Genomic DNA, 144,179 nt, shown 5'->3' on the forward strand with positions numbered 1-144,179 from the left:
TCTGAAAGTGACTGCCAAATAAAGACAGTTAAATGCCATTTTGGAGGACTATTCATTCAATGCCACTTGGCGGAGGTAAGCATGCGACAATAGGCTTAGCACACACAAACACACAGGCAGACACACACACACTCAGAGGTTTGCGTATGCTGGTGAAATGTCACATGGGATGTAGTGGGATGGGAATTATCTGCTGTTATCTACAATGCTAAAACGGAGGTATTGACCTTTTTTTTTTATATTTCTGCTTGCATCACATTTTTCATACCTTCCCTCGGTATCGATGCACAGGATGAGCCGTCAGCCATTCAGGACTTCCCCTGCATATGTAAGGTGTTGTGATTCAAATCGATGGTAGTGACCCAGAGAGGCAAATCAATATTCACAAGGGTACTAATAACGGTAAATAAAAAGCCTCCGAGCAAAGCCAGTTCCTGTTTACCGTTTACTCCCACTCTCCAAATAAACACGCAGCTTTGCAGAGCCTCCAGCCCCAATTATTTGTATTTTTTAAAAAGGAGATCATAAAAAACTTAATTTTTTTACTGGTTGTAAAAAGCAGGAGAGTACACTGAAAAAAAAACAAAAAAAAAACTCAATTTGTTTTGTTTTAATCTTCCTGGTCCACAACATGATAAATGCAGTAATTGTTATAGGTCTAAGATTACTTAATACTCCTTTAAAGCTTCAATACTTTCACACAACACTATGCAAATGTAATCATGGTGCATGTTGTACCGAAGCTCGCTTGAGAGATTGGTTCTCCGTCACCGTGTTGTAGCAGCTGCAGCTGTTCTAATGGACGATGGAAATGTGATGAAAGATTTACACAAAGTGGTTGTTCACATCAGCCTAAAGGCTGAAATATCTTTTGTGTTTTCATTAAACCAGTAATAAAAATATTTTCTGCATACATATTTCTGCTGTGACAACTAGAGGCAATGAAGCTACAAACAATGTGCCGTCTATAAATGAGTATGTGTGGACAGGAAGCTGACGCACACTGCAGATGAGGATGTTCACTGTTCACGCGTTTATGTCCAGATTTCAGATTTGTAGCTTTCTTCTCTTAAATTAATCTTTTTTTTGTGTCATAGCAAAATGTTTTAGATGTCAGAGTGATTGGTTATAGTGCTTTAATTTCAGGCCAGCAGCCATTTTATCAAAGGACATTTTTTTTCTCATTTACAATGAATGAAGCTGATGACACCTCTGGGTCTTCATCCTGAAATCCATCCAGTGATGAGAGACACAGGTGCATCATGGCTGCTGTAATCCCTCCACCCCCCAATCCTCCTCATTCATTGGCTCTGCATCTCTGTGCCCGTCCACGAGCCGGCCGCCAGAAAACACAGCAGCAGAGCGAGACGGCAGAAATTAAACAGGAAAAATAAAATGGGGTTTAACGTGGCACCGTGCCCCGCCGTGACAGTTCAATCGGAAAGCGTTTTTGGAACGAGGCTCTGATGGGTTACACAGCCTCTGTGTTTATCTGTCCCTTTGTAAATGTCATAGACGAAGCAGAAATGCCAGGCTTTTGTGTTTTTCTGGCTGTCTGGTGTCGAGCAGCAGAACAAAAGGAGATATTTCCATAAACACGGTACCGATGTCCATCACTCATGTGACTTGGCTGGACGAAGTCTCATGCAGGAAGGACCACATGTGCCACATTACGGAAGGATCTCTTTTGATTGTAAAGGCAGATCTGTGACACTTAACAGAATAGGGAAATCTCTCTCATCACGTGTTACTCAATATGTGTTGTCTAGGTGTCAATAATACTGTAGGGCTGCACCCTCTTACTTGATTAGTCAACTAATCGGTCATTTTGTCGTAGTCGACTAAGATTTATTTTTTTAATTTTTATGCTTTTTTCATGCTGAATGACTTATGAGCACATCTCTGGTAAACACAAGATTTATGATTTATCAGACCCATTTGTGGTCTGATAAAGCATAAATTCATCAAATTCAGCGGTAGCAAACACAGAAATAGGCCACTAGTTCACCAGTCACCAAAACAAGAAAAGAAAATGTTTTATTAAACAATGAAATGACACACCATTTTTCATTTATTTTTATTTTGATCATGCATGCTGAGGAATCTGATTCTTACTTTTGACCTACATGCTACTTCAAATTTTTTAATTATTGCATTGTTGCTATTTCTGAGCCGGTGTAACCATGGAGGACAAGAAGACATGAAAGAACCATGAAGAGAATATTTAATTGAAAATTAAGCCAAACCTTCGGAAAAATTGTAGTAGACACTTGTAGATTCAAAAATGGTTGTGTAAAGTGTATAAGTTATCCCCTTTTGCCTAGAACCTTATATCATGTTCATGTCATATCACAGTTAATGTAATAAGCTGCTTCTGATCTGTAAACACCGTTGACTTTATCATCCAAGTAGTAATTATGATTGGGAAAATGTATTTGAGTTTAAAGTATTTTCAACGCAATCATACTCAACTATCTTGAGTCTGATGACGTAGATGAGTTCCTCTGGATTAGAAGTACAGAATGTTAAGGCAAAAACTGAGCCCTCTTTTTGCTTTTAAGATTTCTACTATGTAGTGGACTGAACCACTCAGTTTCAAACTAAGCAGGTTAAGACCTGGAGCTCACAGGTGGGAAGAATCAGATGATTGCACCTGGAGAGAGCAGCAACACACAGAGGAATGTGTTTGAGGTACTCTAGTGCTGGCGAGGAGGTGGTAGCTGGTATTAAGAGTTTGATTAAGAACTGGCAGCAGACTATAGTGGATAAATAAATATAAATTAGCAGCTTTCAAGTTTGAATTTAAGCCAGAAGGCCTGTGGTTTAAAGGCAGCCTAATGAATCCCTCTGGGTGCTAAAGTGTATTTAAGATTTCTACTACAGGGCTTTTCATCCTCCCCAGGTTGATGAAACCATAAACAAGTTCATATTCCCAGGAAGACACTTGAAGAGCTTGTTTTGCTTTGGAAAACAGGAGATTATGCAGCATTTTACAGGGCTGAGAGAATCAACTATCCACAGCCAACGTGGCCACCTCGGAGTAAACTGCACTTACAACGTCTCTCTACAATATTACATTTTCTTAAACAAATGAATCCTTCAGATGGTGGAACTATACAAAGTTCTATTGTGCCAGTTGAGTGAGGTGGAGAAATCATTAAATGTTGCATGGTTATTTGTAATATTGAGCAGCCTCGGTGCACTTAACAAATTGAAATCATCATTGGCACGCTTTTGAATAAAAAGTACTCATCTAAATTTTTCCAAAACCATGAAACAGGTTTAGAAAAGCTCTTTAATTCATTTGTCTCAGATAGCAGACGTCTACAAATGATAGAATCCTTTTGTTTCTGCGGTTTCCAGTTTGTATCTTTGTACAGGTTGCTGAAACCCACAAATGGAAATTAATTACGAATGCTTTCTCCTCTCTCTCTCTCAAAATACTTTTTTTTCCCATAGAAAAATAGATTTGGAAATAGATGTCTGTAAATCAGCGGATGTTTCTTTTATAGGTAAATTAACTTCCCAGTATACGAACTCTTGAATGAAAATGCACTATAGCCCCAGACCGAGGCTGGACTGAGGAATGGGAGGCGGGATCCATGGATGCGCAACATCGCCGGAAGATCTGGGTAATTTAATACTTGAGAGTCAAGCTTTTTTCCTTCATGAGCCACTGAGCAACACTCATAGGAATGAACGTAGCCCCGCCTCCAACACTGTATCCAGTTCTCTTTATACATCCATGGTTGAATCACGTTTTCTGATCTTGTCAGGCCACAAAAAAACTGACTGGGTGTCAGTCTTATTTCACAGTTTCTCACAGAAATAAATGCTAAAAGCACAGCTGTGAAACCAATATGTGTGAATGGTATTATTGGCCCCCAGATTAACAAAGGGACAGTCCATGTGTTATCTTTCCTGCTGTTACTGTGTGATGGATGTGCACTCTTGTGCAGCGGCACGTGTAAGACCTTATTGGCGATTTGCCCTCGTCGGCCCTCAGTGGGTGAGAACATGGCAAATTATAGGTATTGGCTGCCATACCACACCCCATCAAACCACTCACACATGTAATTGTGCTGTACTTGAGAGGGCCCTCATTGATTCAATGCATTATAGCCCCTAAAGACCTCCAAGGGCTTGTTGGATCAAGATCTCTTGTTTCATTCTTCACTACTCCTGTCACTCTTTGTGTGTATATCTGAGTGCTACACCATGAACGCCACTGTCCAAAAAATGTGCAGCGGTATCCCCATTTGGATGATTCGTTTATATTGGTCCTCAAATAGATAGAAGAACAAGAGCTCACAAACAGAGAAAATGAGACAAATGACAAAAAATGATAGAAGTTGGTAACTGATTAGCAAATATAGCAACTTATTCCATGAGTTTCAGTCATTGGCATGTTGTCAGTCTCATGGGAGCTGTAGATGCTGGTATCTGATGTGTTTAGTGCAGTTGAAGATAACATGAGTTACATATGGCTAGAAAACCCCCAGGAAAATGTTTCATCTTTTCAGACAGAATGAAATAACAGGTGGAACAAAGGCTGGCAGGTTTAACTCAAACTAAATACAGAGAAGAAGCAGGCATGAAAGGCTGGAAGGCTTCAGCAACAAAGACAATCACAGGGCAAATGGGAGCAGGAGAGTGGATGGCATATATATAGACTGGGGCTAGATGAGGGAATGAGGAACAGGTGTGCAGGGATGAGGAGGAGGGCCAGGTTAGAGACAAAGGAGGGAAACTCTGGGAGCAATTGGTGGACAGGTGAGAAATCACAGGGTCTGGAAAGATCCACAAGGATTACATTTTTTTTTAAAACATTTAAACATTGTTTAACAGTATGCATTTGTGTGATTGCAGCTGCGTTGAGAAGTCAAGTCAAAGAGACTATTTTGCATCTATTTATAGTCGTTTTGCATCTCTTTGTAGTAACTCTGGGTCTATGTGGTCATTTTAGGTCTCCCTGTAGATGTTTTGAATCTATTTTTAGTCGTTTTACATTCCTATGTGATGGTTTTGTGTCTCTGTAGTCATTTTGGGTCTCTTTGTGATTGTTTTGCATCTATCTTTATGTAATTTTGCACCTCTTTGTTGACATTTTATGTTGGTTCTTCAGCAACATTTTGTGAGTCAGGACCCCGACCCCTTGGGCCCGTGGACCTGTGCCCGGGAGACCCGTTCAGTAATCCATCCAGTCTACAGAAGTACCACTCAACATGCTGCTCCAGTAAATATTGACATGCAGAGCCTGAGGGGTCAACATGTAAGATGAGCACATATGTGTTGGTGTTGAGTACTCAGACTGAATCAGCTTTAGGTTGTTGAAGTGTGTTATATTAAGGAGAAGAAGCAGCTACATCGATATGCTGCATGCCAAAGGGTTACACATAGCACATATTTTCTAAGAGTGGCACACTGCTTTATTTAGGCTCAGTGTATACATACAATAATAATGCTTGAAATTGTATGGTGTGATCATGTTGCCTGCTTTTCACATTTTTTGTATAGATATGTTCATTATTTTGGTAAAAAATAAACTCCTCAAGCAAATTGCCACTTTACAGTACAGCTTCAACAGATTTTGTTGTTCCGCTGAGTGCTTCAGTTTAAATTTTATTGAGTCATGCATTACATCAAAGAAAAGTATAGCTGTACTGGAAGGAAATTTCCAGTAGCTCCTGAAGGAGGTAAAAAACATTTCAGTATAGTCAAATTAGAATTTTTCAATTTGAATCTCATTTGGAACAATCACGCTTCACCCTTCTCTCCAAATTGATTACAGTTACAGTATGTCATTTGAGATTCAACTAGATTAGGTTTATAAAACGTTTTGCCCATGTTCTTATCCTGTATTATTCTGTAGACAAAGACGCAGTGAAATGGCCTCTGTTGGCCATGCAAATAATGACAGTTGACATTGACTTCAGTTCGTATACCATCACCTCCGTCAACGTTGGTTTATTTTAACCATGACCACGATCTGTCCTTAAAGAAATATAATATTTATAACTGTGCTTTCATATAATCACCTGAAACTAAGAATCGTTGTGTTTTCATTACCTTAGAATGAGCCGTTTATATCTACATAGGGAGCGGGTCCTCTTCACGGAGTCCACCAGGTTGCTCTGCCATGTTTCTACAGAAGCCCAGAACGGAAAAATCTAACTCTGACTCTAGAGAGAGTCTTTCATGTTACCTGAAGGCCACCACTGCAGAATGCAGAACTAAATTATGTAACAGCTTCACATTAAAAGCATTTACCTGGCGAAACATGAGTTGAATTCTATTATGAAGTAGTCACAGGAAATGCAATGTGTTCTATTGTTCATCAACAATAGGTCTACAAAACAAGACAATGGTCATTTTCTGCATTTCTGTGACAGTAGATCAGTTTATTTTTATAGAAATATTGCAGTGAGTAATGGAACAAGAAGAAGTAGAAGGCTAAGGCAGCTGTTAGATGAAGAGCTGAAGGCGACAGGCTGCACACCTCCACCTTCTCAGCTCCAACGTGTCAGCGCTGTTCACAGACTCATGCCGTGTGCAGCATAAAATCAGATCAGTTGTTCACAGAATGATGGAAAACAGCCAATTATTGCCTGAGTTCTTCATTAAAATGACAATAGTTTGTTTTGCAGTTTCGGTATGAAAACTTGTTGGATGATTCGAATCATCAGCTGAATTAACTTCAACTAAAGTACTTGTGTAATGTGTCTGAATACTTACAAGTACTGTAATAATCATTTCAATGTTCCCATCGCTACCTGCAGTCTCACTTGACATGAATATTTCATAATCAGCTCCTTTATTTCCTGCTGATGAACATCACATTTCATACCGGTCTCTGTCTCAATATTGACTCTGTCTGTTCTAAGCAGAGCAATTACTCTCTTCCTCATAGACACTTGATTTGATGATAGACTGCTTGATAGCTGATGATACTTTACAAAGTTTAATCAAACTTTGTATCTTGTAGCAATGAGAATTACATCACCATTTCTTGCAGCTGAGTTTTGTGTTTAAAGAGGTGAACAAACCTCCAGTTAGTGGGGTATTCCCTCTGGTGGTTACCGTGTTTTACCTGCACAGATGTGTGCTTTATGAACTAAACCAAAAAGCTAAATTGCACAGCATTTCCTCCAGCCAATATCCCGCATGGCGAGAAAGTCAAAAGTTCAAATGCTTCGGTAAAACCCGGCGTCTCTTTCATCTCCCTCCTCTTGCTCGGTCCTTGAAGTGAAGATGGTGGGCTGTTTCTTTTGGAAAGCCCAGAAGGCAGCCAGGCTCGAGTCTTTGATGTTATTCTCTCTGTCTCTCATCTGAGAGACCTCAAGCTGCAGAGAAAATGTCTGGAGAGCTCACAGATGAGATACATGAAAAGACAAGTCAAGGGTCCTGTCAATAGGGTAAGATGGCATTAAAGAAATTTGATTTGAAACGAGTATTACACCGCAAGTAGATGCCTCGACTGGAAAATTAGTGGTCCGAATTTATTCCAGAAGATTCATCATAATTAAAATCAGTTTTATTACCAAATTCAAACATTTAAAAAAAATGGGGCACCTTTTTAGCTATACCTAGCCTTATCTGTGACCTCAGCACTCCAAATGTTACTCTGTGATTTGTTCACACAGTGATCCCTATGTAAAACTGTGGAAATATTGAATTAAAACGCTGGTTTCACCTTGGTCAAACCACCCGGTCTCACAGGAGGCGTATAAATTACATTACACGGACAATCCGCGTATCATGAGTAAGCATTTTAGCGTGTCATTTTTATGTCATGCAAACTTCCGCTGTTATGTTTAGGCAAGAAAACCACTTAAGTAGGGTAAGGGAAAATGTCAAGATTCGGCTTAGAATAAGTAAGTAAACTAAGTACAACACATACAGAAACAACTATGGAAAACAAACGCAAAAACGTCAACAAAAAACATCTGACATCAGTCATGTGACAAAGGTCGATAACGTAACTTACACAATAAAACACCAGTCATCAACGGCATCAAACACGAGTCTCTTGGTTAAAAGTTCAGTGTTTGTTGGGCCCATCCGCCTCCCCACCCGCACACCATAAGTTAACTTTTTCGTTTTTTAGTGCTGAGGTCACAAATTGGGCTAACTTCAACTATGCTCTTACAACGTTTACTCACTTTATGATATGCATTCATTCTCCCTAACCTCACTCCACAAGGTCTCTGCTGCAGTAAAATGAGAGGTTTTCTAAAGGGACTCTGGTTCTCAGAAACACTACCGCTTTTGTCCACAGGGACAACACAAAATGAAAGTTCCTCATAGGAACTTAAACAAAAACACATGACACATAACACATATACCCACCACGCATAAAACGATATCAAACCTCCTGCCATCATCATCCGTCTCATCAGTGGTTCAAATCACCTTTTCCACCCTTCATTGGAGGTGAGTCCCCACAATGTGAGGCAACACATTTTGGTCCCCACAATGCAATGAATAAAAACTACACACACAGACAGACTCTTCCTATTCATCACCATTGTTTTTGATTCCTCAGTGAATTCATAACTGCCAGCGGAAGTCTCCTGAGAAACTTGCAGCCAACAGTCGATCCTTCATCATCATCTTCTATGTGTGTGTGTGTGTGTGTGTGTGTTACTGCATTGACTCGAAGAGGTGCAGCAACATGTGCAAAATGGATGTGTTCCACTACTGCACTAAGTATGTATTCATTTAAGCATTGTGTGAGTGTCTCATTGTCCGCAGTCTTTTGTCTGTGATAATGAGCCGTTTTGTTCTCTGCGTTTTTGTCATCGCTCATCCATCAGCCGTGTCTCTGTTCATCTTCCAGCAATTCATCATTATGAAGAAACTCTACCTAATAATTCATATTTGGTGTCGTTTCCATGAAAGAAAAAACAGACAGCGATGCGTATTGATTTGTCGGTTTAACATCACACAGTCTTTGAGGTAGCTTTTTCAGACTTCATTACAAATTCTCTTTTGCAAATGTGTTTATTATTTTTTTAGGGAAAGTCTTGTTGTTTTTATTGGATCAGTGGCAGTGACTCATCTCTTACCTCATCCAGGTCTGTAATTAACGACTAGCAACTAAATAGATTACCACTTGTATTTTAAGGGGTTCATGATCAACATAATTTTCCACACACTTTTCCCTTACATGATTGATTGATTGTTGTTTGATTTGATTATTTTCTGTGTACACTGTGGAAGAAATTTGAGATTTGAGAGAAATGTTTCATACTATAAAGCCACATTTTTGTCCTGCTTCTAAACCACAACAGATTTCCTGATAAGATTCAAAAGCACCACCCTACATCTCTTCTCGGAGCCTGGTTATCGTGCAGTAAAATCAGTCCTATCTACATGTTGGCGGCAGAAGCCGGCAGCTCTGCGGTGGAGAACACTCTCAGCACGGAGGTGGCAGAAAGGGAGGACACTATTTGGCAAGAACATAACGTCTCTGGGAACGCTTCGTGTTCCTCTGCTACCAGTGGAGCAGTTTTTGGTTTAGAGGGACAGATGAGAACATTTTAAGATCTGTTTTTCCCTGCAGCCATTACGCAAATTCATTTTTTAAGGCTTCTTTCAACCACAAGGCAATTGAAAGTGCTTTACACAAGACATAAAAAGTCATTAAGACAAGATATAAAAGAAACACAAGACAATATAAAAGAACACATACTGTAGGCCTATATACACATATCCTGGAAAACTTTTCAATGCTATAAATCAATAAAATGCATTTGAAAAGCTAAGAATCTAAGTATAGGTTAATCACTGTAATTCTGTATTGGATGTCAGTGCTTTTATTACCACAATGCAACGTGATCTCATCCATACTTGTCATATTTTGCCACCTGGGCAGCCTTTTGCATAGTATCTTGATGCAGAATGTTCGAGCATGGTTATGGCAACAGAACATCACGTGAAATAACATTGTCAGTAAAAATCATTACATTTTTGGTTACCCACCAAACAAGAACGCCGGTCCTCTGAGTAATAGTCCTGCGTTTGCTCGAGCTTTGCTTTTTTCTTGTGAAGTATTTGATAGTGTTACCTCTTCAGGCCACTAAAATAATTTTAATGGAACTGTCTGGAAGGGAAAATAACTCAAGGAACTCCTTAGAAGTCATAAACATGCCACCTTTGATGAGAGTTCACAAGTACATGCGCTGTAGTAGTAAATGGTTGGGAATCATAAGTATTGAAAGTAGATCATTTACAGTATTTCATCAAAAATGTTACCTTTTTATTGTCTAATACCAACTGAGTGATTTATTGCACACTAGAAGAAATAAGACCTTTTGACAAACGGCTACCAACCGGTTTTCATTCCCAACTCGTCACATACGGATGCTTGGTCAGGACCCCTTGGTGTCACTTAGGTTTAGGCAACAAAACTGCTTGGTTAGGTTTTGTAAAAGATCGTGGTAGGTTAACATAAGTATTTATTACGTAGGCTATGCAACTTGACGTGACGTAAGTCAAGTACTTTACGTTACTTAGAATAAGTCAACGTTGACTTTTCACACGGTACACGAACAGCAGTCTCCTCAGCCCGTTCTCATTCCCAGAGCGTCAAATAGCGCTGCTTTGTCACGGCTGTCGGTGTTCGATACCGCCGCACAGGGCGCCCTTTAGTGCCTGTATGAGACGCACCGGGCTTTCTATTAACTACAATGTAAACCCATCCGCGGCAACTGTAAGTCCCGTGGGTCTCATACAGGCGCAAAAAGGTGCCTTGTGGGTTGGTATCAGACCCAGAAGACCGTGACAAAACGTCACCCTGGGAATGAGACTGGGCTGCCAGGCTACGTATGGTAGCTGTAAACTCGAAAATCACAGAAAACGTATTAGCTCAATGCAATAAATACAAATACATATTCAGATGTTGCAACACACATTCAATACAGAATAGTCAGACCTTCAGATACGTTTTAAGTTAATTCATAACATAATTGTCCTTGACATGAAGGTGGTCTACGAGTGTAAATGGATAGCACCACACTGACTGCTCCTCTGAAGCTCCCTACTGCGATCTCTTTGAAGGGGTAGACTGTTTTTCATTCAGGGTTTCTTCAATGTATAATGAATGTATTTCCCCCGAACAATCACTTTTATCTGTATACACACGATCAGCGCAGGCAGCATCCTGCTGCTCTCGCTGCTTTTTGTTGCTCCTACATTTACTCTCTCTCCTCCCACTTTGCCTCTTTTTTCTCTGCAGAGGGGAGGCTGTAAAAGCAACCGCGGCTTCAAACACCACATTCAGTCTCAGGGAAAGAGAGGAGAGAGGGTATAGGGAAAATAAGGACAAAGTGATCTTTAGTCAATGGAAAATACATCAAAAATATACGTGACTAAGTCTCAACCAAAGCCGAGGTAGCCTATCAACGTTCAACTGCGCGGTCCTGAAAAGGTTTTCTCGTCCCGAGACTGTTATCACAGTTAAAAAGGGTTCAAATAGAGGGCCTTAAATGTAAAACCATGTTTCAAAAAACTGTGCCACACAATAAAAAAGAAAAGAACCTTTGAAATAATCCTTTTTAATCAGTTGTGTGCTTAGATCTATATGCAATGGGTGAAACACTGGCAGCTCTTTGGGGCCCAAAAACTGCAACAAAGAGGTACAAATAGAGACGTATAGCAGCTCTGTCAGGGTTTGGCACGACACAACAAACATAGACGCATGCTCAAACACCAAACACCACATGGCAAGTGGTGCTAAATGACTCGAGCGTTGTGCAATAACAGCATTTGACATGCTGTAGAGCTCGGGTGCTCGACCGAGGGTAATGGCTTTGGAGGCGTGCAGAATGTGGAGGTGCTGGTAATCCCGTCGGGAATTGGGGCCATTATGGAAATGTAGTCGGCAGCGCCCTTGCCCAGATCTGCAATGTGGCGAGTGACCTCTAAGCGCAGGCAAGGCAATTAAAAGCAAATGAAATCCATGGGAGAGACCTGATTGGATTATTTTGGTCATCTCTGCACTGAGGGGTTTTTGGCAGGATGAAATGAGGAGGGAGATATATGGCACATAGCATCTTTTTTTCCGTAATTACTGCTTGCTTTTACTGCCTGTGTCTTTTACTACACAGACACAAGGGAGTGCATCTTGCTACAGCTCTCAGGGTAAGCACAGACTCGTCGTTGTCCTGGCTCAGTGAGCTTTGGACTACTGCAACATCAAACCATCCACAGACTTCAAAGCTCTGTGTCGTCATCAGAGAGAGTTCCCTACCAGACATAGTAAACAGTCTCTTTCTCATCTGTCGGCTCTCTGATGCCTTCATCCCCTTCAACACAAATCCTTCCTCAGCTGTGGCAAAGAAAATAAAGACTAAAAATGATCATATTCCATGGTTTGGGCTGAAACAAAAAGGTCTGCATGCAAACACAACCCTATATTACCAGCTCCTGTGGCATTGGCAGAACAATTGGGGTCAACACTTGCAGCCTCCCTCCTGTTCTCCATCTGTAGCCTTTGGCACACAATCCCCCTTAGTTAGTTTCAAGAGTTCATCTATTGAATATGCATGGTCTCTTTAGTTAGAGGTATGTCTGCAGGGCATTTATTCAAAGCTCCACTGTATTTCAAAGGCATGCATATATAGGATGTTCTTTACTTGGACAAACCTATTTGCATAGATCTGTATGTATTTATAAAGCATTGGATTCCTATATAACAACATGTGTTGCATTTTATTGGACTGGTAATCGTTTTCAATAAGCAGGAAGGTTGAGTGTGCAGGCAATGAATAATTTATCATTAGAAAGCTATTTGAAATGGCTGTTTGTCTTTTTTACTATGAAATTCTGCAGCACTTTAAGAGACCTGCACACATCTGTTCAAAGCTGTTGAGCCAGACTCCTGTGCAGGTCTTAATGCAGTGAATGATGTGCACCTTGAATGTCACAAGAGATGTGTTCCAGATGATGCCCGCTATATTTAAAATGGGTGCTGGCATATTGCTCGGTCATTTGCATAATGTCTGTTTAGAATGTCAATCCTGCTGCTGGAGAATGAGATCCTTATGAAGTGGTGATTGCATGATGCAACATTTGCAAGTCTAAAAGGAAGTCATGAATTAGTAATTTGGACGGTCAAGAGAATTTCTGTTTTTAAACTAAAAGCAGGTTTGGTTGATTGGTGCATCTGACCAGCTCATACAGTACCAACAGGTCCAGAGATTGAAACTGGTGTCGATCCAGTGACAAATGTCCATGTTCTTTTACCTTCAGGCTGCAGCTGACCTTTGAATCGGTCAGGAGCAGAGTAACTATTCATGTAGAGATCCCTAGAGAACCAGTAGCCATCAAGACTGGAGGAAATAGAGAATCACCCATGTGAAAGACGTATAACATAACATCCCCCTCTCGCTCCCTGCATGTCCTTTCTGTATCTTTATTTAAATATTGTATTGCAATGTATATTGTTTTAAAGGTACATAGGTAGTAATAGTTGTTTCTAGTTTTTCCTCTCCATGTGGTTATTATATATCTGGAACAGTAACATTCTCTTCTATTCACTCTTACACAGATATTTGCCATATGTTGTCATCCAGGCAAAAAAAGCAAACTTTCTTTTCATAAAAAATGTCCACCACTCACATGCCAAATTATGGCATTGAGTAGCTTAAATATCCTGATAATAATACTCGGTATGGCCATCTAAGACATGCCATAAGGAAGAGAAAACTGAACAAAAATAGCCAAGGGTTAAATCCTTGGCAGCGGTGCCTCAGGCTTTCCAATGAGCACACAACTGGGAGTGTTTGTAGGTGGAAAGCCAGTGAGGGATCGTGTCCTGACACCTGCCCAGAAGGGGGTTTTGCCCTAAGGGGGAATAATAGCATAAACCTCCCGGTCCGCCCTCCCAGTGAAGCTCCTCGCTGGCTATCTACATCCCCAGACAGCAAGAGCTGGCAGGGAAAAATATCAATTGCATTAGAGAACAGGGCATTTGTTTTTCCAGCCCAGTTGCCAGGAAAAAATGTTGGCTTCTGCAAAACACGGATATGTTGAATGTGGACGTTTTTGCTGCAAGTGACGTAGTACAACGAGCGACGCGCAGAGCGATTGACGTAGTATATGGAGCAGCAGTTTTTGAAATGTATGTGGTTTAATGACGAGAATAACAAGCAATAAAGTCCACCAAGAAAGGGTGGGAGGGGTGGTGGATGGGTCAAAGAGACCCAGGACTTTCACCCAGGAGACTGCTATTCATGTTCCGTGTGAAACCTGAAGTAAATGTTGACTTTACGCTTGTTACGTAATATTATGTAAGAATGTCTACTAGGGGCAGTTGTTATTTATGTACGCTAGTTACGTTTTTACGTTATTATCTTAACACAAACTATGATCTTTTTTTCTAACCTGAACCAAGTAGTTTTGCCTAAACCTAACCAATCATTGCAAGCGTTATACGAGGCTGATATGAAACCTATTTATCAAACATATTTTTGGTTCAGTCGATATTCGACGTATCCCGTGGTTTGCAGCAACGTACAGTGCCAACATTTTTGTGGCGACTTGTTTGTCTATTTGGGTTGACAAAGGGCAAAAATGCAAGAGAAAAAAAAGACAAGGGACAGGAGAGTAAAAGCTCAGATCAAAGATTCCCAACACAGAAAAACAGTTTATGATCTGCACAGAAAAGTTACTGTATGTAAATCGTCCCCCCAGAAGCAGTTGGCTCCTTGAATGACTGAACTTGTTAAGTCGAAGGAGGAGAGTTTAAGCGTATGCATCAGGGCTGTAATTATGTTTCTACAGCCCATCAGTGCTCTGCATATTGCCCCGAGAAGTAGATGTGAGAAACTGATGAAGGACGGTCCCTCCCCAGTCACTTGTTCGCTGCATAAATTTGAATATGGAACCTTTCTTATTCATTGTGACACCCAGATATTAAGCCTCAGACTTTGTTTTCATCTCTGATATTTATTACAATAACTGCTGCAGAAAACCATGAACCAGTCTAGAAATGGAAAAATAACACTTTGTGGATCTCCTCGGGATGGGATTTTTCAAATGAAATAAAAACAAACCACGAACAAGGAAAAAAAATTGGAGACATTGGAAAGAGGTAATATGATGGGAGCTGTGAATATAGCATCTCTGATGGCTGATGAATTAGAAAAACATTTCTTGTTTCAGTAACAGCAGCTTCTGTTGGAGTTGTGGTTGTTAAATGGCTTCATCTGAAGGTGAAGGTCTGTTATCTTGCACCCTTGTGACTTGAAAGTGAAAGTCTTAGATATTGACTTACTTTTCACTCTGAGGGATTTTGCTGTCGTTGGCATTGTTCTCTACTCCAGGCTACACGGAAAGTATTGAATCTTCCTTGTGCCTTTGTCCTTACCCAACCAATTTAGCATTGTGACTGCAGTGTGCCATGACAGTATTGTCTGGAGGCACACTCCCAGGTGGATTGATTTATGGGCCTCTGCCTCTCAATTCTCATCCAGCTGTCAAGAGGAGCGAAACAGAAATCAGTCAATGATGGAAATTAGCGTCTCTTTATCTCACTCAGTATCTTCCAATAGTTATTTTCACCCTGCAGGGGGCCGAGCAGGTCGTATGAGGGCCGACTTCACAACACAAGACAGGAAACATCCTACAAAGTGGAACTAGGAAGAAGGGCCAGGGGCCATAAGTACCATTTACCATCATAGATCTACAGTATATGATTGGGTTGGTAAAGGTTATTGATCAATAACAATGATGCAATAATTCATTTGACATTTCTGTATGTCAATACTTTCCAGACAGAACTGTAATAAATAATGGAAAAAAATAAATACAAGTAGAAAAAATATAAAATAAACTGGGTCCAGTAATAAATTAACAGTATCAATTACTGTAAATGAATTATCAGCCAATATAGAATATATCAAATATAGAAATCCAGAGTGGTTATGACAGCACACCACTCTGGCATAATGCATAACGCATAATGGACTGTAGTAAGAAACTCACTTCCTGTTGGCATTTTCCTGATGACTGATGTGCATTATGTGGTGATTTAATTGCATAATTTTAATCTCTGTCATCAATAAACCATGCAGAATGGCACTTGGCAATTGATTTGATGGAGAGCAAACAGCATCAGCACAGAGCGTATTTTTGCATCATACATTTTTACCAATAAAGTCTATTGGATTACTGAAATGGAGTGATTGAATTAATTATTTTTCTTCTGTTTGTTATCTCCATCTCCATCCCCCTTTCTCTCTCTACCTCACATCAGATGTTGTTGTTGCAATTTTGCATTCATAAACAAAATTCAATTCAGTCAATGTTGAAATGAAAATCCTAATTTACTGCAGTAATATCTTCATTTGAACCACATCATATTTCATTTCATATTTGATTGCAACCAATATTGCAAGCATGTTTTATTAGGACTCTTCCTGATGAGGCTCAAAATACAATTTACAACTTGTTTGTGTTCTTATATATATGTTAATGTTTATTGTCCCCAGAGTCCCAGCCTAACAATAAAACACACCAGTAAAATAGGGCAGTATAGCGCTCTATTTCCACATTTAAGCTTTTGTATCTGTTTACTTTGGGGTTGAGACCTAACCTCTGTCACATCTGACTTCTTCCAAATATGTTTGATCAGTGACTAGCTTGAAAAAATTGTATATTATTGGATTAGCCTGACTGGAATTTAAGTTTTGCGGTTTTTCGAAATAATCCAATGGTTTCTTTATGTTTTATTTATCTTAAGAAGTAGGAACAGCCCATAAGGAAACAATTAATCCTTTGGTTTTATACAAAATCCCCAAATTAGGTGAAACGTGTTTAAAATCGCATGTTTTCTTACACTGTGATTGCCTTGATTTAACCATTGCACATTAGGTTGTTTAAAATATTTGCAATGCAAGGATCCCCAGACTCCCCGCTTCATTTTTAAAATCCTCCTTTTCTTTAACCTCTCAAGGTTGGCAAGTATGCGTATCGTATCGCATCGCATCACATCGCATCGCATCGCATCACATCGTATCGTATCAGAACCAACTGTAACTTCTCCTGTGTGCCAAAGTTTTAAAATAAAGCTCTGTGCGTTTCACCAAGTCTTGGCTTCATATTATGAGTTTGCATGTATAGGGCTGGAGCTACAGGGGTATCTGGCAGGGCTGAAGAGGTTAATATAGATGGGTTGCTGTCTAAAGCAGCCAAGTGATTGAAGCTAATAAGCCTGCTAGTGTACTTTTACATATAAAACCTGCCAGGTGCATATATAAAGTAGGGTTAAAAATAAGTCAGAACTTCAACATTGAAGCCTCTGGCTCCGTTCCCTCTCCCACCCCTCACTTCTTATTACTCCACAGCTTTTGCCCTCACCAGGCTTTTCCGCCTTCAGGCCTCGTGATGACAGTCGCTCCGTGACCACTGACTGTGGAGCTGTCTGCCTCGCTCGTTGTTTTAAAGTGTCATGTGGAGGAGAGTGGGGTTTGACCAGCCTTCCAGAACTACTAAGGATGTTGTTGCTGCCCCTCTGAAAGCCCACGAGTCCATGCAGTACTTTGTGAAAGTTTGCGGCAGGCTGCTCAATCGGATCCCAGCATTCTTAGCTGGAACCCACGAGAGCTAATTCTGATTTATCTGTTTTCACACCTCATTACTTTTTTATACTTCCATGCTCTGAGGGAGAAAAACACTCATGTCTGCTTTCCTCTCTATTCTATTCTGATGGAAAGACAAAAAGAGGCAAAAAATAGTCCAGTTTATACTGGAGGCTATGTCTATTAGGAATTCAGGAAACTATGAAAAAGAGACATGTTGAGGTGTGAGGACAATCTACCTCAGCATTTCCAAATGTCTCCTGGAGGCATGAGCTCATATTACCCATGAAGCTTGGGAGTTCACATTGACAGTAACACATATCTAGTCAGGTGCAATTACACAGGTTGTGGTGAATTTAAGCTGAAACATAAAGGACTTGTTGTAAAACTGTTACATGAAGTTGTGGCTGTCAAATGCAACGGATTGTAACCCCAAATTATATTGATATGATCAGCGTTTGATTACAATTCATATTCAATCTTTCTTCACAAAGCTTCCTTGCATATCATATTTAATATAATTCACTATTCTTTTAAACAAAAAGATGACAAATTCATTTAAAATGTCTTTGCATATATGTGTAATGTATGTTGTTGGAGAAGAAAAGTATATTCTCAAAGTCCATGAGACAATCTTGGAGCTGTAGTAATACTGGCCTCAGTTTGTTCCCAGTGGAAGACCTAACATAGAGGATATTGATCTAAACTCCTGATATCAGAAGGCCTTCATTGCATCTTCGTATAATCTAACATGCTATGAAAACGTCTGAAACATTAAATTGAAACAGAGATGAACCACCAGATGGCCTAGATAAATCAATGGGGTCCTTTGCCATTAAAACTGTGATGAGTGATGAAGACTGAATTTCAAATCAAAGAAGTTATTTATGTGAACTGAAGAGTTGTTAATGTATGAAGGCCCATTTGTAGGTCAGCCTGCTTTGAAATAATAGATTTGCACACTTACGGGTGATCCGACCAATGCACCAACACAGTTTTGTGCTGCCACTGAACAGTACCACTGCAACAGTTGGGAACCAGAGAAACCATACTGTTTTTTGTTAATGGAGGCAAGAGCATTTCTCAAACTGCTCCATTGTTCACTAGAAAATTAAAACCCCATTGCAGAACAGGACATTGATGTTAGACAATCCTGCAAAATGCAGTTTAGATTCTTTGACTACATTTTTTTAACGTTTTAATACCAACAAGTATTTATTCCTTCAATATCTGTGCATGCCGACAAGTTAAAGGTCCTGACACACCAAGCCGACGGTTGGCCGTTGGACAGTTTGGGGCCATTGTTAAGTGTCCGTCGGCCAAGTTTTCTTGGTGTGTCCCGCACCATCTGTTCTAGTCTCCCTGTGACAGAGTTTTTTGGGCCAATTCAGCATGTTGAATCGGCGGCAGAGCTTGTCGGTGAGAGAAATCACTCTGATTAGCTGTTCAGCTTAAACGAATCAGTGCACAAGAAGATAAACGGAAGTGAGGAAAGCAAGCCAACGAGTAAAGTCAAGAGGAAAAACACAGAAAACTCTTCTCATTTTTCATCTTCATCTCATATTTTCACAGCGACATGGCCATCTGGAATGAAGCTCAGTGGTGAGTGAGAGTGGTGTGAAAATGGTCGGCAGACGCCGCTTTGTTTCACATACGTATCATAACAACGGCTTGTATATCCGCTGTCTTCGGTCTTCCGGTTTCCCTTTTTGAATGACAAATACAGACTACCGCGACCTTCTGGTGTGGACAGTTATTTCATCTCACGCAGGTGGCCGTAACCTGCGTCGTCACCGCTAGTTCTTTGATGTTGGTTTGGTGTGTCACCTGCTTTAAGCATAGATGTTGTTAGGGAACATAAACACTAAAGTTATGGAAAGATTGTGGTCAAGGCCAGCAGAGGCATCTACTGATCTTAGTTTCGATTCAAACTAACCTCAGCACCCTTTTACTTATATATTCCCTGCACGACACTCTGCATCGACATTGAACATTAGCATTGGACATAAATCGTGTCCTGCAGGATGATCCAACATGGACATAATTCCTATGAAAACTGGGCCATGGATCACTGCAGAGTAAAATGGATTTCACTTAATAACTCACAAATTCAATGGATGTTATTTCTCTGCTTCCATGGCTGATTTCAAATGGGAGTTAATGATGGTTGATGATGGTCTGGCAGTGGCAAAGAATCATTTTATTTCATGTTTTCATTGAAGGAGATCACTTAATAATACATGTCTTTCACCTCCAGATGAACTCTATGATGTATTTTTCAGGATATCCATGTCCAAGCGGGTACGTTCAGCCGGGACTATACTGACTGAAGTACTGTAGGTTGTTTGAATGCCTGACATTACTCATTCATATTGATTTTATGATCACCTTTGACCTTCCTGTGTGACTGACAGCAGCCAGGCAGGTGTGCACCTTTACTGGCAGATAAATCTACATTACACAAGTGCTTCAGTTTATTCTCTAATTTTTGTTGACTGCTCCATTACAGCTGTCAAAGACTTGATATCCACAGGAGTAACAAGCATAGACTGTATATAGGAAGTGGACGTAGTCACCGTGACATTACCCATTGGTTTGTGGACTACAGTTTTGAAGCCTTGAGTTCGGCATGTTAGCCGTCGCCAACTTGGTTTTTGGCAACCAGAAGTGACACGAAAGGGTGGAGCTAACTACAACCGAACGCTGAATAAGACATTTGTAGGCGACCAAAATGTCACAATTTACTTTCATGAACAGAAAACCCACTGTGAAAGGGTTAAAGTTCTAAGATAAAATCCCAAACAGCTCCCAGAATGGACAATACCGTGGTAGCGACCTGTCAATCACAAGGTAGCCACGCCCTAAAGCATCCCCTGCTTTATGGTCAATTTGACTGTAAATGGGACCATAATTTACTAAATTAACATCATGCTGTATTGAAGAAGTCTTGAAACTAGTGATTGAGATCATAAGCTCATGTTTACAATGTTTACTGAGGTAGTAAATCAAGTGAGAAGTAGGCTCATTTTCTCATAGACTTCTATACAATCAGACTTCTTTCTGCAACCAGAGGAGTCGCCCCCTGCTGGCTGTTAGAAAGATTGCAAGTTTAAGCCATAAAGTTAGCTAACAGGGAAAAGTTGCCAAGGTCCAGACCTCAGGGACCTCAATGTGTCAAAGTCCTCTTCTGGAAATACAGTGTCGCCTCTTACAGAGCCTCTTCTCTAAGTACATCTTCCAAATATGCAATTAACTGGGGTCGTCATCCATGGCCAGCGGTGTCAGTCAACAGTGCAGGTCGGCCACAAATAAATTAGTCCTCGAGGTATCTCTCCGCGCTCTCCACTTCAAACATCACACAACTAATTGGGCACTTGAAAGGCAATGAAAAGACAATGTAAGTTGAATGTTGTCTCTCAGAAAGTGAAAGAGCATAATTGGAATGCAAAACAGAAGCCCCAGGAGAGCCATCTCCACCTGAGTGCCCTCCTGGTACATTTATTAACCTTTATCACATCAACAGATGATGAACACCAACTTCTAAGATGACCTTTCAGCATTATCTGTTAGCTATGCAGGAGGAAGTTGGGGGTTGATAGAGTTCACCAACAGCTTTGAGAGCGGCAGTGAGAAGGTCACGAGTTGACTGTCAGGAAGTCTGAAAGTTTTCAGCCTTCTTTCTGGGTGTCAGGTGTAGATAATGACACGTCAGATGTCCTTTCGCACATCTTTTTGGTTCCCAGCTCAATTTAATGAGTCTCTGCGCGAATAAAAGGCGGGAAAAGATTGATGCACTGCCGTCCTTCATGTATCACTGCCTCCCATGCCTGAATGATAATCCTGCCCATCAAAAGCTGGGCTGGACAACAGAGCAGCTGCACACGCTTTTTAAATCAGAGCTCTTCCTCTCTTTCCGAGGCTTTGATGCCTGAACAACTTCTCAGTCAGTCGGTTGAAGCGAGTCAGACATACTTCAGTGAACTGAGGTTCTGCTGTTGTACTAATAGCTGGGCATGACTGGTTTTAGGGCAGACACATGCTATTTCAAATGTTACATGTTCAAAATACCTCTGCCACACTTTATCACAGAGAGTGAAGCATCAGAGAGGATAGAGAGGTGAGTGACAGCATTGAGATTACAGAAACATTCGCATGACTGAATCCCACTGATCAAATGTGAATGTCTGTCAGGGCAGACTGCTGAAATAAAGTCCTTTTCCAGAGTATTATCTATGTATTTAAGTGACAACGGATAAATAGCTACTTATTTTGAACGGTCAGGAAAAATGTACTGAGTCTAAAGGCAATTTTTCATGCCTTTTGCACACTTATGGTACATGAAGACAGGGGCGTTTTTGGACGCGAAGGGTTGCGTCGCGGAAGTATCCCATTTGAGACACTGGTCAGACTTTGCATACCCAACCATCCACTTTATCCTACTCCTACTAAGTGAATAATAAATAACAAGCACCATTATTCTTTGCATTTAGGGTCTACCTGACCTTACAACTTGATTTGGGTCTTCAGTTTTGAGACATAAAGCCATGACATCATCCCATCTCTGCCATTTAGTTGGCAGTGGGTCACATTTCCCCAAAGAAGAGGATGATAAAATATTATACAGGCACATGAGGAACCCTTCCACAATGAGACAACATATATTTTAAGAGCCTTGGTACATTAATTTCCTATTTTCCTCTCAATCATAGTACCCTGCCTATGTTTGGAGCCAGCGTGCTCCATAGGGAATCGATTAAATTATGCATGGGGACAAATTGATACTCTGAGCTGAAGGTGGTCCTTATCATTAATTTCCCTCCTCTTCATTATCCTGTTATGATTCAAATGAATAATTGAAAATTCAATATCGTCACTGTCACCCAAAATGTCTCTGAGCGCAATGTCAGCCCTTCATTTTTAGGCACTGTGGGGTTGTCATGGGTGAAGCCGGCTGGAAAGAATAAAGGTTTAAAGGATGGATCCACAGTTCTGCTTTTATCTGTCTCATTACTAATTCTTTCAAATCTTATTTTTTAATTGCCACTGCTGTCGCCAGTGTAGCGGAGAAGCTGATCAAATGATAGCCTCTTGATTAAAAAGTTTCACACTGATGTTTTCAAGGCTTTTTCTTTGCATGTTTGCCTTGTGAGGGGTTTTGCCAGTTTCTTAAATATGAGTATTAATTCTGTGCTTTTATGATCGGTTATTTCGTGACACTTTATTTCAAATATTCATCCACTTGTTGGACTTCATAATGTGAATTCCAATTGCTGGGAACACTGTGACAATTATAAGGAAATATATTCTATCAGAAAATGGATATGTTGTTTACGTCTGCATACAGTGTGACTTACATTTTCTTTCAAAATAACAGCTCAACCTTGCCAGATTAACTGGGAAATCATTACAGTGATGAAATTAATAATTCCTCTTAATTGTGCCCAACGCAAAAAATGGCTATTTTGCTAAAGAGCTTTGACCCAAAGATGATTTAACTCCTTAACTTGGGACACCAGCACACTCCTAACTCTATATGCTATCTATTCTTTTAACTCTGAGACCCGCAGGCCAACATTACTGTCTTTAAGAGGCTGTAGCAGACTCAGTTTTAGTGCAAGTGAAGTTACTGGTATCATATGAAACTAGACAACCTAATGCATCAATTGGCACCAACCATGTCAAGCTAGGGAGGCTAAATAACACTCCGAATTTAGACAAAATTTTGACAAGGGAAAAACTGGCATGGCCATTTTCAAAGGGGTCTTTGATCTCTGACCTAAAAATATGTGACTGAAAATGGGTTCTATGGGTACCCACGAGTCTTGTCTTTACAGATATGCCCGCTTTATGATAATCACATGCAGTTTGGGGCAAAAAACATGCAGTTTTTGCATTTTTATAAATTTTTTAGATGTCAAAAATGGTTAGATTTTGCACAAAATCTGTGTTACAAATGGTATCAACCCAAAAATTGCTGCAACAATTTATGAGACATAGAGTATCATTAACTCTCATAATGTTTTAAGCCCTTATACACTGTAAACTTTATAAATTTGAATAGGCGTCTAAACAAAACACAATGTTTTTTGCAGATTTATGACTAGAAAAACTGTTCCCAGCTCTCAGATGATGTACACCACTTCTATGTGACATAAACTCTTGACGTGCTATCTCCCCCTGATGGACTCCCATGGGTCTCTTAGGATTAATGTACGAATGCAATTTTAATTATTTTGATTAATTTAAATGAGGAAACTATCCCACAGTTATTTCCCCACTTTAACACAAAAATATTGTCAGCACACTTCAAAACAAGATATTGATCAAACCCACATGTGAGGACAGTATTGTACAGCAGATCCTGTGATACTAAAAGGTATCAGAGCAGTGGGCGTTGGTCAACAAGGGAGTCATGAGCAGCAATCCATCATTTTGGGTTTCTTTCCCACACCCACTGCATATTGACGTACTGGGTGATACATGGTCACAGGGTACTCGGGATGTTTGATTTCAGAGCAACGTGTATGGATTTTTTCTTCAGAGAGAGCAGCACACGTGCCCTTTCAACTACTCCAGTGGTTTGGTAAATAATTTATTCACCATCTTTCCTGCGGGAGCTCAAGAAGAAGTGGGCCAACATGTCTGACAGCGTAGTGAAAGACCTCCTTCTGCTGCCACTGGTAATTCCGTGCATTACTCCATAGCTTTAGATATTAACAAGCTCTCTTTCGGCGCTACAGTTGTGGCTTTGATGCCAGGTCTGTTCAGCGTTTTGATCTCACAACAGAGAAGCCTGCAAAGATCCGCCTTGTGGTTTGGCAGTAGTGTTTAGTTCAGATGGTGGATCAGGAGAAAAAATCATCCCTGATGTGAAGACCCAAAAAAAAACAACACTGATCAGAAGCTGGAAGGTAGTCTGACGCTCCCAGTCGGGGAAACTCCCCTCAGTCTGTCTGCTTGTTGTTGTGTTCTGAGGACAGCAATATCATTTACTTCAGCCTTACAGTTGTCTTTAATAAAACATACTTTTCACTCTTTTCCTTCAGGGATAATGTGAGTGTTGTTTTATCTTTTTACAAGCAACAAATCTCCAAAAAACACAAGACGATAAATGAATAGATGATACTAGTTTCAGTAAGTCTTTTCATAGTTCAAGTATAACACCATCTTAATTCATTAAATTATTGTAATGTGTCTAATTGTCTTTGGCTCATGAAACCTCGTAAAACCGCCTTATTTAATTTGCAAACTCACATGGCCAGAAAAATGTCGAAAAAAACCCAGCTTTCTCTTCAGTCCTGAAACATAATGTATAGCCTACTTTTTTCACAATATGTGGGTATCATTCAATAAGAGTAATATGGGGATTATCCTAATGGCGTTAAAAGCGTTCAACACCCACTAATGCCTTTATGGTTTCAATGCGCTTGTGATTTTAGTCAAGAATTATCCAGCATGGTATGTGTGTGTAGCACATTTCTGAAGCAACTGATGATCATAATGATTTTTCAAACGTGGCACTATCTCCACAGAGGTTTCACAGCATTTGGGTTATTAGAGAATCAACCAAACCTAAATCTCAAACTGTCAATGGAACAAAAGGTGAGCTTTGTATGACCTGAGAGATCATTTTCAATACACAGCAAAGTTATCTAATCATTTCTGTCTATTATATAGGCCAACAATTGAAACTTGATGTACTTTGAAATACTTGGAAAAACCTAATTTGCATTGGAAACAGCTTTAGATATTATCACTGCACAGTTTTTCTTGGTTTAAAGAAAATAATAGAATAAGAGGATGATTCTTTACATTGTAGTTCAAGGAACGCCTAGTGCGTTTCATACCATCACTAAAGGGTGTCATGTGCAACGGTACAGAACATCGATGGCCGTGACAAAGCCTCGATATTTAATCCCCTGGGAATGAGAAGGGGCTAAAATTTCACAGTGCTTTAAGTTTGTGAAAGAAGACAAATATCACATGATATATCTCAATATGCAACCCGATCTCATGGGAAGGCATGTAAATAGCACAACATTACAAGGACATTTCGCATGTCATGTTGCCTTTTTTCGTGTGTTTGCTATGCAACAAAACTATGGTAACGGCCACAGTTAGGTTGAGGAAACAAAATCACTTAGTTAGGTTTAGGGAAAACATCATGGTTGCGCTTGAAAATATATATATACCTAAATAACGTAACATAAGTATGGAAAACACGTCAGAAACGTAACTTCAAAATAGCTCAACAACACTTTGAGACATGAACACCGATTTCCTGGTTGAAAGTCCTGTGTTTGATGGACCCATCCACCATAAGCGTCACTAGCACTGAGCGTGGATGTGTTTACATTGCAGTCAATACAAACTACATGGCATACACAATACACACAAAGCTAGAACGGCGTTCTTATTGCACGCAAAATGACTTATTCATACGCCATTTAGTGTGACCAAGCTGAGACAATAAAACAATGAAACCAGACTAATGAAGCACACTCACACAAAATCATATAGCTCGTGAGTTAACCCTGATCACTGAAGTCAAAGCAGGAATTTCTATCAGCTTAAAATAAAGAAAATAAATTGCTATTACTGGCTTTCCAGACTGTTTATGATATAGTTAACGGAGACATTTAATAACAGATATGTCAGTTATTAAAGCAGATCCAGTCAAAATGTCCTTGCCGGACATCTAGCCAAGTTATCTCTTTGGAACCTTACAGTCCCTTTCCCACTTGGATCAATGTGTCAGCTTCCTCCATCTCTGGCACAGCGATAATTCTTCAATCAGTGTGTGACAAGATAGCAAAAAAAAATACTTGGCAGCTGTCACACATCATCAGGGAGGGGGAACCAGACATCGTAAGGGTCCATGATAGAAAATTAATGAGATCTTTCCTGAATGTCGTCACAGTTTTGTCACAGCTGGACTCTGAGTGGTTCAGTGCCCTCGTTTTTCACTATAAATCTTGTTAGTGTGCATTTATGGATAACTATGGCACACCACATGACTACAGTTAGCCATATGCTTCACTTAGCTGAAGGGAATTCACAGTGAAACAGTGAAGAGGAGCTGATACTCAAATTTTATTCCAGAACATCCACCTATACCCTTCTTATTATAACAGGATAAACAGTAAATGCGGAGCTATGACTTATTCAGCATGGCTGTGTCTCGCTCTGGCAGATTCTACTACATCGGGATTTGCTGGAGGTGACTGAGAAAATGTGCAGCACCGGGGGACGAGTACATGTGTGCTTTCCACATCAATGTTTCAGGATCTGTTCACTCCACTGGTCCCCACAGAGGCCAGCGCACCGCTCGCTCTCTGCTGCCTTTTCGCTTCAGGCCACCAGCAGACTCACTTTACTGTATAAGAATCCAAAGCTGGTGTGAAGCAGAGACCTTCGTCTTCTAGTGCACATAGAAAAAAATGCAAATAGTGACTTTGTTAATGATATCAAGAAGAGTTTATCAAAAACTTGCACAATAACAATAAAGAAAATCAACTGATTCAAGGGAGAACATTTATTTGCATGAAGTGCCGAAGCTGGAGTAAATGATTTGATCCTCATCAGCTCCTCATTTTCTGACAGTTGTTGTTGAATTTTAATTTTTTAAAGTATGTAAATGAGGTAAACCTTCTTCCATTCATCTTTTAACCACAAACAGGTTGGGTTGTTTTCTCATTTTGCAAAACTCTGAAGAATCTGTGATCAAAAGCTCTAACAGCCAATAAATGGACCTTGTGGTGAGACTGTTTTGTCAATGACTTTTTTAGATAGATAGATTTATTTGGCAATCATAAAATACACATATTACTGCTTCACCTGAAGACAGTCATCACACTGTGGAGGACTTAATTAAACAATATAGCCACAGGCTCATTTCCATTGTGATCCCCTGATGGTGGGATGAGATGCCAAGTCTGGCAAGATCGTCAGGTGCAATTACAATATCCATTTAATCACACGAAAGAAAACAACATAAAAGGACAATACTAAGTTAATTTGTGCAAGGTCCCTATTGAGAGAGACTATTTGCTAGCCTGTATACAATTTCTCTCTAATTCAATGAGATACTGGAAGTTTATTCCATTCAGTTGCAGTCGTGTATAAAAAGTTATTTTTATCTATTGAACTCTTGAATCTTAAAAGGATCAAATCTGTCGAGCTGCCTCTTGTTGTATAGTTGTGATCGTCTCTGATCAATATGTTTTTCAACTGGAAGACAATTAAGTTGTTGAAAATATGCTGAATCAAGATGGGTAGGGGAGGTAACTTTAACTAAACCCTGATTAACTTGTTTTGGGCAGTCTGGAGTTTAGTTTTGATGGATTGTAGTGTACTATTTTCAAGGTCAAGTATGAACTTTTATCTCATTCTTTTAGACAATGCGTCCTTAAAAATGTTCAGAAAAATGTAAACGAACATCTACATTTTGTTGACAACTGGGCAAACTCATTTTGTTTTGTCAATTACTAAAAATATGTTATTAAATGTATTCATTCATCTTTTAACTTTTGAGAAGTCTGATAGGATACCGTAAATACACTATAAAGAAGGATGGTTTTCTGACCCCTGCAGCATTTAATTGCACATGATTATTAAACACTTGATTATAATCAAGATAATTATGGATGAACTGAATATTTATAAGGCTTAAAAATAGGCCACCATGGAAAGATACTGGTGTTAACCAAGTATCAAATGAGATTTAAATGAGCAGGCTGATTAGATATCTAAGAGGGCTTAAAGACTGCCACAACTGTTTTATTTCATTTTTAAATTAAAGTGTATATACAGTATATGTGTCTTACACTGTAAGGTCAACTGCACTAATATTCAAGGAGACATATGCTCATTTTGAGGTTCATACTTTCTGATATTGTGGTACTGGATTTCTACTAGAACACATTTATATGCTGTAAGGTTAAAAGAACAAAATATTTTTTTCATAGTGTCTATCTGAATATATCTGTCTTCACCCTCTGTCTGAAATGCTCCGTTTTATATCGCCTGTCTCTTTAAGACCCCCTCCCGAAAAAGCCCAGTCTGCTCTGATTGGTCAGTGTTTACACTCTTCTGCATTTGCGCTGTTGCCGTCTTCACAGCTTGACTGCAGCCGGGCACATATTTGTATTTACATTTTGAAGTATTGCTTTAGAAAAGCTAAGTGGAAACAGAAAAATTTGATGGCGGAAAAAAGTTTTAACGCCTACTTGAGGTTGTTCTTTTTGCCTTTATTGAAAAAAGAGTTGATGCACTAACTGGATTATGGAAACAAGTAAATGTTGACGTCTTCTTGGATATTCCTATAATGTGCAAATGCTCGTCTTCGTCTCCAGACGACATGAAACATGGTCAGAACTAACTGACATGAAAGATAAAAAAACATGGAAATCTCACTTTCTACAATACAAAACAAAACAAAACGAAATGAGTTTGGATAATTCTTTGAAATAAAATTTTGGAACCAAGTGAAACCCAAATTTGAATCCACAGGGGACAAAAACATATTGTAAGTCTCTTCAGAACACAAAAGCAGCAGATAATGACATTTTTTAGTGCACATGATCCTGGGATGAATCTCCTGTGACCATGCAACACTTCCTGTTTTCGAAACAGGAATCAATCAAAAGCAAGTCTACACATGATGAATAGCAGCCCCGAGAAACACGGAGCAATTTAATCAGCCTCACGGAGCGGCAGGTTGAGACCGGGTGTCAGGCCACAACCAGAGGCAGAGGAGATGCCCCCTCGAGGTTAATCTGAACTTTCAAAGGAATCCAATTAAAGCAGCGGCATTAAAGAGACAAACACTTGCCCGGCATCTTCTGTGTAACACTGCTTCTGTACAAGAAAAAAATAGGTATTTTCTCACCATGACACCTGGGGAAATAGGGCCCTGATGCAGCGGCTATTAGAAAAGTCAGCGTTTCCTTTTGTGCGGTGGAAATGTGGAGTCTGCACTGACACAAAGACTCTTTGTTTATCTGCTCCCTTTGTTTCTGTGGGGTCACATTGCCTTTTTTCTCTTGAGGTATTGAAAAAAAAATAAGACCACAGTAGTATCCGCAATTGAACTGAAACTAGTTATATCTGAGATACCAAACCTCCTGTTACCGCCTCCCATTGTGGACGTTGGAAACCTTCAAAATGTTTTCTTTCATGACCTGCAACACTTTTCTTTCTGACGTCTTGTGTTTATTGAACAATACGTGTGAAGAGCTTTGTTCGAAAATGACATAGCACACTAGTTGTTGAAATGTGCTCCCAAGGTGGATGAAATTATTATCACCTATGATGTGTTTCAAATGCATTGCTGAAAAAGTGAAATATATTGACAATTGTTCTTCATGTTCCTTCTTTTGAAACTTTATGAAGGATACAATTAGTAGTCTTCTACATAACATGATATATCAAATAAAGATAGTCTATTTTGGAGACTATGTCGCTTTAGAAGTGCATGACTCGCTAACTGACAGGCAGATTTAGCAAATCAACCAGTGTTAACAAAGGCTTTGCACACCCACACAGATGTTTCCATTCATTAAGACTGATTAGACCTCAGCTGAGATTGGGCAGAGCTATGCTGAGCATTGCATGAGGTCGGCAAACTTATTGAACTAATGAGAGGTCTGTCCAACCCTCTTGGAGAGCCTTGGGATTTTGTAGGTCAAAATTTATCAGATTGAACTCTGCATGAGGTAAAGGAGGCAGAATCGACTCCTGGCTGGAAGTGAATACGTCTTCATTCTCAATGAGATGAACGAATGAGGAGCACATTGATTAAAAGTGGGATAAAACTAAAAGAGAATGAGGGAGATGTCGATCAAGCACTGTCTGGACAACCCACTCAGTCCTGACAAGAGGTCTAATCAGGAGAAATAAGTGGCAGCACCTTTATGGGTGGATCAGTGCCATGTAAGGCCTTTTAATAATAAAGCTACCACTAGCCTCTAATATATGAATCAGCTAGTCTTGTCTACACACATTTCATCCAGTCAAACACATAAAATAAGTTTAATAAATGAACCACGTCCTCCCACTTCTGTTGTAATGGACAAATTGAACGTTTAGAAATGCAGTCAGATGGTTGCTGTTGTGCGACAGCTGTGCACCCTTCAACATGGCTGCCAGACAGCATGCTGTTACATGAAAATACTCTCTTTTGCTGATTTTCTGGGAGTTAGCAGCAGACCCTCATGGTGGAAATGTTGCTGGGGCTATGTTGGTTGGTTGATTGGTTGGTTGGTCCATTGTTTCTTAATTGAACTATGTTTTTGAAGAAAATGGCATTTAAATAATTAGAAATAATTCTTCTAATTTCAAATGTTTGTTGAAATATTGCAGGAATTTGGCAACATTTTTAGGGGATTGGTTGAATTTGTGTGATCCATTTCCTGGAATCTAATGCCTGATTTATCTGTGCGCCTAGGCAAAGTCCCGCCCCTTCCAGTGGATCTTAATTTGGAAAAAAATATGACTTGAACAATTATATTTTAAATTGACAAACATGATATGTGTGATTCATGGCACAATTCAAACGGGATCAAAAACATATTTGTCTATCACCGTTGACCACCGTTCATATTTTTCCCGAAATAAAGTCCCATGGGGTCAACCGTAAGGGGAGGGACCTCGCGTCTCTATATGCACTATGCGTGGACATATGCCAGACATATATAGAGTACTGCAGCGGAGCATGTCATTTCTTTTTTATTTGGACGCGGCCTGATTTATTTGATCGCTGTGTTTCCGGATGTGTGCAGCATGTCTCTGTGGCTTTCCACAATCTCTGCACAGGCTTTTCCAAAGTATAAATTAGGCATACTATAAGTGTGACACGAGTCACGACTTCTGTGCGCTCTTTGATACTCTCTGTGCTTTTATGGGGACTGTAAGTGCCATGTCTTCCCCTTTTCCATATCCCAATTATAACCCCTCTCTCTACTTTGTGGACAGTTTAGCAAGTGGACCGTGAATGTTCTTGCCCCCCTCCCTACGCCACACATATTCAGCTCACATGTTGCATGGTAGTTCAGTGCTCACCCAGTCTACTACAACTTCTCTGTTTCTATTTTTAGGTCCAATTTGAACTGTGAGGATTTCCATTGTTGCGCATCCGCTGAGAATATTTCATGTGTTTCAGGTGCAGTTTCAAGCAATCATGCAGTTTCTGAGTCGCTGGCTTAATGAGCAGCGTTATCTGCACCTCATGTAATACTCCCGTATTTGAATGTGTTTAATGAAAAGGCTTGTCGCCACTATGCCACGGCGATATTGGGTCCTAATAAGGCACCAACCTATGGAGTGATATAAGGTTTACTGGTAGTACAGGCGGCAACCTCCGGGTCTGAAAAGTGAAGCCGATTCCTTAAACTTGCATTCTTTCTAATAGCCAGCAGGGGGCGACTCCACTGGTTGCAATAATAAGTCTGATTGTATAGAAGTCTATGAGAAAATGACCCTACTTCTCACTTGATTTATTACCTCAGTAAACATTGTAAACATGAGTTTATGGTCTCAATCACTAGTTTCAAGTCTTCTTCAATACAGCACGATGTTCATTTAATAAATTATGGTCCCATTTAGAGTCAAATAGACCATAAAGCAGGGGATGCTGTAGGATATGACTACTTTGTGATTGACAGGTCGCTACCACGGCGTTGTCCGGTCTGGGAGTTGTCGTGTTTTCATCTTAGAACTTTAACCCTTTCACAATGGGTTTTCAAAGTTGATTGTAACATTCTGGTCACCAAAAAATGTCTTCTTCAGCATTCGGTTGTACTTAGCTCCACCCTCTCGGGTCACTTCTGGTTGCAAAAACCAAGATGGCGACAACCAAAATAACATACCCAAGGCTTCAAAACAAGCCCCCCTGAAGAGCGCCGTGTGTTTTAAGCAAATTTACATAGTGGCCAAACAGTGGTACTACAATTGCTGTGTCCGCCACGTGATGCCATTTGGCTCAAACAGACTTTTTCCCATAGACTTACATTGGGAAAGAGATGTCTGTAACTCGGCGGAAACGTTTTTTGGAGGTAAATCAACTTCCCAGTACTACAGCACTTGAATAGACCTTATTTAAATCATTAGGTCATAAAAGTTGTAAAATGCACTAATAGTTCAATCCAGAGTTATTTCGCTTCCTCCGTTCATGTGAATGAGACCCAAACCGCGGCTGGACTGAGTGCTGGGAGGCAGAGTTAAAGGAAACGCTACTGCACCTGCTCTATTGGCCTAATGGATGTGGAACATCGCTGGAAGATCCGGGTACTTTATCACCCAACAGTAGAGCCATTTTGGCTTCATGCGCCACTGAGCAACTCTCATATAGGAATGTACGGGATCCCGTAAAACTGTAGTCCACAAACCAATGGGTCACTATGTCCACTTCCTATAAGCAGTCTATGGTACTACTTGCTACTACTAGCATGCTGTAGCTCTGTGAACAGTGACTGTTGAGACTTAACTGCCATATTATCTCCATTTCATCTGCTCTATCATTTCTGGGTCAGGAAATCCGCCGCAATCCCCAGAAAATCCTCCTCAATATCAGCACAGCCATTTTCCCCACCTTTGTCAGTCGAGTCTTGTCAGAGCTAAACATCCATATGGTGTCACAGATAAGGAGTGTGCCAAAAAAAGAAAAATCCTGCTCTCCCATTTTCATCTCCAAATGGAAAAGTGTTCGCTAATTGTAAGCAGACTGTCCTAGTTTATAATGAGATATCTGTCTTTCAAAAAGTAGCACAGTAAAATCTCGTGACTTTAGATTTATGTTATATTAATACTTCTGTGTTTTAACTTTTATAATGGCAATGATTTTTTTTCAAAGGATGTAGAGCTTTCTAGAGCTGTGCTGTGCATTGAAAAGGAGACTGTGGACTTTGATTTCATTGATACTGAGATGCCCCGCAGCATACAAATGAAATACCATATTTGAATGTTGAAATTCAGTATTGTTAACCATTTAAAGAAAAGCTAATGGCACATTATGCTTAATGTAATGGGGACTGGGCATTTTAAGCACATCGATCTCTTTGAATACCATGCATTGACATGGATCTCAAATTAAATGACCTTCTCTTTAAGCCACTGACTTCTGATTAAACATCATGAGATGCCTCGTGCTTCACACACAAAAGCCAGCATTTCAATTTCAAAGCTGCCCATTTGCTTGAAGCAGCACAGGGCCCCTCCGCATAAATCTTGGCCCATCTCTTGACTGTGGAACAAATGAGTGTCTTAAATTAAATTTGAGACAATTAGGCTGCCTGCTATATGTAATTGGTTTTCTGGATGGATCAAACGGTCACAACTCAGGCCTGGATGAGAGGAAATGTGGGCGGATTATAAAATGCAACAAGTGAACTCAGGCCGAGGAGTCCCAGATGTTCCATCAAACAGTTTGGTAATAAGATATCACAGTATTTCCATAGGGACCCAGTACAGACTTGCATTTCCTCCTTTTCTCTTTCCCCTCGTGTTCAATACATGGCGAAGGCCTTGATAGCCACAGAGAGTGTGATTTATTTTACACAACTCTCTGCCACGGCTGCTTCAGAGTTTGAATTCAGATGTCAGGCTCGGAGCATTACCCTTCGTTATCAAATTTCCATAGACGACTGGCGGTTCAATTTTGCAGCTGAGCAGAGCTTAATCCAAAAGGAGCACTTTCTGGGAAATAGGGCTGCAGATTTAGCTCAGCGAAATGTGCTGTAATATTTAGTGCTTTGTGTTAAAAAAGTAATAACACCATGCTGAGGAAGAGCCATGCTACAAACAGGCCTGTTTATGAACATCATGTAAAATACAGTTTTAGGAGGGGCAGTAACATTTTCTGCTCCCTGTGGAGAGCTGCAACTCGGCCCATTTTTCCTTAAAAACGGCAGGGTTGAGTCAGACCTCAAATATTTGTAATAGACATTGAGGGGACTGCATAAAATCTTAAAGTTTCTGACAGTGGAAGGCAGCTTAGGATGCTTACATTGAATGAATGACTATAATGTATACTGTTCATTTTGTCCTCTTCTTCTTTAATGAAGCTTTGCAAACCTTCCAACCTAATCTCATGGGAAGGCGTATAAATAGCAGGCCATTTTAAGGACATTCTGCATGTCATAAAAACGCATTTAAAGCTCTTTGTGTGTCATTTCACGTCACGGTGTTAACATGAAATGATTGTGGTTATGTTTAGGCAACAAAACCAGTTAGGTTTAGGAAAAACATCATGGTTGGGCTTGAAATAAGTAAGTAAACTAAGTAAAATACGTACGTAAATAATGTAACATAAGTATGGAAAACACGTCACAAACGTCACTAACGTCACTTCAAAATAGCTCAACAACACTTTGGGACACAAACAGCGGCCTCATGATTGAAAGTCCTGTGTTTGTTGGACCAACTCTCATCCAAATTCGTCACATACCGCAGCTTTGTGACGCCAATGGGCGTATTTTTGGAAATATTCATGTGGATGCATTTACACTGCAGTCAGTACAGACTATATGGCGTGAAATGACACACGAAAAACAAAAACGGCATTGTGATTGCGAGCAAAATGACTCACAAGTTGTCGTATCACTCAAACGCCATTTGGTGAGACCAGGCTGGCAAGTTCAATCACAAACTTTATATCCTAAAGCAAAGCCCCCTCACACTTTTCTCTCCAACCCAATCAGATTTTGCCACAACGTTTGTGGGCCAATCGTTTTGCTGCTGTCAAAACTGTTCCTTTCTCCGCTATAGTCGGCTGTCATTTCAGCTTCCAATCAATGTCACCCACCTCCACCTCCAAAAGAAAGTACAACTCAACAATCGCACCTGGATACATGAACACGGAAACCACCAAAAAAAGCAATGAAGCGATTAGGATTACAATATTGTATTTAACGGTTGGTGCTCTGATATGGATCACCACAAACAGCTGATATTCTGAGCCACATTCGTTGAATCCGCACCACACCTGATTTTTTTTTGCAGACAGGAGAAGTAGCACATCAGAACAGTATCGAAATGACAGCTTCCCTGAAGGAAAAGTTATTGAAGCACAGCAGTATTTATAGACAGAGCAAAACATCCTGTTTACTCCATTCAAGTCCTTACGGAGGAACATGCAGAATTCATACTCCCAGTCTACGACTTCTATTTGTGGAATAAATTTTAGATATAATGCAGGCCTCTGCACAGGATTAGACGGTTTAGAGGTTGTGTGGCAAAGATTTAACATCATCATATGCCAGCTAGAACTTCACACTCAGGGGAGAAAGGCTCACTAATTGAGGTCATGAGGGCTCCTTAACTGAACTTTTTTTTAATCCCATTTCAGCCCATTTGTCCGCTCCTTTTAACACAGCGAAATGGAGGAATGTCCCTTCGGAGTCCTGCGCCGAAATTAAATGCCTTATAATACGTCAGACCTCTTGTCACTGAGGTGGATGGAAAAGCAGCTCCCACGTCTGTCGCTGATACGGGTGGGCAAGGTCTCTGGGCTACTTTATTCATTAAACGGACCTATTATAGCTTCATCTGAGCCGCTGTGGCTACCGCGATCTCACGTCAATGAACTTGTCAATCAGAGTCTCCCCAGGATGCCGTGATACTTATCGAGGTCCCCTGGACTTACAGCTGAAAAGTGGAAGAAGAGACTTTCCCAGCAGTCAAATAGCAACCAGATGGATTTGAAACGACTCACATTTCTCAATCGTTCATTTGCATATAATCAGAATATACAAAACAGAAGAGAATCGGTGTGCATATCTGCTTGGAGCATGTGGTGTGTCCTGTGGACATAGTTTGAGGAGACAATAAACAGAGCTCATTCAGGGTAGTTGCCTGTCTCTGAGTATTAGTCTTGCAATATGGAAATTCAGCACTGCTGGTCATGCACTGTTGGTCACACTGTACATTTCCATCTACAGCTGAGATTGTGTTTCACACTGCTCTCACACACAAAGCTATGTCATCAACATACAGTACTGCATGTGGGGTGCTGATTTTGTTGTCTTTATGTGTAGTCTGTTGTTCAGAGACTCAAGACTCAAGTTTAAAGGGGACCTATTACACTTTTTTTGCTTTCCTTTCCTTCAGTGTGTTATATAGTTTTTTGTGCATGTGAAATATCTGCAAATTCCAAGTCCAGGCCACAGAAAAACTGCTGCTGAACTGCCTGAAACGCCTCGCTTGAAGTCCTGCCTTTTCTTCCGTAACGTGGTGATGTCACCAAGTAACACATTTGCATAATGATACAAGTATGCACCAAAATACAAGTATGCACCTGAAGATGAGCATAAAAGGTAATCTTTAGGAACATTGTGTTATACACATTTCTAAGACTCAGAGCTTCCTTGAAAACACTAATGATCTCATTGATAAAGGCAGATGTCCATCATGGGATAGAGCAACTTTTCAGAGAGCAAGTTAGTGAAATGATGAAGAGCAAAATAAAAACACAATCTATGCATATGCACACTCACTGATTCTTAGTTCACCTAATGGGGTTATCTGCCTCCAGAGCTGAAATATTTTGACATCAGATCAGCACTGTGGTCAATATGTCATCACTAATCAGTTTTCTGTGCCACTATTGTCTGAGAGTCCGACACAGCAGGCCTTTAGTAAATTACCATATAGTATATCAGCAGTCAAAACAGCCAAATGGTCACTGATCACAGTAATTCAGTCCACATTTTCTCATGAGGGAAAATATTTCCATCCACCCACAAGGGCAGTTAATTGACATTGACTGTTGCATGTCTACAGGACACCAATAGAGCCAAGGCTCCCCTGCAGCCTGAGTGCTGCTCAGCACAAAGGCAGCTCGATGTGAAAAGGCTACCTCAGAGCATGAATACTAATGGAATTGATTTATACCTCCATTTCCTGCAGGGAGAATTGTGAACTTTTATTGCAAAGGAGGAGCCAAGACCCTTGTGGGTGCTCAACAGCCTGAAGTGGTGGAAAAGCTAAGCAGCTGCTCAGTGCAACCCACAGAGGCTCTGCAGTTCTGTCACAAACTGAACAACTAGGTTTGGAGCCATTATGGAGCCCCACTGGAGAAGACTGGAGGAAGAGAAACCATTGAAAGATGTTGGTGGTGTGGGTACAATTTCAATTTCACCTCACACAAATGTTGGTGAATGGGCTGGTAAGGAAGATCTGTACCCAAATTTAGGTTTCTATGGCAAAGAAAACTGTCTTATCTGTAGTTTTAGTCCTATATTATGGTACTAAATGTTGTAGCTTGAGAACGGTCAGCTCTGTTATTCTGATTAGCTTGGTCAGTGGCCCTACGCTTCAAACTACTGTATATCTCTACTCTAGCGTTAGTTTTGCACATGTCAGGAACAGCGTGTCAGTTTCTACTTGTAACATGCAAAATAGACGTCTAACATAGGTTTACTTACGCAACAAAACTACGTTGTTAGGTGTTAAGTATGAAAGTTACATAAAATAAAAGTAAGGTAAAAAAAGTCAATGTTGACTTGGTTTCACACGGGACACGAACAACAGTCTGCTGGGTGAAAGTCCTGTGTTTGTTTGATGTCTTAAACTCGCATTCTTTCTAATAGCTAGCAAGCAAAAAAGAAGTCTGATTGTATAGAAGTCTATGAGGAAATGAGCCTACTTCTCACTTGATTTATTACCTCAGTGAACATCGTGAACAAGAGTTTATGGTCTCAATCACTAGTTTCAAGTCTTCTTCAATACAGCATGATGTTCATTTATTAAATTCTGGTCCCATTTAGAGTCAAATAGACCATAAAGCAGGGGATGCTTTAGGGCTACCTTGTGATTGACGGGAGTTGTCCGTGTTTTCGTCTTAGAACCTTAATCCTTTCAGAGTGAGTTTTCAGTTCACGAAAGTTAATTGTAACATTTTGGTCGCCAAAAAAATATTTCTCAGTCAGCGTTCGGTTTTACTGAGCTCCACCCTCTCGTGTCACTTCTGGTTGCAAAACCCAAGATGGCGACGACCAACTGTAGTCCACAAACCAATGGGTGATGTCAAGGTGACTCTGTCCACTTCTTATATAATGCACTGAAGTGTATGAGTCAATGTTCAAAAAACGACAAATGGGGTGTTTAGGTCTATGAGGATACTTGGATAACAGTGGGGTTATAAAAACTAAAGCATGTTTTTTAAAGCCAAAATGACTGCCAGTCTTGCGTCTTTTACTTTGGCCTGAGGAAATTGTCCTGAGATATTGTTTATAACTTCAATTGCTGTTGTGGACTACCCCATGTAGTCTTCTATACCCAGGAGTAGCCAATACCACAACAACAACAACACACGATTTATGGCTTTTCATTCAGGGCGAACAATAGGCGATCGTGAACTTTCTGCCATTGCCTCTACTACTAGATTTTACCATGCTAATAATAACAACCTGTCTCTGTCGAGTAACTGGCAGAGCATAAATCACTCAACATCTGTTGCAACAGACAGCGAGAGAGATTTTGTTCCCCCCTGCTCTGCAAACCACATGTGCTTATTGAAGCACGACAGCAAACCACCAAGTTGTCTGATGAAAATACTTATTTATGTACCGACTGAACCACTAAATAAATGACGTTTATTTAAAGCAAGTTCTGCCTTTTTGTAAAAAACACGTACTGCAAATTGACATGGCAGCTTTGCACTGTGTATGCTGAAAGGCGATGCCAGCAACCTTTTGAAAGAACCTCATTTAGAATCCAAAACTCTGACAAGCAATAAACCCGAAAAAAATGTCAAAGCATCGTAATCAATTAATTTTGTTTTAATGTCGGCCTCCTGTTTGTGCCAGAATCAAACTGAACTCTGAAGTCAATGCCATCCCTAATCCTTTCTTGGCGTTCCTCCATTATCTTTTCAGTGGATTTGTTTGATATAAAAGGTTTGCCGATATCCGTATCACAGACCCTCTTGTGACAAACAAACTGCTATTTGCATGGCTTTGATATCCCCGCGGTGTACTCACTCACTGTGACACGATCACAAAGTCTCTGTTTTTGAAAAACCCTCCAATCACGATTTGAACAACACAGTGCATTCTGTTTACAGCCCTTTTCGCTTTTATTGAATAGATGTTGAAATTCCTTCTGATAAAAAATAAAACGTAAAAATAAAAAAGCACAACAGCCATGTAGAGATGAAAAACAGGATTGACTGACAGAAACAGTAACATGTGATATACATTGAAGGTCTTTGCACATATACTTCCTTAACGAATGCCATGCAATGGGATCTGATCCATGACTCGATTCTCAGTCTCACAAGTCAGGGATGATGGTGCCTCCCAAACCAGAAACACACTGCTTCAATATATTATTATTATTTTTTATTTTATTTTACACAGAAAGAGCGGCAGCCAAAGGCCTACTGCAGTACTGTTTGAATGCAGAAACACAAGACGATGAAAAATTATATGAAATCACTTTATTCTCAGAGTGTGCGGTGATTCCACTTTTGCAGTAAAGTTACAGACTGAAATATCTGTCTAAAATGGCATGCAGTGAGGCTAACAGGTGGAGCTTTGAAACACAGAAGACACAAAACGATTATCAACGACCTTGCCTACATCGCACACCATATGCATGCATACATTTTGTCAACAAATAGGGAGATAGAGAGAGAAGGAGGGAGAAGGGTGAGAAGATTTCGCAGTACAAAAGAACGCACCAAAAATTTTTTTTTTAGAAATACCAACCACCAGAGGACAGAAACAGGACCGGCTACAGACATCTTCTCAACACGTACAGAACAGAGAAAGACAGATGCAAGGAGAGAAACATTAGACAGTTTACATTCAAGTCACATCAAAGGAGTACTTTTTTTTAAGTGTCATAATTTTCAGGCAGTTTTTTAATCATATAAATGTCTGTATGAGCGGCACAAATGAGTGACTTCCAACCGAACACTGAAGTGGAGTCTACTGGACGACTAAATATTGATTACGCATGACTTGGGCAGTGGTCTATAAGCCATTTAGAGCGCAATCAATTAGCATTTACAAGGTGATGATAAATGGATTCATGATGGCGTTGGTGGATGAGATGTAAAGGGTGATATGATTTCAGAGCGCATCAGTTTGGAAAACTGGTAGCCTGAAGAACTGCACATACTGATGATGTTTGCAAGGTTTGTCGCTGGGAAAGTCCTCTACTTGGGTTGACTGGGCAGTAATCATAGCTTTCTGGAATATTCTTGGGCCAAACAAGACATAAATAAAAGTTGATGTAGGCTTGCTAGGCCCCTGGCAATGGAATTGTTCAATTTGAGTTTGAGGCTAATTCTGCTAAGAGAAGGCTAGTTATGGTTTAATTTTCTAAAACTTAAAAGCTAAAATACCTGAGAATTTCAGAATAAATAAAATGCAGTAAATAAACAGAATGAAACTTCTTGACTAAGCCTACTACTACAAGCACTATTCTTTGGTTTGATTGGATAACTGCTCTGATAATGGATTTGAATGTTGTTGATGCTGCAAACAACTATCAGTTGCCAACTATCTGCTAACACGCTGAACGGAGGCCGGCAAAGGCAGTTTACAAGTACAATAAAATCACAGGAAGTTCAATATATGGGCTCTACCAAGCTGATCTCAAGGGAAGACGAATAAATAGCACAGCATTTTAAGGACTTTCCTTGTGTCATGATAACGCATTTTAGGCTTTTCACGTGTCATTTAACAGCACATTGTTACCGTGAAACGGTCCCGGTTAGGTTTAGGCAACAAAATCACCTACACCATGATTGGGCTTAAAATAAGTATGTAAACTAAGTAAAATACGTACGTAAACAATGTAACATAAGTACGGAATACATGTCGCTAACATCACTAACGCAAAATAACCACCACTTTTTGGTTGTCTGTCCGTCATATGTCTGTACCATTCTCATGAAGACGTTATCTCAAGAACGCATTGAGTGAATTTCTTCAAATTTGGCACAAAAGTCCACTTGTACTCAGTAATGAACTGATTAGATTTTGGTGGTCAAATGTCAAAGTCACTGTGACCTCACAAAACACGTTCATACTACTAATAATAACTATGACATAATTATGACAATTTCACACAAATGTCTAACAGTATAAAATGATGAAGCGATGCTATTTTGGATAGACATGGATGTAAACTGCAACTTGACTGGTTGACGGAGGCAAACAACACAGAGGCGGTAATTCTAGTTATTTTACGTTACTAGCTCTGAGCATCGTATATTCACGCAGATACGTTTACACTGCAGTCAGTAACCATGACTACATGGCATGAGATGACACACCTAAAGAAAGAACAGCGTTGTTATTGCACGTGAAATGACCTAAAATTGCTGTGTCATTCATACACCATTTGGTGAGATCGAGCAGGCTCTACAGGTGACAATTGGATGTTTTTTTTTATATATTCAACATGATTACAGAGCTCACAAAGCGCTGAAAAGTAAAATTTCCCTCGTCTATGCCACAGGAATGCACACGTTCAGAATTAGTGTTATTTCATGTTTAGCTAGCTGAATAGAAATAGTGGTAACATTGCCAAAAAAGCTGGTTTAGAAAACCTTAATTACACCTACAGCTACTGTGCTCACGTGAATCACAAAAACATTCCCTAACAAAATTGTATCACAAGATTGAACTGATCTCTGCTAATAGCACATTTATGCTTTCCCTTAAACTTCATGTGGGAATTTTTTTTTCTGTACATGGCAGCTAAAATAACTCTCCGTTTACTTGGTCAAGTCATGAATCTTTATATTTGATTCGTTCTAGTGTCTATTTTCAGGTTATAACAACATCAAATTTAAGTTTCATCATGATGTACTTGAAGGCTAACAAAGGCATCGACTGAGGCCTCTACTGTAAATATCTCTACGTTTGTGTGTTACCAGCACAAGTCTGGTGGAATGTCTGAAATATCTGGAATGTTTTAACAAGACACCGTGGAATGAAGGAGTAATAAAAAACAAACAAACAAACAAACAAGGCATTTGGAGAAAAATTAGATTTCATCCTCATTGACCCCCTTTAAATTTGTGCCATTACATTTACTAGCATGACAGACTGAACTCTACAGAACAGGTAAACATTTTCTGTTGTATGGTCATTGACGGCTTTTTAAAAAGCTCCTCGTTATTTCATCAAATTTCTTTTCATGTATTGTTAATGTCTGCTGTTGAAAAACAGTTTGCCTTTTGGCTTGTGATTTTGAACACAAATCCTGCTTGTGCTCATCATTCTGTAACGTGTGACTGAACATTTTTTTACGACACAAAACAAATCGTCCCACCTTCCCCCGTTCTCTTTTTTAATCAAATATGTCTGACCACAAAGGCTTCACTGTCACTATGCAGACACATCTGTGTCTTGTAATGTCGACTAACACATTAAGGAGTAAGTTTAAACACACAACAATGAAGATTGTCTGTTATTGCTGATTTGGGATTTCACTCCCATCAGTTTAACCAACGGACACAGGACAACTTCATTTCGAACAATATATTGCACTATTGTCACTGTCTGCTCACATGTGTGTTCACAACATAGTTGTGTTTGTGAAGTTTCTTTTTTCTTTTTTTTTTACAAAAAAAAAAAAAAAATGATGGAAATGTCAACAAAATTAAATTAAATAGCAAGATAATTTATCGTCTAACTGCTTTGAGACAAACGTCATGTATGGAGAACATTTATAGTTTTCCCCACGGAAGAACATTTCAGACACAAAGTCAATTATCGCCTACTGTACACGGTGGGCGAGATGTCAATTAAATAAAAATGGAAAACCAGTTATTGCCTCAAATATCAATGTATTTCGCTTCATCATAACAAATGAATTGGTATCCAAACGTGTACTTCACTTCACAAAAGTTTACTGCATGCTTAACAAAAAGCAAACAAAACAAAACAAATAAAAGTCCTTCACTTTCTGGTTCTACAGGTGTTGTTTCGACTGTACCAGTGCTCATATTACACATTCACAATTAACCAATTAGAACATGAAAGACAGTTCATGGGGTGAATCCTCACAACGGAGAACTAATAAAAATGCAAGTATTTATATACACTGTATGTATCAAATATTAGCAAGAACAGAACAGGAAAATTCAATCAAATTTTTGATATGATTTGGATAATTTCTTAAAAGTTAAAAATATGGCTTATACTCTTAGTCATCTTGTTATATGTCATATTTCACTCATATATAGTTCTCTTTTTTTCATAACCCGAGGCTATTTACAAACAAAAAGGGTGGATGATGGGTGATATCTGATCTTATTCTAAGTGCCTGACATTTTTGAAAACATGGCACAAGATTTGCCTTGAAGTTACTAGATCTGTGTAGGTGTTACATACTCTTAAATTAGGGTTATCAATAAAGATGCTCTGTATGAGAGATTAAAAAGTATGTATCACCATCAGAGATCAGCTATTTTAAATCAAGGGCAAAGTCACGCCACGTTACTCCATCCCAGAACACTTAGAAGTTGGGTTGGAGGGGTGGGAGGGTGGAGAAAAGTGTGACTGCAGGTTTGGGCGGGGCAGGGTGATTACGGCAGTAGTCTTAGTTAGATGAACGTTGTAAGAATCATATTTCACCCAAAACACTGTTACTTTTTATTGAACATATCCATGAGCGGGGTCGGAATAAATTTCATGACCGTATCCACGATGCTCTCCTCTTCCTCCTCGTCGCCGCAGCCGGTGGGAACCGCCTTCTTGGGACGAGTGAGGCTGCCCTCGGAGGCCTGCTCCATTGCTGCCGCTGCCTCGGCTTCCTTCTCCTCCTTCTTCTTGATGCCATACTTCACAAGAAAGACAAAAAGAAGAAACAGGCTACGATGTTAAACCCAACCCGGATGGGATTTATTTCTGTAGGAGTTATTGGTTTAAAGCTAAACCACCCTAGTCTGTTGACAATCAGTTATGATAACATCTCTTTCTCAACTAGTACATTTCTGAGATCTGGAGTGAAACTAAGAATCATGTTTTCGTTAGCTTAGGATGAGCTCTTCATATCTACATACGTACGCAGCCACCTAGCATTTCCCCTTCAAGCCGGCTGCCAGCCAATTCCCAGCCAACTTCCAGCAGCTGGGAGTCTCCCCCCTCCTCCTGTTTCCAGCCAGAGCGTGTCTAGATCCCACTGTAAATACGGCCATTCACTCAATGGCAGGGTATCACCATGAGATGGTGCTTCCTTCACAAAAACACATAAGCCTACTGAAGTACACTGAAGAATTAATGAAGTCGGCCGCGCTGCAGTGCCATGTTTCTAAAGTAGCACAGGACGGACAAACCAAATACTGGCTCTAGCGTGAGCCTTTCACATTACATTGTTCGCCATCAGCAACCACACCGCTAGATGGAACCAAGTCCTACGCACTGTCCCTGTAAGATTTAGATGAGAAGAATAAGACCACTCTCATTTTGTCCATTACAATTTTAGAGCCAGGAGGTAATTAACTTAGCTCAGCGTATCGACTGAAAACAGGGGGAAACTCAAGCAAGTGACTGTGCCGAAATAATTACAGCACATAACTTCACCTTAAACTGCAGTCATTCCTAATCTCAATCTTGTAATTTAACTCTCAGCAAGAAAACAAATAAGTGTATTTCCCAAAATGTTGAACTGCACCTTTGCACAGTCCCTACCTACAGTACATTGTGGCCAGTAATGGGTTCTGGTTTTCCTCCAATTGGGAAAGTACCAACCGTATCATCGCACATAAGGAAGCATGCATCTACTCATGGACGTGTGGCTCATGCTCATGTGACAGCGCGAGATGTTAACATTGATGGCTTCCTCCTTGGCTGAGCTGTAATGTTAGTTGGTGAGTTCAGGAGAGCCTCTTGTCCATGAGCAGATGCATGCTTCCTTCTTCACGGTGATACGGTTGACGGGTGTAGTTCGGTACAAAGAAAATAGTTCCTACATGAAACTACTCACAACAAGGTCTGTGGATTACCTTAGTAACTGGGTCATGATTTTTGGAAAGAGATCAGATGTATTTTTTGGCGCTTTGAGCACCACAAGCCGAGCACCATCTAGTTTCATTATATTGGAGAGAAGGCAGACATCTCTACGGCCGATATCTCCAACACTCGGCAACTCAAACCAAAACAATCTAGATTGACAAAAAGCACAACTGGTAAGAGGAAAAATATGTATTTTTTTTTTATTATGGGGTGAACTGTCCCTTTAAACACTATATGATTTCTAATAAGGGTTGGAACAACTTCCATCCCGACTTCAACAGAAAGCAGGAAGCTCAGTGCTGGAGAAACTTCATCTGAATACTGTGACTGACTTCAAAATGTGGCAATTTTTACCCTAAAAATAGAGACGCATGAGGCGTGACATGATCATTTCATGCATTTGAGGTAAATTGGTTGAAAATGATTGGTACTCTAGCAAAGTAATTCATATTTCTTCATTTGCATGAATTAGCTTCAGGCTGCTTCCTCATTAAGTTAAAGCACAGTGTACTGTAGCTTTTTTGGGTCCTGCACGAACAGCAGTTACAATCAATTCCTGCAATTAGATGCCGGGTTGGAGCTGAAGATAAATTTGGGTTTCGTGCATGTGTTTGTGTGTGAGGCCGTGCACGTGAGAGTTGCTTGGTCTAATTTGACCTTCCTGGATATTTTATGTCCCAATTACAGTCAGAGGCACACAGGCGGTGTAATGGACAATGCTAACGATTAGCTTACAAAACCCTGAGCCCCAACAGACTTCAGTTAAATCAAGTGTGTTTAAAGGAGAAAGAGCACAAGATTGCAATTTACAACATAGAAAGAACAACAACAGCAGCTGGGAAATCTGTTCCACCAGTACCTTGATTGTAACTTTCTTGTGCAATTTAAGTCAATCTTTCTTTCAGTAATACTAATGTAAAAAAGAAATTAAGGAATGCAAATAGAGTGCTGCAGGGATGGCGTATTTTGTAGGCCAGCCAGGAAGTAAGCATTGCATTGTTTCCCTCAACAAAAAGCCAATGAGATTTTTCCATTGGCTTTTGGATTATTGCAGAAAATAAACTCTGTGGCAAACAAATGTTTATGATACTTACACATTTTGATAAGCAAGATAATCTTCAGAAATGAACACCACTTTCGCCAGAAGTATAAAGTTAACGTTAGGCTACAAACAAACTACACCACGGTCACATGAGAGCGAGTATACACAACGAGACTAAAGCTAAACGTGGCTTTAAAGACACTTAAAAGCTTCAAAATTCACAAGTGGGATATTTACTGACATATATGTCATAGAACAAAAAGTTAAAATATCTTCAGCTTGTGTTAACCTTATTTTAAGGCGTCTAACTAAAAACCCATTCAAAAAAACCCATTGACTTCCAGACAAGGATACCAGAAGTGCTAAAATGCTAACTCGTGTCTGGGTTTTTGGACTCATTCCTGATCAAGTAACATAACCATACTAAAGTAATGTGATGATAACTGAGACATTTGTTTGACAGCTGCGCGATGATCGGAAATGATCGAAAGATCCGGAAGAGCTACTAAATGGAACTTGTGGTGAGATTGTTTTATCAACTGCAGCTTCGAATTTCACGAATTAACTTTCAATCCCAAGATTTTTATTTTGGTCTGGCTGAGACAGGCTGAGACAATTTACCACTAATGATCCATGTCAGCTGAAACACTGCTTCCTTAATTGAACATGAATCTTTTATGAATATAAACAGATGGAGAGTGGATGATATCAGTTCTATCTTCAAGACAATTTGTATCTTGTTAGCGTTTGTTTTGGAGTAATGGTTCTGGATCTGCACTGCTACTTAGTTTGTGCCTGTGTGGTCTTAGTTTGAGTAAAATCAATACAGTTGGATTGCAAGGGAAAAGGTTGCAGAGCACAGGAAGGTCAACTGGCTCAGCGATGGTGGATCATGAGGCAGAGATGTGGAAAATGAGCTGGACTCTTCCATGACCTCTTTGCAGCCCTCCCAGCCACACGTTAATGTGATTCTGGAGCAATAAATATCTCAAAGGAGGACGACTAGTTTCCATTTCCATTGTGAAGATGTGCACGGAGGCAGTATGAGCATCTGTGTGTGTTTTTTAGAGTGGAGCACTGGGGTTGTTGAAGAAACAATAAAGCAAAAAAGACTTTTCAACATTTTGTTTGTCATTATTCAAATTTGTTTGCCATTCATTAAAGTCTGCATCCAGCTCAGCTATCTTCTGTCGAGATAAAAGCATGTTTTTTTCCAAGATGTTTCGAAGAAATGCCTCCAAGGAAAATAGGAGTCATTCTTTAATGTGTGAGTGATGGGCTGAAGTCTTGAAAATCATTTGTGAAAGAATGCAGAATAAATAGATGAATGTTTGTAATGGAAGACGCTCAAGGCCAAAGCAACACTGACAAATAATAGCAGCTGGTTGGTTGTTTGACAGCTGCTTTAGATCTGGTCTAAGGAGGCTTTCACATCAGGGACCCGGGCATGGATCTGAATACACTTGACCCCAAGGTCCAGTTCGTTTGATTGGTGGGAACACTGTGTACCGTATCTGGGCAAGGATCATCGAAAGGGTGGTCTCTTCTCGAGTACGGTTCCAACACATTCTCACTCCCAACTTGTCAAATACCGCCACTTCCGTTTTTACAGGAAGTCGTGGTTGACGTTAACTTCACTGACTAACGACTCACAAGGCTGATGATACTGAACAACTCATTTGACTGACAATACTATCGAGTAACGTGTCTAACGACTGACGTGACAAATAAGTCAACGTTACTTTTAATTTCACACGGGACACAGACACTGGTCTCCTGGTTGAAAGTCTTGTGTTTGTTTCCACCACTCCTCCCGCCCTTAGCGGACTCTCATGCCTTTAATACTACGTCACTTGCTCCGACCGTTGAATAACGCCACGGTTGGGTTTACATTGGAGTTAGTACTCTGGTATGATGCGCACAAGGTGTGAAAACCAACTGTACCAAAACACAGAAGTGGACTGCTCTTTAACACGAATAGCAGTCGGCGAGTAGAGGCATTTCTCAGTGCCGAAATCTGCAAGGGCGATCTTATCCTCTGAACTGCACGACCATGGCTGATAAAGTAGGATGGCAGGCGAGAGGCTCATTCTTGACATTGTCTCCAATATACAAACAAAAGAAGGCATAATGTGAAGCTCGACTCCATGTACAAGCTTAGGGTCTTCCGAATGGTGCAACATTACTAATGTGAAAGCTGAGCAGAAGGGGATTGCAAAGGGGAAGGCAATCACACTCGGGCACGGTACGAATCAAATCGATCAAATATTGAATCAATATGAAAACGCCCTAATATTTTGCTCAACACTGAATTTGAAGGATTCATCCTCCAGCCAGTGAGACCCTTTGGGCTGCATCTCCTCTAAGTTCTTCATCCCGTCAGCTTATAAGATGCTGCTTTCTGATTCTTGGTGTTAAAGCGCAAATATTTTTCCTCAAGAATAATGCATAAGCAATAAATGCCAAACCAAGTCCTGCTATAACACTTCAGGGCAATATTTGATCATCAGGAAGCTGCAGCAAATAAAACCGTCGGTAAAAGATAGAACAGAGATTATATCTAATACTTGGACTCATCTTCATTCTTGGCATATTTATGGCTTCAATAACAGCAGACCAGTTTAACTATTACCCATAATAAGAATGCTTTTATCTTTTTTTGTGTAAGACATATTTATACTACAACTATAGATACCAGATTTCAACTTACACAGTAGTTTAAGCAGACAGCTCTTTAGCTTCATTATTTGATATTCCAACACGGAGATGATTGTCATTTATCCATCTTTACCATAATTTCTGTAAAAACAACATCATCATTTGAAACTAGGCACCTTTGCACAAGAATTGAGAAGAGAAATGTTTCTTCCTGACTTTATGACAGAGAAAAACATTGGTGTGATTGGTTGATGGATATCTCTTCTGTAGCTCCGTCTGCTCTCTTGTTTGTTCTCTGCTTTCTTTCTATGCCGCTCTGTTTTGTTCTCTCGCAATCTGTCTCAGTCAGTCTCTCTCTCGCTCTCAGACTTGTTCCACAGTAACAAAGGCCTGCGTCAGTTGAAGGGAAGACAGTCACGCTTAGTCAGCCCCTCTCCACTCGCTATAATCAAACACTCTCCAAAGATATGCTGTCATATCGCTCTGCCTCCCGTCCTCTCTACAAACTAAACTAAAGAACCACTGGGCATCAGTTTGAGGATCGGCTCTGCAGTCCAAAGATAACTTTACAAGGAAAAGTTTTAAACTGAGTTTGAAAGCCCTCAAAGAGTGTTCAAGTCAAATATTCAATGAAACATTAGCAATGTCAAGAGGAATGTTTGACCGCTAGCTGCAGACACTTTGATACCATCCATTAACAATTTATTGCAGATGAATTAAATAGTAAGAAAGAATTAATCAAAGACAAGATAATCTTGGGGAGACAACAAAAAAGGGTCAGTAAGACAAAAAAGTCCTTTTGAAGGTTTGAACTGAATTTCATCAGTTAACTGAACTGCATGCATCAAACTTGTATTTACGAACTTGACCAGTCTGCAATGGTTTAAAGCACACTAAATATATAAGAGAGGAGAATTATCTTATGGTAATCCAACTTTTTTTCTGAATTAGACATACAGTAGAAGCAACCCAGTCTCCTACCTATTAAGTTCATATTCAACTACTTTACATTGGCTAATTAGCAGCCCAAACGCCAAGACAAAATGTTGGCATTGTAGATTTCTGCAAACTACGGCTACGCTGAATGTGGACGTTTTTGCACTCGGTCAGAGAGGGAGAGAGAGAAGTGACGTAGTATATCAAGCGACCACTACTGAAAGTAACGTTGTATTATAACAAGTGAAAAAGTCCACTAAGAGTGGATGGGAGTGGTGCTGGATGGGTGAAACAAACACAGGACTTTCAACCAGGAAAGCTGTTGACTTTACACTTGTTACGTAACGTTGTTGTGCTTGTTATATAACTTTACATAAGAAAGTCTGCTAAGGGAGGTTGTTATTTATGTAAACTAGTTACGTTGTTACGTTATTTGTACACAAACCATGATATTTTTTCTAACCTTAACCAAGTAGTTTTGTTGCCTAAACCTAACCAATCGTTTCACAACATTAACCGCCAATGTGGCATTGCGTGTTTCTGCATACCAAGTTGATATGAAACGTATTTAATAATATTTTTTTTTGATTCAGAGACATCAACATTCAACATATCCCGTGGTTTGCAGAAACGTACAATGCCAATGTTTTTTCTAGCGACTGGGTTGCTAATTAGTTTTGGAGAGAACACGTGTTGATCCTAACATTACAGAACACTGCTTTAGATAATCTGTGACATTGTCTCTAGAAAGACATGTTGCTGCTGTGTTTTTAAAATTAAACTGAAATGTAATTCAATACCATTGCTGTGATGGCAGAAATCTCAGAGGTAAAAACTCAACCTATCTGCAAAAAATATGTCTACAATAATATAATAATTTAGATGAGTTTTAGAGAGAAGTTCTAATTCTGCCTGCTTTCATTGGGATTGGCAGTTAACGTTGTGGATTGAAACAGGTTTAGGCAACAAAACTTAACCTGGTTAGGTCAACTACGTAACCTGACTTCTTCCTTTGCACCCGTTATTACTACGGCCACTAAAGGTCAGCGTTGTCTTCTTGTATGCTTATCGGGGATCAACCATGTGAATAGATGATAACAGCATTCTGAACCAACTAGTAGGTGTAGCAGGCCTTCTAACCCAAATCTATGAGGCTGATAACTGCTGATAATGGCCATTCAATCGGCTGATAACATCCAAATACAAGTGTTTTTACCTTATCTCTGATGCCCTGTCGGACGCCTTCTCTCTCTGCCTCCATTTTTGCATATTTGGCCTTCCTCTCGTCCTCCTGTTGCCTCAGAGCCTCTTGCCTTTCTTCCTCTTTTTTCGCAGCATCGGGGTCCTTCTCCTCCTCCCCACCAAGCATCTTGCCCATGTCTTTGGTGGCCCCTGTTGTTGATGGTGACAGAGACAGCAAGAGAAAGAGAGACAAAAGTGAGAAATGAAACAATTGTCAAGCAGAAATCTTTAAATGAGTGACACCAGCAATTGACAGTAATTGCACATAATAGATCCCAGCTATCGGCTGTTGCTAAGCATTTGGTGTGCACAGTGGAACATCTAAGATTTGGATAATTCAATAGACATTGCTTTGTATTTCAATTCTCTTTCAGCACAATCTCAACCAAAGACAAAAGTGTCTTTGTGTCAAGTGTGACAATAGATGGAACAAGAGGTGAGAGCCACGAACATAAAAGACACTGTAATAAATTATTAGCAATTGTCTTGACTGCCTTTGTGCTGCTCACGTTGGCCTTTGCTATCTCCAACAGGAATTTACATCCTCATGCAAAGCGTCCACTTGGACTATGGGTCAAGACCTGAGAACAAAAGGCTTCGAGTGCTTTTGAAAGGATGGTAATAAACAGACACTGGGGCTCATGCTGCTGCTGATCCCATCTGCTGTCTGTACTCGTTAGATATGCTAAACAAGTGATCAAGCAAAAATGTATTTATTATTATATCCTATGTTTATTACAGCTTTGGTGTTGTAGCTTTGACTTTTGTGTTCCTTATTTGATCACTTCTAATGCTAATGATTCTGAAATGTCCTACCATCAGTTTCTTTTTCTGGATCAGAGCATTAGTTCACATTTGAAAAGTAAATAGTATGTTGTTGTTTTTTCAATGATGGTAAAAGAGAGTCTAGAAAGATGCAAGATGAAGACTGGTTTATTAAAATGCACTGGCAAAGCTGCCTCTGGCACTGACATCATAATGCAATTTGACTTCTTCTTCTGTCTGTGTGGAGCATCTGGTGTGTGCTACGGACATCAAATGACATGCTTCATGTGTCACCACATGGCCGGTGTGTTTTGTCCTAGCCCAGTATCCCTAGGAACTGCAAGTCCAGTGCCAATCTGGGAACAAGTATGTTGTTTATGTAGAGATGTGGAGAGTACGGGACTACAGACTACATGGCGTATAGTGATGTAGCGTAATGGCGTAATGTGTAGCCCATCTGACTTTCATGCGGGAGATCAGAGTCCTCATTCAGTTTTTTAGTTGCCCTCAAACATACATAATGTGTCACGACCACAACCACTCCCTAACATTAACCATACTGTATCAAACATGCACAGATGTTGCTGGGGTGTGCACACCGTCAACACTGTTGGAGCTGTCAGGACTCAGATGAAGCCATTTGCTGCCATTCATCACTCTCGTAGGCTACAACATGAAAACAACATCCACAGAGAGAGAGAGAGAGAGAGAGAGAGAGAGAGAGAGAGAGAGTCCTTCATCTAAAATATTTTGTTTTGTCAGTTACTGTCACACATACGGGAATAGATGCAAGTCTCCCCAGGAAACACAGACTCTCTTACTACCTTTATTTGATGCTTTATTTTAATTGCCGAAAAATGTAAAAGGCATTCCTTTTGTAAATGATAATGAGAAACTTAAACCAGACGTAGACAAACATAAACATTCAGTTATACTATGCTTTCTATGCAATAGACGTTTACTCCCTTGCTCCATTTTGTGGTACATGACAGTACTCTAACCAGAACATACTCTCATTACTCTCTGAAAAGGAAGAACATAGTCTGTTCAGCTGCTTAAGTAAAACCCTGAAAAAACAAATGCTGGTTTTATCTTTTAAATTATAACAACTTGAGAGTCTGTACTTCAAATCAGGAAGTTGCACGGACTAATCTTGAGTGTCATCCTGCGTGTTGAGCTGCTCCTGTAGTGCTCTTTGAACATTACCTTTACACTGTGTGCTGTCTGTGTGCTCTCACCCCAGAGGCATTAGCTCTTGTTTCCAGCTCGGTGGCTGGAAACAAGCCAGAGCTCTAACAGTGGCCCGACGCACCCTGAACCCTCGACTGTGTTCACTTCCGACTCGCAGGAAAGAAATTGATTTTAACTAGACCTCCTGGACCACACCGGGGCTAATTTGAAATACGCCTGGCTCTCTCCCTGCCCCGAGTCCAGCACACTTCCTTTCACTATTAGCGCCTGTGTCTGCGCTCTGGTCTGTACTCGGCTGCCTCGGGAGCCTCGCAGGCTCTCAGGAGGAACAACTCAAAGACACAGCCATATGCTTCAGCCGTGAAATTGATGAGACAGCGATGACCTTGAGGATCTTGGCTGCAGTCCGATCTTGCCGTGTTGAGCCCCGGTCCTTAGTCATACTGAGCCGGGTGACTGCTAATTAATAAACAGACATGATGTTTTTTCATTAACTCCTTAGTGTGCAAAAGACATGACATGTTGGCATGTTAAGAATGAATTATGTTCATTATCTCTAGGCTTTTTTATCTCAGTTTAACATTTGTAAAATATACAGCAACATGATCCACATAAAGAGGCCATTAGTCTGGAGTTGGGATTTTATCCAGTGCCAATGAAATGCAATTAGTGTATCACAAACCGAAAGAACGCGTGTAACGTTTCTTCTATTAAATCATAATCTCAACCACTGTATGTATGAAGTTATCAGATATATAAAGCATTAATGTTTATTCTTGACATTGGAAAAAAGTCTTAACTCAAGGTCCACTTACAGTCTCATTAACAAAGTCTGATGAAGACTGTGAGATGCAGTTGAAAGTTTTAAAGAAAGAAAATAAGTAGATCTTGAGTTTTTGGTTGAACAGACATCGTCTAGAAAATTCTCTGGAAATGGTTGGTGGGATGGATGTTTTGATTTCACCTGATTGGTTCCTTGTAAGTTTCATCACTTTTCTCTTCAAAATAAAAGTATCAGAGGAGCAGTCTCACCTATCATCCTATTATTCTTCTGCATCTAAACGCTGCACTCTATGTTCATCATCCTCGACATTGACGCTGGTATTGTTTTCACCTTGTGAGCCTGTGTGTGTGTCATCATGGCAAAATCCTGGAGACACCTACTGTTGTGGGAACTACCACAGAGGAGGTTTTGATTACTTTGTATTTATATGTCTGTCTGTGGACAGATTTTTTCACAGCAATAGCATCACAAGGTGTGTGGTTGAGATCAAAACAAAGGCAGAGTTTGAAGATGGGTGTGGTCTGAGCAAGTACGAGAGAAGTAGGGGGGTAGGAAGTGGGGAAACGGATATTGGCCCAATTTGGCGTCATTTCTGGTGTGATGCCATCGCAAGATGGTCTCTATAGTTTTTATTATATAAATAATTGGTGAAAGTTACTTACTCTACTGTGAATAAGTCCTGAAGAAAGTCTAAATATAAACCATGTTTTCACCTTCAGACATTATTCATGTTGATGTTAATCACAAATGGCGGCCTCATATCAACCCTCATCAGTCTCATCTCCATACACTCTTTTCTTCACGGTTCTGCAGCTGAACCCTGACTTCCCTGTTCTGAGGGAGAGCAAAGAGTTTCCCTTCAGGGACCAAGAGACATTGTGGTTTCATTAACAATTACACGTTTGTGTATATTCATAAAGCAGAACCTTCTTGCAGCAACACTCATAAGAATACGTCTTAAAGAATCTTTCTGTCTCTCTGAACTTTGCTTCCAGGCCAAACCAAACTGATGAATGGGCTGTAAACTTTCTCTTTGACTTGTTGCTGGTAGCTTGAGGAGATTTCCCAAATCTTGTGTGCATAGCAATCTTTACAGAAGCTTTCTTCTTTTGCCAAGCTGAACAGAGAAACTTTTCAAATTATGACATATTGAACTTTAGAATCTGCAGATTGAAATAAAAATAGTACAATATGATGACACGCGAGTAGGAAGATATCTCTCTGTAAGTCTAAGCTCACACGAGGTGTAGCCTATGGCATGATCTATTCTCACCGTCTCAAAGTCTATAATATTGGGTTACAATATGGATATAAAGTAACATTTGTAACATGAAAATAACTCAATCTGACAATCTGATTAATCTTGTTTTGTTACAGTTGTATTCTAATTAATAGGAGACATATCTTTCGGTACAAATCAGCTGTAATATCAGACAGATACACCTCTTATCTCGGGTCTAATGCTGATGATGTTTACCAACTGATGCCACTTTATCTCTTGTATTTCACATGTTGTGGAGCCTCTCCCAAGCCTCCTTATGCCTAATCTGGATGCTCAGGGCTAATTAGCTCATCTGATTGTGACAAAGTTGCTGTGTAGAAAGCGTTAGACAGTTGTCGTTCCCTAAAGCCTCGGTGTCATCAAACGCTGCAAGCTGTGGAGTCTGGGAGCGGTAAGCAAAGCGAGAAAGCTCCAGAGGAAAAGCTGAGAGTCTCGGCTACAGTTAGAAAGACACCGAAACATAGTCTAAAGTACTTAATTAGAAAGCACAATGAAGAACTCATCCCTCACCACAATGAGAGCTGTACAAGGCAACTTGTTGATTACTTAAAAAGCAACTGCTAATAAATAACAAGTCCTGCTATGAGACATGATTAATCTGAACCCAGCAAGCTCACATTTGACCTTTCTCAACATTTAACAAGTCTGCAAAGGTATGTGAAGAACCGGGCTTTCAACTAACTCCAATGTAAACCCACCCGCGGAAGTGATTCAACATAAGGAGCAAGTGACGTAGTATTAATAGCGTTAGATTTCAGGGAGGAGGGAGGGGTGGTGGATGGGTCAAACAAACACTTTCAACCACGAGAGCGGTGATCGTGTCTCATGCAAAACTAAAAGTAACATTGACTTATTTCGTCACGTCAGTCGTTAGTCACGTGACTCGTCTGGATTGTCAGTCCTGTGAGTCACGTGAGTCGCTGATCAGTGAAGTTAACATCAACCACGACCGTTTCCTAACCCCACCTAAGTGGTTGTGTTGCATATAATGAGCGTATATTGACACGCCATCCCCGGTCCATCCAAATGTAACGCAAGAGGGGTACCCCGTGCGCCGGCCTCCGATGCCGAGGGGCACTGACCAAGTGGCGGTATTTGACAAGTTGGGAGTGAGAATGTGTTGCACTAACAACTCTACAAGGTAACATGTAACTAAATGGGGGTGTCTTTGACATGACTCAAGAAAAACACTGTGAGGCTGTAATGCTCATTTTATAGAAAAACAAACTTTGATGTGATGATGGTGCTGGATAAAAGTCAAGAGCATCACCGAAGTTCACAAAGACCATGTCTGCATCAAATCACATGGTAATCCATCCCACAGTTGTCGAAACATTTCACTCTGAACTCCAAATGTCAACCTGATGGGGGTGCTAGGAGTCATTCGATTCATCCTCTGGGCACCATGAATATCCGCACCAAAGTTCGTGGCAGTTCATTCAATAGCTGTCGAGGCATCTCACTAAAACCAAAAAATGTCAACCTCATGTCAGCACCAGATGAAAACTCAATAGTGCAGCAGGCTTCATCCTCTGTGGATCATGAATGTCCGTGCAAACTTCCATGGCAATTTAGCCATTGTCATTCCCAGAAGCACGCTGCTAGGGTGGCTAAAACCATGATTTAAGTAATTCCATTACTACACAGTACAAACCTAACATGCTTAGTTACATCACTTGCCTTTACCGTGGAGAGCTAGTTAGCCATGCTAACTCAGTACAGCTCTAAAGGGACTTTTTAGGTCAGCTGAGGCTCGAGGGCTAATTTTAAAAGTAGGAGAAGGATTTCTCTGCCGAGTTCGAGTCAGTAGGAATTGAAAAGGGATCAGGGGGAAGTTTGGAAGTTGTGGATGGTCGGGTCACGCTGCGGATTAGACTGGGCAGAGTTACATAAAAGGCTGGCTTTAGATTTGGAGAGCGTGTGAAAACATGAGGAGAGAGTGTCTGGAAGTATCCGTGGTCCTCTGTGTGTGTGTGTGTCTGTGTGTGTGTGTGTGCGTCTGTGTGTGAGGCTCCGCTGGGTGTTAAAGAATGAGAACAAAATGTACAGCTCTTAATTCCCACTATGCATCTGTGCAAGTGTGATGTGTGTGTCACAGCAAGTGTGCACGTCCGCTGTGTGCTGTCAGAGCTGAGAGTATATCGAGTGCGTGTCCTCCAGGTGCATTTTGGCTACGAGAGCGTTCAAATTTGTGTGTGTGTGTGTGCCTGGGTTGCATGTTTCATGCTGATGGATGAGTGAGACCACAGGAGAAGAGTCTCCTGTGGAGCCCAAAGGCACACAATGAAGGACGGAGAGAGAGAAAGAGGAATGACAAAAACAAGGACAGAGGAATAAGGAGTGAGTAAGATTATTTCCACCACAGGACAGCAAATTAGACGGATCGATACAGAGAATGAGAGTGACAGACGAAGTACAAAATCTATAACAAGGACAGATAAAAGAGCACTAGAGAAGAAAGCCGAGAGTATTTAGGAAAGATAAAAGAGGAATAATGGCTAGAAAGAAAGGACAGTGAAGGGGAACAAAGTAAAGGAAATAATGATGATCGAATGATAATCAAGAAATCCATTTTGTTAAAGTTGAGAGGAAGGGAGAGAAGATGCAAGGAAATTGACAGATAAAGAAAGATGACACAGGAGGGCACAAAAAAGAGAAAAGAATTTAGAGAAAGAGAGAGATGAAATAAAAGGACAAAGGTGTCGAGAGAACTAGAGAGAAAACAGAAGATACTGCAGAAAAAAAGGAGTGATGAAGAAAGAGAGAGGAAACAGCAGGACCAGCTCAAGGACTCTGTGTTCCTGCTCTCCCATCTGTCATCGGTCCTCAGCAGTACCTCGGCTCTAGACCGGGTCCCCACGGGCCCACACAAGCCGTCCAGACCATCATAATCAGCCTCTTGCCCCGGGCTAGGAGGAAGGTGGTCTCAAAACCCATTGGAAAGACCACCAAGGGAGCCTCAGCGTATAAAGCAGAAAACAACGTGACTGAGTGCAGAGAGAGAGAGCAGACTGAAAATATTAGCTGTGTTTTTCTGTCTCCTAGTGTCCTCTGTGAGTTGCATCGCAAATCCTTTAGTTGGGTTTCAAGACCACAGTGTAGACAACAAAAAAAAGCTCTACAGAGCTTCTTAACCCCTTTTAGTGATTTCATTTAGTTTTACAGCACATTTACTGTATGGTCTTTATTTATGGTTCTCAGCAAACAAGCTCTGACTGTACTCTACCTGCCTAGCACCAAACAGCCGACAGCAAAGTTAACCACGAGCTGGTAAACTAGCACCTAAAGAGCCAGATATTTTTTTCAGGCGTTGGTGGAGAACAAAACAGAGCTTAAAGGAGAGTGAATATAGGATTTATGTTAATGCTAACAGGTGGACAGAAACATAACTCCAATGGATGCTAATGTTGCGCCGTGTCTACTGGATGTGTAAATCCATAAACGCTGAAATGTCAATCAATACAACCTATAAAGTCATTTTGGAGTGTTTTGGATGCTCATTGTTTTACATCCCTTTTCTTTAACTTTGACTGTGTAAACTGAAAATGAAAAGGTCCCTTTGGCCCAATGTGCCTCTGTGGCCGCTATGCCAAAAAAGGTCTGATTTTGCGCCAATGAATGTCCATGATGAGCACCAGCGGAGGCACTACACTATGTGACCTGACACATATCAACAAACAAACTAGCGTGAGCATAACGGTTAAAGCTACTACAAGGAACTTTCATTTTGTGTTGATTTTGGCGGCCCCTGTGGACAAAAACGGTAGTGTTTCTGAGCACCAGAGTCCCTTTAGAAAACCTCTTATTTTACTGCAGCAGGGTCTGACAGTCTACACCGCACAGTCCTGGTTCTGGTTCTACCGTGCCTCCTTTCCCTCCAGCTGGCTCAGTAATACGGCCTGGATCTCCGACTTCAGGTCAAAAGCAGCAGCGAAGCCGGATCTGGGTCTGTCCGCCATAAATCATTCGTCTGATTTTTGCGGGGAATCGGACCAGATGACCAGCATTAAGAATGACTGTATAGAAATAGCCAATCTTCTCACTGACGGTCTTGTTTAATTGTGTATGTCATATAGAGGCATCAGTATTACATTGAGACTGTTTCATAACCAGTTAAAAGTTCCTCACAGTAACTTTAAATAAAGATGTCTGAAGTTTACTCTCCAACTGAGAGGATAGTTGATGATTAGGAAGTTATTACATTCACTTTCAGAGAAAGAAGGATGCTACAAATAGTTTAGCCATCATCACATGTAATCAAGTTTCCTCATCACCTTGTGTGCAGTTTATGGCTTTTGAATTTGCCTTGACTGGATGAAAAGAAGATGTTGCAGAGGTAGAAGGAACCAATCAGGTATCAGCGTGGGTGTTTTATAAAGTGACAAAAACATGTTCACATCCACATCTCACCAACTTCTTAAAGGTTATGTAGATGTCACGGTTGCATCGCGCTGCTTTAAAAGATCCGTGGCTCTGTTTCAACTCCTACACAACGTTTTATCTATGTCAGACCTTGAAATACGAAAAAAAAAAATATTTGTTAAAGCAGCTCTGAGTCACTTTTCACACTGAGCTGTCTGTGCTGGTCCTTGACAACTATTGACTCAATCAGGGAGACTGGTTTGGCTTCTGGAACAGTTGTCCTTGGAGAGCTCTAACAACACTTTCGGTAAGAGAAGAGGAGAAAGCCCTGCACAGGGTAGAAAATTGCTTCTATATCGCCAAGAGTGACAAGCTGACTAGGGAAAGATTATTTTATAGCTGTATGGTGCCAAGTTCAATCTCCTCTAAAGTGTCCTTGAGCAAGCTACTTCCTTTTCATTCCCTGTACGTTCACGTTGTTCAGAGGTCGCCTTTTAAAAATGTTCCTGAGTAGAAAACTGAACGGCTAACAGTGTAGTGACCTAATTTTATCGAAGTGGCTTTAATGAAAACTAACAGTATAACACTAGAGAGATAGTATGGATTTTATGTAGCAATATTTTACTGTTAGTAAGGGGTTAATATCTCTTCTTGTGTGTTGCTTCATTTTTTCATTTGTTTATCTTTGAAACTACATTATATTCTTTTGAAAAATTTAAATTAACTAGGAGCAAACAGATACTGTACACATCTATATTAACATTGGTTGCAGGATTTCTCAGTGGAGGAATTTCTGAGGCAACACTGCATGTTGAAGGACAGGGAACGTCTGCTCGTCTATAATCCTTTGCAAGGTGAAAAGAAAGAGCTTATACCCTTTCCCAACAAAACTAGAAAAACTAGATTTATCTTTCATGTTATCTCAAAAGGCTTCAGGACCGTCATCATTCTTGATGACACTCCTTAACTGAAGGAGTGTGTAATGTGAAAGGTTTAGCTTGTACTAACAAAATACAAAAAAAGTAAATTTTATTGTGGGACTTTTCTCCAAATTGAGTCTAAAAACTAACACGGATTGAAGAAGAAACAAACCAGAGTTAACTTAAAAACTATATTGAATTTAAAGCACCAATAATCTTGAACATGTAGGTGTAAGAGTGAGGACTTCAGCAGCAGAGCAAACTTAATAGAGGAAGCGTGTCAGTAGTTGAAGTATTTGGCAAAGCGGACAGAAACGCAGGATGATTTTTTATGAGCTGGAAGTGAAATGGAAAGAGGACACTAAGTAGATTCCTCCCTTCTCTCCACAACATACCCCAGCAAATCTCTGGGGTACATGGGAAATGGAGGCACATTGAGGTACATCATTCCTGTGCTTTATCACCCGTTCGCAACCATTATCATTGGGAGACAGCCTCACAGGGTCTGGCCTTGGCGATGAGCGAGCAGGGACAGGGCACATTTATCACCTCTGAGGGTGGCACCAAGGACGAGGCAAACCATCCACACACACAGACACACACACACACACACACACACACACACACACACACCGAATGCAGGTAACCACAACGCACTATTACTTGTGGATTTCTTAGCTTATCTTAGTAATATGTGCAGACAAAGCACATTGAACTAGATAAATGATCATCACTATCAATCATGAAAATTAGCAAATAATTCAAATTGTACATTAGATTGGAAAAATCTGAGACAAGTTTATGATCAGAAAGATACAAATCCCAGTAAGCTTTGTAAAAACAATCCTAAGTCATAAATCATATATAATATTTCATCGTAAAACTACAATACATCAAGCAAAAAATAGAGCAAAATGCAACAATTTCCTTTGATTTCACTTTAGCAGTCACTTTCATCATGTGATGCTCATTATATGATAAATGGCTTTGTATGGGATTTAGGTCTAATAGCTTCTTGTGGCTCTTCAGATAAGCACTGCTGTATGTATCTGTGTTGGAGCGTGCTCTAACAACCCACGACAGCTCGGGGTGGCACGATTGGTTGCGTGCCAAAGATCATGGAGAGCTATCGCAGAGCTTCATAAGCAATTACTCCAGAGTCACTGCAGTAATGAGTCATGGAGGCGACACTACGGCAGGCTAACCCTCCACTGGCGACACCAAATACTCACCCACCACAGAGTCATGGGGGAGGTGAAACACAGGAAACACTTTTTATTTATATTATTAATCAGTGTTAGAGAAAGAAAAAAACAAATAAAATGTTAATCACATCTTTTTTTTTGGCATTAGGAATTGCTGTTCCATTTTCACTGTTCACAGTAACTGATTTAACATAAAGACTCTTTAACTTAGTTTTTGCCCTAATAAGTAAGTTTGGAAAGTAATGTAATGTTTACACTGTCACATTCATGAATGGACTAGGAAAGTGTTTTGATGCTGTAGGGCAGGGGTCGGCAACCTTTTTGATTTGCCATTTTTAAATTTTCTCGTTAATCAGTGTGCCATATCAACATAAAAGTTCCATCGCATCTGTAATTTTCAGATTGTGTTTATATCAGATTGCAATTATATAAAGAGCACTCTACAAGAGGGCCATCCTTGCCATCCTTATGAAAAACATCCACATCTGAGTTGAAATCCTTAACCCTACCAACCTTCCACTAATGTTGTTCATCAGCAATGAACTTAACAAACTAACCAATCAGAGGCAGAGTAGGGCGGGTCTTTGCGTAATCAAACTACCTTGAAAAACAGGCCGTGCAACTGCCAATGGCTGTGAAAGAGGTAATTTGGCATGCAGATGAGAGGGCACTTCAACACGTCCAAAAAAACTCTCCGGCACACTTTTTGCTAGTGTGCCATTGGTTAAGCTACTGCTGGAGGGTCTTCTACACTTTAATCAATACAGTATGTTGGTTTAAGGGATCAATGAAACCACACAAAGGTCAAGTAAAGGGGCATTTATTGTGTCCCTGTGCAGCAAATTGTTGTTTAAACTTGGTAATTTGATGGGAATGTATGATGTACATCAGGTAGAAGTATACTTCAGTAAATGCAGAAACTGCCACATGAAAAAGTACAAAGAATTTGCAATGTAAAATTGTTAATCAATAAGATAGAGATTTTGTGCATGCTTTATGACTTCTACATAGAGTATTTATACTGTATTGTTGTTAAATTGATCTAGGGCTTAGGGATAATCAATCACAGGTCAACAAAGCTGGTCCACATGTAAGCAGGAGGACATGTGTGGGTTCATACAACACATGAAACTGTATAGCATAGTAGTGAGGTTAGATTATCGATGCAAGGGTTCAACCTCGGTCATGAACATCTGACTGCTTCAAGCTCTTTGCTTTACACGGCTGACCCTGACCACCATTTCAACAAAGGATAGGAGATTGTTATTTTCCCCATCCTGCTGGGATCAATAAAGTATCAGACGGTACTTTGAAAGCATAATCTTACAGCAGGGTTTTCTTCCACAGCCTTGTCTGGTTTTCTGATCCCTGCGTGTGCTTGCATTAAAGGAAGTACCTAAGAATAGCCTGCTAGACGGCTCATTAAATACTTCTGTGAGAGACCGAGGTATTAATGCAGACTTTCTTAGCATAATGAAGAGTTGTGCAAAGTGTTTGTACATTCAAGGGCAACATTAATGGCAAAGTTTTTGTTGTTTTATTGTTTATTACTTAAATTGAAAACCTCAATCATCGAGAATGGTCTAGCTGCAGAGCTCCAGGCTCGGGCCCACCTCCTCTGTCGGACTCTTTCCGTTTGCGAGATCGGAGAAGGAATTGACTTCTGAAATGATGTACGACAGCAGCCCTGTCTCCTAAAATGTGGAATTACGTTTCGAGGGAAACATTAGGTCACGAATTACGTTTGTTTTTGACGTATCACAAGTACGTATCAAGAGTGCGAAGGGGTCAGGGTTTTGGATGTGTCAACAAACACAGGACTTTCAATCAGGAGACTGATGTTCATGTCCTGTGTGAAACTAAAAGTAACCATTCACTTATTTGAATTTACGTCTGTAGCTTAATAACGCAACAAACACTATTTTAAGTCAAATTATGAGTTAAGCAAGTAGTTTTGTTGCGTTTTCCGTTGTGTTTTATTTCAATTTAAAAATCTACCCTCAATAGGCTACTTTATTTATTGACGATAAGCGTGATAAAACAATACAATGCGCAATATAATACAGTGACTTGTAAATGTTATTTATTGATAAGGAAGTGCACTAATCACACAAGATTTTCCACTTTAACACACATGATTTTCTACCATGGTCCTGACGATGGAGATGGGTGCCAGAGCCTGGAGCTCTAAAGAAATCAACTCATTCTGATGGAACGGTTTGTCTTCCTGGTCAGAATTTGAATACTTTTTAGTTTGTAAAAGTGTATCAAATACTTCCAAGATGATGGGAACTACCTCCTTTCACCTGTCATTTCCCCTCAGAGTTAAAATCGTGTGCATCTGTCTTGACAGTTCAATGAGCTGGATCAGGTTAGTGATCGCTGATGGTGTATAACCTTGGAAGTAATTCACATGATATCAGTCTGAAAAAACAGCCAGAGAAACTGAGCTTATGGTGTCTTCCAGGTGTTCATTCTTGGTCTATTACAACCTTTTCTTCTAGTCTAAAAGAAATACACCAAGTTAGCTTCACATATCTTCACATTTCTGTGTGATATTGTGTTTGATCATTGTCCGTTTCTTAACCTTGATGTTACTTCATGCTGTTCCTTCAATACTTTTTGTGTTTGATCGTTCACTGTGAAATTTCAGTCAATAATTGGTAGTGAAGTGTACCCAAAAACAGCATCTGTTCCATATGTAAAACAAACAGCAGCTGCTGACAACCAATGACGACAAGCCCCTGAAATATCATGTCCCTGTGGTTTATTATCCATATTTTAACATAAGTGGGTCTATTACAGCATCTGCTATTATAATTCAAAGTCTTCATAATTTTAACAATGTTAAACATTTGTTAGTAAACAAAACATAAAGTCCCTACCGACTTTTTTGCTGTAGTCTTTCGATGCCACGTGGAAGTTACAGTTTCACTTCAGCTCTCTTTTACAGTTAAGATGCTAAAGCTTACTAACAGGCCAATTACTGTAGCTTTATGGAGAGGCTTTTATGTGACAGAGGAAAAATAAAACAGATGGGCTATGAAGGTACAATGGACCTGTACAAGATCTATAACTAAGGTATCAGACAAACTCATAGCCCTGTACAAGATCTATAACTAAGGTATCAGACAAACTCATAGCCCTGTACAAAATCTATAACTAAGGTATCAGACAAACTCATAGCCCTGTACAAAATCTATAACTAAGGTATCAGTGAAAGCAGTTTTTATATTAAAGTTATTTCTTTGAAGCTTTATTTTAACCATGCATGTCAAACAATCCAATAACTGAGACCATGTTAGTCCACTCGTACAAATTATTCAACTCTTTTTGTGTGCTGCTGCTGTTTGTTTTGTTCTGCCAGGTCGGATACCTGAATGCAATTATGTCCGTGTCAGATGTGACAAAGTTTTGCTAAACTCTCTACGGAGCTGAATAATTGCTTCTGATAATTGCATTTAAGAGGATCAGTGCACAAGTGACAAATAACAAATAAATAATTGGATTTCTCAACTAATTAGACAACAAGAAAGCTATTCATTGATAAATATTTAGGGATTTTTAAGCAATTTACATAACAAAATGCTTTATCTTTTCACAAGTTTCTCTAGAATGAGATGTGTGTGAAAGATCTCTCTTACTAAAATAACTTCTTTGTTATCATCGATTTCTTTTGCGCGGTGATTCATTTTATCACACCTTTACCTGAAAATCTTCACACCCATTTGTATTTGTCCTATTTATACACTTCCTTCATACCTGGGATTTGACTTCTAACACCTTTGAATCCTAACATACCCGAACTAATTAACAGGTTAACTAATTAACAGATTAATTAATTTTCCCACTGTTGCTGCTCTGTGTGCAAATAAAACATGTCTGAAACTGAACTTATCCTAAAGGGATCTACAGTATGTCCCAACTCTTGTGGATAACTGAATAAATGCAGCATTGAATAATGACACTTGACATATTTATATGCAGTATATATATATATATATATATATATATAGTAATCAATTTATCTGGGAAGATTAGGACTGTTATAATAACATTTTATTCTACATAGAATGGCTGTTAAAGATTCCTAGATGAGAGGCCTGAAGTTAAAAAATGAACTCTTCCACATGCATGAATGGAACAGGGGATTTGCTTCATCCGTCAAACGCGAGCTATGTTTAGGAGAATCCATCAATCCTAGATTTGCATTTTCACCAGTATTTCCCACATGACTACAGATGCTAATGCGGCTCCCTCTTCAGCTCTGCAATAAAATCCCCACCATCATCCACACAACTAGATGACTCTTTCACATTAATACTGTAGCAGCTTCTGACACGGCTCCCATTTTACACAATTTGCTGATCTCTCATCTAGAAATCAATGATGCGATCGTTGCCATGATGACATCCCTATCTGTTTGATAAGTAATGTCATATAAAGGCTAAAACAGAGAGAAAGGATATCTTGATGTTCATTTAAAATATATATGAAACACCACTGGAAGTCATAAACCAAGCAGTGAGAGGTTAAGAATCAAAGCCGCCTGCATTTCTGTCTCGCTGAGCTGAAAGAGAAACGACAGTCATTCATAAGCTACAGAGTTTTACAGGCTTGAGTATTTCAGTGTTACGTACTTGAGAGTTCTTCGCTGAGTTGTTTATTTTATTGACAAGGAATTATTTAGGACACCGCAAAAAGGATAATTCGGTCTCGTGGATTTGAGAAAAAACATCCAACAAATAACGAGTTACAGATGGAAAATATGAAATTCAATTTGAAACTTATTAGCCAAAGTAAACAGAAAGTCTAAATTGAATCCCAAATTGCAGCACGACCTTTGAGGAAAGTCATCTTTTCAAAACTTGGAGCTCCTTTGAGAGCACTGATGCTGCTGTCACCTTCTGAAATAGGCATGAAAAACCCCGTGGAGTTAAGCTGGCTGAGATGCTCCTCGGGTATGTATGCGCAGCATTATGCATACACATTGATCCCTGAGACCCTGAGGATCTGCCTCCCTCTCACCCCCCAGTTGTGCTTTTAGCGCCAATTTCGTCTCCTGCCTCTACGCTAATATCAGGAACTCTGATTCAACCCTCTAGGCCTCCTGATGGCTTTGGAAAGCCACAGTCTGAATTAGCTCGACGGATCTATGGCTTCCCGCTACGCATAATCAGCATCGCCTCATCCTTCCCGCCACTCTCTGAGTATACTCATCGATCACGAGGGGGGGAAATCTGATTTCAATGATAACTAACACCATTACTCAAACATGAGATTGCGCCGACCTCCGCGCCGTCACCCGTGGCTCGGATTTGTGCGGCTTTGGAGCTTTTTGAGCGTGTGAAATATGAAAATGCAATTCATGCCGATCCCTCTCACAGCTTGAGTGGTCATGCAGGAGCAAAGACATACAGTGCGTACATACAGAGTAGGGCTGTGGAGCTCTGCATGGCTCAGAGTGGGTGGCAATTTCTAGATGTGCATATACAAGTGCTAGAAGAAGCCTGCCGTCCTGTTTTGTACAATCCACATCTGTTAAATGATGTTGTTGGCAGTTAGATTGTCAAATGGCTTCACACACACCCGCATTTTAACACGCCATATGGCAAGTGATGCCATCAATGCTTGGACCATCAATGAAAACAAAACTAGTAAATATAGCTGTCAGACACTAAATGTAGTGGAGTTAAAAGGACAGTATTTTACTTGACATGTTGTCAAGTAAAAGTACAAAGTATCTTAAAATCAGTGATTAGAAAGGAACAAATAAATAAGTACATTTAACCAAGTCATTTTGTGGAACTTGTATTTGAGTATTTGTATTGTATACATCTACACCATTACATTTCAAGAGGAAATATTGCACATTTTACTCCACTAAATATATTCATTAAAAGTTAATAGCGGAAGATAAAGAAGACAGAAGATAAAGACACAAAACCCATGGTGTATAACCACATTAACCACCCGGCAGTATATAACGCTGGTAAAATTAGCTCCACAGGGACCATTATTCCGCCTAATGAGTGCTTGATTTACGCATTTTTGATACTTAAAATCCTTTACAAGCACCCACCTTTCTTTCTGCACAAGCTGGAAAATGACAAAATCAAATGGTTGTTGCTCTTAAACCTTTTTAATTACAGCAGAAACCTCTTTTTAGAGGCGTCTCTTTGGAGTTTACTTTCAAAAAGTCACAATTAGTCCAAGTAATGCTTCACTAAATTTGCAGAGGCTCAAACAAAAAATCCTCACCTTTATATGTTCTATTTTATATGCACCTGAACATTTGTTAAGAAGTAATTTTCACATCCTGAGCCATCTATGTCCTCATAAACCACAGTTATAATCCTCTGTTTTAAAGCAGAAGAAGTAGACAGGGCATTTTAAATGTGAAAATCAAAATGGGATCATATCTTTCCCTCGTACTCACTTGTTATATCTCCTGAGACCAGGTGTTCCTCATATTTTATACATTCAGCGAGACTTTGTGAGCACAAAAGAAAGTTACAAACCCTCCAGTTCAAAGCCAAACCTGTCCGAATACACAACTCGGACTGAGGTGAATAAAGATGCGCTGAATGTGTGAGCATCAAAACAGTTTTTTAAAATCTAGTCACGGAGCCAGCTACAAACTCTGATGTGAAGTTCCGCTTCTGACTTATTAAGCCATCATCCCTACTGGAAGCATAATGACAGCTGATAATAAAATACAGAATTGATTCATGCTGTGAATAAGAGCGTGATGAACAATCGTAGCCTCTCTCTCCTTCAGCGCTATAAAACCCTCCATTGAAATGATGTGATAGTATATAATAAAACATTTCCTATCCTTTCATAAAGGACGTTCACATTATTTCTCAGCAGGCTCATGAATTTGCAGCACGCTGTTAATGATACAGCGTCTTTGTGTTATTACTTTTGTTAGCGTAATCAAACGCATGTAGGGCCCTATTATGAACCACGGCTCTCACTGTGCTCTGTGACCTCTCCGTTCTCGCTGCGCTTTTCCATCTCAGAGAAAATTAAGAACCTCTCTGTTCAGCGCTTGTGATTTTGTGTTTGTTTTGCTGTGCAACATGCAAGTGCAAATTACCCTTAACCCTCCTGTTACCTTCAAATTTACTAACATCTTTTATCCTTGGGGTCAATTTGACCCCAGCAATTTAAAACTCCAGAAAATGATTATAATTAAAATTGTTACCCAAGTTTATGTGTCAGGTACTTTATGTTTGTTTGTTGACTACCTAAATAGCCCTTTAAATAAAACAAAATTTGTCATCTCAAGTATATGCTTTTCGATTGATGGTGTTATGAAGAGCTCAAATGCTGATTTTATGTCTTGGATCCACGACTGTGAAGGCTTCCCAGATGCTTAAATACTGCACAGCAGTTAATAATACAATGAGACAGGATTTTACAACCCTGGAAAGTCATCACAATCACTCTATCCTTCATCTGACTCAACTGGACCTGGTCTTGGACTTGACTTGGACTCGATTAAGTTGGTCTTGAGTACAGCCCTGCTTGCACATATCTGGCCAACAGTTGCACTGCGTTATGGCAAAATTCGAGCCAGGATTCGACTAGATTGCAACCTGCATTTTTTTGCCAGGGCGTCTTGGTTGGCATGCACTGGATTTGCAAAGCAATTTGCTTTTAAATGTGCTGTTGATGGACCTAATAGTCACACAATGCACTGTGCAAAGAAAATAGATGAGCTACAGCTGCAAAGAATTAAAGAAGATAGCAACGACATGTTTTGTATCATTTCCGTTTAACATTGAAGTGCACTGATTTCTCATTAGCAAAAACACAATAGTTTATATTGTGTATACAAGAGTATTGTATGGAAGGACATTGTAACTACAACAAACTGAAGGCTTTTACCATGCAATAAACAACAAATAATAAAACACTTGGTCATCAGTTATTTTTTCATCCATCAAGGATGGTTATATGATGTGCCTATTTCTGGAGGGAATTTAGCATTTTGACTTTCACACCAAAACAAATGCTCAACATTTTGGCTCACACTTTTCCTCTAAAAAAAACAACTCTTACTTGTAACGCTGTGTGAGTGACAAGTAGGTGTAGTTGAGAGGAATTCAACTGCACAGTTTTTGATTACCGGGTTTTTCAGGCTGTGCTGCATCACTAACCCTTGGAGGAAGCTGCAAATATCAATGTCAGATATTGAAGGTAAATCAGATACATTGAATGCTTTTTATACTAAATGTCCTGTAGTGCCCTGAAACCTGTCCTGACCTCCAATTTGAGAACCATTACTATAACACATCCAGCCAGTTAGGTGTGAAGTGTGTGACTGACTGCAGCAGAAATATCCCATCATGCCTTTTCCTTGACTGATTTTCAGTCGTACCACACGCTCTGGCACACTTTCATACTGTGGAGATGTTGGAGTGTTTCTAGATGTCCTCTGATGTTCACCAGGCGACCAGACCCCTCCCTCTCCCACAGCTCTTTCAAGTTCTTCTCATGCAGGCAAAGAGAGCGAAAGAAAGTGTAAGAAGTGAGCTGAGAATTGAGGTCAGCGTGGGGATTCTCGGCAAATTTTCCGTGGCGACGAGGCACTCCCTGATCTCCTCTCTTTTCTCCCTGAGTTTCAAGAAAATATAATCCCCATGTGATGGAGGAGAGAGTGAAGGAAGGTGAGAGTCACAAAGACACAGGGAGAAAGTGAAGCGGGGAGGATGAAAGAGAGAGAGGGGGAAAGGAATGGGTATACAGTAGAGAGAGAGAGAGAGAGAGAGAGAGGCTGAGAGTTGATTGTCGCCGAGGAGAAAAAAGGAAGTAGAGTGTGACGGCGGGGTTCGCGATGCTGACTCATCCATGCCAGTGACCTTGGCTGGCAGAGAGCCGAACAGAATATCAATGTTTTCTCCTCTACAGTGGAGATGAGACAGATGGGCCACACTTTACATGGTCTTAACCATGTCTGACAAAATCTGACAAATCTGGTTACAATAAGCCTTAGAAAGAATCTCAGGGTTTTTGTAACAAAGCTTTTGTGGTTACACAGCCACAGCTGGCTCTATCATGGAGGCCCGTTGGTGAATTAGCAAAACTATGGTGCCATTAATTCTATATGGTAAATGTTCGAATAACGTAGATTCGCAAAGACACATTAAAAGTCGATGCCGTCAGCCCGGCTTTCTACTCCTAAAAAGCGTTGTAGCACTGGTTAACCTATAAGCAAACCATTAGCTAGATATATGACCAGCAAGCCAATGGCAAAGAAACAGATTTTAAGGTTAAGATTCACAACTAGCTACTTACTGCTTCAACCCGTTCTCACTCCCAACTCGTCAAATACCGAAGCTCGGTCAGTGCCACTCAGTGTGTGATACCGATGCACCGAGGCATCCTTTAGTGTCTGTATGAGACGCACCAGGTTTTTGACTAGCTCCGATCCACGTCATTATTAGATGCTCAGAGCAACTGACGTAGTATAAAGAGTGAGAAAGTCAGCGTAGGGTGAGTGGGAGGGCAGGTCAACAAACACTGGTGCTGGTGTTTTGATGGTGTTTTTTCTCACCCTAACCAAGTAGTTTTGTTGCCTAAACCTAACCGCGACTGTTTCAGAACGTTACCCATGTGTTACAATGTTAACTGCGACCAATTCACAACGTTAACAACATGCAAACCTTCTGCGTCAAGATACTACGCAACAGTCTGCCCCAAGTGTCATTGTAGTGACGCCCAAGCAGCAGACAATGACTATAGGAATGAGATCCCGTTGTGGTGATAATGTTCATGTCTCTCCAGCTTGAATCTGGCCTGATAAATATATCTGGTTCAGCTATTTGGACTGTGGGTGGATGACTACACTTCAGGTACATTATATGTGTTAAAGTAGTTGTTTTGGTGAGCGTACGTTCTGCTAAAAGCGTCCTTCAGCGAGACACTGAATCACCTCCAGCCGCTGTTTTTCTGATGTCTGACCTCAGGATGGAGGAAGGGCAGAAAAACTAAATCTAGTGAGAAAGGTATTTTATTATCACTTCTATTGTCTTGCCTTCATGACGCCAAAAAAAGTCAATCAAATCCGATGATGAGTCTATTTCTCTGATCCCTGAAGAACAACTGTACAAAAACACATTTGAAAGCTCCTTGACTATAGATGGATTGCTGATGCATCATGGGAGGCTGTCAAGGTGAGGTCAGTGAGGACGCTGAGAGGTATTATTAGACAGAGAGGAAAGATGGATGTAGGAGGTTCTATTCCTCAGAGGGAGAATCATTAATGCGGTTTATTATGTCTTCATTATGAACCGTGATTAAATTAGCACATAAAAAGAGGAGATTTTCAACATAAAGCGGTAGATTATATGTTGGTGTATTTAACCTGTGTTATCCCACTGGGGAAGTTCATATACAGGTTCTCTGTGCCAATGTACAACTTCCCACATATTAACTGTATTTTTGAGTTACAGAGGAAGTTACGAACTAAAGGGGCTTTTGGGGCTTTATTTTGAAATGAAGACAGAAGAACAGGAGTCACAGAGAGTGTAATACAGAGAAGAAGAATTATTTTACAGTAACGAGTGCTTTTTTTTTGTGCAGACAGTCGATCCTTTAACTAGCACAGAGGATTATCACAGGCAGAATGATGCTCAAGGATTTGTTTGTTTACAAAGGAACAACAGATATGACCCATTATGAAACAGTAACTTTTATATCTTTGTCTGCTATACAGACACCTTGTCTTGCTAAGTGCTCAGGATAAAAAAGGACATGCCAATAAATTCTCCACGCAAGAAAAAACATATTTGGAAGCAGGGAGACGAAAGAATTCGTTGTCTCCATGCAGTTTGTTTGTCTGTCTGGATGGCCTCGATAGCATCAGTTGTCCCTGATTCACTTACTGAATACATTTGTCCCCAACCCTCCAACTCCAATACTCAGTCTCTCCACCTGACCCTCAACTTTGCCTCAAATAAAAAATAAAATAAAAACTTTAACTTCCAGTAACTTAAAGAAATAGAACCAGTTTCTATTCAGTGCTGTATGAGTCTGCAGTGTACTGTATACATGTTTCCCAGTAGCCTCATTTGTTTGAGTGTGGTTCTGTTTAAAATTGGGTGTTTTGCTTCGCGGAGAACCTTTCTTTATCTCCTCTGGTTCTCTGCCTCTGATTACACAGTGTGTTAGAGGACCAACTGCTGCAGAGCAAGTGGACCTTTTCATAAAAGATGTGAGATATAAAAAGACATAAATAGCTGCAGTTTGTCTCTGTCAGTGCTACATAGCTCTCTGTGGTTGGCTCAGAGTTTCAGAAACCTAAGTTAAAGTGCACCAATGCCGCATTTTCACTCCATTCCCTTTTGGTTTTCCATCAGCAGAAGATGTTGATAGTAATTGGTACTATTTTTCGTGCCACCTCAGTCGAGTTTCCAAGCGAGCCGAGCCGATACTAGCAGGTGGAGTTAAAACACTGCAGACCACTGATTGGTCAGAGAGAATCGTCGCTAGAATAATCATGGGACGTACTGCACAAACCCGCCGTTTTTAAATAGCCAAGCTATCGTCAATAGCGACCGCAGTTGTTTTATTAACTCGACCCAGATTTAAAATAACGTCAGCCCACAAAACTACGCTGTAGAATCCCGCCTATACTATATCATATTTTGTATAACCAGCCAACTCTGCAGATCCCCTCAGCACTACAGAGCTTTTAGACTCTTTCAGCTCATTGTTTGTATTTAATGAAAATGTAAAAATCTACATTAAAGCTCGTTTCCAAGAAGTACATTAATGGAGTTATCTGGATAACTTCTCCAACTTTACTAAATAAAACCAGATATGATGAGTTCTGGGTTGTGCTAAGCAAAGTTATCCAGATAACTCAGTAAACCTGCTTCGGGGAACTGATCTTAGGTCTCACAGGTACAGCAAAACACACACACGCACACACGTACATGTAGAGAAACACCCTAGTGTACACACTCATGCTGTCACATACAAACACTGCTGCTGCTGGTTAGCGGCGGTCGATCTCTCTGTGCTCTCTGGGTACGAACTGGTCAGCAGCACACCAGTGAAACTGGCGCTCGCTCAGACTTTGACAGGCTCGATGTCTAAGAGCCAGCAGCTGAGTATGACTCACAGTCAGTCAGATGCATCCGCCGCCCGGCGCTGCGTACATACCAACACACACAGCCAACTACGAATCAGTACTTTAATGCATGTGACAGGAGCAGCTCACTCGGAAAATTAACCTTTATTCCTCGAGGTTGAGCGGGGAACGCCGGTCGGTGGCAGACGTTATGTTAGCGCTGGGAGGAGGAGCTCGTGTGTGCCAGGTTTAGGAGGCTAACTGGACCTGGAGGGTGTCAGATGGGGAGTGAACTGATGTCAGAGCAGCTTAGATCGCTCAGCTGGCTGATGATAAAAGCCTGGCGAGGAGCTCGAGCTTGGACACCAGACTGTAATGAGGCCGTGACTGTTTATAGCATACAGTCAAGAGGCTGGGATGTCCCTATTTATACCCAGCAGAGCTCCTGTACTTTGGAAGATCTATATGGTGGAACTTTTTAGAAATGTTCTTTTCGTGCTCTCAAATATAATATTTAATACTGTGCGTTTGAAAATGTGGCCTTCTAGTCATACTGCAGCACAATAAGTCTTAAATAAAACAAAATAACAATGACTTTGAGTTAAAGGGCTGCCTTTTAGCTTTGGTTTATCTTTATCTTTCTTTTGTTGCATTGTTCACAAATTGGGGAAGCCAGTACAAAAAGTGCTTTGAGTCCTAATTGTTCTCATAATATGGTCATTGTTTCATTTTTAATCCAATGTGCTTCAGTACAGAGCCAGAGAAGCCGACAGAACAAAATGTGCCACTGTCCAAAGTCTTACAGACTACACAATAACGCATTTATGTTTCCGCCTATGGAATAAATAGACAGTTTTAGGACTAACTAATCATCATTTTTTGTTATTGATTAATCGGTCTTCTTTATTTTTAAATCAATTAATGTTTGGTCCATAGAATGTCAGAAAAAGTCAAAACGAATGCCCAACATGTTCTCCCAGAGATGCCTTCAACTGGCATGTTGTGTTTGAAACCCAAAGATAATTTACAATTATATAAAACAGAAAATCCTCACAATTGAGAAGCTGAAAGTAGTGAATGCTTACAATTTTTGACTGCTTATCAACTACTTGTTTAATTAAATAATTGACTTAAAAATAAGACTCCGGTATGGTGGCCCCTTCCTGGACACAGGAAATTTTACATTTCCAGTTTATAAATTGCAAGTGTGCTAACGGCAACCATAACTAATCTGATTAAGAAAATACCATTAGCTAGAAAAGGTCTAACATCATCTAGAGAAAAACAAAGGAAAAGTAAGGCTGAAGTTATATTTTCTTCAAAGTGAAAAAAAATCTGCCAGTTCAGGGAGAATATTATATTATATTATAATATTATATTCTGTTTCCAAATCAGATGATTTTCTTTCAAGTATTTTAGAAATGCAAGTTTGAGTTGACTTGTTCTAGTGCAGCATCGTCCTGCGTTATTCTTTCATGTTTAAGATACTGAGAACATTGTTGGAAAAAAGGTTTATTGGGAAGTTTTTTGAGTTTAGAATTTTTTAAAGATATTTTTACTGCACTGACTGTTACCGACTTTTTTTTACTTTTACTGAGCTGAAACCAAAAGTGTAAAGACCTGTACATACCGGGGGTGTGACAAATAAACAATATGAAAATGAAAAATATTATAGTCTGGGCTCTGTTATCTATGGCTCTTACTGTGAACGGTAAGGAAGGAGTGCCTTTGTCAAGGTTCAAAGGAGTAATAAAGTTTTCCGTCTAGGTTCAGACTACGGAGCCTCTGTGTTATTGTTTCAAAATGTAGGTGCACCTCAACCTGTTCCGCACAACGTGATTGGTTGATGCCTTTATTCGCGGTATTTCAGCTCAGAAAAATCGACCTTGCTCTGAAAAAAAGTATGTTGCTTTTTTGCCATGTATATTCATGTTCAAAAACAACATTTTGAAAAAAATATATTGAATTGCTTTTAAGCAGACACTGCTTTGAAAATACAGTATTCATAAGAACCCTAACCCTAACCCTTGAAAGCTAACAGTGCATCAGTTTTACATTGACACTCGGTGTGACTGCAGTTGTTGTGAATAAAGCAGAGATGCTCTGAACCTGTTGACTCGCCGTTAAGTCTCTTTGATGTGATGTGAACACTGCAGCTGCTGCTTTGCTCAAGTGTCTCCCCATGAGGGCCAAATAAAGGAGAAACTAATTAATCAACACTTCTCGTGTCACATGACTCGATATCATCTCTTTTATCACCCACGCTGGAATCAGTGATTAGCAGCTTTACCATTAGCATACCATCACCGCTGCATTGAAAATGAGCCTCTTTCTCATTTGCAATCTCTTCTTCACGTCTCTTTGCTCTCATTAGGTGTTTTTCGAGTTAACCTACAGCTCAGGCTGCATCGACAGGCACAAAAACAACAAAACCATCCAGTCTCACCAAATGACGTATGAATGACACGGTAAATTTAAGGCATTTTGCGTGCAATAACAACGCCTTTGTTGCTTTTGTCGTGCCATTTCACGCCATGAAGTCTGTATTGACTGCAGTGCATTATTTATGTACGTATTTTACTTTGTTACGTAGTTATTTTAAGCCCAACCATGATGTTTTTTCCTAAACCTAACTAAGTGGTTCTGTTGCTTAAACATAACCATGACTGTTTCACGGCAACGATGTGGCGTTTAATGACAAACAAAAAGCCTAAAATGAGTTATCATGATACACAGAATGTCCTTAAAATGTTGTGCTGAGATCCATGAGATCAGGTTGACGAAACACACAATACCCTTCAACTGCAAACTTCTGTATCTTTTTTGGAAATGTAGCCTAATGTTAAAGTCGAAGTTGAGAGTCTTTGATGCAACTGCTAGATGTTGAATGTTTTAATGATTTTAGTGAAAAATGCATCTGTTTTGAATTAGGAGAAAATGCTGACAAGAAAAAAAATATGCATTATATTTCCTCAGATATTTATCTTTCGACAACTGACGTTATTTAGCCTAATATGGAGTCATCGTTATATCTGCATTAGTTGGTTAATGAATGGTTCTCATGAAACCTTGCGAGTCTTGTTGGTGCTGTGTGTTCAGTCATGACTTGACTGTGAAGACAGCCATCCCTAAGCAATAATTATTCTTATTTAATATCAAATATAATAATGTGTCATGGTTATGGTGCATGTCAGACTGTTGGAAATCAATATGTCATGTGTTTGCATAGACTGAAATTCATAAGAGAATTTCATTATTCATTGTTCACAGTTCACAGCGTGGACATACTGTAGCTACAGAAGCACTGATGTACTGGAATACAGAGTTACATTGAATATAAAGATCGAAGGTTTAAATATTGTATAAAACAAAATATTCTAAAGATGTGAATTTTTTTTCTTTTCTTTTAAAAGCAGATGAATTTGCAAAGTTATCAGTGTTTATTTAAAAGTAAAATGAAAATCAAATAAAAAAAAAAAATTGTGTTGAAATAACATTTTAAAATATGATATGCAACACAAACAATTTGTAGATTAACTGTGCATAATTGGACAGTGATTTGCCTTTCCTCCTCACTTTCTATTTTATAAACCTTTGTTTTTATAAATTGCTCTTACAAGTTTTATTCTGTTTTAGATTTGTGCACATATTATAATATTGCTTTTTTCCATTGCAACCTTTTGTTGTTTTGTTGCTTTTATTGATGATATTTTACTCGCTGTTCACTTCAACTTGCACAGCACTTTGGTCAACTTCAATTGTTTTTAAACGTGCTAAATAAAAAAAATTGACTTGACTATTAGAAGAAACATTTTCTGAGCCGTCAATGTCTAAATAAGATGTAATTTATTGCAATGACCAGTAACTTCTTGCAAGTGGAATATATTTTATGTGCATGGAGACATTTGACTCACATTGGTTTAAACCAATCTGCTCCTTGTAAAATTTGGGTTTTTGAGTGAAATTTGGTTAAAACATTGTATATACCAACGTAATTTATATGATTTCCATCAACAATGTTTTTTACAAATGGTTGTTAGGTAGCACTCTGATGTGCGATATGTACTGTAGGCTTTGGGACACTATGAATAAAAGAGACTCTTTGTGCTGAAAATATTCATTGTTGAGGGTGCATAATGTCCATTTTTTTCTGAATTTGTTGGAGCATACAAATACACTCTCTAGTGTGAGGCTGCAGCTTTTTTCTAAACACTGCTGCTGTCATCTCCATCAATAGTTCATCGTCAGCTCTATCAACTGTGGGCTTTTATTCTGCTCTTTAGGCCTGCGGGACGTGTTTCTTTGTAGCACTGTAGATATGGATTGAGAAGATATCTCCTCTCCATTGTCTTGGAGGACAAAAACTGTCACATGTCTGAACTGTGCAACGCCCCGATAACAAAGCTGCCCATTCACTCTCATAATCACTCTGGCAATAGAAAAGAGCAATTCTCCTCTTCAGCATGACCCTCAGGCTGCTATTGATTCTATCATTTCAACCTCCAGGGAGTCGGCGAGGCGACATGACTGCAGCGATGTCACACTAACTGTACGTGTGATTGTATGTGAAGTGTTAGCAGCGCTGAGTCAGTGATAGTCTGAAGGCCTATGGAGGGATTGACCTTTACAGCAAAGGGTTGTCTCCACTCCACCAATCTATTCCTGTCGATGTGTTCTCTGGCAGCCTGGCAAACTTCAGGGCAGTGAGGTCGTATTAAATGTCTGACAGGAGGGCAACTTCCTCGCCCTCGGGCCTGACCCTCTCTCCACAAGCAAATACATTTTCCAAACTGCGATTGGTAATATCAAGAGCTCTCTGAGAGAGAGCATTCAATTTCATAGGTTACTTGGCAAGAAATAGTCTGGAACGTAACCCCCCTAACTTTCTTTAGTCAGCTTTCCCTTGCTTATTAAACGTGATCTTGGGCTTGAAGCCTCGACAGCCTTTTGCGTAGTATCTTGACGCAGAAGGTTTGCACGTGGGTAACGTTGTGAAACGGTTGCAGTTCGGTTTAGGCAACACCACTACTTGGCTAGGGTTAAAGAAAAAACATCATAGTTTGGGTTAAAAAAAGGAAGCTTGTAACGGAAGTTAAGCTACAGACGAAACGTCATGTGACTCAGTGCTGTAGCAGCACGTGATATAATGTCGTCAGTAACAATCACAGTTTCTCACGGGACACGAACACCCGTCCGCTGAGTAAAAGTCTTGTTTGTTTGTCCCATCCACCACAACATCAGTTGCTCTGAGCGTCTAATACTGACATGGATGTGTTTACATTGGAGTTAGTTGAAAGCCTGATGTGTCTCATACAGACGCTAAAGGGTGCGTCAGTGCGTCTGTATCAAGACGCCGAGGGCCACTCCCCAAGCGTCGGTATTTGACGCCCTGGTGGTGAGACCAGGCTGGTTTATTGTATCATGGAACAACAACAGCAAACTCAAATTAATTCATCTTAAAGTAAAGTAAATCTTAAGTATGCATACTGACTCTCTCACTCTTTATAGCCTAATCCTTAACTATGTTGTAGAGTTGACACGGTACTGCTTCAGTAGGCGACTGAAACTTAACAGGCAACTTCAGATTTTGTTCTGTGTTGAATCCAACACTCACATTACTTATAAGGTTTGGTGTCATGGTTATTTATTCTGCATGACTTGCTCGTTTCCCATTTTGCGCTAACAAAGAGAACAAGTGACTAGTTCACTGGGCACCGGGGAAGGAAATGGACCAGAGTGACATTTTACGAACGCCCCCCTCTGGAGTATAGTAGTTTGATTTTCAAATAAAAAGTCCTAGTAAGCAGTATAGAATTGGGAAACACTGAATACTAAGCTACGCCTGAGATTCATCATCTACTCCAAAAACGTCCCTTCAACCTCTTATGTTCGTCCCTTTAATTCCTCACAACTTCTTTTTGTTCAAACAGCTGCTTATATCTCAGAAACACAATGTTCTCCACACATGTCAACATGATTCCTCATTCCTGAGTCTGTTTGATTTTCTAGTCTTGTGGAGGTGTTTGGAGATGTAGGGGGTTATGTTAAAATTAGCACCTTAATTTTATTTGAGATGGTTGTCAGTGATTCATTAAACCAGCTATGTGAGCAGACCAATTTCATGCCTCTCTCCGTCGCTGCCAGTGACACATTTAACCGTCCCCAAAATCGAGGCACTTGACATCCAATTCACATCTGCAAACTAATTAGAGCTCCATTGTGTCAGCTGGCTCTTTCTCTCTTTTCAGTGTCTTACAGTAGATATATTTGCTCAGGTCCATAAACTGGCCTTCAGTGACTGAGCCTCCCCCTTTTGTTAGCTTCTCACACAGCACGCACATACTGTTAAACTGAGAAAATGCTGTTAGCAATTCCCCAGACTGTGGAAGCATGCAGGCTATAGGGCCTCTTTCCTTTGCAACAAATTGTTGAATTATTCTGGTACGGATAAGAATAGCACAGGAGAAATCCCCCCTGAAGCACTGGGAAGAGATATGGAGTCAGTTAGAGGTAGTATCTGACCTGTGACCCCCCTGTGTCAGTAATAATGGTTCAACCTGTTTTTTTTGGATGCCCGCTGCAGCTCTTTAGGTGAGAACGCTCCAGAAAGCTTCATAAAGCTTTTTAGCAGTCGGCAGAAGTTCACACTCCCACCCACGGCAGCCCGGCAGCCTTTTCTCAACACCCACATCTCCCGGGCCTGTGTACCTTCACAAAGGTTCACAGTGAGCACCGAGCAGCTCGGAGACCTTCAGCTTCAGCGCCGAGCTCCTCTATTCATGTTTGGAAAGAAAAGAAGTCTGCGTTTCTTATACCTTCAGAAGAAAAGGGCAAATAGCTATGATCTGTTACAAAGTTCCTTTCTAAATTGCTTGTTGTGCACAAAACACTTTCTGCTGTCACACAACTCAGCCTTAAAGTATTGATCTGCCGCACCGCAGCGATAAATTGGTATGCTTTCACAGTGCGAGGTGTCAGGGGCTGTTTCATTTCTCTGTTTTTATGGCCAGATAAAAGAATCTGATGATCTTTATTGTCTTTTCCTTTGAGTGGAGTGACTCGCATTTGTCTTGTTTTGGGTTTCTACTAGAACATGTTTACGGGCTTTATAGTTCAAAAATCACATTATTTTTCTCATCCTGCCTGTGTGAATATACCTGTATTCAGCCTCTGTCTTAAACGATCCGTTTTAGCGCCTTTCTCTTTAAGCCCGCCTCCTGAAAAAGCCCAGTCTGCTCTGATTGGCTTGTGGGAAAAATATGGTGCACCTTTGTAAAGGTAGCTCTCAAGCTGTGGGCGATATATATTCTAATGAGCCTGCATGTGACATAGGAAGGGGAGCCAAATCTGAATGGCTTGTTGAATCACATGTTTTCTGATCAAGACAGCCCACAAAAAATGACTGGGTTGTCTTATTTCACAGTTTATAAATGTATGTGCACAAGCACTGAAAAGGTGAGTTTTTCATGAAAAAATATGATACTATTTGGCTTTTAATGAATAATATTCTATAAATAAATTTATAGTCTTCAGTGTAGTATAGATGCAACACAAGGGAAAGGTTTTTTGGCGCTAATACAAGACTGAAATAACATACATGTAATTTCAATTTAAAGTAATTTCTTGCCGTTTTCTATTTCTGATGGCAAATCCCACTCTCTCCTAAAAAAAAAAATACTTCACAAAAGTAAATGCTGCAGACAAACTTTGTGTGTGTGTGAGAGTCCACAAAGTGCATGAGTGCTTCACCACACACCGGGGATATATAAAAGGCCAGACTGGAGCCCGCTGTGGACGGCATATTCAGCCTTTGAAAGCTTAGAATGAGGATTGGGGAGTTGATTCCCCAGAGTCATCACCTGAGCTCAGGAGTTTGCTGGGAGGCAGATGAATCGTGCCATGACTCAGCGCTGAAGGGATATACAGCTACAGTAATCTCAAGACAACAACAAAAAATTGTCCAAGGGGATCCACCCTAAACAGAGCTGAGACTCCCACTGAAAGCATTCAAATCCGTAAAAAAAAAAAGAAGTGAGAACAGCAGTCTGGCCTGGTGTCAGGATGAAGTTATGAAAAGTACACCTGCATGGACCATCTGCATGATTTAGCAGCGCAGGGACCTCAATCAATGGTGCTATTCCATTTATACAGTGTAACCTTACTTATCACAGCTAGGCAAAAAGACAGATTTCAAAGATCAGGTGAACAGCTTAACCGCTCTGTTAAATAAATGCACGAGGTATATTAAATTCTAGGTAGCCATAGCAACTGTAATTCTCGCTCATGCAACAAAAACTCTCACTGGTGAATTCACGGACCTAAACACGGGTTCAAATTACGACAAACAACCTGAGATATCCCTCCTCTGTTGCTATTCTTGAGCTTTCTTCAATTTTTTTTTCCGTTAAATACTTTTTGGGGGGAGTTTGTCCTTATCCAAATGAAACGTCTAAAGGCAGAGGTTTTCCTATCCTGTACAGATTGTATTTGTGATTTGTTAAATTGGGCTATATAAATAAAATTTGCTTGACTTGACTTACAGTCATGCAACACCAGCAAGAGCTGACTGCACATTTTGTGGCCAATGTGTGATAACTTTGGCTTCACATTTTGGTGTTTCAAACCTGATGCCGGTCTACTGCATGACCGAATCAAAACCTTTCTTCTCAGTAAGAGCTGACAGTGTGCCGTAGTTTTCTACCTTCTTTGGTCCCGATCACACTGAAACACGTTGCTAGAAACGTGCTTGCATTCATTTTTTTTATTTTTTTTTCGTTAATCACATTTGATCTCTCGGTTGCTCACACAGCCCGTCTCCAGGCACATCACGCTGTTTTGCCGACACACTTTGCCAAAGTGTTTTTTGATGCCTGTAGCGACAGGTCTCAGTGTGATCATGACCTTTTGTCCAACAGGTGTGCATTAGAAAGTGCACAATTAAATGCAGTTGAGTTTGGTTTAATTGGCATATCAAACATCCATGTCTGCCCGATCAAAACCTGCAACCTCCAGCACCACTTTGCTGTTTACTCTTATTAAAAACACATCAGGAATGCACCACAGGAAATTGGAAAATCTGGACACTTTAAGCCACAGTTTAAATGTGGCCTCCTCTGTTTGCGTTCACCTGTGACTGTTTGCCTTTCTGGCACATCTGCCATCATTTCCTCCTGCTCTGTGGTCATTTTATGTCTTGCTCCTGTTGCTCTGTCCGGAGCAGTGAAGGAGGAATTTCCCTGAGGCAGATGGTGGATGACGTAGCCCTGATCTTATCAGTAGAGTCAGGCTCTCTACTCCCCACCTTAACCACCCTCCACTCGTCCACATGTCCTTCTCCCCTGGCAGTTCAACGCTATCAGGCAACAAACTATTAATCCACAGAGACCATACGATGTCGTGAGTGCATACATTTTCAGCATGGCTTGGCCCAGTAGGAATCAAACCATAGAAACCTTGGCAGTGTTTGGGACTCAGGACTGTTCAGAACACTCGGCATATGACGGCCAGCAGGACACGAAGCTCAGTCTGTACGGACTGCAGAAAGAGCGTGCTTATAGCGAACCATGTGGAGAAACATATAGAAACTATCTGTAATACAGCAGTGAGTCAGGAAAATGTACTGATTGATTTGCGAATTCTGTGCATAATATCAACTGCTTTCAATGTAAACTGAAAACAAACGTTGCAGAAGTCATCAGCTCAGTCTTTAGGATCCACAGTTCTGCTGGCTTTTGTTCTTGCCAACTAATCAGGGAGTGATTTACACCTGGGAGGCCAGGTGACGGCTGTTAACACCAATTAACTGCTAAGATGGAAAGCAAGCTGTGGCCTTATCTGTAAAATATAGAGGAGATTTATCATTAAAGGCAAACGTAAATGTTGTGTTTTATCTCGATCCAATGAAAACCAATTTTCCAAATTTGATGATTTTTGCATTTTCAGAGAAGTTTAAGGATTTTGTGTTTTGTCATTGTTTGATGAGAGCCTCTAAACTCTAAAGGTAACCTCACCTCATGAAACTTTTTTGTAAATATGCATGGTCACTAAGTTTCTAGACACAGTGACATGAAAAATATAATCGTGTGTCATCTTGTGTGTTAATTATTCAGATATCTCTGAGAGAAAAGCCTCTAAACTCTAAAAGTGACCTCACCTCATAAAACTTTCCTCAAAAAAAACCTTTTGAGTATGTAATTATGACACCAAGTTTATAGACACAGTGACAGAAAAAAAATACATTTTCTAATCTTGTGTCATGTGTTCCTGTTAAAAGTTACAATATATTTCATGAGCAGAGCATGTGGGCGGAGTTGAGCGTTGAGAATTTCCGCCCCTCATTCACGGAGCTGTTCGTTGAAATTGCTCACCGCTTGCTCCAACAAAAGGAACAAGCTGTGTTTTAATTAAGGCTGTATAGGCTACCGAATATCTTTTTCTAAGCTTCTATTGAGGTTTTCAGATGAAGCTTCGAATATCTGTCATATTCCCTAAAAAACATTTGAATAAAGTGATTCATCGGATTAAATGAGTCAGTTTTAAATCGACTTTCTTTAATGAATATAACATGTCAGTTTAATTTCATTGCTGCTAGAATCCCCCGTTAATACAGGTTCATCCATTGTGTGCAGCAAGTAGGAGAGCAAACTGTTTTTTGACTGCAGTGAAAATGTTGTTTTTGAAAGGCTAAACGCCAACAAATATGGATTGAAGCAGAATATTAAGTCTTTTTTTCAGTAACTGTTGACTTTTGGACTTTACAATGCCCTGGAGTTACACAAGTCTGAAAAAATCCTACGTATGCTGCTTTGAACTCATGGCATTAGCGGTACCAGAGAAAATTGGAGCGAGAAATAAGGCGACGCTCCAACTTAAAAAAAAATTTAAAAAATACGCCCTGCGCTCCATCACATATCCTTCCACTCGCGCTCCCTGCTGGTTTGCACTCCACTCAATTCTCTGTTCTTGACTCATCTCAACTCGTGGGCATTTGCATACATTTATCCAATCAAATGTGATTTGGAGTACAGGCTAACACAGTGTAACCCAGTGTATAAAACAGCACCTCACTGTGAGGCTGTGTTTCATCAAGGACGTGTTTGTTTGGATGTCAACTGGCTAAACCTTTGTTTACATTTGTAAAGAATGTAGCTGAGGTCAAACTAATTTATTCTGTCCTCCAGTGTTTGCTATATATTGCCCACGTTTGAATGATCCAATCAAATGCGAAGGACAATTTCCTCAATACAGATGATGTTGGAAAAAGCAACACCGTAACCGCTCTGCTTTCAGGTTAGGAATCCTCCAGAGCTTTCAGTAACAGCGAGGATGGAAGCAGCCGCCTCGCTGTGACCTTGAGTGAAATCTCAGTGGGCTGCTGCACGTCTTTGATCCACACGGCTTTCAGCTTGACCTTGTGCCATATTTCATACAAAGTCACTGCTCTGAATCCTCCAGACCCTCTCCATCCTTCTGACCCACAGCAGCACCGCCGACACCTCTGGATGAACACGAGTGTGTAGGGTGACGATACACACACCTGCAGAGGCAGCAGACTGTTCTGATTAATGATCCAGCAGACCGAATGGAGCCACAGTTTAATGGACCTACAGCAGCTCAGCCTGCAGCAGACATAACTGATGACTCTTTTTGTTTGTTTTTCACGGAGAGGGTGCGTCTCTGTGTGCGTCTATGTCTGTATATGTGTGTGGGTTGACAGTGCAATTTAAGGGGAATCACTACTAATTTTTTAAAGTGTTTGTTGATGACGACGTAGCTCAAGCGGAGGAGAGGACGCTCGTTTTATGCCAAGGTGACATATTGAAGAGGGCGGCCATATTGGATGCCGGTCAAGAAGGTGCGGTGAAGGTCATCTGTTGCTCTTTACCCTCGCCAAATAATTACACGTTGTTCTCTCTGGGCAGAGCAGCGCAGCGTGTTGCGTCAGGGAGCCAAGTGGAAAATTAGTGGTTATCTAAGGAAGTAAAACGTCACGATGGTTATTTTAGGCAACAGTGGTTCCTTTATATAATCAGCTACATATATATCAGCTTTATGTACATTGTAGTGAGGGTAAATTAAAATAATTTATTATGCAAATGATAGTCCACAGTTATATTAAAAACCAGAGAACAATATTGGAGCAGGACAGGATTTTCATGCTTTTGAACATATTTTTGTTTATCTTTATTAGGCCGGCGTTAGCTGATGTTTGAAATTCAACTTAGCCAAACTAGCCCGGTTCCGGAAAAAAGTAAAAGTCCAACACATTTTCTGAATATATAATGTTAGGTGACTGGCAGTTCGAGCACCTCTAAGACTTGTATAGGCATAACAATGCAACCCTGTTTCCTAAAAATTACGTTCCCATACAACTAAACTGCCTTCTCAATTAAAAAAATCTTGTTTTAGCTTAAAAAAAAGTGTTTGTTACTTAACAAGTTACGTACGTAAGTTATGTACACAATGTCAAACATTTAACGTACCGTTAAAATAAGTGAACATTGACTTTTGATTTCACACGGCACACAAACAGCAGTCTCCCGGGTGAAAAGTCCAGTGTTTGTGTGACCCATCCATCCACTTCCACGCGGACTTCCGGGGACTTTGATTAGAGACATACTTGTGATTCGTCAAAAAACAAGCGTAATACCGCAGAAAATATATTGACAAAAACTGTTTTGAAAAAATATCTAATTGAGATTATTTTGACTGATATTGCAATTGCTTTGTTATATTGTATGCACTGCTAAGAGCAAGCTAAACCTAATCATTATCAGATTATGGGTCACTTTTTGGAGAATTCATCATTTCTGGTGCATCATTTTGTTCCAAATTGGACAAACATTGTAATCAGTCTTTAGGATTTCAGTCTTGCATGGCTTTTGTTCTTGCCAACTAGAGTCATTGTGTGTGTTAATTGTTCAGATATCTCTGAGCTCTCTTTTTTCTTCCTGTAAAATGTTAGAATATATTTCATGACTCATATTATATTTTGTAGTAATATTTGAATCAGTTTACTTTGAGATTCTGAATCAGTTTTAGATTAATTTAATATTTTGGTGCAACATTTTGTTCTACATTGCAACAACCAAGCTTTCTGAATTTGCTCTGATTCGTGTCTCTGACTACCTTCTTCTCCATAGCAGTAGCAGCTAAAGCTTATGGGTACTGTAGTATTTAAATTTGCCATACACCCCATAGTATCATAAGAGGCTCCCGTGTTTCTGTGTCGAGGAACGTTGAGCCGCTCTGCCTTTAAAAAATGTTTTTGTTGCTAAAAATCCAACTTCCCAACTCCCTGTAGCTCTACGAGGAGAATCCTGCTGGGAACAGGAGCCTTTTAGTAACTTTCACACTTCAGCGGCTGAGCTGATTAACTACGTTGTGTATATATTTATATATTTATATTTCCATTTGGCCCTGAAGTTATAATGAACTTCTCTGTACTTTATTTGTTCAACTCTCCTGACCCAAACTAAACGGTTGTTGTTTTGATGTTAAATCGTCATAAACGGACATTGGTCGCTGCAGCGATGTTGCGTAATGTAGGTGCAAATATTCAGGGCAAACAGATGAGTCATTTCCTCACGGCACAGTCGCTGCAGAAGCAGAGAAGGAGCCCATTTGTGGTGTGCATGTGTGTCACTAATGGGATGCTCTATGTCTGAACACGGCTGTGTTTTTTTAAAGTATACATATGAATTTGTTCTTTTTATTGCATTTGTCAACGTGTGTTCATTTATGTGTTTGCAGTGTGCTTATGTTGCCGTCCATGTTTATGTTTATATGTAATTTTTATTGGACAGGCATACTGTATGTTGTATACGTTTCATAATCACCATGAACGGAGCAACGAGTTGATTTGTGCAGCCTGCTGCTCCCAGTACATCTGCAGTGGTTGTTGAGGTTGTTGAGGTTGTTGAGCAACAACAGTGACTCAGTGATTTCTTGGCAAAATTCACTTCACGACCCAACTTGTGTAGGAGAAAACAAACTCTGCACTTTCTTCCCCTCCTGCAGCGGTCATTGATAACGTCACACCCCTTCGTGTACAGCAGCAGGCGGCGTCTCTTTGCATCAGGATCCTCCGGGCGGCTCAGCAGGCCACAACACATCACTGATTCCTGCAGCCCTGAGCTCAGGCAGCCCTGCCACTGCCAGCATGTGTGTGCGTATGCACGTCAAGTGTACAGCTGCTGACCCCTGCAGAAAGTTCTGGATGCTGCTGGTTTGACCGACCTGCTGTCCTGGCCAATTCTCATTTCGTCTGCCCTCCATCTGTGTACTTGTGCAAAGTCAACCCTCTGCCAAACTACAGACCAATTCAAACTATCACAGTGGGAAAAATCCCTTAAAAATTGTCAGAATTCATACTAAAATTGCTGTTTTTGTTTGTGAAATTGTTGCTCACTTATTTTCCTGCAATGCTTGCACACCAAAATGAACATGCTCCTCCAAAAAAGGGACAAGTTTGAGGATCGTGGCTCAACATCGGGACATTTTCTGCCTGTTGTTTATGAAGCTTTCAAATGTGAAATTTGTTTGTAGGTTTCCAAAGTTCACATTCATGCTTGTTTCGTATCAGTTTTCTTAGTAAAAACAGTTAAATGCAATCATTTTGTGCACTAATTGCCGCAGTAGAGCACTGTCAGCATTAGGATACATTATTGGAATAACTATTAGTAGAGGTGACCCTAAATAGTTGACCATTCGACTTTTCGATCTAAGGAGCCAGATTCGTCGCAGTGGTGGAAAAACTGTGACTATGAATCAATTTTACATAGAATTGCTTGGTTTCTCCCAATAAATCATGATATAGACCCTATTTTGGTAGAAATATCAGCCTATTAATAATACTGTTGATACAAATTTGTACTATTTGTGCATGAGTAAATCACCATGACGTTGCATTATCGAAATTTGCACACAACTGTATACTTTGTCACTTTGACTTGAATAAACAGAAATATAGTAAACATACGTGAACAGTGAAGCCAGCTGACTGACTGACATAATCATAAAATGTGTCTGATAACTCTAATAACAGGCTACTTCGAGTTCCATGTGACTTTTTTGTAACAGAAAACCAATTATCTGCACTTTGCACAGATCTGATCTACAGTAGCAGCATCATCCATTATTTGTCAGAGATAGTGACTCATATCATGCCTACATAAAACCTACCTTGGCTTCTCCTGTACATTAGTTGCTACAGTGCAGTGCTCTACAAATCACAAATGGTAGACCATTCATACTTGGTATTCCTTCTCATTAAATATCAAAAAGTTTTCAGTGAAACTTTTAATGGTTTGTGCAGATTTTGAAAAAGGGAACCTCTTGAGAGTTACTTGGGAATTCATTCATTAAATAGAAAAATGAACATATGATTTTAATGAACACAGTTTTGGACAAAACTGGGATTCTAACTGATGATATTCTAACTGACATTTCAGAAACACTCATTGGTGTTCCTTGTCCTCGGACTTGTTTGACATCTCAGCATTATATTATATAGTTTTCATAGCTGATAGAAAATGATGTCCAACATCCAATGATGACCAAAGTTGTTGGGAAAAAAATTCTAGTCTCAGAATAACACTAATGAACTCTTACATTAGTAAGAGTAGTACATTACCACGTCTCCACTTAATCCCACCCAGCTGGCTGTATGTGGATGGATGGATGCCAGCTGGTGTTGTTATAGATTCTTGGCATTGATCTCACAAATGTTTGCACTGTGAGTGTTCTGCCAACAAACCTGTACCGTTTACTGTCCAAGACATTGATTTAAGGCCCCTGCCTCATTTTAACATAAAAAAACAGCAAAAAAATCCTTATATACATACACAACTGAGGACAATGTTCAAGGTCACAAGTCAAGTACAATCACAGATGTACAGATGGTGTCAAAAATGCAACTCTTACATTTAAAGCTGTAATACTTAATATTATATTTGGAAATCAGTTGACAGCCATAAAACATTGCATCATAAAATAATAACACTGGGGAGAGTCAACCGCAGATTTCTGTGACAAAGACCAAATGAGGGCAGCAACATTCCTGCAGAATAATGATGATACACTGAGCACTGTATGCATGTTCTCTACAGCCACACACACGCACGCACACACAAACACAATGGAGAGGGTGCTCCATAACGCTAATGTGTGCTATCCAGTCATCCCTCTCACCACGGCGTATAGTTAAGTGTCATGCAGCCTCAGCGTACGCTATTAACTGCTTTCTAGGTCAAAGCGTGAATCAGTACTGAGCATCAGCAGCTCTCCCGCATCACAGCGTCTCTCTGCTCCGCCGCTATGCAGGTGAAGTGTTTTGATTCCCCGAACTCCCCACGAAGACCAGAGAGAAGAAAAACATCCATTTGGAGACTCAATTAGCGCCGAGAAGCAAAAGAACTGATGTGTTTGTGTGTTTAGCTTCAGAGAGGCTCATTTGTCTGCACTGAGCCGGTGCCATGTGGTTTTAGTGAGCGTCTGTAACTATGTGTTTATGTGTCATGCCGATGGCAGTCTAGTCCCTGACTGGTTCACACAAGGAGAAGGTATAAACGAGGTGTCAGGCAAAGAAATAAATTAAACAGGATGTTATCGAGGCATTAGTTCTGACCATGATGAACACAAAACTTAGTATCACTCCATCAGTTGATATAATTTTGATTATAATGAATGTGTGTCTGTATAATCTCTATAAACAGAATCTGTAGGCAACGGGACATGATTTTGGTTCTGGTTTCCGTTTGTAGTCTGAGTAGTATTGTGAGTGAAATATGGTGCACCTTTGCAAAGGTAGTTCTCAAGCTGTGGGCGGTATCTTCTAATGAGCCTGCATGTAACATATGGTGCCTTCAAACGGGGTCGTGTTTACCGTGTTCACGAGTTGAGTCCATATGAACGCCCCCCCTCTTGTCGTACTCACAACTTCATAAGTGGAAGGTTTCGCAGTGCATAATAACTTAATATATTGTAATTCTTCGTAATTTTATAATATGTCTGAGGAAAGTGTTAATATTCCCAACGCCCTCATCTTTTTCCTCTGTCATTATGCCTTTGCATTTCCTGCATTATGTTACCCACTTGCTATCTTGCTAAATTGTTAGCCTCTGTGGCTTCTAGACGCCGACAGTAACGTTAATAAGGCCATTGCTTAGCAGCAGTGTTCTCACGACTTAACCACTTGAACACCAAGCATGTCACATACACGACTTCCCATGTTGTAAACACGAGCTCACGAGTTTCATTTGAAGGCACCAATAGGAAGGAGAGCCAAATCTGAATGGCTTGTTGATTCACATGTTTTCTGATCTAGACAGCCCACAAAAAAACTGACTGGGTTGTCTTATTTCACAGTTTGGTTGGTAGTAATCCAGATACCCAAATGTATGTGCAAACGCAATATGTTCCATTAAAGGTGGCTATTCTTCTCATTCCTCTCCTGTTCTTCCAACTGTTTCCACGTGGAGAATACATCAGGGACTCTTCATGTTTGAAATGAAAAGATTTGAATGACAGCTGCGTCGGCCACATGGGGATTCCCTCGGCAGTTGTTGGACTGCCCGCCCCCGGCACGCTGTTGCAGGGCAGACAACCCCCACAGATTGGAGAATGTCAATCAACTGCAATTGTTTTATAAGAGAATTTAGTTTAGCACTGCACACAAACTGCTGTACATCCGTTTGGGTGTAGAAATCTGCTGCCAAGAGGACCTGACAAACTAAAGACATCTGGGCCAGATTTGGATCTATTTGAGAGAGATTTAAATCACAGTGATGCTAATGCATACTGAGAATTTCATTCTTTGGCTTTTCTATTTTACTTTTTTTTGTCTATTTTATTATTTTCCTCCTCTGCCATACAAACTATTTAAAGGTAACACGTGTACAGTCAAGTATGCAATTATCCTCAAACTTCTATTCATTGGTTAGAGGAATGCCTCGCTACCGGCAACGATCAACCTTGGGCTGTCTGGAAAACACTGAACCGCCTGCAGGCTGGCGAAGGACGCTGCAAGGTGTCCATGAAGAAATGGAAAATAACAACTTCCGATACATGTGTGTGTGACGAATCCCAAACCATTGAACACATCGTGAGATGTAGCCAAGCTCCACAATGTACCAAAGATGACCTGGCCGAACCAAATGCCGGTAGCGATCGCCTGCGCCAACCACTGGAAAGACGTGATATAGAAGATGGCAGGACATGAGGAAGATTGGTTAGAACAATTTTCCAGTAATTCATTAACTGGATGTTAAATCCTTTGGCATCATTTTTACATTTGGGCAAAATCTACACTTTTTATTACCCACTTTTGAATTGAACAGGCCTTAGTCTTGACTTGGTTTCTACTGTATTGGGAAACAAGAGTAAGTTTCTACTGTAATGGGAAACAAGAGTAAGCTGCCAGCAGAAGATTTTGATTGTACTGTTTCGATGGTATAGGTTGAATCCCATTGCTGCTGCAAAAGAGCATGTGTGCCCCAAACAGTCCCAGAACCAGCCTGGGTTAAAAGAAAACACTTTCCCTTTTTAATTCATGACAATAGTCCTGACTATCGAAAGCCTCAGGGGGCTTCATAAGTTACCAAACTAGATCTTTCGGACACGGCTGCTTCTGAAGACAGCGGTCTGTAACTTCAGTTTCATAAAATCCCTGCAGGTCAATCGCTGTCACTTCCCCATGATTATAACACACACGACACACACAGTGTGACACGGAGGCCTTCAGGGTGAGTTGCTGGACCATGATGACAAATAAAATATCAATACATCAATCATCTTCAGACTGACACTTTTATTATATATTGGCCCCTTCAGTAGGGCCATGCTTCTGAAGAAAAGGTGTCTGGAGTATGGGCTCTGTTTTTTTCATGGTGTTTTTGAGCTCAGAGGTGTTATCCCTTTTCTTGTTAGATGATAATGAGCCGTATTTTCTGCCGATAGAATTCCACCATATTACCATTTTATGAACTTTATAACCTCATTTCCATTGACTGGCTTACCAGTCAAACCAGACAAAAATAAACGTTTCAATCACAAAAATGTAAAGTCTTCAACTCACGGTCAAACATTTAAATACAGCTGGACCCAAGTTTTGGTTTACAAATGAGTTTGAAATCTGTGTTTTGTTACTTTACAAAGGAAGGCTCTACCCCGTCAATGATAAAAAAAAAAAACACTGTGCAGTGCAGCAGAGGTGTCTAAAGAGGGCAGATATCATTACTGCACATCAATTTATCAGGATTACATTGCTTCCCTTCTTGGCTCATTTCTCTGAATTGGGTTCAAATAGGCTGCTATCCGCCATAAAACATTATTCTTATATGCCAAGTCGACTGAAAGCCAGTTAAGTGTGAAGAAACTCATTTGAATTGCTCACGGAGACCAGAGCCCACCCATGCACAAAGGTTTTATATGAAATCCAGCAGGAAGCGTGTGTCATATAGAAATTATATGTCATGTTATCTAAGCTTGTGGTTAAACTCTTGGTGGCCTGATTGAAATAAATATTGCTCACAAACAGCATTTTGCATGATATGTGGGAGAAAAAAGCAATATTTGAAACATGAAGGACTCTCTATGTACAGGGCTGAAGGGCATTAATATGTTGTAATATCACAGTTACTCTGATGGGGACTGCTACTGCATAAAAAAATCCCATTTCAGCTTCACATGGCCGAGTTTCCATTGTTTAAATCCAAAAAGAAAAATGATTACGTTTTCACAATTAACTCTGGCCGAGCGTGAATCTGTCCCACTGCTCTTTTAAAGACAGCAGGAGGACAGAGGCCATGCACATAGCTCATAAAGACAGAGTCCATATCAGCCTCATTAGCAGAGAGTGGACAGAGCAAGACGGAGAGAGGGCAGAGAGGAGGAGAGGAAAAAAAGGGACGATGAAAAAGAAAAAAGAGATAGGGATGAGCAAAGAGGGAGGGCATACAGAAGAGGGCATGCAAAAGCCACTGATTTACAAATGCAGGTTTGTTTAAATATGTCCTTTGAGGGAGGGGATGTATGTACATTATGTGGGATATATAATGTATGATATGAAAACCGCGAAAGAAATCCAGACACTATACAAACATTACTCTATTTCTCTAGTTGGACAAGTAAACAAATGACAGCCCATATACCCACTGAGGTGTGTAAGGTCACACAGGAGTTAAACATCTCCATATAGCCATACAGTATATCCTCCAGGGTTCTTCAGCTAATCCTAATTAATCCTTTAGGATAATTATGTTTTATCTCCTATGTGACCACACAACCAGAGCACAGGGAATTGCCTCATACAGTATACTGCATATTACCTTTTCACAGGTACACTATCAATATTAGGCATGACACTTTGCAATGAATGCACATTTCCATAACTGGACCTATTACACCCACATTAGTGTACATTGTCAGCAAAAGGCGTATGAATGTCACGATAATGGCACAAGGCACTTAGCGTGCAATAAGAGCGCCTTTCTTGCGTTTGGCATGTCATTTGCACACCATGTAGTCTGTAATGACTGCAATGTCAATACCCCGTCTAAATATGCTACAATCAGAACTAGTGACGTAGATCAAAACAAGAGCAAAAATACTCAGCCTCCATACAGTGAAGCTGCTCAGTGCCAACACATCACTGAGAGAGGCATCTGAAACCTGTCCAGAATAAATAAAGGTTTAAACCAAATGTCCTTGTACGATGGAGTTACCGTGTTTACCTGTGCAGCAATAGCAATTTCGCTCAAAATATGCACTTACAAAGGCAACAACACCTGACATGGTGCAACATATTTCATTTTAAATCACCTAATTTCAACATATTCTTGAATGCATAATTTTTTCCTGACAAAATAAGATAGTGCAGCTTTAACACTGCTGGTCTGCACAGACAATGGAGCCATGAGGAATAAGTCACGAAGCAGAATTCAAATCTGACACTGATTGACAGCAGTGTGACTTTTCTTTTGTTTTTGTTTTCCCTCAAATCCCTGACTCGGTAGAGTGTATATCTGTGTGTGCATCCTGCCCGAATGCTCTGCAGCACACCCACCCGCTGTTATTATCCAGAGTTATTCTCTGTTGACTCAAAGAAGTTTGTCTTCTTAGAGAATGTTTACATGTGTCCAGTCGATGTGTGTAAAAGGCTCAACTGCAGGCTGCACTGTCTGTACTGGTGTGGAACGGTTCCCTCAGCGTTCCCTCAGCGTTCCCCTGCTGTGGTTTTCAACTGAGCGGGAGGTCTGTCGCATCCCACTGATTGGCACTCCCTGTGTGTGTGTGTGTCTGCGTGTATGTCCGTGTGTGCGTGTGCGTGTGTGTGTGTGTGCTTTGTTTACCAGTATGTCGGTGGGTTTGAATTGGATATTTTTGTCCTGGTAGTGTGTGTCAGTGTTCACATGTTTGTGTGTTGCCCTCCAATTTTGTGTTTTTCGGTGTGTTTGTGTCGCCATCATCTCTCTCTCCGTCCTTCTTGGGCACCCCCACACACACAAACACACACACACACACACACACACACACACACACTTACTTTATCATCTAATGCCAGCAAAAGCTGACTACTAAGGTCCACCCCAGTCTTTCTGTCTGTCTGTCACACAATACTGAATCCCACACACACACACACACACACACACGTCCCAGTATCCCCTGTGGCTGCCTGATTGAGGTTTCCTTGCCTCGCCCTTTAGATTCACTGTAATCGTCGAAGGAGTGAGGGAGGGAGGAAAGGGAAGGAAAGTTAAATTGAAGGATGGAAAAGCAAAGAGGGGATATAGAGAGAGTGATGGGAGTACAAGTAGAGAGGGTTAGGGAGCTGTGCAGGGAGGGAGGGGAGTGATGAAGGAACTGAGAGAGGTGGGAAAGGAGGTTGGAATAAAGAAACGTGATTGAAGATGAGGAAGTGTTAGAGGAAGGAGTGGAGATGAAGGAATGATGGGGAGGAGAGAGGAGAAATAGAGAAACTCCGAGGCCGCAGACGACAGAAAACATCTCCCATTAAACGGAGATTACAGCTTCTGCCGGTCCAGAGTGCAGCGCGACTTTACAACCTCTGCCGTCAGCCGCTGATGATATAACACCCAGTTTTAAAGATCAATTTGTCACTTTTCATCTCCTCCTACACCTCATTCGCCTCCTCCTCTTCCACCGAGGCTGAGGGCAGAGAGGCCAGAGAAAGGAGGAGGAGGAGGAGGAAGAAGGTTGAGGAGGAGGGAGGAGCTGGAGGTGCAGCTTCATCGAGGGAAGAGAGCAAACTTACATTTACGAGCATTTTTGATGATGTCATCCCTAATAAATCCTCCCCTCTCCCCCTGCATGGTGTCCCATTTTAGCAATAAAAGCCCTACACACACACTGACAAACACACACACATTGCTCTAACTGCCCGGCAGACTGAATCAATTCCTCATTTGTCCTTGCTTTTCTCCCTACATGTCACTGATAAGCTATGGCCGGTGGTTCTTAAACTGTGGTTTAGGGACTTCAGCGGTCCTTGAAGTTTTTCTATGGGGTTTGGTCTGTTTCACTGCAGATTAAAGGACCACACAGGTGTTTTTGCATGCTTTAAACCTTTATCTAAAACCATATATTTTATATTTGTGCTTACCATGTCATAAACTTGACTCAATGATAACTGATGAGGAAATGAGGAAAACAACTGCTGCAACTGCATGGCTGCTTTACATTTTTGGGGAAATTTGGCAACATTACAGGTCACCAAAATTCATATACTAAAACAACACAAACAAACGCAGGACCCGTGTGAAACTAAACATCAACGTTGACTTTTTGACACGCCGTTGGTCACGTGACTCGTTAGTATGTGAGTATGTGAGTTATTAATCAAGTTAACGGCAACTGCCATCTTTACCTAACCCTAACTAAGTGTTAGTGTTTTCTAAACTTGTGAAAACAGAAGTTTATTTTGAAAAGACACTATGCGTGTAACAAGCGTATTGGCACGCCGTCCCTGATACGTCCAAAACTTATTACACTTACTTAAGAGATCAATATTTTGACACAAAAACGGTCCGCCAGATTCCAAGATCAGAACTGCGTCCATAGCAACGGTCTGTTATCCATAGCAACGGTCTGCTATAAAGAAATAACAGACCGTAGAACGCTGTGATTGACCAATCAGAATCGAGTATTCAACAAAGCCGTGTAATAAGCGTCGGTATTTGACGATTTGGGAGTGAGAATGTCACTGCTGAGTATGACCACATGTTGTGATCATACACATACAGTAGCTGTGCTGCACAGAGTATAGAAAAAGCACGTAGTTACCACTAGTTAGCAGCTCTAAGAATATGATTTGCCTGGGTGCAGTTACACTTAAATCTACAGGGTTAGTGGTGAACTAGCTAAAACAACCTGCAAGGCCTTTTATATCCCAGTTCAGACTCCTCAGATGAGCCATTCATCTTCTGAGGGGCCTTGACATGAAAAACTTTGGGAACTTCTGATCTACGACTTTCATCTCAAAGGCTGAAAGGGATGGATGACAGAGAGGAGCCCGGCCTCGGTGCCATGTGAGACGACCTTGCTCTTCCCTGTATAAAACAGACAGAATACAAATCACGGCCTAGATGGGAGCAGATGGAGTGTGAGTTTCGCCTCAGAGCGCACACAGAGAGGGAGAAGTGAGATAATAGCCCACAGCTAATCCACTGCACACTGAAAACTCATTACTCCTTAAGAAGAAAACAAAAAAAATCCTTGCTCCCCAAGACGGAAAGAAATACTGCTTAAGGTGAAGACCTCGACACAAACAGTCTGGTTCTCCTCATGTGTGAAATTTATTTTATGCACAGTTCAGCGGATTTGACTCGTTGTCTTTATTGACGGAGAGCTTTGTCGGAGCCTGTTGGTGGGCACCTGCACTAACACACACACACACACACACACACGCACACACACACACACACACACACACACACACACACACGTCTTAATACATGATGAACTCACAGCTACTGTTCTTGACATAAACACAATACAGCCACAGAGACCAGCAGCATTAAAGGAACATATCACTGTGTTTGCAAGTTTTAGCTCCTTAACTATAAATCATGTAGACATTTTTGCTGACCATTTTTTTAACACAGACTACACAATTTTATATTTGTGAATGTATTTTTACCCCTATTTCTGGTTACTATTGGCTTCTTGCTATTGTTGTGTAATCCATCACAATTATATATATAAATATTTAATCGTGATTAATCGCATGATTGTCCATGATTAATTGTGATTAATTGCAAATTAATCACACATTGTGGGCAAATATGCTGCTTTTTGCAAATGTATGTATACATGTATTATTGAAAATCAATTAACAATGCAAACCAATGACAAATACTGTCCAGAAAACCCTCACAGGTACTGCATTTAGCATAAAAAATATGCTCAAATCATAATTTGGCAAACTGCAGCCCAACAGGCAACAACAGCTGTCAGTGTGTCAGTGTGCTGACTTGACTATGACTTGCCCCAAACTGCATGTGATTATCATAAAGTGGGCATGTCTGTAAAGGGGAAACTCGTGGGTAACCATAGAACCCATTTTCATTCACACATCTTGAGGTCAGAGGTCAAGGGACCCCTTTGAAAATGGCCATGACAGTTTTTCCTTGACAAAATTCAGCGTAAGTTTGGAGCGTTTGGTTGGCACCAATGGATTTGAATTGATTGTGTTAATGGATTAAAAATATTAAATTAATTAAACAAATTTCCGCTAACGTGTTATTTTATATATATATATATATATATATATATATATATTTATTGGATACAAGGAATTGTATCCCCATTTTGCAGCATATTCTACTGTATATACTTTACAAATAACTTTGAATTATTATATGATATTATCAATAAAATGGCTTACTACAAATCATTGTTTCTCTGCTTCAAGAGTTCAATAATTCTTAATTTTAATGACAAAATCAAATCCCTGAGTGAGAGTATAATCTATGGCGATAAGGAGACAAAAAAAAAGTTATATGAATAGAAATCTGTCCTAGAGAAGTGAGCATTTGCTAGATTTCACATACAAAGGAGAAAGCCCTCACTGGACAAACTGGAGATGAGTAATCAGGCCTATCTTGTCCTGTGAAAATGTAAACACTGGAAAAAGGAAGTAGGCAGCAGACTGCAGCAGTGTTGTGGTATCACTGAAATAATGAGGAACAACTGCCCAACTGACAACCTGACAAACTCAGTCAGCTTCATCCAACAATCTCACCATATTATATGTTTACAAGTAAGTTTACAGCAGAAGTCCCACAGTAGAAAGCACTCATCATAAAATAACATGAACGCAATAACAATCACATTTCACATCAAGACTCTGTGTCAGAATGTAAATGAATGAGAATGAGTTGGGTTTGTAGCTACATTTGAAATCACACAAGGAAGATGGGGCTTTCAGCAGCTGTTTAATGCAGTGGGTCCAGTATGTACACGGTGTAATGACAATAAACTGAATCTGAATCTTAAAGGGGACTTTTTCAGTGTTTGTGCTCATACATCTGGGTATCTGGAGTGCCTACCAACCCACAAACTGTGAAATAAGACAATTCAGTCAGTTTTTGTGGGCTGTCTAGATCAGAAAACATGTGATTCAACAAGCCAATCAGATGTGGCTTCCCTTACTACGTCAAATGCAGGCTCATTAGAATATACCGCCTAGAGCTTAAGAAGTACCTTTGCAAAGGTGCACCATATTTTTCTTACGAGCCAATCAGAGCAGACTGGGCTTTTTCAGAAGGGGTTTTTAAAGAGACATATGACGATATGCACAATTACTTCGGATAATAGTTTGTGAACTGAGACATATGTCAAAAATAGGCAGCAATATGGCATTGAACTTGTGTTTTTTTGTTCTTTTTTTAGTCCTAACATTAAGTTTAAGTTGCCTAAAGCCTCTTTCAAACTAATATAATCAGGTGGCACAACACTAATAGTTTTTCCTCCTCACAGCTCCAAAATTCTGCCATAGTATTTAATGATTTATTGACACGCTGCTGTCCTCCACAAAGGAATATTTTCAGAGCCACCTTTCAAGCCTTCAGACAGTGACAATGGGAGACCTGATGATGTGAACCTCTGTCTCCAGTGTCATCATCCCATGTCTCCAATAATGCAATAGTTGCCACATCTTATTTTTATCCAAGTAGTTTACAGCTTTGTAGATTTCAGCAGTGTTTTAGAAGTGTGAAACGTCAGTTCAATCCCCTCAAGCTCCTTCAGTTGGCATGTCGAAGTGTCCTTGGGCAAGATACTAAACCCCAAATTGCTCCAAAAGGCTGTGCCATCGGTGAGTGAATGAGCATTTAGATTAACAATGATTCTTATGGGCAGCCTCTGCCATCAGTGTATGAATGTGTGTATGTGTGTGTGTGTGTGTGTGAATGGGTGAATGTTGACATGTAGTGTAAAGAGCTTTGAGTTGTCGGAAGACTAGAAAAGCACCATATAAATGCAAGTCCATTTACCATTTACCACATTTGATTGGACCGCTAAAAAGTGGGGCGTGCTTAGAATGTAGCATGATACTGTAGGCAGCTACAGAAGACTGTGGATCCACACACACCTCCCTTGTCGCTAAGAGTTGCAGACTGATTAATGGATGGATGTCATGATGTTATTGGTTGAAACTGGTACTAGCTTAGCACAAGTCATTTTTAGTTTTACAGGCAGGAAGAATTATTGGATTTGTTTTTGTAATTTCTGTTGCATATATTGTTAAATAGGTAAATAATACGACCGAGGAGGTGATCTAAAAGGGTTAAAAAGGACTCGACTTTAATAAATAATGCTCTGGGAAGCTTTCCTTAACTTTTAACTTTGTCATGAATATTTATTATTAGAGGGAAATACTTGAAACTAAGTTTTTCAGAGGCTTTAAAAGGTGCAGTGTGTAGGATTTGGCAGCATCTAGTGGTGAGGTTGCAGATTGCAGCCAACCGAAGCCTCTGCCAAGCATGTAGGAGAACTACGGTGGCCGTCACGAGAACACGAAAACAGGAATGGCCAAATCTAGAGCCAGTGTTTGGTTTGTCCGTTCTGGGCGCCTGTACAAACATGGTGGACTCTGTGAAGAGGACCCGCTCCCTATGTAGATATCAACGGCTCATTCTGAGGTAACAAAAACACAATGATTCACATTTTCAGGTGATTATACACTAAAGAAAACATACTTATTAATATGATATTCCATTTCTGCCAATAGATCCCCTTAATTGTTACACACTGTTCCTTTAATAGGTTACTTAATCACTCTAGATGATTGAGGACCACAAATGACTTTCAGTGCAGATACGTCAGACTCTGATCATCTCCTGAGGATAACCAACAGCAGCAGACCAGGGTTGGATTTCCTCTCGGCTCTACGGACTTGCTACGGACAAATCACCAAAGCAGTGTAAAAACCACTGGGGCCCTTTCACCTTCCACTGCACCATTTGCATATTCATACATAATGACAAGTTCATATTCCTTCGAAATTCATTACTCTGATATGTAATCTCATGTCAGGGGAGTCGTTGCAGCACAAGCAATTAGAAAATCATTCACATGCCTGCATGCTGGAATGAAATTATTGAAGATTAGATTTTGCCTTGATTGTTTTTTTTTCCCCTTCAGGTGGAAAACGTGTACTCAGCATGTTGAGATAAGAGTCGCTGCAGCGTCCAGTCAAGAGGTGCCTCTACACTACAGGCTGGTTGATGGTCAGACTCTCAAAGACCTGTTTTAACATCTCTTGGTAAGCAGGTTGCATTCACTGGAACATGAAATGCCCTTTCGGCCACAGTCTAAGTTACAAATCACCAGCCTGTTACAGTAAGCTGTACTCAGTGTGCCCCAGGGGCCAACTACTGTACGCCATGTGTGCAGCAAGCCAGCAGCAGATGTGGAGGGAAAGCGCAGACAGGGAAGGGGAGGCAAAAAAAAAGAAATATAACATCGACCAGCTTCCTCCGCTGCAGCTGTTTTGAGACTGAAGACAACAATGATGATGTGTGAATGTGAACATCAATTGGGGAAGACACCGTATATCAAAAAGTCAGACAGAAGTTTGGAGGAAAAATTAAATCTCCAAGAACCACTATCACCACTCACACACACAACATATGCATGCACACTCTGGGGGTGCAACAGTGAATAGAAAAAGGTCGCTCTTACCTCCCAACGCTTGTTTCATAACGAAATTCATGATGATGGCTTTTAATTCCCTGCCTTCCTTGTCCAAGCGATGTTACATTCAAGTGTGACAGAAAAGTAGAAGTCCTTTGTGGCCAGATCTGGGAAAGAAAATGATACAAAAAAAAAAAAAAAACTAAATTTCTTTTCAAAAACTTCATAAACCTAAATGTATCAATGAGCAACACAACATAGTAGTATATTGACTGATCATGCCATTAAGTATAGGATAAGGAGGTCACTATAAACTCACTTTACACTACTACAGACACGCTCCCCATTAAATATTTAAAGAATACTATAGAAATCATTTCTGGAATGACTCTCCACATGTAGCTCCGATTTACAGTTTGCACGGAGCCAAACAACAGTCACATCTAGGCTGTATTTGTGTGTTAGGCACGTTTCTCCAATGCGTCAATTGGACAAGGACACCAAGGTCAATGATTCAAACTCAACCTGAACGCAACAGGAAAACACAGGAAAAAAAACACCATCAATCTACAAACCAAAATCAGCAGCTATGGTTCCTTATTTCCTAGCAAATGTGGCACCTTTTTTTTTTTTTTTTCCCAAGAAGAACCCCGGACAGCTTTAAGTGTCAGGCACTGACTGGTGTCACGACGACCAGTAATAACCTCTACTGTATGTGACCAGAGCGAGTTTATACAAAGTGCACGGGTGCAAGTCCTCATCTTTTGCAGGACAGTCTGTTTAGTCATTGCATGTGGACGCCGGACTAAAACCACTCCTGTGTGTGTATTTTTTTTTTTTTTTTTCCTGATCATGTGGTAAAACTTTCCATCCTCCATTGGAGGGGACCCTGAACACAACCATCCATCCCACTCCGGCTCCAAACAAGCTGCTCTGTATATATATACACAGCGTGTTCATTACGCAGCAATGAAACCTGATACACATGCATGTTTACAGGCTACATATACAGTAAATATGTCTGTGCAATCGCGTGCACACAGAGAGAGAAAGACAGATGGATGCTCATGCACTTCCTCGTTTTGATCGGAGATGTGGATTTCAGCACCAACGCGACTGGATAGCTCCCCCAAAAAAAAAAAAAACCCCGCTTGAAACGCACTGAAAGCGGCCGCGTCAAGCAGCGCAGCGATTATTACCTCCGTCCTGGGCTGATATCCTCCTCACACACTCAACACACCAAAAAAAAAACACAGAAGATCAGAAGAGAGCTTCAGCTGCAAGCGAAGTTCTCCTTGCAGCAGTACAAACAGCATTCACAGGCTAATGATCTTAACTGCTCGTCCCTCGCATCTCCAGGCTCGAAAAAAAAAGGGACGTCCTTGGTGGTGGTTGCCTCCTCCTGCCTTGCTGCTTCGTCTTCCTCCTGCACACACACACACACACACACATGCACTCACTTCACACACACGTAGAGAAAGAGGAGGAGTAGAGGGGGGGGGGGGGGGGGGGGGGGGTTTTGGTGGTGAAGCAGCTGCCGTTCACACCGTGATGGGAAGGAGCGTGAATCACATGGAGAGGATGGAGAGGATGGAGAGAGAGAGAGAGAAACGTCCCACTAACGTCCTCCTGACCGATAAAGAGAGATCAATTATTCAGCCTGACGCTGGCTGGCTGATCCGTCCTGCAGCCCGCCTCCTTCTCTGTGCAAGGGCTTCCACTTAAAACGGTAGTGCAGAATATATAGAGGGGGATATGATGGGTGTATGGGGGTAAACATGTACATGTTGATGTCTCTTTGTTTGCCTTGCACTGTCTTTGTTTTGCATCCAAGAGATGTGAAACCTCACAAAATGCTCCAATAGGGGGTTCCTTCCATGCTGTTGCTATAATAAAGGGAATTCCAGCTTTTTCCTATACACCCATATTGATATTTATTATATTTGACTTGTTAGCCAGGCACATTTTGCTGTAGATGTTTTGAATGTTGATGAATGTTTTGTAATACCTTATGAGTCTGTAATTTGCTTTTTGTCTTCGTTTTCAATTGTTATGTTTGTTTTATGTCTGCAACCGTGTAACTGTGGTGCTGCATATATCTTGGCCAGGACACTCTTGGAAAAGAGATGTTTAATCTCAATGACTTTTTACTCCTGGTTAAATAAAGGTTAAATAAAACATAAAAAAAATGATGTTCTTCAAAATCATCATTGGTGTATGTCAGTGGTGTGCACAGACTGTGTACAGGGCAGGGTAAAAAAATGAAAAAGAGGCACCTCCTCATGATACCTGATGTGACCTCCGGCAGCAAAAATCAGAAGCATGGAAATGTCCCGTTATACGGCCAAGACAGCCCTTGCAGTGGATGCCACTGAGGCTAACGCTATACGTAAAGACATTTCTGGCCAGAAAAACACAGCAAATCAAGCTTTTAAACCTAACTTACTTCAGGCTGATCTCACACACCGCTCGTAAACCTACAAAAAGTAATGCACTGTAATTTGTGTATATCCGACAAAATCAATTTGTGTGTAATTAACATAATGGTGAAGCGGGAAGTATAAAGAGCAACAAAACACAACATAGGGTGGAGGTCGAGGTGGATGTGTGGGTCAAAATATACCAGACTTTCGCCCCGTTCCAGAGTTATTTTAAGCCAAACCACAATCTTTTCCTAAAGCTAACTAAGTTGTTATCTTGCCTAAACCTAAGGAAGTTGTTTCCTGTGCATTGCCTTTCCCTGTCTTGTGTAATGTGACACGGTTGTTTTGCATCCAAGAGATGTAAAACATCACAAAATGCTCCAATGGGGGTTCCTTCCATGACGTTGCTATAACATAGGGAATTCAAGCTCTTTCCTATCACCATATTGATATTCATTATATTTGACTTGTTACATTATAATGTTCTTCATTGGTGTATGTCAGTGGTGTGCAAAGACTGTGTACAGGGCAGGGTCAAATGAAAAAAGAGGCACCTCCTCCTGATACCTGATGTGACCTCAGGCAGCAAAAATCTGAAGCATGGAAATTATATTTGTTCTAATCTTAACAAAGTAGTCTTGTTGCCTTAAGCCTAACCAATCATTTCACAACGTTAACCACATGGCATTGTGCTTTGCTGCAAGCGTGATACAAGGCTTATATGAAACGTATTCACGAAATGTATTTTTGGTTCAGAAATGTCGACATTCAACGTATCCCGTGGTTTGCAGAAACGCACAATGCCGACCTTTTTGCCCGTTACAGCCAAGACAAGCCCCTGTAGATGCTGCTGAGGCTAACGCTATACGTGCAGACATTTCCAGCTGAAAAAAACAAAGCAAATCAAAGCTTTTAACCCTGACTTACTTCAGGCCGATTGGCGTTCGTGTCCTGTGTGAAACCAAAAGTCATCGTTGATTTATTTGTCAGGTAAGTTACGCACTTAGTAAGTAACACCAGTTCCAGAGTTATTTTAAGCCAAACCACAATCTTTTCCTAAAGCTAACTAAGTCGTTGTCTTGCCTAAACCTAAGGAAGTTGTTTCCTGTGCATTCTTATGGTTGCTTTGAATGTGTAACCTTCATTCACTGTAAGAGCAACGTGACTGATCCTGTACGTCACTGCTTCTCTGACCAACTAGGTAGTGGATATTATGTTCTCTTGCTTGATAGAGAAATAATGAGCTTCCACTGAGTTGTGAAGCGTTTTGTTCACAGTTTGAACGCCTGAATCACTGACGACACCGAGGTAAATGGCCTTGCATTTATGTAATCTTCTGACCACTCAAAGCACTTAACACTACATGTCAGAATCCAAAATCGTAATTGTAATTTGATTAATTGCACAGCCCTATTTGTCACCATAACAACTAACAACAATCACATTTTCTTTTGACATTGTCAACCAACAACAGCAAACAATTCAAAGTCCGTTCTACTCCCATTCTATATCTATGGCCCCAGCACCCTCAAATGTCTTCCTACACTCTTATAGATCCAGCTCCAGATCTGAGAGCTTGTAGAGACACATTCATACATACTATATGACACTGTCACATATTGTACAAACATATTCTGTATCTACTTGTTTCACCACTTACATTTAGAAGTTGTGTCACACTTCAAACCCAGCACATAATTTTCATGGCTGCTGCGTTACAACAAATGGAAAAAGTGGTGATCTTGTACATGGAAAGGGATTCATACAGTAAGGGATACTGTTGCTCTACCCAGTGAGCTTGAAGCCAGCAGATATAATATGATCTTGAGCTGGTTTTAGTCCATAATGCCACTAGAGCCCTTTTAGCTCCCAGTTCATATCATTCTTCTTATCTGGATCTTTTTTTTGTAGGAAGGTTTCACCTGCTGATCTTTTTACTGACACCAAACATCATACAGAATTCTACTTTATCCTGATAGATGATGTGTTCTGCAAATTTATGCAAAGCTGTGACACTAAAATTTCACATCATACACCATCTGAGCTGCAGCTCATTTAGCATCCCATTCAGCGTGCACTGATGTTCTTCGGTTTGCATGATTTGTATGTAAAAATCGTGCCAACTTGAGGCCCTTCACTATTCAGCTGTATAACAGGGACTTGACATGTTTCCTGGAATTAGGCTGCATTTAGAGAATTTTAATCCCCTGTCTCATCTCATCTCACCGCTCACTTCGTTTGAGCAATATCGGTAACAAAATGTTGAACAGTGTACCAAACTCAGGTAATTAGGCTTTCTCAATTTCCCCACCAAGGTTTTTATCCCAAAATACTGTGGTGTACTGTGGCTTCAAAAAATATTTTGCTCTGTGTTATGTGTGCAACTGCACATACATGAAGATGAGTTTACCAGTATAAAATTATGTAAGTAAAGCATTACCTGCATGGTGCTATTATATACCATACTTTTCACTTTAAAGCAGAACGGGGCAAGATTTTTATACTAAAATCCACCCGTCTTATTCTTATGAAATGTAGGACCGCAGTAGATGAGGGATGAGGTATGTTAACTCTGGCGTGTTGTTTGGACATTAGTAGAACATGTAAATGTATTTAAGTCTTCAGTTCACGTAAGGAGGTGAAATGAAACTCCTGAGCAAACTATTAAATAAAATGTCAAAATATTGCCCCTTCAGTGAAGCATCAGGTGCATCAAATTAGCATTATCAGTGCTTATAAGCCTCACAGATGTGGGTCAGTAGGGGCCTGCTACACCTACTAGTAGGTTTTATCATTGATTCACATGGGCAATCACCAAAAGGAGGAATAAAATCAAACGTTAGTGACCTCTAGTGACAGTAGCAAAAGCAGCAAAAGTGTTGCTTTTAAGTTTCGCTTTCACTTTTACAACGTAGTAGGCATTGCAGACCCCTACTGACCCATAAAGCTTATAACAACCGATAACACACATTGACACACACACACACACAAGCTGATAACCATCGAATTAGGTGCAGCGAAGAGCTGGATTCACCAATGCTAAATCTTTTCCTTCGTCATGCTTGTCCCTTTGGTTTCTTTTCACATAAAGCATCAAAGAGCAGCTGGGCAGATTAGTATGAGCACAGTGTGCATGTCTTGCTGATGTCACCTTACAGGGTTTCTGCAAGTCCTTAAACTTCAAAGTGACCTCTCCTTTTCATTTTTGCACAAACTTGCTGAGTGCAGCTTTCATACACAGGCTGTGCACTTTGTCTTTTTTCTCTATTCCTTCTTTCTTTTTATATTGCAACTTATGTCATTTTTTACAGAATGCAAAGATTTGCATATTAACGTTGACTCTTGCATTCCTTATCTCTAGATGAGATTGCAGCTTATTTTAAATGCAATAAGAGAGAATATGTAAAATGAGACTTGAAGGACGAGACTTAAAAATTGACTTGATTCTGTAGCTGCTCCCCATTCATTCATTTCTATTAGCTGCAACTGTCAAACTAGAGTATTGACGTTGCCACAGGTTGCCCCCCTGACACCACTCCCACTCCCAGGGTGGCCATTTGGCCAAATCAGAGGTCATCTGCGTCCACCCACAAGCCTCCATGTGACCCCTCCATCACCCCCTGAGATGACTATTGATCAGGAGCTGAGATCAATAGGAACTCGCATTAAGTGATTTTTTGTCATTGCAGTATTGGGACTTTGGGACAATGGGACTTTGTTTGATTTGCTTTATGTCTTCTGATAAATCGTAATGATAAATTACAGAACTGTAAATGAAGTGAGGAAGTGGATTATGCTGCTGGTGCAGTTTGAGAATAAATATCAAAAAATACATTATGATAATTCTTCTCAATCCATTGACTGAACTGGTAAATGACTCAGGAAGAAAGGTTCACTCAGGCTAACGATCTTGGTTAATAATAGCTATTGTTTTCTTATTTCAATCACTTATTACATTAACCAACATGCCAATCAATCAGCAAACTGTTGTTATCGATATATTTTGTTTATTTCTTTATTTCTTTATATTATTTATTTCTTATGAGACACTCCATGACTGACACTCTGTCTTCCAAGAGTTATTTATACTGTGTGGAGGATGTCGGCAAGTCCTTAAATAGTCAATGTTTTTACTTCTACAATTTAGTGTGGGTGTTGTTTTTATTTTAGAGATGATTTGTAATCAATCCTGCTTCTCAAAATAAAAAGATATTTGTCTTCATTTGAGTCCACCAGCAAAAGAGAAACGGCTTTTGCGAGACTTTGTTTAGCAGCACGTTCTACATTAAATCAATCAACAGTGAGTTTTGTTTTCCTATAAATATTGCAGCTAACATGCCACTTTCTAAACACATTGTTGAGGTCACAATGTCATGTTCATGTCAAAGGTTTCATATAGTTTATTCTGTATACCACACATGAGTGGTGTACTATTAAAAACACACCTGTCTAGTTGTAGTGTAGTGTTGTTTGCCAGAAATTAAAAAATTATTGTCGATGAAGTCATGATACAGCAAGAAGTTGGATGGTACTATAAATCTAACTTCTATTTCTGAATCCAACCTTTGTCCTATAAACCTCACCTGATGCAATATCCCTGGGAGCTCAGTCAGTTAGAAGGAGCGACGAAATGAAAACCTTGCTTCCTCCTGGGCGCACTTTTGTTGTGAGGGCTGAGCACAAGAGGGCAAAAACACACACAGCATCATACTCTCCCCCTCTCTCTCACACATACTCCCCTGACGTCTTGTTAATTCAACTCAGGCCCACTCTAATGTACTATGTTCTCCTTACTCTCTCTCGCTGTGTGTTGGCTATGCACACACACACACAGTAGTTGGTGGTACGTCTTTGGTTATCAGTGCAGGAGCAACAGTAATGCCACCAACATCAGAGGATCCCCACTGACCTGCCCAAGCTGATGTGTGCATTTAAGTGTCGAGGTGGCCTGTATATCAACCTGGAGAGCCTGCAGGACGCCATTGACGCATTTCCTTTATTCCCCTGTGTGGATACTGATCTGTGCTCAGCGCACACATCTCCCCGGAGGATCATACAGATGGATAACCTTGTGGTGACCTAATGCTAATCCCCAGATAGGTGGTGAGTCCCCATGATGGGGCTGTAGGAACAGGTTTTGTCCCAACAATATGATTATTTGAACTGAACACACATCAACAGATGGAAAATCAACTGAAACTCAAACTCATTGATTACGTGGGGCTGCAAGTTACAGAATCAGTCACTAAACCAAATTGTGAACATGTACTGTATCACATACAGAAACTTCACCAACGATAATGATCATAATCATTGCTGTGTCAGTCCCTTTGGTGTTGTAGACTTGAATTGAAGCTTTATTAATATGCATTCACAGTGACTGAGCTTGCATTATTACATTTCTCACCATGAAGTTATTCCACCATGATGTTCTTTTCATAATAAAACCAAATTGTTCAACTGGGCCATCATATGCTACCCAAAGTCCTCGTTGAAATACAGACATCTCAGTTTTCAGAAAACAATCCAATTCATTGTGAGGCAAAACTCGTCAAATACCGCCGCTTGATCAGTGGCCCTCAGCGTCTGATACCGACTCACTGAGGCACCATATAGATGCACCGAGCTTTCAACTAACTCCAATGTAAACCCATCCGTGTCATTATTAGACAGTCAGAGCAACTGATGTAGTATAAGGAGTTAAAAAGTCAGCAAACCTGGACTTTCACCCAGGAGGCCGCTGTTCGTGTCACTTGTGAAACCAAATGTCGTCGGTGTATTTAACTAACACCGCATACATAAGTAAGCCCTGTCTCCAAAAATGGCGTTCCCATACAACAAAACTGCATTGAGAATTGTGTTTTGAGAGAAATGTATTTAGTTGCAGATTACGTTTGTTTTGGACGTATCACAAATACGTTTGGAATGATAGTGCACGGAAGTCCGAGTAGGGAGGAGGACGGACTGGTGGATGGGTCAAACAAACACAGACTTTAATCATGTTTTTTTACTAAACCTAACCAAGTACTTTTGTTGCCTAAAACAAAATAGTTTTGTGCTGTTTTTTGTTGTGTTTCGTTTCAAATTTGTTTTCGTCATTTTATGCCGAACCATGATGTTTTACTAAACCTAACCAAGTAGTTGTGTTGCGTTTTTTGTTTTGTTTCCATTCACAATGCTAACCATGTGTTTAAAAGTGAGATCGTAATCCGGGAGAAAATACATTTCCCTCAAAACATAATTGAGAATGCAGAAGCATTCTTATTTTACGTCACAAACGGACCCATTTGAACCCAAACCACAATCTTTTCCTAAACCTAACCAAGAAAAATAAAGTATAGATAAGTTGGAAGTTTAATTTGAAAAGACACTATGCATATAACGTAAACTATGCAGAAACTGACACGCCGTCCCTGACACGTCCAAAACTGATTCTAGAGGGAAACCTAGAGCATCATAGTTTGAGCCTAGGGCCACTGACCAAGTGTCGGTATTTGACGAGTTGGAAGTCAGTGTGTTGTATAAGGTGCTATCCTCCACCTCAGCAGAATCAAAAGTCTCTGTAGGCTCTTACAGTATATTTATTGTGAATAAAGGCCCTGAAGATCAAAACAGAAATATAGTGACAAATTCTTGTTATTGGTAGTAGCTTTGCAGTTGAGTCACAGATGTCGAGGTAGCCATGTGGGTATACAACCTGCAGAGTGAGGATGGATTCAATGGTATGGAGGAGAAGAAGCCTGAAAACATCTAATTTATTGTTACTCTTCCAATATTAACAGATTTCTTGAACTTGTGTTGTTCGTTTTAGGTTACTCTCTCTAGAGCGCTACAGCAGTTTAACCTTTCGGGTGCTGCTGTGTACACAGGAGTCAATAAGTCAATCTCAGCAACTCAAGCAATTGGAATCAGAGTTGAAATCGACTCTACAAACGTAGCAGTTGTACTCCATTGCCTCTTAAGTCTGACAGATCGCTAAAGCCAAAGGGAAAGCTACACAAAGAAACAGAGACAAAATGTGCTCACAGCTCCTTTGCAGTGAGTCGGTACATGCTCATTCATTACAATGAGATCGGATGAGTTGTCCACCGTGAGGTCATTTGCTGCATGTTTATGGCAACGGGGCTTAAACTACTACTACTCTTACCATATATATACCAGAACCATCATTCTGAAGAAATATTTCTTGTCTCATTCGAGGCAGCAATATGCATGTATTTGCTAATGCTTCTGAGCAATGTGATGTACAGAACAGCCATCTAATGTTGCCATGCAACATAATCATGTCAGGTGGTAAGCTGCAGTCTAAATCAAATGGAGCATTTGGTCACGGACCATTACATTACACCCTTTTGGTGTCTGATATATTTATGATGGAGAAAGCTCTCGTAAGTCAGAACTCTACAACAACCTGTACAAGTTTTGTAAAAAAATAATTTTCACAATTTAATTTAATCGCTTATTTGATTTGCAGCAGAGTGCTGGTCAATATAAAATACAGTTTAACTAGAGCAACAAAAAAATCCTCTGGACTTTTTAGTGAAGTTAAAGATATGGCTCTGCACACACAGGTGTTTCCATTTATTCTAGCTGATTAGACCTTGAAGTTATGTTTTGAATTACGTGAGCACACCAAAGTCCATTTCCCCCAAAACAAGAGAGGAAAATGTGATTTGATTTGATGCTGGGAGATGAAATGCATTGCTTGAAAAGCTGTGTGTGACTGAGCAGCTGAATCAATAAGAAAAGCTGAAGATTTTGACACATTAAGAGCCAACAAAGAGGAACCAGAGTGCTGCATCTAATCAGCTAATCACAGTAGGCTGTGTTTCGGACTGTGTCCGCGGACCGGCCCACTGCTAAGTTACACTCAGAAATTATAAGTCCTGTGTTGCTGAATTTTTTGCTGAAGATATACCTCAATATATGTGTGAAATATCACAAGTTAAAAACTGCATTAATTTGTGTTTTGCCAAGTCATTTTAAAGGTCACACTAAATTGGACTCTATGAGACGTTTGGATGTTGATTAAAGCTCATAGCATTAGCTTATTTACATTGTGTGAAAATAACTGAGGACACCTCTCCAGCAGGCTGGTATCCACTGGTTTTGTGTGCAGAGCATCTTTTAGTTTTTTCTTTTTGTAGGTTTTTCTGAACTGCACTTTTTTGTTGCTTCCTGCCATGTACTTCTCAAGTGGTCTTTTATTCTAAACCCCTCCTGCCTGCTATGAGATCTTATGAACTTGTCAGTTTGAGCAAAGGAGCCCAGTGACACAGAACTCACCTTCTTCTGTTAGCTGCACTTCATCCATCATGTACAACATCCACAAATCCATTTCCCTCCCTGATGTCTGCCTTTATTACTTCGGGGTAAAAAAAAGGAGCATAGTGTTGCACATTGGTGAAATTATCATTCATTTTACAATCAAATTATGACAGATATGTAGAGGGTGATTTGCTCATTTTTTTCCATTATCATCTATTTCTTTTCTTTTTTTCGTCCATGCAGCCGCAGCTCTCACTGATGAGGAAATGAATCATGTGTAATAATGTTGTGTGGAAGGAAATGGGCTGCTGGAATGAATGGTGGTTAGGATGTTGAATGGGTTCAGCGTCGGGGAGGAAGGTGTCTGTTTAATTCACATGTGGATGGACGACAGATGTGGTGATGCATCATGACAGAAAGGGAAGGAATCGGCTGAAATCGGAGGAAACATCAACAGGAATCAAAGTTCATTTACATGATGACTGACATGCAACGTACTTTGAAAGTATCTCTACATGCAAAATAATCGTACTAAAAAGACCTAAATTGAATATCGTGAACAGCATTGTTGGCCTGCTGTATTTTGAACAGTGACTATGGAAGATGAAGTATCATTTTCCACTAATAAATCACCAATGAACGAAAATACCACCATCAAAAACACCCTCAATCCAAAAATAGGTGCAATGTAAAGTAATGGTCCATGAATGGGAAAAAAACAAGACATTGTTTAAACCTTGTTTAAACCTCGTTGTGATTCCAAACTGACAAAGTGACCCTATTTAGTTTTTTAAAACTACTTTCTAGTTCTCCCTCTCCACCTTCTTTATTAGTGGTAAAGTATTCCTCTCACTTCTGTCACAAAGAGCTTGTTATTTTAAACCATTTTGCTCCATTTTGCAAACTTTCTTGAGACCAGCTCTGAAACAAGAGAACAAGTATGATAATACTGATATGTCTACTGGGAGACACCCGCTCACTCGCTTCCTCTCCTCCACACCGTGAACAGCCTCAGACTTGAGAGGCATTTGATAAACAACCAATTCTTCACTCTGGAGTGTTTTGCGTGGGGTGTGGCGCGGGGGTGAAGTTTATTAGAAGTGTATGAGGGCTGTGTAATTGGCTCCTTGTCTTGGAAGTGAAAGAGAGGGTTTGGTCAAACCTAATGCTCTTGTGGGAGTTTCTGAATAGGTCCTTTTGTTGGAGCGATGACGACTCGTCAGTTATTGTGGGCTGCATGAGAATAATCATTCCTTTAGGGAACTTCCACAGCATTTGGCTGCTGAGACGGGAGGAACTGAAGCTCTCAGTGCACTTGATTATAAATCCATGCAGGTCCGTGTCATGGTGCCAGCAGGCTATAAGCAAAATAGTCCAAAATGCTCTGGAGGTAGAGCAGGTCGTCAGCTAATCACAGGGTTGGCGGTTTGATTCCTAACTCCTCCTGTTGTTGGGGGCGTGACAGGAAGTAGTGAAGAAAAAATGCAGCAGAGACAGACTGGACCAGGTTCAAGTTAATTACAACAAAAATAGCCTATAGCTTTTGAGTTTTTCTTGCAGAATCACATTGTATCCTCTTGGCCCGGTAGCAAATGTTCCTTGACCCGGTATGGATCTGGAGTGATATGCTGTGATCGTAATTTCCAAACATATTTCTATTAGATGTCGTGGCTTAATTTCTGAGCGGAGTTCACTAAAAGAGAAAGATAAGAAGGTCAAATAAAAGCAAAAACAAAAAGCAGAATAGTTCATATATGGGACGATGAACCAAAACAATGAGCCTAAAGAGGCTAAAAAACTCTGTAAATGAGTGCATTGTATCCTACAGAATCCTGTGGACTGTAACTTCTATTTTCAATTAATACCCCATTATAAAACCTCAACAATACGGTAAATGGGTATGGATATGTGTGGTTTCTCTTTGATGGTTCTCGTATCCATGGCATTAGAAAGAAATTAGCACAAATAAGCAGCTGCGGGAGCGAATGTTATGTGGAAAAGCTTTTAACTGGATCATACAGTACATGAATATTTAATTTCAACCATGAAAACAAAAACATACACACAACATGGCAAAGCTGGCTGTTTACATAATAAATATTGTATAGGGTTTATCCAGATACACTGAGCATGGTAAACATGGAGCCAGCGACTAAGCAGGCTAGAATAGAGTTGATGCAGGGCACAAATCCAACAACAGAGAGAGTACATTTAGTTTCAGAGGTGGGTGTTGTAATGACTGACTCTAACCTGGGCTGTGTATATACTGTTTTTAAGGTTTCAGTACATTACAGAGGATACACTAGCAAAAACAACTGGCTTTACCTAAAATATAAACATGCTTCTACCTCTCTCCTTGACTCTCACTCCATTTAACTTTTGACAGACTGTCTACTCCCGAAAAATAAACAGAAGGTAATTTATTCAAACACTGAAAAATTAGTCTTGTTTTGAATAATGACCATTCTCTCTTAAAAGAAAAATTGGAAGTAGTGTGATGTTGTTATACTGCAACAAAACCTCTTCCTGTGGAGGTTGGGTAAACCAAGCAAGTGACTTTGATGACTACGATGCGTCACATCTGGTTTACACTGCTTCTAGACCTCTCAATCACATTTCTGATTTGTTCAGCGATTCCTATATGTCAGTGCTCACTGACCGTTGGTCCACCAATCAGAGCTTTGTAGGGGGGATTAAGAATTGGGATGTTATCTTCTTCAACCTGATCTCATGGGAAGGCGTATAAATAGCACGATATTGCAAAGCTATTCTGCATGTCATGAGAATGCATTGTAGCCTTCTTGCGTATCATTTGTACACCTCTTTTTCGTGTGTCATTTTTATGCCATGTAACAAAACATCATGGTTGAGTGGTAGGTTTAGGAAAAAACATCATGATTGGGTCTAAAATAAGTATGTAAACAAAGTAAAATACGTACAGAAATAATGTAACAAAAGTATGGAAAACATGTCACAAATGATTCAAAATAACTCAACGACACTTTGGGACACAAACACCGGTCATCTTGTTGAAAGTCCTGTGTTTGTTTTTATATATTGTTATTGCAATTTTTTCTATTCTATATTTCTGTTTCTTGTTTATGCACTAAAACACCAAAGCAAATTCCTTGTATATGAAAATCTACTGGGCAATAAACCTGATTCTGATTCTTCTCCAGGTCTATTTAATGTAGAGTAAATGTAATGAGTCCTCACTGCCCACACTGTTACTTTATGTAGCTTATTATTGGCGCTGTGTACAACAGTTGATACGAAACGTTGGGCTTGCCGCTGTATTTCTACCCTACACTTTAAAGAAGGGTGCTTCATTCAGCTGTGAGTGTGTCGATAAATGGAGTCCACTTGGTCATGGAGTGGGAGTGGGGAGGGTCCGGTTTGAAAAAGGCTCAGCGGACACAACGGAGGAGGAGGAGGGATGATACCGTGGCACGGGTGACAGCTGAGCTAACGAGGTGAACAGGTGAAAACAATCAGGGCAGGGCAGACAATCACACAGGCGGGAAAACGCACAAAGGCAGGAAGTGAAGTTGTCTGCAACGAAAGAGTAGGTGAGTATCAAAATAAAATAGGAAACGCTAAACGTGAATGAAAAAAACATGCAGAAAAACAACAGACTGGTCAACAGATTTATGCTACTTTACCAATATAATTATTCTCAAAATCCCACTAAGAAGTAGGCCTAGAAGTTATATTATTTTTATTCCCTTCAGCTGAACTCTTGACCTTCTTCTCTAATCTCCATTTGCCTTTCTGCTGTTGACTCTGCTTTTGCACTCGCTGTAAAAAATGTAAATGAACAATGTTAATCTGTCCTTCCTAAAATATCCCACGCTGTTAAAGTGCTATTATATCAATACAGCAGTGCTCGGGAGAGTTTCTTCTCATATCTCAGATTCTGCTGAAGATTTCTGGGTTCACTCTCAGTTCAATGAGAGTCTGTCGCTGTGTCATGGTGGATCAGACATCTCATCTTCTGAAGGGGAAACACTTCAGGGACCGAGTCAAACTCAGACAGACACAATAGAACAAAATGAACAAAAATAAACAGCTGCACATGATGAAGCAGTGCAGCTACATTTTCTCTAAATCATCTGACTGTCGTTTGAAGAAATGACATGAAAGCTTTTCCATGTTTTGACAAAAGTTCTGCAGACGGTTTTCCTAGTCTAAGTTTAGTTATGGTGATTTACGTATACTTTCTCAATTATAGTAACTATTTTGAGCTGCCACTTTGTCCATGGTGGGGTTCACTCTTTTAGCATAGCAGGAAAATAATCAGGGTCTGACCTTGGAGGGAGCTTTGAATGTAAAATTTGATAAGTTGAGAATTTGATATGCCCAATATGCCCTCCCTTAACTAGATCTGATACATGCTAGTATATCTATCTCTGTGCACTGCCTGCAAGATAAATTGTTCTCTCCCCACACACATGCACAAGTGAAACAGTTTTTTCTTATTGAGCCACAGTATGCATAAAGGCCTGGTCACACCACTATTGAAAGGACAATTAAGGGAATGAAGTAAATTGCATCAAGTCCAACTGTCCTGAACTTTGATGCATGGATTTGCGCCATAAAGCCGTTTTGACAGTGTTGACCTTTATTGGAAAAGACAGCCAGAGAGTCCACAATGGAGTAGAAAAAAAAGCAGTAGCCCAACAAGTTAGTGGTTAACTCGCCAGCTACAGCAGTTCACCAGCCAGCCCTCTGCGTATGGTCACTTCATTACAAAGTTCCTAGAACCAAATATTTCACAAAGATGCAGGGATTAATTTAGCCGTACCATTTTCTGGTGCAACATATCATCATACAACGGTTCGTATGATATCTTATGAAAAGATCATTTTTCATGCGTTCTCCTCCGAATGTCCAGCAACACGTGTCAATTTCTGCACATTACATGCGTACAGTCTTTTCAAAATAAACTTCTGTCTACACAAGAAACGACTTGGTTATGTTTATGAAAAGATCGTGGTTTGTGTTAAAATAACTACGGAAGTGGCGTTGCTTAAGTATAGAAGTTACGTGACAAATAAATAAACGTTGACTTTTGGTTTTACATGAGGACATGAACACCGGTCTCCTGTGTGAAAGTCTGGTGTTTTTGGACCCATCCATCCACTCCAACTTCCTCCTTACACAGTTTGTTACTCTTTATACTTCCTGGTTTACGGTTACGTGGATTGTCTACAAATTGATTTCGTAGGGTATATATATACAAATTATAACGCATTACTTTTCGTCGGTATAGCTACAAACAGTGTATGAGAACAGCCTTCTGGTGTGACCAAGCCTTAAGGGTTCTGAGTTTGGTTCATTCCTGCTTCGTGTGCCCTTAGGAAGGAGATATTTCCCCCTAAAAGCATTGGCACAATACAATTTGTTAAAGAAATCAAGTTGCCATCCTGAACTTTTGTATTTTCAATGAAAAGCATTTACAAGTGTGATTTTTTTCCTATACTTTCATATCATATCCGTAGCTCTCTTATTCCCAGAGGACTAATGAAATCTACCTATAGTATAAGTTGGATATAGCAAATGGTTGTGATGCTGCTTCACATGCAATTCTGTAAAACCCTGAGCTTGTACAAGTTTGAGAAGCCGAAGGAAATAAGTTCTCACCTGCTGGCTTTCCCTAAAGCAGGCTGCAGATTTTAGCAGCTGAATGGAAATGATAAAAGGCAATCAGACCTGGGATCAGAGCTCCGAGGAGGTTTTTAACTTCTTGATTGCAGGAAAACTTCCTCCACTCATCGTGCTTGCCAGTGTGAAACCAAAGAGGCTGCACTGCAGTCGATCTCAGCAGGACATGGAGCCACTGATGGTGAAAGCAACATGTTTGATCGGGGCAGACTTATTTTGGTTGATTCCCAGAAGAAGAGGACAGAAATAGTCCTGGCATGCACGAAGGAAGGCCAAACTAGCAGTAAACTTTTTAAGAATTTAAAGTCTGCTTTCAGAGGAATGGAAGTATAACCACAGCAAAGATGAACGCATACCAAAAGCTTCAATATCACGTTCAGTTTCAGCTGTTAAAAAGAGATTTCCATACACAGCACAGGCCTCGAGAGAGCTTCACCTCGGATAACAAATAACCAGTTACCCCATGATGCATTGAGGCGCCTTTGTCCCCTAGCCAGATTAATTAAAATAATCAATCTGCAACACAGCGGAGGTTTGCCACTGTTTGCACACTATGGCCTCATATTGCATTAATAGAAGTGATTAATATTTAACAGCAGCTTGTTTGGGCCACAGGTGTGCTTGAGAAGTGTTGAATTTCTAAACTCAATACATAAAGTTGGAGAAAAAAGTTCTTCAAGGTCTTTACCGACTTTCTAAAATATTGAGTTGTTGTTGTTGATCGGTGGACTTCTGTTGCTGCTTGTGGACTGGTATGCAGTCTAATGCAACATTTAATAGAAAAACATGGCAATACAATTGTTTGCAACCCTTAGAGATAGATCAGAAATTAAATGCTGAAGGAAGTAACAGTGAATTTTCCAAGACGAAAATACACATCTTGGTCTTTGGTCAGGATCCAAAGTATGAGAACCATAATAGAAGTGGACAGTGCATTACGCTCCAAAGGTGTGTGAATACATTAACACCTGTGAGCTTGACATTTGGAGTGCAGACATCTGATGAAGAGTGCAGCACTCACAGCATCACCTCGCACATAATTTTGTACTCTCTGGCTCGGCTTTCTTCCTCATTGCATTCAGACCCATCTCACGGTGCAAAACATCCAGGCAGGAACATCTGCTCCACAAAATGGAGGACTGTGCCTGAAACACAATGTGCAGACAGTAAGTGGGCACATCATTTTAACCAAATTATGCCAAGCCAGAAAAGTATGCAGGGGGGTGATGAAAAACACTGAACTAGGATATTACTTTTTTCATATATAAAACATTCAAAGTTGGAAATGAACAATCTCATCCTGAGATTTAGGTAACATGAAACCATTGCATATCAAAATCACAGGAAGGCATGGGTTATGGCTTACAGTACTTTTCTGTAGGTTTGCTGGCTTTTATACTTATACTATAACAGGGTAATCAGTGACAAAAGACAATTATCCTTGAAAAAATACATTAAAAAACTCTACAGCAAACAAGTTTTTGGAGAAAAATAATAACTTAAAGTTAATTAACCTGCCGTATTCCTTTGTTCTTACACCACTTTGTTTTTGACAAAGCAGTACCTTATCCCTGTGATGTAATCACTGCCAATGTAATAAAAAGAGAAATGTCATTTTCAATCATCGACTCCTACTGAAATCTGAAATTATGGCTAAAGTCATAATCAGGATTATTTTGGTCAATATTGAGATCACGATTATTTAACACGATTACTCATTGACTTTGGAATAATCATGCAATTAAAAAGAACATTTTATACATTTTAAAGTTAAATGCATCAATCTGATGCAGTTTGAGAGCAAAATTAAGAAACTAGATCTATGAAGAACATTGTGCTCTTGTAAACAATTTATTCATAAACACATTGGTTATATAGATATGAATGGTGATAACACAGCAAAAAAGTCACACCTACAAATCCTGGTAAATGAGCCGGGGTCCGTGTCAAAGCGGTGAGGTCCGGGCGAGGGAAGCTGTAACAAACCACTTTCACCGCACGCCTTTCCAAGCCGACCTAAAGCCAGTTGCGGCGCACCACCGCAGAGGAAATACTCCCGGCGAGGGCCAGCCAGCGCCGAGGAGAGTTCCCATGAAGGAATCCTCCCACACCGAGCGGCCGTTCCTGACCCGGCGAGCAGGGCGAAAGCGCACTGCTGTACAGGAAAGCGGTGCGCTGGATTTATAACACAAGACAAGACAAGAGCGTCATTGCGAAATGAAACGCGGCTAAATAATCGTTGTATGTAGATTATCTTGTTTTCATAATCACAGGAAGACAAAATTGTAATTGAAATTGAAATTTTTATACAGCCTTAGTCCATTGTAACATTTTTGAAAATGATGAAATCATGGTGGTCAGGCAGCTGTAAACATGCAAGCAGGTTAGCTTGTTAGCGATAGTCAGCCACGTGACCCTCGCCTTACAAGCCCTAGCAGTCCTTCAAGAGTCTCCTGGTTCAGAAGCGTGTGTTCATCAGTTTGATGTGGATTTGTAATGCTCCTTTGTGGCCAATTCTATAGTGGTTGATAAATGCAGCTTTAAAAATTGATCCATTTCTACTGCTTGAGGCTACTAAAATGTAAATTTGGCTGGCAATTGGTTTAAAGAGAACCTATATAGGTTATCAATTATATTTTTTCCCCATGGACCTTTGCATCGCTACTTACTCACATCACGTACCAGGAAGCACTAGCAGAATATCCACCAAGACCCGACAAATACTGTCAGACACACAGAGAGGAGGGGAGTCAGGAATGCTGTCTTGTCAGATTCAATAGGAGCCTGAAGGTCACTGAGGCTATCCTCACACAGCCTTTATTTGATTTTGGCAGAAGGGTGAAATCTTGTTATACCTCCTAATGAGCAGAAAATAGTACCCAGAACCCACCGAGATGGCGAAGGCCTGTCTAGCACCTTGTGTTGCTGACATTTTTGTCCCTGCTCAGGCTTCAGAGGGAGGGACAAGGGCGAGGTTGGGGACAGAGGAAGCGTGCAGGGACACTGTCACCCGAACCGCCTCGGAGGAGGATGTGTCGTCCTCTGCTTGTTTATCTTCCGTGGCGAGACGACCGGGAGACAGCGAGCGCAGGCTGCTAATGAGGGCGAAGCTCGCTCACCGTGACTCTCAGCTCATTGCGAAGGTCGCTGTCGTTACCAGAGCATACATTGAAATAAGTGAGAGGAATGTGGTGTTAAGGCAAATGAAAATGATTCGTCGTCACACTGGGAAAAAATGCCATTTGTTTTCAAAAGACCAAAGAGAGAATTTAATAACCTGTTTTCAAACTTATACTCATTAGTACACCAGGACGAATACAAGAGTAGTAGAACATACTGCATCACACCGTCTTTAGGAGCTCGTCCCCATTTTTTTTATTATTTACAGTCGTGTTTTCCTCGCAACCTTGAAGTGTTTTTCATATCATCCTGTTTTTTAACACACAAAAGGGAAAACTACCCACAGTCCTCCGGGTGGTGAATGGGCATTCTGAGTAGCATTTGAATGTTCTTTACAATATGAAAGAACTGAATAGCTTGCTTTGTTGGGGTGGCTAATGTATGCCATTAGTGCCGAAACGAAGAGAGAGAGGCCAGATGAGATGAAACATTGAACCTGAAAACACATGAACCCAGAAAAACAGAGAGAGAGAACGCTACAAATACAGCAGCTTTTATGACTGAATATGCAATGGATGTTTCATTTAATACAAGTAAATTAATTAGTTTAACTTATTCAGCAATCTAAAAGAAGGACAACAAAAGAGATACAATTAGAGAGAGGCAAATTATATATCAGAAGGTAGTAAAATTGCATTGAATGGCACAATGTACAGCATATATTACAATATAATGAAACAATCAGTCAGTGAATTAGTTTATATACTGCTGCTTATAAAAACTTCAACTTCTAAAATCAGCTTCTATAAATAATCTATATTGTATTGTATATTGTAGCACTTGTAATATTGTGAATGTATTCAAAAAGCTGTTCTGAATAATATTTTTTGGTCTTGTGGTCATGCAAATGATGTGTTCCATCATCCAAACACTGGCCTCCTTTATTTTGACTCAATGCTACATAAACTGTCGTCATGGTGATGGTGAATATGTGATTACCTTAGCAAATACAATAGTCAACACAATATTTAAGTTACTTGATGTTTCATATGTAATGTCTCCTCCATAATGAATGTAAAAGGGGTAAAAAGGTAAACCAATACATATGTGGTCACCAAGAAATAAATAGGTAGTTTGACGTGTATCTGACCATGCTGCTGTATTTGATGACTTTGGAGTGGGAACGGGCTGTGTCAGGTCAACTTTGTTGCCGAGCAGTCCATCTGTTTTTCCCTGCATTATTTGGCTTGCTCTCAGATTTTTGCCTTAGCCTACCTCTCTTGGGAGTGTATCGGACTGACCTCCAGCTGCCAACTGTAAATCTGCTTGTTGGCCTTTCTGTCTGGTTTTGAGTTCACCTCCTCAGCTTGTTCCTCTTTTTTCCCTTGTTAAACTCTGACTCACTGTGGAGTTTATTTACCAAAATAGATTTAGGTTTATGACAATAGCTGCACCCTTAAAGTGAACCAGTTAAGGTGCAATTATTTCTGTATGCACAGCATCACTGCCACAAGTTATACGTTGCATAATTACAAGAATAGTATATATTTGTACCGTGTGTGTATACATATATGATTTCTTATGTTATTGTTTGCTTTCTTGAGGATTTTCTTGATGGTGGTCTTGTGGGATGATACCAAGGACACACATATCCAGCTCTGCTGGGTTAAAATGTTCTCTATTCTATTCTTCTAAATAACCACAGGAAACACTTAGCAACACAATTGACAATTTGCACAACACTGAGTTGTGCTGATGTGCTAAATCCCACACATTTAGTCCTCAGTGCAGGTCAACAAAAGCTAAGCATTATTATTATGCAAATACTAATTCACCCTGCCTGTCTGAGGCACGAGCAGCAGCCGTGGCTGCTCTCCCAGCACTCTCAGGCTAATGTAATATTACACAGACGTCTGCAGGCAGCGTGGTTATATCTGAGCCCCCTAAAAGCCTTGAATGGACTCAATTATGCCTTCATCAGAATGAGGGAATCAGAATGTATTTCCCTTATCTCCATTTTCCCCAAGCTTCTTTCTCCCCCCAAGAAACAGACATTAAAGTCTCCAAATGCAGCTCCCAAAGAGATCAGATCCACACAGGCCAGCCTCAGTTAACATGGCCAGAGATGGGAAATTAATACGAGCCAGCAGCCAAATGATGGAACAAGAAAAGTTAATAGTGGTTTGCTCTTGGTTCATACAAATGTTATGATTTGATGATATGTTTAGCTTCATATTAAATGTTGTATATCAGCCAGCCTGTGACAGCAACTGCTCATTTGCTCATCCTAATCCAAATAAATTATGCAGAGATAGATGAAGATTGCATGTGTGCTGTGAGCATATACATGCTCTACGATGGACAGCAGATAACTAATTTTCTCCCAGTAAATATACATCCTTCTGTCATGCTTCTAAATCAGTTATTTCAGCAAAGATAAAGAACCATGAGACCAGAAAATGAAGAAGAATAATTTAATTCTCACTATGCTGGTTTGTGGGCTGGTACTCTCATCAGGCTTGTCACATTCCCTTTAAGAGAAGAACCTGACTTTAATATGAAGAAAGAGAAACTGTCACAGTTTCCTTTTGAAGTCGTCTGAGCTTTCATTTTCAACTTTCATGAAGTCTTTTGAAGTTGCATTTCAAGATCTGATACGTGGGTTCACACTGTCCAAATATTATCCAACCCAGTATCACTACCCAAGCATCAAGTACCGCCGCTTGGTCAGTGCCCATCGGCGTCTAATATCGACACACAACTGCGGTACCTTTTAGCGTCTGTAAGAGACGCACCGGCCTTTTAACCAACTCCCATGTAAACCCATCCACGTCACTATTAGATGATAAGAGCAATGGATGTAGTTTAAATAGCGAGAAAGTCCACGTAGGATGGACTGGAGGGGATTTATAAGTTAGTGGTTTATAAAACTTCACAAATCATTTCTTCTTTTCATTTCCTCTATTTTTTTCAGGTGGCAGCAAGCATGACACACTGGAATAACGCCTCTCATGTTTATATTTAAAATCCTAGAACAAAACATACAATAATACATACATATATTGGAGCAAAGAGAAACCGTAACAGCAGGATATACTGTGGTTGGATTGAAGATGCTATCTGAAGGTCTGACACTGAGCCATGAATGAAACACAAGCAACAGGAAGGATTCCAGTGTTGTGATTGTTGCCGGCAAAATCATGTTATGTTTGCACATGAGCAACCTCTCCATCCGTCCCCTGCCCCATGTGGTGCCAGTCACAGCCCGATGAATACATATCATATTACCTCACACACAAAGATGAGAAAATCCATTAAAAAAGCCTTGTGTCATGGGAAATGACAAGAGGCTAGGAACAGAGAGAAAACCAGTAATCTCTCTCTCTCTCTCTCTCTCTCTCTCTCTCTCTCTCTAATGCAGTTATTTTTCCTTGCAGGCTGCATGGCGTATGAGATGAAAAGCCAGTAGCTATGTGTATATTGATGGTCTTTGTCCAGTACCCCCTCATTTTGTGCTGAGCTGAGCAAGTTCATTTCAGAACAAATCGTTTTGAGGAATATTACACCGGCACAATAAATCTCAACAATAAAAAAAGTGTCATTACCCTGCTATCTTGCAGCGGTTTGGAAGTCACGTTATGAATGTCTGAGAAATGGCTCTTTTTGGTGTAATATATCTAAGATGCTTCCCTTCCAAAATGTTGCCATAATGGATATAATCATCGAGGTTCAGCTAAGTTGCTTCGGGCAAGTAGAAAGTTGGTGATTCCAAATGGCAAAGAGACTCTTGGAATGGTTCTAAGTTCAATACCCATTCATTCTGTCAAGCCAATCTGTGATGCTTTGAAGGAAACCAGAAAGAAAAGAGGTTTCACTTTTTTTTTGTCTTTTGCAGTGGCTGAGAAGAACGATTTGGACTGATTCCTGGTGGCCAGTCACCTGTCTGGGACACCTGCCATGCAGCTGTGCAACCTGATTGCCAGACAAGAGCGTTGATATTGGACGATTCTGCAAAACCACTGATTATGTTCAGTAGCATTTACATCCAACGCAAACATTGTGCATGGCAACTACAGTACGGTCATGGTTAGGGAAGGATGGTAGCTCCCGATGGTTCACTGTATGAATATACTTATATATGTTCTAATATTACTCTCTGTGTGATTCCTTTCACTCCTCATATCACATCTCTATCATCTCTGCCTTGCATATTTAATGCGTTACCTGGCCCCATTTACCAGTCTCATCTAGACGGTGTATCTCAAGAGCCCTTCTCGTATCTTGGCACCACCCCCCTTGCTATGAGATGTAGAGCCAACACCAAACCATATTTAGACTGCCTCCTACTACAGTACTTTACGCATGTTAGATAAATGCATGCTGCTTCCCTCATACTGTCTTAAATGTCCTTCCTGATCTAAATTGTTGAGCAGCATGCATATGCAGCTATTTTAAGCAGTCATTTAATTTTAATGGCAAACATGCCCATGTAGGAGGCAGTGTGATCACATGATGCAGAGAAAAGTAAAGGTGAGGAAAACACAAATACAGAAACACGCTGCAAGTAGTAAAGCAACCTGATCTCACGGGAAGACGAACAAGTACCACGACATTACATGTACATTCCACTAGTGTCATTAGTACGCACGCAAATATCCGCAGTTAGGTTCAGGCAAGAAACCCACTTAGTTTGGCTTAAAATAAGTAAATTAAGTAAAACACGTACGGAAACCACGTAACACAACTACAGAATACGTTGCATTCAGTACATGATACATGGCGTATAAATGACTACCGGAAATTAAGAAAGGCGCACTTATTGCATGCTAAACGCCTTGCGCCTTATTGTGGCATTTACAGGTCTTTTCGTGCGAACGGGCTGAGTTAAGACGACACCGGAAACTGTTTCCAGGGGACACTAAAAAGTGATGCACACAGCTGAAACACGCTTGTCGTTGCCATGGTTTTTGGTTTATAAAGTTTGGGAAATTAGCTATCCGTCAGTGTGGTGGAAAATGAGCTCAAATGTAGTTACCTTTTTTTTGGTTTGTTTTAACATTGTGATCGCATGATTCAGATATTATTGCAGATATCTGCTGTTAACCAAGCGTTAATTATTATTAATCTGCAAATTCAAATAATATGATGTAATACATACAATTAATTGTGAAACAGGCTGTGTTAGCTGTCAATAGTTACTTTCAGAATAGTCACTAAGTAACGTTCAAGGACAAAAATGAAATTGCAAATTGTTTATTTTCAAAGTAAGGGGCCGTTTGATGGCAAATGGCAAATCTAAATTTATACTGACCCTTTTGTGTAATGAAAGAACGGGCAGCAGTTACTAAATTGTTAACAGACATAATAGCTTCAGGTGCATGGACCTGATTTGTATATAGACTGGGAAAACCAAGATGGATTGCAGTCAGATTTCTGTTCTGGATAACGGAGACATACTGTATATGTAAGTGTAAACAAAGCGTGTTAAATACTGGATTTTATCCGGATACGAGACGTTTAACATGACAAGTGTAAACAGGACCATATTATACTACCTCTCACATCCAGTCTGTTGCATGTAGAAAACTGTTATTCCTTAATGTCAGCAGGCAGCAAACTAAAGTTACTTGCTGTGTGCTGTCAGTTTGAGGATTCAGAGCGTTTTGAGTCGAGTGTCGGAAGCACCCTGAACTGTCAAAGCCACTGGGCGAGTCCGACACTCCTCAAACACCCCGGTATTTCACTCGTTTCATCACTGAAGTGCAAGGGATGTCAAAAAGAAGTATGTGAAGACATGCAGGCTTGTTTCTTTACTTTAACTTGTTGATTTATTATTCAAGGCATGTTGCTTCTTCATTATATTATTCAAACCCCATTTTCTGAAATTCAGCTGCACAAAAAGTCATATTGCATTTAGTAAAAAAACAACAATTTTGTCCATTTTGTACAAACTACAACTGCAGAATTAATAGATGTACTGATCAATAGCTTCTTTTATTGTCATTTCCATTTGAGTCTTTCAGGGATACAGTTAAAAGCTGTCTCGCTAAGTGATTCAACATTGAATAAATAAGTGTACTTCCTATTAAAAAGGTGGTAAATAACCAGAACGACACTGATTCAAAATTAAAATCACCTGCTGTGCTCTGTGGGGAGTAATGACTCAGCAGGTAGTTATTACAGGCTTTACTAATGGACAATTCTCCTTCTCTGCGTTTACAGACAAACACACACACACACAAAGGCATGTTTTAAGCAACTACAATATAGTCATATTCTCCTCACCGTGTGCTTAAATGCAGTCAGTGACAAATGGTCAAATTACACTCATACATTACCTGCAAAAATGCAAACTAAACAAGTTTAGATTCATTAATAAATCAGAGATATAACAAAGGAGAGGGGTTTCACAATCAATATTTGGCAGAATAACCCAGATTCTTCTATTCTTGGCGTGTTCAGTCCAATCAATGTGGTGCTGGTGGAAGAGCTGCAGAGCCTTAGATATTCAAAAACTTTCTTTCTTTTATTTAATTATTTGAGGATTTTGTAGTGGTGAACATGCATGTATACAGAATATATACCAAAGCACTCATTATAAAACAAATAAACTCATCAAATACAAGACAACATGCACCAAAGAATGACTTAAAATAACATTAGGTAGGTGTACAAGATGATCAATGAGCCATATTATTAACTGATAGTTAGATTTTAAGCAATGAACCCAACAGAAGTGAAGTGAATTTGTACACACTCATACCTTGGAGCGGAAGTTTAACTCTTCCCAGCAGACTCCATTTCACCATTTAGCCCACATTATGTGATAAAGAAACACTTACTCCCATTTGCATTCTAATCATGTTTTATTCCTCGTCAGCTCTACGACTGATTGGAGCCGTAATGACTGAAAAAAGTGTCTGCAGGATGTGTTGATAGAACATTTCGCTGGCAGTACATCCTCTGATTTGCATTCTAATTAACAAAACAGCAATAGTCTCAAAACTGTTGTTGCCAGTTCCTCCTGCACACTTTGCTCGCTCTTAATAGTGAAACACATTTTGGAAAACAAACTTTCAGATTCTGGCATTTGTTCTCCACATAATGTTAAGCGCAATTTTTCAGCACACATAAAACAGTTTCACAATAAGCAAATAATTGTATTGGATTTACTTTTTAATGAGTACAGCTCACATTTAACATGCATTTAATTAGATAGTAGATTGATAGAGGCTTTAAATGATTGCAATGCCCAAGAGGAAATTTACGGACAATTCTGCAGAATGAAAGCATCCCCTCTGGCATCACGTAGTCAGAAATAAAATTAATCCAAGCAGAGAACTCATACCTGTTTGCTTATTGCAACCTGATGGAAAAAAAATAAAACCAAAGTTCTTGAAATAAACAGAATTAGATAGATGAGATAAGAAGATAAGATTAGCAAAAAAGATAAAAATATCATGCAAAAAACAACTGTTCAATACTTATCAATACAATAACTTAACAATACACAAATTAAGCAATAAAAAAAGTGTATCAATTGTTGTGATAATCAAGTTCATTGCTGATTCTACTCCCATTCCATATAGTCTGAGCAAAACTCTACCAAGTGCAGAAGGAATAGTACATTTTTTAATTTGATGTCTGTCGTCGTCATTTTACAGCCCGTTCTCATTCCCAGGGCGTTAAATAACGAGGCTTTGTCACGGCCGTCGGCGTGTGATACCAACGCTCACAAGACACCCTTTAGTGACTGGGTATTCCATTAACTGTAATGTAAACTCATTAGCAGCAACAGTAAACACACAGAGCAAGTGCACCGGGAGTGTGGTGACGTAGTTTAAAAAGCAAAAAGACAAGGTGCAAAAAGACACACAAGGTGGGAGGGGAGGTGGATGGGTCCAACAAACACAAGGCTTTCATCCAGGAGACCGCTGTTCACAACATTCAGTTTCATTTTCCCTGTACAAAAGTAGTGATAAAGTTGTTTTTTTCCTAAACCTAACAAAAGTGGCTTTGTTGCCTGATCCTAAAGTGACACCAAGGGGCCTGACAAAGTGGTGGTATGTAACGAGTTGGGATGAGAACGTGTTGCATATTACATAATGCCAAGGCCACGGAAAATACTAGCTTCTGATTAGATGGCAGCTGGTGGTTCAACTCATAAAAACAGAGATCTGATCAACAGTTAAACCACTATTCTAAACCTATTTGCAAGGTGTATTATACTGCAGGTAACCATAGCAACACTACTTTTGCTTTATGCAGGGTTACCAGGTAACAACTCACTAAAACAGAGTTAAACTTTGAGAAAAGGACTACGATTACATTGGTATCCTTTCAAAGTGGGGGATATTGGATAAAATGCAGCCAAGAGCACTACCTTTGTACTAATGCGGTCTCACCTTTTCTAAGGGCCTATTCTACTTCACCAAGACATGTGTTATCAAGTGCCAACATTTCTCGACAATCTGCTCAAACGGCCTTTATAATTACAGTAAGAAAACAGTGGAATCATTGCCAATAAACACTGAATTCTTCCACTTTTTACATGAAAATAATCACATTTTAAAGCAGAATTTAGGCTCTTGGCAGTTACAATCCAAAAATACCACTATCAATGGTATCAAACTATTCTACAATGCTCATCTGCTTTTGCAGACTGAGAGCTTCCAGGTTTGTTTCACACCGATTCACCTCCAGAGTTGTTCGGCTTCTCCTTCAGTAACAGTCCACACGCTATAAATCTCAGCAGCTGATGAAGCCGCCTGGAAACACAGCGACGCTTTAAAGTCGATACACCTCGATGCAAACTCACACTAGCCTTCTCTACGCTGTCGCCTTCCTCACAAACCACCACTTAGCTGCACTTCAGGTTTCACATTTCAATGCCGAATAAATCATCCGGTCCTCCCCCGGACGGATTAGTGTCAGTTAAGGAAACAGAAAGCTGCCTATATTCTAATCACAATATAAACAATATATATAGAAATGGTCCATCTTTTACCGCCTGGTGGTCTCGTGAGACTTTGAGAAAAGAGTGTGCTGCTGTTCAATGGAGAAAAATAAATCATCCATTCTTCTCAGTCAGTGAAGTTGCTGGAAAGTTAACTTTAGGGACTAATGACCTGCTTCCTGTATGTTCTATTGGGATTTCTTAACAATGGCAAATAAATCTTCCCATTCAGGTTTGGAGAATTAATGGAAAAAGTATTGGCAGAATAACAATAAGGTCAGCGCCATATTTGACACAAGCTACAATATGTGATTAGGGACAACTCTACATAATCTGTATTGAATGGCGCTGCTTGTTTGCCTGCCCCATCATTGTCACATTCCTTCACACTTATAGACCCACAAATCCCCTGCTGTTCAGGGCTGCCATCTCCCTACCATTAGGTCCACAGACACGAGTCGATGCACAGGCTAATCATTCATCATATTCCCTAATGTGTTGTAAAGATTGAAATGAGCTCAGGCCTTTGTCTTGCCAAAGCTCACAATGAACACCCTTCTTCAGCCAGGACTCACATTCATTTACTTTCCTTATTTGCACATCTTTGAGTGGATCGAAATAAAAAAATGTCCAGCAACCTTCTCATTTATGTGTTCTAACTTTATTACAAGTGGAGAGTAACAAAAGAGAAAGCCCTGTGATCAAAACAGATAATGTTCTCCCCTTTTTTATCACTCTGTTAACACATGCCATCAGTGATGGCTGATACCAGAAATTTTGGTTTTCATCGTAGACTGTATAAAAGAAGTAGTCCAGTCACGTTAAATCACCCACTGATTTGTGGACTACGATTTCGGCATTTTGGCTGTCCCCATTGTGGTTTTTCGTCGTCTCCATCTTGTTTTTTTGCAACCTGAAGTGACGAGAGAGTGGAGCTAAGTTCAACTAAACACTGAATAAGACATTTTCAGGCGACCAAAATGTTACAATTAACTTTCATGAACTGAAAACACACTGTTAAAGGGTTAAAGTTCTAAGACGAAAACACCAACAACTCCCAGACCGGACAACAGCAACTTCCGGGTCTGAAAAGTGAAGCCAATGCAGGAGTGCCTTAAAATGCATTCTTTCTAAAGCTTTGGTTATGCTTCCCTTACGGACATGAGCTGACGCGGAATCGTGACGAGGAAATGTTTGGATCTTTTATACTCCGTGTGGGTTTCTCCTCGCGGAAAACAGACATTCTCAAAGTAAAAGTTCTCCCTTTTCTCCACCCATTTGCATCCCTGTACAGGAGTTGGAAAAATTGGGATGTGCGCGGACGGGGAAAAACCTGCTGCATAGAACCCCTGCGAATGTCCGTGTCGTCACTTTGGCCATGCAGACACTCGCGAACTTCACAGATGCAGCAAGCATGAATCAAGCTTAATGGCAAGTAGGGGCGACTCCTCTGGTTGCTAAAGAAGACTGATTGTATAAAAGTCTATGAAAAATTACCCTACGTCTCTCTTGATTTATTACCTCAGTAAACATTGTAAACATGAGTTTATGGTCTCAATCGCTAGTTTCAAATCTTCAGCAATACAGCATGATGTTCATTTAGTAAATTATGGTCCCATTTACAATCAAATAGACCATAAAGCAGGGGATGCTTTAGGGTGTGGCTACCTTGTGATTGACAGGTCGCTACCACGTCGCTACCAAACTTGAGGCTTCAAAACTGTAGCCTACAAACCAATGGGTGACGTCACAGTGACTACGTCCACTTCTTGAATGAGCAAAAAAGGCTAAAAAGCTCCGTAAAGCTGCAGAGTCGGGTGACAATTCTCAGTGGGTTTGTCTCTGAGCGCTTCAGAGTCATTTGATTAACTGTTAATATCAAAACAGTGATTAGTAGAGCTTTGGACTATTCCTCATTTAGTTGGGAACCCTCTGAAGCCGTCTTGGGGACCTTTGGGTGTCCCAGGGCTCCTGACAGCCAACCACCAACCTTTGTGCTGTGGAAAAGGATTGTCCGCACTGCGTCATTTGGTTCCACTTCTCCTCCACAAAAAAGAAAGAAACTCTATCCCAAGCCACAGCACAGAGGAGTGCTCCAACCAGTCAGAGGGAATAGTTAAAAGCTCTGCTCGGAAACAAATAGCATTCTGGGGTTTTTGAAGCCCCCAGTGCTGCAGAATTGAGCAGAAACTTGATGCCAAACAGTGATGGCGTCTGCTGCTCGCCTTCATACAACTGCAATGCGTCTACACCAGTGGATATTTTAATATGATTGTTTGTGTGTGTTCTCCCGCTGTTTCCTTCTCTCACTTTAGCTCAGTGTGATTTACAGACTTAAATAAAACACAGTCCGTTTTCACCAAAACAACCCATCATTCTCCTTCGTCTCAGGCCGGTGACATCGTAGACTGAACATGCTGTGTGTGTTTTTACTGCATCTGTTTTCTACATTTATAACAAAGAGACAGGGATTTAAAGAGTTGTGCGTGGGAGTCTGAAGCTCCCAAGAGTGTTTGGGTTGTGTGGAGAACAAAGGCGAAGCATGGTGCTCATATCTCCCATGTTCCCCGGCATCATATCTTCATATTTTTGGAAATTGGGACAATGAAGCAGGTCTCTGGTGAAAAAGTAGGGATGATATACTGTCGTCTTAAATTGCCTGAGGGTGAGGGGTGGTGGAGGAGGAAGAGAGGGAGTGCATTGGTGAAATAAATCAAGTGGGATTTCAGTTTTTTTTAAGTGATGTGATGGTATTTGAGCTAATTGTGATCGGTTGAGAATTGACAATATAAGTGATACAAGAGAAATTAAGTTAAAATTAAAATTTAATAATTTCATTTTTATATATCTATCTTCTTGATTTTTGTTTTGTTTTTTTGTGTTTTTCATGTTGTTTTTATTAGATTGTTGACTACTAATTGGTTAGTTTTTCTGTTTATTCTGCTTTTTCTTGTCATTTATTTTGTTGTATTTTTATTGTTAGTTTAGTTATTTTTTTTCCTTCTTTGTGGTTTGTTTTTCTCCTCATGTTGAGGGGAAGTCTATAGGATCAGGCTGTTCTCATACACCGTTTGTAGCCATATGAAAAGTAATGCACTGTAATTCATACATATCCCACAAAATCAATGCGTATGTAATCCACGTAATCATGAACCAGGAAGTATAAAGAGCGACAAACACTGTGTAGGGAGGAAGTCGGGGTGGATGGGTGGGTCAAAAAACACCAGACTTTCGCCCAGAAGATCGCTGTTTGTGTCTCGCATGAAACCAGAAGTCAACGTTGATTTATTTGTCACATAACTTCTGTACTTAAGTAACGCCACTCATGTAGTTATTTTAAACAAAATAATGATCTTTTCCTAAACCTAACCAAGTTGTTTCCTGTAAAGATGGAAGTTTATATCTAGATTTTATGAAGTTTTATGTGTGTAGAAATAAAAATATAAAATAAATCATTCACATTCAAAACAATGATTCAGAAACAATATTTACATTATGAAACATAATTAATCTGCATATTGTGTATTTACTCGCTCAGAAATGTCCTGAAACTGTGCCCTGCCCATGTATATGCTGTTACCAACCATGTGTCCATTCAAACTGTCACTGAATGAGATACAGAACCCTCAACTGCCTCACTCACTCTGCTGTAAATTACCCTGAATAAGGGCAAAAGTTACCCCAAATACCCCCAAACAATTGTGGATTTACAGCTGTGACAAATCTCCCAGCAGCCACATCTGGCTCCATCACTGAGCTCCACAGAATAATATCTCAACAGCTTGGTTAGAGACAGAGCTCAGTGAAAAAGCTGCTGCTGGTTCAACTGCACATGTTTCTCAGTAAAACTGAACAGTCGGATGAAGAACATTTGTTTTCACCATCTGTTTACTGTACGTTTTTTCCAGTCAATCATCTTTAGTTTGACAAAATATCTTAAATCTGTTGTGATCAGTGAGTGAAGACCCAAACGCAGATACAGACAGGGTGAGGTTATGAGAGAACTGGATTTATTGCTGAAGTTGGAAGATGGAGACGAATGGATGGAATGATGTCCGGAGGTTTGCAGAAGGGAATGATGAGTAATGGAGGAACGCCGGAGTGTGGTTAGACCGGAGCGAAGCAGAGGCGAGGAGGGTTGTTGGCGAGCGGGCAGGTTAGGCTGATGGGAATGCAGGTTTCCTAGGACACAGGATAAACGATGAGGGGGAGAGCACAACAACACAGCAACAATAACTTCACGAAAAGAAACACTGAAGAAGGCCTTAGACTTGAAATCTACTACAGGAGCTGAAACACTGACTACGTTAACATGCACAAAATATTAATTTTTTTGCCTTTTTTCCAAAAAAAAACAATATTGTTAATAAGCTGTTTACATAGCTAATGAAAATGAATATTCCACTAATATTCTCATTTACATGCAGCTGTGCATACTCTGATTAATGTAACCGGTGGCGAACACAGCCTCCCTCTTTCATTCCTTCAATCACCTTCTTTAAAATGTCAGCATTGGGATATTTGTGCATATCCAAAAAACCTGTTGATATCCAAGTCTTTCATAATGTTTAACAGTAGGTGTGTTTCTCCTTCTGACCAGTAATGTGGGCTTTTCTTTTGGGCATGCATCTCTGCAAACAGTCGGCTAGTTGGTTTGTTTACAACACACAGAGCAAATTAAGAATATTGTCATATTCGGAATAATACTGGAATATTTTGTGCATGTAAACATAATCAGTGATCTGGATGGAGAACCAGAGTAGGTAAACTGTGGAGTTGATGAGTTGGTGGAAGGCAGCTGTGCAGGTTGGACAGGTGAGGTGAATGAGGAGTAATCAGGAGGGAGCCGGGAAATTACCAGCCATGCCCACGGAACATACAAACAGAGACAGACAGGAGAAGACAGGAGAGGAAGAGGGAAACACAGGGAAACACAAAGGAGAAACAGGGGCACTGTCGTGGGCGTGGCTATGACAAAATCAAGGTCTTCTTTTTAGTTTTTAGTATTTTAGTTGTGAAGCTTTCAACAGCATCTCACCATCCTCCTCAGTAAACAGATCAATATCCACTGCAGAATGTGTTACTCATATGTTTGGCCCTGTCCTGAGGCATACAGGTTTATAAAAATGGATGTGGTTGAAAGTCTGCACGCTCACTGCTCCTTGCAGACATGGCCCAAACAGCCCTGATGGAGTATCGATTTCTGTCCCGGTCTGGGTAATGAAGATAACTTTGGGTATTGACAGAATACCTAAGCGACCTGCTCGACTGCCTCTGAGCTCGTCTCCTACCAAATTTTAATGGGGCCCTGGTAAATATAAATGTAAATGTAAGCAAGCCAAATTGACTACAGTCAGAATAGGAAGCAGTGGGCATAAACAAATCAATTTGGACCACACAGTGCTTTAAAAACACAAATATCAAGTGTGAATAATGTTTTTGGAAAAATTGCTTCAAAATGCGACCTGTGTGTGCTTCTCACGGCGGTGTCAAGTTTATCCTGCATCTTAATTTTGGTATATTTCACTGGTGGTCCACTGTTTCATCTTCAACCACAAGTAAGAGACGTCACAATGGATATTTACTTCTTCAGTAATTCCATCAGCTGATTTAATTGCCAATTTCTCTTTCTAATTGCCTTGCTAATGCCGAATTCAAACCATGTTGACAGCCCCATTGTTATAACTTGGGAGGTATCATAATAGTTCCTGGTTGCTCGCATTGTAAACTGTGTAGTCACACGGTATGAATGGAAATTAGCTTAAATTGGCCATTTTCCAACTACGCTATATATTAGCTACACAGCTAAGCTCTTTGATAAGCAGAATGTGTTGTAATAGGTCAGTTTCATCTCATTATTGGTAATGTTGAACTTCATTGACACTGAAGTGAGGCCGTTTTGGCTCCAGTTTGTTGACACACAAGTCGGAGATACCGTAGCTATCACAAATTCCCCATTCCTTCTACTGTTTTATTGCTCATTCAGCCAATCATCTTGTGCAATATCACCTGATAATGCTCTCCAACAAACACAGAACTTTCAACCGGGAGACCGGTGTTCGTGTCCCAAAGTGTTGTTGAGTTATTTTGAAGTTACTTTAGTTACATTTGTGATGTGTTACTTGCTTACTTAATTAACTTAGTTTATGTACTTATTTCAATCCCAACCATAATGTTTTCCTAAACCTAACTAGCCTAACTGCGGCCGTTAGCACAGTTTTGCAGCCTAAATATAACCGGGACCCTTTCACGGTAACAATGTGACATTGAATAACATGAAAAGCTGTTTCACAACGTTAAGGCAGTGGTTTAGAAATGCACCGTATTCTCAAGGCTGTGCCATCGGTGTGTGAATGAGTATTTATATTAGCAAGCACCTTGCATGGCAACCTCTGACATCAGTGTATGAATGTGTGTGTGAATGGGTGAATGCTTACATGTAGTGTAAAGTGCTTTGAGTGGTCAGAGGATTACAAAGGCGCTATATAAATGCAAAGCCATTTACTCATGCATTCAAACTGTGAACAAATCGCTCCACAACTCAGTGGAAGCTCATTATTTCTCTATCAAGCTGGGTAACTAGAAAACTCAATAGAACATAATATCCATTATAGTTGGTCAGAGAAGCAGTGACGTACAGTATCAGTCACGTTGCTTGTACAGTGAATGAAGGTTACACATTCAAAGCAACCATAAGAATGCAACAATTTACTAAACGGTTTTAGTGTACAAAAATAAATAAAATATCTTTCAAAAAATCGGAATCACCGCAACCATGAGAGGTCCTTGAGCATACAGTCGTACATGAGCACAAAAAATATCAGGCTGATGAGTCCAGTAGTATGCGAGATTAGCCATGGACAGACAGACAGATGCACACACACGACCGAACACATAATCTCTTCCCAGGAGATAATAAAGTAGCCTAGTAAAAGTTTTGTAAGTTAATAGAGGACACAAGATAAGATGTTTAAGAAAAGTTGCCCTTGTATCTGAAGCCTCTGGATACAACAAGGACTGATAGGAATAAAAACAACATGACTGCTACCGTTTACCCTTTGAAATATGCTCTGACAGTGTTTTACAAGTGCCTCTTTATTGCTTTCCTATTCAAAAACACGTCCTTCCACAGTGGCATGCAACTCTTTATGCGTTCCCATTCAACATGCTCTCATAAGGCTTAGTGTTCAGAGCACGACAGAGCTGCTGTGAGGACAACAAACAGCTTGTATATTTCAGCTTTATCCAGAAACATCACAGGAGATTATAGAGAGCAACGTACATCGGAGAAGACTCCGTGTTTCTGCGTTTGAGGCTAATCTTGTGTGAAAGAAAGAGACAGAGTGCTTGAGATGTGTTCGCCTATTTGTCTATTTATATGTATGTGCAGGCATCCATGTATTTCTTTATGGATATCTGAGCTTATACTATTGTCAGTGCATGTATGCATGTGCATGTAGATAGGTAGAGAAACCACAGCATAGATAACGTAGGAAACAGCCCCAAAACACTAAAAACTCAAGTTCAAGTACAAGTCCCTCAAAATGTGTATATAAAGAGTGACAAACGCTACATAGGGAGGAGGTCGGATGGATTGGTGAGTCAAAAAACATCAAACTTTCACCCAGGAGACCGAAGTTAATTTCCCATGTGAATCCAGAAGTCAACGTTGATTTATTTGTCACGTAACTTCCATACTTAAGTTGCGTCACTTTCTGAGTTATTTTAACCCCAACCACGATCTTTTCCTAAAGCCAACTAAGTAATTTTGTTGCCTAAACCTAACCAAGTTGTTTCCTGGAAGACGGAAGTTTACTTTGAAAAGTCTGTATGCATGTAACAAGCAAAAATGTACACGTGTCGCTGGGCATTTGTAGGAGTGGGCTGCTGTGAAGTGCCGGGGAGCAACTTGGGGATCAGACATGCGGACAGGAGGACCTGGGGATCGAAAAGCCAATCTTGTGATTAAAAAGGATGATCCGCTCTACCCCCTGAGCCACAGCCACCCCTTCTCTTGCATGCTAGCTAACTGGAGAATTACCTTAGTGCTCCAAAGGTTGGTCAAAGTGAGAGTTGAAAGTGGAGCTAAAATGTCACTCCTAAATTGTGTGTTCTAATCAGTCTAATAAAAGGCTGCCATGTATGTGTGTGTGTGTGAATGCCTGTATCTGTATCTGCTTGGCTGTGTTTATATGTGTGTGTGTCTGAGATCTGAAGTTCATACAGTGTATCTGGCTAGACTGGCAGTAGGTAATTAGAGTGCACATTTAGCTGCGGTGCTTCTTATGTCCGCCTTTAAGGTGTCAGCTCCTCTTTATGTGTGATGGATGCTGTAATTACAGCAGACAGGAGAGCTGGCGACTAAAAGTGGAAATAAAGTATTGTTTGGCCCCTGTGACCCTTTCATTAGGATCCATGTCTCTCTGCCAACAGTTTCAAAACTTTTTTTGTTTTTTTAGATTAGCAGGTTTTGTTTAGTCCCAAGGAGCTTGAGACAATTTTGCAACTCCACCACTGCGGGTCCTGGGACAAATTGCCTCTGGGCCTCAGCTTTGCAGTTGCCAGATGTATGGCCTGTCTCAGAATCTGTCACTTTAATTTAACTACATCAAAGAATAAATGGAGGCTCTCTGAATAATGCATGGCGCCGTGGGAGGCAGGATACAACTCCTGACAGCTGCTTTTTGGGGAACCTGCAGAGAAAGAGAGAAACCCAGAGACAGAAGAGCTAGAGACTGGCAGCAAAAGCGAGTTGGGAATTGCTCGGCTTAATTGCATTGTCTTTGAAATCCCCCAGTTCCTCAACAAGTGAACTGTATCTGAAATTATGAATGAAAAACTTTTTTTTTCTGCTTACGTTGCTGAAATTGGATCATTTTCTGCTGACAGGAAATGTTTCTCCTGCAGGTAAGTGGAGGATTGTTGTCGTTGTTGCTTCTCAACTAATGGTGACAAACTGCTCCAAGGATTTCCGAGGACAACGGTGGGTGTAACTATCTCTTGGGCTATTTTAGCTGAGTTAGTGTGGCGTTAGAGTGAAAATGGGTGATAGGAGGCACGTTTCTGTATGAGTTAACAAAAGGTCTTTGGTTTCAGTTAGAAACACAACAGCTCCAGAGGGACCAGCAGGAAGTTCTGCCATACCACACTTTACATTTTGACATTAGTTATAATGAAATGGTAAAACGACTGAAGAGCTGGCTGGCCACTCAGTAGTTCCCTGAATTCTCTGGTATTTTGTCTCTATTGCTGACAGCAGAGAGTAACAGGAAACATGGGAGCCATAAAAGACTCATTGTAATTACATGGTGGGTATCTTAGACCAATGGGAACCCACCATGACCATAAATTTCACACTTAGTTAAGATATTACTGTTATTTCTCTAGTGTATACTGACCCTTAAGATATTACTGTTATTTCTCTAGTGTATACTGACCCTTAAGATATTACTGTTATTTCTCTAGTGTATACTGACCCTTAATATTCTTTTATGTCTTATTATATGTCTTTCTTCAGCAGCCTAAAGAAAAAAGAAGCTCCTGGAAAGTTAGAGCATATTTACAACGACTTTGTACTTGAAAGAAAAGATTAATAAAACCAGTGTTTGGGTTGAACTTCCCCGGTGTGTCCCTGAACCTGCAGAAGCATTACAGTTTGTTTCTCCAACATAAGCAGAGCAAATGTAAATGTTCCCCTACACACAAACCTTCTGTATACAGACAGCTCTGGGTTTGATTTAGAGAGACAAAAACAAGCCTGTTTGGCTTTCTTTACAGCGACTGCAAACCCTGCTGTACTGGTGCGTGAATTTAACACATTAGTGTAACATTTGTATCGTTAATATATCAGTGGATGGGTTGTGACAGCTTGCTAAACCCAATTCATGCATATGGCTGGTAATGGTGTCGAAAAGGTGATAAGGTAGTATGAATGACATGATAATTTGGCAGGCATTTAGCACGCAATAACGCCGTTCTTGCTTTTGGTGTGTCATTTGTACGCCATGTAGTCTGTACTGTGTGCAATGTTAACGCATCAATGTAAATACCCTACGCTCAGACCTAGTGACGTAGAATAAAAAGTGAGAAAGAGCGCTTATGGCGGGAGGGAGGGCAGATGGATGGGTCCAATAACAACAACTTGGATCCACAGGACTTTCAACCAGGAGAGGAGGAGTGTTTTGTTTTGTAAGTTACGTTAGTGACGTGTTTTTCGTATTGATGTTACGTTGTCACCATATGTATTTTAAGCCCAACAATGATGTTCTTCCTAAACCTAACTAAGTGGTTTTGTTGCATAATCGCGGACGTTACCGTAGTTTTGTTGTGTGGCATAAAAATGACACACGAAATGCTTCAAAATGCGTCCTCATAACACGCGGAATGTCCTTGTAATGTCGTGCTATTCATACGCCTTCCCATGAGATTGGGTTGAATATAGTTGTCTATTTTCTGGTAAGCATATTATGATTGTATAATATAACTGTATAATAAACTATAATTGTCTTGTGAGTAATGCTTTTTTGGCCAATAATTATATCATGATATGGCCTAATAATGGCAGGAGGGACAATATTGGTCTTCTAAAACTGGAAAGTGGAAGTGGTTTAACCGGGCAGAGGGCACTGAATGTGCTTGTGTAATTAGGAAAATGATCTAGAGGAGAGACTTTATTCGTTTTTATTCAGAAACAATAATTTTTCAACTGTGTTTCGGTTTTAGGCGTCATCAATGACGTCATTGGTCTAAAATGATTCAAGCCTCAAAACGGGCTTCACAGAAAACGACACGCGCTCCGAAGCCTCGGTACATGTAAAATCACTACCTGTGTGAACTTCCTCGTGATTCCATAAGCTTTTGTACCTTCATTTGGTCAAAAAAAATGCTTCCTTTATGTTTAACAACTAAAAAATATTTGACCACGTAGTCTGAAAGACTTTCCTACAATTCCAGCGCCGGTTTCTCTGTCCCTGAGGTAGATTTCCAGGCTTACTGAGCTAGCTCTACTGGAGGTACGTGACTAATGTGCAGCTTAATCAAGGCAATTGTTTGAAAGGTCATCTAATGAGTAGGAGTGAAGATCATATGTTAGCCTTTATCCCTCACTGTGGGATGTCATGGTGAGCAGGGAACACCTGCCGCCTCCTGTCAAAACATTAGCTCAAGGTAATTACCTAAAGTGATCTCCTTGTTCTACCTATTCCACCGCCAGTAGGAAGTAGTAAAGATCTTATACACATGATTTATTAATATAGGTTGCATATAATCTTATTTTAAAGCAGAATTCAGAAGCAAAATGACCAAAATAGATGCCCCTTGTTAACCTGTCACCCCCCTCTCCATCCCCCCTTAGCAGAGAGTGCAGGGACAGGTTTTTTTAGTTAAATACTGCATGTTGTACCTGACTCATTGATCCTTTATCTGATGACAGAGGTTTGTGCAAGTTTGAATCTATGGTCCCGACCATGGCTCTGAAATATCAGTAAGTTATAATCTATGGCTCCGACCATGGCTCTGAAATATCATCAGCCTAACTGGTGCTGTCCATGGTGCTGAAGTAGCAGACAGATTTGTATTTGCGACTTTTTCTCCCACCCTGGTATTAAATAATACAGAAACAAAGGAGTCGTTCATGGAGCGGTTCGCTAGTCTTGGGTGAATGCTGGGTCCCTTAGCACCAGTTTGGTTTAAGCAGGTGCTTACTAAAAGCCCAATATATATCATCCTTATTTACAATAACTTGATTCACTTTTTCCTGAGAATCTTTATTGCTTTAAATAGTCTTACTACTATGCTTTCTTTCACTTTAACATACGTATGAAGGATTGAAAAATCCACCAGCCACATTACCGGCACTAGTAGCAGCAACAGGATGACACCCGTGCTGGTTTCTGACTCCCGGGTGAACCGACATTGCAGCAGATTGCATTTTTATGTTCTCATGAATCACGAGACCTCGGTTGGCTGCAGTCACTCTCATCAGCCGAACTCCGCTCTTTACAGCCGCGCTACACCGCAGAGTATTTAAAATGAAACACCCGCTACTGAAACAAGACACAGACACCCACCCTAGATTATAAAGCTATAGGATGATCACTGGACTGTAAAAAGTCAAAAGGTCACCTTAAGGCCAAAGCATGCCTACATTAAATTAGCCAGCAGTATAATTAGTTGGCTGGGTCAGGCTGTGTTTACATTGGGGGTTCCCATAATTCATTTCCTGGCATTGAATTTCCATTAATTAATTTTCCATGACTAGCTATGTAGAGTATGATTTTCCCCCGGTATGTGTGATGATGTGCCGATTCAGCCAAAGGACAGACGTCTGCCCCTAAAATGAGTCATTTCCACTGTTAGTCATCCCATTATTAAACTTAAATATTTTGCCAAATTAATTTCTGCCAAGGGTTCTTCCTCCCCTGGCTTCTCTTCTCTCATCTTCTTTTCTTTTATCTTCCCTTTCCCTCTTTCCTCTCCTTCACTTTGTCTCCTCATTCTCTCTTTTTTATCTCTTCCACGTTTTTCTGATTTTTTTGTCTCCTCATCCTATCTCATCTCTTTTCATTCCTTCCCCTCCTCTCCTCCACTCATTTCTCCTCTCCTCTCCTCTCCTCTCCTCTCCTCTCCTCTCCTCCTGGCTGCAGACTCCTGTGGATACCTAAAGGTCAGTAAATGTGGGACCATTAAATGCGAACACACGCCCCAGTCTCTGAAACACCATATCATTATGGCAACGACACACACACACACACACACACACACACACACACACACACACACACCTTGAAGTACACACACAGACACACAAACTCATCACCCGTCCAGCAGCCCAGTATTTAACACTAACTGGAAACCAGCATGTGAAGGCTGACATGTTTCTGAAAGAATAAAAGCACAATAGGTGTCCTGTGTCACACACACACACACACATCTACCCGGCAGACCCAAGGCTTCACATATAATGTAATCTATAGACTGTGACATTTAATTCACACTATATAGATTTTGTGGCGCAACACAGAGAGAAATTGAAAGTAATTGGCGCATCCACTCAGGAAAATGCACAACATTTAGTTGAGATGACAGCATGTTATTTGTAACCTTTAGTCACATACAGTACAGGTAACAAGTAGCCTACTTTGAAATATATTCAATATGGGTTCTATATAGAAATAGACATATACTAATGCCCCAATTCATTACCTTGTTTTATCATAGAGAGGGGAAAATTTCCTTGAACATAACAAAACAGGCAAAACAGCCAAATTTGTTTGGCTGTTTTTTTCATTATCTTGAGTTTATCGAGTGCTGAGTTTACATTTGCAGGAGCAGATCAGAAACAAGCAGATATCTTACTAAAATGAGCCTCAAAGTTGCTGATGTCTGTGTTTGAATTTAACTACCTGAAGGATTAAAGTTATCAGGCTCTAAATAAGCATGCTTTTTTAAAACCGCAGAAAGGGAAAAGCAGCAATTTCACAAAGTGAATTGCAACAATTTATGTGGACAAATACTCTTTTATTAACAAAAACTAAGCATCACTGGTTTCAACATCGTGTCTT

General features: G+C 40.3%; 1 protein-coding gene and 2 long non-coding RNA genes across 3 annotated transcripts; 1 reads left to right on the top strand and 2 right to left on the bottom strand.

The window, feature by feature from the left end:
* Window positions 1–39,998: 39,998 nt before the first annotated feature.
* Window positions 39,999–103,755, bottom strand: LOC119494375 (complexin-1-like). The gene is made up of 4 exons (XM_037780219.1): window positions 103,386–103,755; window positions 102,235–102,353; window positions 51,412–51,587; window positions 39,999–44,385 (listed from the first exon to the last, which is right to left on the bottom strand). Exons 2-4 carry the CDS (start codon window positions 102,263–102,265, stop codon window positions 44,191–44,193), a joined length of 402 nt encoding a protein of 133 aa, XP_037636147.1. The 5' UTR covers window positions 102,266–102,353; window positions 103,386–103,755; the 3' UTR covers window positions 39,999–44,190.
* Window positions 51,431–52,893, top strand: LOC119494376. The gene is made up of 3 exons (XR_005208185.1): window positions 51,431–51,632; window positions 51,812–51,873; window positions 51,971–52,893. It is a non-coding gene; the product is annotated as an uncharacterized LOC119494376 (long non-coding RNA).
* On the bottom strand, window positions 84,256–89,969 carry LOC119494377. Its single transcript, XR_005208186.1, has 2 exons — window positions 86,537–89,969; window positions 84,256–86,002 (listed from the first exon to the last, which is right to left on the bottom strand). It is a non-coding gene; the product is annotated as an uncharacterized LOC119494377 (long non-coding RNA).
* Window positions 103,756–144,179: the final 40,424 nt, after the last annotated feature.

This window comes from Sebastes umbrosus, chromosome 9, assembly GCF_015220745.1.
Source record: "Sebastes umbrosus isolate fSebUmb1 chromosome 9, fSebUmb1.pri, whole genome shotgun sequence".
Lineage (NCBI taxonomy): Eukaryota > Metazoa > Chordata > Actinopteri > Perciformes > Sebastidae > Sebastes > Sebastes umbrosus.

Excerpts from the sequence above, each read along its gene's own strand:
- LOC119494375 (XM_037780219.1), bottom strand. The coding sequence starts at position 102,265 with ATGAATTTCGTTATGAAACAAGCGTTGGGAG. Across the intron at positions 51,588-102,234 it reads TATGAAACAAGCGTTGGGAG|GGGCCACCAAAGACATGGGC; the intron begins GTAAGAGCGACC and ends CATCAACAACAG. Across the intron at positions 44,386-51,411 it reads GACAGGGCATCAGAGATAAG|TATGGCATCAAGAAGAAGGA; the intron begins GTAAAAACACTT and ends TTTCTTGTGAAG.